Source organism: Strongylocentrotus purpuratus, unplaced genomic scaffold (genome assembly GCF_000002235.5).
Source record: "Strongylocentrotus purpuratus isolate Spur 01 unplaced genomic scaffold, Spur_5.0 spur5_scaffold_19, whole genome shotgun sequence".
Classification (NCBI taxonomy): domain Eukaryota; kingdom Metazoa; phylum Echinodermata; class Echinoidea; order Camarodonta; family Strongylocentrotidae; genus Strongylocentrotus; species Strongylocentrotus purpuratus.
This window is the reverse complement of record NW_022145604.1, coordinates 10,774,638-10,889,373: the sequence shown is the minus strand read 5'-3', so window position 1 is coordinate 10,889,373 and position 114,736 is coordinate 10,774,638. Positions and strand designations below refer to the sequence as shown.

The 114,736-nt window shown below is 36.8% G+C and overlaps 5 protein-coding genes across 7 annotated transcripts; 3 read left to right on the top strand and 2 right to left on the bottom strand.

The window, feature by feature from the left end:
- Positions 1-3,989: 3,989 nt before the first annotated feature.
- Positions 3,990-35,124, top strand: LOC100889197 (cAMP-responsive element modulator). Of its 3 annotated transcripts, none has more exons than XM_011674106.2 (9): positions 3,990-4,111; positions 16,571-16,654; positions 22,042-22,194; positions 26,280-26,362; positions 27,268-27,404; positions 30,426-30,572; positions 31,678-31,840; positions 33,180-33,325; positions 34,228-35,124. In XM_011674106.2, the coding sequence occupies exons 2-8, from the start codon at positions 16,607-16,609 to the stop codon at positions 33,322-33,324; spliced, it is 876 nt and encodes a 291-aa protein (XP_011672408.1). In that variant the 5' UTR covers positions 3,990-4,111; positions 16,571-16,606; the 3' UTR covers position 33,325; positions 34,228-35,124. The 3 variants fall into 3 exon arrangements, with proteins under 3 accessions (XP_011672408.1, XP_003725402.1, XP_011672409.1); XM_003725354.3 differs by having other exon boundaries at positions 30,426-30,581; XM_011674107.2 differs by lacking the exon at positions 22,042-22,194 and having other exon boundaries at positions 3,991-4,111; positions 30,426-30,581.
- A 6,006-nt stretch (positions 35,125-41,130) lies between these two features.
- Positions 41,131-53,143, bottom strand: LOC585436 (tRNA wybutosine-synthesizing protein 4). Its single transcript, XM_030990921.1, has 14 exons — positions 52,724-53,143; positions 51,851-52,054; positions 51,305-51,503; positions 50,559-50,712; positions 49,608-49,674; positions 49,100-49,131; positions 48,492-48,582; positions 47,877-47,984; positions 45,690-45,774; positions 44,738-45,049; positions 43,669-43,991; positions 42,991-43,208; positions 42,320-42,452; positions 41,131-41,542 (listed from the first exon to the last, which is right to left on the bottom strand). Exons 1-14 carry the CDS (start codon positions 52,772-52,774, stop codon positions 41,372-41,374), a joined length of 2,148 nt encoding a protein of 715 aa, XP_030846781.1. The 5' UTR covers positions 52,775-53,143; the 3' UTR covers positions 41,131-41,371.
- A 691-nt stretch (positions 53,144-53,834) lies between these two features.
- LOC587782 (cilia- and flagella-associated protein 221) lies at positions 53,835-68,925 on the top strand. The gene is made up of 17 exons (XM_030990296.1): positions 53,835-53,955; positions 56,279-56,459; positions 56,897-56,997; positions 57,229-57,411; positions 57,823-57,920; positions 59,000-59,260; positions 59,892-60,181; positions 60,819-60,871; positions 61,258-61,322; positions 61,900-61,987; positions 62,559-62,838; positions 63,957-64,075; positions 64,790-64,978; positions 66,066-66,275; positions 66,889-67,038; positions 67,825-67,925; positions 68,817-68,925. The coding sequence occupies exons 1-17, from the start codon at positions 53,836-53,838 to the stop codon at positions 68,917-68,919; spliced, it is 2,592 nt and encodes an 863-aa protein (XP_030846156.1). The 5' UTR covers position 53,835; the 3' UTR covers positions 68,920-68,925.
- A 495-nt stretch (positions 68,926-69,420) lies between these two features.
- LOC115926231 lies at positions 69,421-71,814 on the top strand. The gene is made up of 3 exons (XM_030990920.1): positions 69,421-69,578; positions 70,447-70,518; positions 71,390-71,814. Exons 1-3 carry the CDS (start codon positions 69,421-69,423, stop codon positions 71,514-71,516), a joined length of 357 nt encoding a protein of 118 aa, XP_030846780.1. The 3' UTR covers positions 71,517-71,814.
- A 5,247-nt stretch (positions 71,815-77,061) lies between these two features.
- On the bottom strand, positions 77,062-96,796 carry LOC581859 (ATP-binding cassette sub-family F member 2). The gene is made up of 13 exons (XM_775026.5): positions 96,647-96,796; positions 93,217-93,469; positions 91,343-91,549; positions 90,257-90,445; positions 89,509-89,776; positions 88,306-88,408; positions 87,266-87,361; positions 86,315-86,434; positions 85,335-85,424; positions 84,186-84,359; positions 80,730-80,858; positions 78,714-78,917; positions 77,062-77,389 (listed from the first exon to the last, which is right to left on the bottom strand). The coding sequence occupies exons 2-13, from the start codon at positions 93,326-93,328 to the stop codon at positions 77,249-77,251; spliced, it is 1,833 nt and encodes a 610-aa protein (XP_780119.1). The 5' UTR covers positions 93,329-93,469; positions 96,647-96,796; the 3' UTR covers positions 77,062-77,248.
- Positions 96,797-114,736: the final 17,940 nt, after the last annotated feature.

Sequence of the window (114,736 nt, the reverse complement as noted above, 5' to 3'; positions counted from 1 at the left end):
CATGCCAACTGTTCAGATTAAAGAGGAACATTCCTCTTTTTGGGAGAAGATAATTATCATTTTAATGCAGGTGTTCCTCTTCCTGTACAAATTTGTCTGTAGTATTGAATAGGAGAGTTAGGATTGTTCCTCTTTTTTTTGAAAATAGCATAATTTGTACAGATTTCTGATTTTCAAATGTTGGCATGTATGGATACTGTATTAAAAGGGAGAGCAGCTAAGAGTATGGGCTAAGGATAAAGAAACAATGTTCTTTATATATAATCAAGAGCCATGCTTATTGAAATGACAAGTCTTCTAATTGTTTTTATTGACTTCCAGTACAAGGCTTTCTCACCCATAATTTTAATTTTGAAACGAAATCTTTCAAATGTTTGTTTACATTTATATTGCCCATTATTATTAATTTGAAATGCATTCTTTCAAAATGTTTATTTTTAATTTTCCGCATGCTTTATTTTTGTCCGGTGTGTCCTTTTTTGCCCTGCATTTCCCAATGATTTGGTTTTGTCCTTAGCTTTTACGTCTTCTTTGCTGTGCAACTTTGATCAATAAAAAAATTCCTAAAATTTCTTGCAATTTCAGTATTCTTCCTTAGTTGTATTCTTATATAATTAAATCTTTCTTCAAAAACGCCATATGGTATGTGCTTGAATTTCGTTACTTTGTATACTATCTGAAGAAATCCTTTATGGACTTCGAATCATGTAGCATTTCACATTTATCGATTTTGTTTTTAAGTATACTGCAAAACCTCATTGATCGAATTCTTTAATTCTATTCGTCCCTCTTTCGACCCCCCCCCCCCCCCCCCCACCCAATCGTTTTATCTTGTTCTACTTTCCCTTGTCTTCCTATACCCCTTCTCTCTCTATGCCAAATACTTACTCTACAATGTACATGTATCAGAGTTAGTCCTCTAATACACTACCCCCCCCCCCCCCCCCCCTCCCTCTCACTGGCCCCATCCTACCTGCAGCATGTGTTGGGCTTCTTGATTTCGCATCCTTTAGCGAGAGAAAAAAAGGAATACTGGTAGAAAGTATCCGAGACATGGTTGCACAATAGTAGATGAGATAACTATTGTCTGAGCATCCAAATAGCAATAATGTAGATGAAAATAATGCGCTTCTTACATAGCAACCTTGAGAGAGAATAATTTGTGTAAGTGAGGGTGGAGACAGAGAGTTGGTTGGCGGGAGAGAGTGCAAAAAGAAAAGTTAGGAGTCGGTATCTTCTATTTTTTTTCTTCACAAGTTTCAATTTAAGAAATAAAGTATCATACGAGACGAAATATAGACAAACCCAAATCAAATCAAATTAAAAGGAAACAACTTAAAACGTGAATTGTTGGTATAGAACAAACACATTTTACACGAGTAGGCCTATACATTTTCATCATTGTAAAACAAACAAGTACACTTACTCAAACAAAACAAAATTGTCAGTCAAAGTACTTGATGAGCAGCAAAATTTACTGAATGGACTGCCACCAGGGGGGCTCTTTTGACGTTTATCACCTGTTTTCTGAATAATTCATATCATTACACTCCATCTTTTCGTCTGGTTTTTGCACGAAAGCATTGTGGGATAGTTTGAAATACATTTTTTTAACGGTTGATTTTTAAGAAATACTGTCAATAATCTCTTGGACTTAGCATTCTGTTACACTTTTAAAAGGGAAAGTCTACCCTGATAAAGTAGTAAAAAAAAAGTGAGGGAAACAGGTTAGTGAAAGTTTGAGCAAAAAACGATGAAACATCAGAAAGTTATGAATATTTAAAGGTGCGATCAATCAAACACGAATCAGTAACTATGTGACGTATCTTGCGATGTCCCCCCCCCCCCCCCCCCCCATTTACCCTGAACGAAGAAATTCAACAATGTCCTTTGTTTGATTTGATTTGATTCGGTTTATTGAAATAAAAGAACATGCAGCGGGAAGCTGAAATTATTCAATTTACAAAGTCAATATACAATACATTAAACGATCAAAATATGAATGACTAAAACGTACGACTATAAATCATGCATAATGAAACAAAATGAGAATCAAATATTTCATCAAAATCTAAATATATTACGAATATTACATCAAAATCTAAATATATTACAAATATTACGTTAAATTTTAAATATATTACAAATATCAAAAACATTAAACACCTTCTGTGTCATCAAAAAGTATAGAGATAGAGAAAGAGAAAGAGAAAGACGGAACTAGAAAGAGGAATAGAAGGAAGAAGAAAAAAGAAAGAAACGTTGATCAGGGAATATACGAAAGATTGGAGGAGAGGCATAGAGAGGGACAGAGTAGAACAAAACAAATTTCCGCCAAGTGCACCTCAAGTTGAAATATGATTTAAAAAGTAAAAATAACAGATTTAAAAAAGAAAGAAAAACAAAATGTTTGACAATATAATATATCAACGTCATTTTAAAAAATTCTTTAAAGTCAAAAGAGTAAAGTTATGCCAATCCCGCAACACATCAAAGTTCAATGCAAATAATTTTGTAACTCAAAAGGATTATATGTAGATTTGAACAAACAAAGAGAAGTCATATTCACTGTTACTATCAAAGCATCAAAGTACATGTAAGAAAAAGAAAGAAAAAATAAGAAGAAAAAACCAAATTATGTATTGTGTGAAGAAAGAAAGAAGAAAGAAAAAAAAAGAGAGAAAAGGTGATAATAGCTGAGGAAAGAGGTAAGAAAAGAGAAAGAAAAAAAGAAAAAGATGAGAACCCAAGAGAAGAGGAAGGAGAAGGGGTTTCACACAAAGCATGAGTAACTTGTTTTTATACAACCCCTGTATGAAACAATATATTCTGTTATCAATGACTAAGGAAATCACTTTCATGAAATTTTCTGTACATACCAAATCGGAGAGGAGCTCGCAAAATAAGTCACAGCGTTGCAAATTTATGTTTCACTGATGACCACATCAAAAATTCATAACATTTCTATTTTTTATCGGATATTGATCAAACTTTCACCAATCATATTATATTACAATAATATCAGGGTAGTGGAATTCCCCTGTAGCTACCACGAGGACAAAATGAGATAATTCTCCTTATAGCCATATATATCTAAAATGTGACCTCCTTGTAGTTTATATTGCACTTTTTCCCTTCTACTTTTAAAATAACCAATATTCGGCCAATACAACTACCAGCTACATTTTCGGACAAAAATACTTACCTCGATCTTCTTTGGGGGTATAGGCCTAACATTCTGTTTACTGACAAAATTACATTTTTACCACGAAAATATCAAAAGCTTAGCCGGGAAACTAGACGTTCTGGCGAAAGACGTGGAGAAACTTACATGTATTAAATGAAAAGATCGGATATAACCACTAATAATGCACTTTCAATCAGTGGCGGGTGCAGGGGAGAGAAGATTGAAGGGGGTCCTATGATTTTAGCATGATTACATGCACACATCAAGAAAATGTGCCCGCGCGTTCATCCTCCAGGTAGGCTAAGTTTTGATGAAATGGCACCCCTAAAAATCGAATGACCCCCTCTCTTCTTTTGTGAAGAGGGAAGAGGGAGGGGGGGGGGGTAAGTCAGATTTCTCTTGTACTGAACAGTAATATTTCTTGCCCTCGCGCTGTACGCCGCCTTGCAGCAGGTGAATCCCCCAAAATGTATGAGTCATGTAAAATAGTCCCATCTTGAATTCGTTAATTCATCTTTAAATTGTTTATTTAATCTTACTCGTTATCTCCAAATAGGTAAAAAGTTAACAAAAAGGCATCCTTGGTGGTCAGATTCGTGGAAATGTTTTGTAGAAATATGATAAAGAGGCTGTAGGTAGCTTTAATATAGTTCCATAATTAGCATAATATCCTTATAGAACCAATGAAATGACAGCATCATGACGTCACCCAAAGGAAAGGGGAAACGCGCGTACAGGCGAGGACTGTGCAAAGTGAATGGAAATCTCGGCGGATGAATTTTGTAAGCCCGCAACCTGTGAAAGGGCTCGCAGTTGTTTGCTCGATATCTGTGACGCCGAACGTGTAGTTTGACGTGATGCTACGTAGACAACAAGGTGTCCATTCCCATCGCTTCTAGCCTGTGACGAGAAATACGTAACCGGGTAAGTACGCCGAAAACCAAAACACAAAAGCGTTGACATTCGTCACATGTAGAAGGGTAGACGTCTTACCCCTTGGTGGTGGTTGGTGCTGATAATTTTGTTGATTACTGCAAAATATATAGTTGTTAATTTGTACTGGATATTGTTTCCGTGAATGTTTCCTTGTGGGGTATGCAATGGGAGGTTGTTGTCGTTGCTTGTACATTGTAGACAATGGCTTCGTGAATTGAGCGGTTTCCTTGCTGCGTGTAGCAGCCGATGACTGCTGTAGTAAAGAGGCGTGTGTACTGTGTGCCTGTAGTGTGGTACTGTAGCCCTTGCCCTGTACGGGGCGCGGAAGTGGTGTGTAGAGACCAGAATAAGAGAGTTGTCCACAAATGTAAAGTATTTGCTCTTAATAACAGGGCTTCAATTTCCCATATCCACTAGGAACACAAGAATAATCAGTTGTCATCACGTAGCTTTTTCTTACCTTTTTTGTTTTCAAAATTCCCTGCCCTGTTGTTGAGTTGACCACAACTTTGAATTTGATAAAATTGTTAAAAAGAGTCGACCGGCCATCACACTACACCCCTATGAAAAAAATTGTCATTCATTCTCTTACATTACCCAGGTGGAACCTAAACTACTTGTGCTGCAGTCATGTATGACAGCAAAACGTCTGTTTTCATTTCTTATTTCAGTAAAGAAAAATAAAAAATAGATTTGTGTTTAAAAAAAAGAGGCGACATCCCCCTCCGGCCTCCCCCACACAAAAAAAATGAAATTGATATTAACAAACGATGATTTCTTGATGATGTCTGTTCATATTGGTGTATAGATCATATGATACAATTTATTGATATTTCATTGTCTTGTAAAGAAACGTCTAGAAATATGTACATCCATAATTTTCATCTCTGTTAACTAAAAATTTGTTACTAACTGCTTTGCAGTATAGCATAACTCACTCGCGCTACAATTAATGCAAGGATGCAATTTGCTTGAAGTTACCAATGAATACCTATAATAGAGTGAGACACGTGCAATGATGCAAATCATTTTGGACAGGTAAATTTCCATATATATATATATATATATATATATAGATATAGACTCTAGAAAAAAACCTGCAATTGGAGCGGCATATTTTTGTCTATATGTCTCTTTTTAAGACACTGCAAAAGCAAATGTAGACTGCTTATTTTTCAGGTCCCGGTTTAAACTAAAGCTCTTCTGTGATAATAAGAACACATGCAATGCCCTTCGACTTCATCTCTGTCTGGGCACAGTAGGCCTAGCGTTACAGGATCACCTGGGGCAATAGTTTTAACCGTGTTACCATACCCCTGAAAGCACTCTATATTTTGTATGTACATGTATCAGTAAATTTCTTTGATGCATGTTCATCTGGGTCTTTACTTCTCAACTCATTAATATTGTGAGGTGGATACAAGGTTTCATTACCACAGAAGATGACATAGGAATTAGGATCTTCATGTAGCTTACAGTGTAGTACATACATTTGTAGACAGAATTACCCGTCTGATATGGGTCCATTCTTTCATAAAACTGACATTCCCTGTATAGGACCCAGATGCAATCTCAGCGGAACAACCGTCGATATCAGAGACTGAAGCTTTCGGTCTAATACATTTGTAGCTGTTGATAATTTGGAAGTTGTGGTGAATGTTGTCAGTTATGGTTATTGAGCTCTGGTGCATGGGAATCGTATTGTGAGAAAAAAATTGCTATGATTAATCATTAATTATTGATTGTTTATCCTGCAGTAGATTAGTAATTGTTTGAAAGTTTCAACCATTGAAATGGAAACATTGCAGACGCACACAAACATACGGGGCATCATCTTCGATAAAAACCACAACTCCCATTTGCAAATAATGACCTGCTACGTACACATATAGTGTCAGGCCTATATATCTCCTTATCTTTCTATACCCGTACTCATTTCTTGGCCATTATGCATTTTTTGCCAAATTTTTGGGGCACTTGTTATTTATTTGTAATTTCTTACGTTCAGTGCAAGTTTTGTTGGATTCTGTTAAAATTTATTTTCTATATTTTTACCAAAACTCGATCTTATATGAACAGAAATGACTGTAGGCTTCTTCTATTTCTTACAATGGACAAATATAACATACTACATGTAATGTATATTTTTATCACTCTAGATTTGAAATCTCACTTCACAATACATGTAGGGGTCTTCTAGGTACCGGTAATTCAGAGTTGTGTACGGTGATGCTGAGAGACATTAAAGGGACTTGGTAACTTTCATCAGATGAGAGAAAAAGGTTGCTAATGAATATGGTATTATTACCATGAAAGTCAATTGATTGGTTTTTCAATTTGTCTCCAGAGAAAAAATAAACTTCCATTAATGTTACAAAAATTGTTTAGTTTACAAATATGAAATAATTAGCCCTGTTGTCAGCCTCATCTTACTTTATCTGATCTTTAGAACCAATTTACATCGTACTACTTGTACAGCAAGTATTTATTTACCATATTTGAACATAAATGAAGCATGAAATGGAATTTTAACTTTTCTTGAATGTTCATCTTAGGATACCGGTTTACTTTTTTTTTGTGGGGGGGGGGGGGGGGAGTTGATTCAATATGTTCATGATCTTCTTTAAGGACTTGTAAATTTCTTCCCTGTTTTAGTTTTTCTTCTTTTTATGGGGGGGGGGGGGGGGAGTTAATTGGGAGCTGAAAGGAATCTGAGAATGTGATAAAAATCTGTGCAGGAACAGTATACAGTGTATTATGGGAATGGTCATTCCAAATGTTCAGACAAGGCATTTCAAATGGCCGCATTGGAAACTTTCAGACGAGTGAGTAATGCCCGGTTTCTAGAAATAAACGCATCTCAAAGGAAACCATTCATTACTAGCAAGGGAAGAGGCATGCAGGAAAAGCAGGTCTCTGGAAGCCACTTACTCATAAACTTCTCAGGCTGAGTTGGATAGATGTGTTCACATGGAGGGGACAATTCAAGTTAATCTTCATTTTATGTTTCGACGTACAGTGCAAGTTCAGCAACAAGTTGTTTAGGCTTATTCACACAATTTCATTTTGATGAAAATAATGGTTTGTGTGTGTGTGTGTGTTGTTAGCTAATTCTGAGTTTTTAATTTTGTTGTTGTTGTGTAGTGTGCATGTGGAAATTCTCGCTGCTCTACATGCAAGCAAACCTAGCAAGGAGAGTCATGTGGCCGAAAAAATGAATCATTCACAGTTGCAAATCTCTGTTGCACACAAAAGATATTGATCTCTCCTTTCTAGTAGATTCAACAGCGCCTTGTCCCTAATTGGGTCAAATGAAGAATACAAAAAATATTCAATCAAAAAAGAAATTGCATCTGATCTGATGACGTTGATGTGCCAGTATATAAACCAACCGCTTTATTATTATTGTCAACTCAGTACAGTGAAAAAAAATACACAGGGGCTGGGGGCGAATTAGCCCCCAAAATGTCGAAAAAGAGCCCCCAAAAATTTGAATAGAATTCAATGCAAAACAAATTAAAGAGTGTTATATTCATGCAAGAAAGCTTGAAAAGTAGCTCCCAAAATTGTTAAAGTATTTTTTTTCCCTGACACGGTGCATGTATCCCTCTAGTCAAGATAGCGTCATGTGAACACGGTCTAACCGAGTCCATTCATACTGTGCAGTCTGTGCCAAGTCCCCAGTATAGTGAGTGATGTCACCACTTTTAGAACGACAATTTTAGCCACCCATCCAGGGTTCAAGTCAACCGGGCAGGACAGTCATACCCAAACCGTCTACTGACGATTTTAGTCACAGATCTACAGCCGATGGATATTGTAGTACTTTACATTACACAAAATATACATGATGTACATGTAACTCGATCTGAATGGAGCGATCAATCCACCAATGTCATAATCTGTGTGAAATCAGAAAAATGAGAAAAACATGATGCTATTTATTAAGAATTGGACAATTCATTTGTTTGAAGCCAAAGGGATGTTAACTTGTATGCTTATAAAGACAAATAGAGAGGAGAAGCAATATTTCACTCAATTCAGATTCTCGCTAGAACTTAAAGATGTCTCCCTGGCGTCCCTGCAAAATTTCTAATTCAGTGGAGTGCAGAGAATTTGTTTTTTTTAATTTTCTCTTCTAAATCTGATAACTGAACTCTGAAACTACCTTTGGAGTTTGCATGCATTTTTACAATAAAACATTAAGAGCTAAACTTAAAAATATATGAGATAATAAAAGTTGCTTTGATAAGAAAGAGGTGTGTCCTTGACTACATGTACGTGGCCAGACCTACATGTGTAGCTGACAAAATATGTATGTAAAATGAAAGAATAGCTTTTTTTTAGATATTAAAAGTGAAAAGCATTAAAAAGTACCACTCAAAGGAGATTCTGAATAATGCAATTTGATATTCTGAGAATCCAACTTGATGATTGTGATACAAATGTTTACCTAGTCTAGCTAATCCTGTGACTGACGTCATCTGTGCTTCACACTGCTTCTCCCAATGCAGATCTGTGTGTCTGTTTTCCAGACCCTAATTGAGAAAATGAAATTAAAATGATTTTAGTTTCCACAGTGTTCTCCTTTTCTGTCACAAAAATTAATTGAGGTGAAATTAGCCTAAAAGTGTAGTGCCTTTTATTTCTTTCCACAAAAAAAAGAAGATGAAGGGTGTTTCTGACAGGTGGTCAAATGAACAAAACCTGAAAAGTGGCTGCAAGTAGAGACTAGGCGCAGTAAAGTGCGTAGCAGCTGGTGTCGTAGGTGACGTCATCATTGTGGTGATTAGCCGAAAGGGTGATGCTTGGGAGTACTTCTCACTGAGCATTTTACAATACATGTTGTACATGAAACCTCTGTTATGAAAATTAGATGCTGGAATGAAAATAAGCTTGCAATTTAAGCAGTTCAGATAATTGTCACTTTTATATGGTTGGCTATTTAAAGGAAATCAGCCTGAAATTTACTCAGATTTTGGATATTTCATTGTCAAGATGTTGGCAAGATAATGAGCTGGAAATTTGAAGATAAGCCTGGTATGCAAATGAACTGAGATGGTGGGTGTTTTGCTTAAAATATTAATTAATGGAACTGAAAAAAATCATTCTTTTTGTGTCAAGTGGTAATTGGAGTGTTTTCTGTATTGAACTCAGTCCTGATCTCTTGTTTTTCATTACAATACAAGACGAAAATTGAAGTGATGTGAAAGCCCCTCCATAATCCATCCCTGCTTGTGTGTAAGTCCTATAAGTCTATAAAATCCAGTGATGGGAATGCTTCCCAGAACCTCTACTAGTGTTTGTGTGTAAGCTGATACAACAATTAGAAATATGGGTGACTGGAAATAGATCACAATACATTTGTTCGTTCATACATGTGCCATGGTGCGTGACTCGGCAGCACAGTTTTAGGTGACGGCATTGAAAGAGGTGAAGTAGCTTTTGAGATCGAGTTCTCAATCACTGTTGCAGCTTCTTGAAATAGATTTTCTTGTATTTTAAACTAAAACGTAAAATAGAGGAAATAACTATTTTAAAAACATGATCACTTATAGTAGTAGGAAAGCATTAAGAGGTGAGACGCTTTCACTCAGATTAGAAATTCGATACAAAAATAGGGAACCAGAGAAGAAAAAAATCTCTTTTATTGGTCATTGTTTTTCCAAGAGTACTTCCAATAAATCAGTTAGTACTGGTAATCAAATAACATTAAAAAAAAACACACTTACTACTATAACACTGGTACATGTAGTTCTGGGTGAGAAGATACAGTAAACAGGAATTCTTCACAAAATTTCATACATTCAAATCTTAATCTACAATGTTTCAAGAGATGAATAATTTTTTTTTTAATTGTCCTTCAGCTTTTCAAAATTCTTGTTGTTTTGAGGGCTTAATTATAGTATGTTCATTTGTTGAATTTATGTTATTAATGGAAAGTATAGTTTGTTACTGCCAAAATGATCTTTTGTCGTTACTTGGGAGCTCAAGATTTTATTTCGCTTTGTATTTGGTTGTTTTCTTTGCCCAAAACAGATTACTGCTGTTTGTCCCGGCCCTTAAATGTTTAAGTGTTTAAGTACAAAACGATGCTCATGACAAAATAAGGTCAAAGGTCAAGTCTGGCAGGTGCACTTTGCACAATGTATAGGTTTTAACATTTGCCGTTAGACCTTAAAGGCGAATCCTATTGGTCTGACGTCACAGGCTGGTATTAATGGCTGGCATCCCTGGCTGTGTTCGCTCCGCTGCGGCTCGTTATAACCACAGTGATGTCATCACTGACGTAGTCTGCTCCTTTCGATGAAGAGAGTTGTCCAGTCAGCTATAAGACTGCACAGAGATGCCCCCCAAGTGTGTTTTTCCATCAGTGGATTAATTGTTGATCATTAGTGTATTCTCCTCGGCTCTCCACTCCAACAATACACGGTTATTATGTTTGTTGATGATGACATGCGGTCGAGTGATGGTTCAGGCCATAAAAATGTACATGTACATGTAAATCTATCCATTTTCAGTATTCTTTCAATGACTTAATCACAGTACATTATGCATTTATGTAGAGGGTATATAGAGGCCTTTAACAGATGGGCAATTAAATAGAGCCTTCTTTTCATTCTTCTGTATGTATTCTTTTAAGTGGCTTAAAGCTCTAAGCTAACAGCAAATGCTTTTTATGAATAAGGTGGAAAACCCAATAGTTTAGCACTTATTAGAAATAATTTGACTTTTAAAAAGCAGCATTAAATACAATGGAATAGACTTCATATTCACCAGCTTTTTCTACGATTAATGACATCCCAGAGACTGCATTGCGATTGACTCTTCCCAGAAACGACTGATTGGTTGTGATTTAGTTGAGATGCGTACTCCACAGCTCACATCCCTCTTCCTTCCTGGCACTGTGTCTCAGAAACTAAATTTAGAGTCTGCCTTGCGCTTGACTGCAATAAGTCAGCCCCCGTTTTCTCTCTTCGGGTATGCCTGTTGATCCTTTCTTTGATTATTGTTTGTTTGTTTTTGTTATGTTTTTAATAATCAATGTACATGTGTATATTCAGTAAGATGTGCAGAGGAAGGGCAAACTTGTAGAATTAAAAAATTTCCTTGTTTCTTTTTGTAATTGCTCAAAATTTACTTAATACAATCATAAGAACAAGAAGAAATGATTTTATGCTAATATTACTTGAATAATAGTAGCCCATTATTAGCAGCATAATTTTTAAAAAAAAATTGCCATATTTCTGGCAGAAACATATTTCCGGTATATTCATCTCAGTCTCTCAGAACACTTTCTTAAACATTTACAAATTTAAGGATAGTCTTAAAGTCTTAAATTATGCCTAACTTCTTTTATGAATATGGGTAATACACAAATTCTTAAACAAACAAAATAGAATAAACCAAACACACCAAGTTAGAGTAAAAAAAAAAGGTGTAACATGGAATGTTATGAAAGGAACCTTAAATGGTTATACTTTTATTTTCTGCTAATGTGCTCCTCTTAAATTGATCCTACACCTCTAATTATAAAACAGATCAAGTTCATGTATGAAACACTAAAGCTTCATGTACATATACCTGTAAATATTACACAGCTAAAGCTAAGCACTATGAAGGAGGTTAATCTATCTACACTGTAGGTGAATTGAGAGATGCTTTCTATGACCGAGAGCAAGGATCGCATCTTTAGAAGCCAGTGACCTTTGTGTCCTTTGACGTCAACTGAGCGTTATTTGAATGTCAGCAAGTCCAGTGTTTAAATCTCTACTTTCCCTCCAACTTGTCTGCCCTCATTTTAAAAGTTCATTGTATTTTTTTTTTCTTGCTTTAATATACTGTGTTTGCTGGATCTTCACATTTTTTTAAAACATTGATGGTCCATGTATATGTTCACTGTGTTTTGTTCAAGTCCTTTCTTTGTTGGTATAATGTATTTTCATTGTGTTTTCTTCTTTGTTGTCATACTGTACAGTGTGTTTTTCTGTGTTTTCTATCTATTTCTGTTTTTTCTCTTGAGTGCCTCCTCCCTTGGGGCACTACTCATTATGGATAGCATATTATGGTAGGTCCTCTAAAGAGAATAGACTCTCCCTCGTCTCAGGTTTTGACAAATTGACATTTTAGTCATTTTTGTGCGTTGGAACAAATGGGAAAGTTGTCTCTCATAGTGACATTACCGATTCAGCTAATTTGAAGTGGCAGTACGTTTAGTGATTGCAACTTTTGAAAATGCATTACTCTCTTTTTTTGGTCCTATTTCATTCAAACTCACCAGTCGAATGCTTCTCTAATTTTTCTGCTTTGTTCTAGAGCAACGTGCCATAAGGGTCGGATTTCATATTAAATAAATCTTGGGGCAGCAAACTCGGGGGGGGGGGGGGGGGGGGAGGGGGCGCAAGATATACAACATTATACCACTTTGGATTGTTGGGGATTAAACTTTAAATGGAAATGACTCTTTAGTCTGAGTTGGAGGAAATTTTCAATGTATTTTTCTCCCGGGGGGGGGGGGGGGGGGCATGCATGTGTGAACCTGTATTTTCACTCATACTTTAAACTCAGTGTCATAAAATTTAGGACATCATCCAATTGATTGAACTAACATTGTGTGCCTCTTTTTCTATGTTGAAAGTTTTTAGGTAAGAGATTTTTATGATGTCAAAAAAGGAGGGCAGCCTTGATATTGCGCTGGATTTGGCTTTGTGGGTATGTAAGATTAGGGAAACTTAAAAAATTGAGAAAATAGAAATAATATTTCCACAATTTTAAATGTCAACAAATGTAAAGTGAAAGGAGAAAGTCCTTATATTTTTGTTCTCCTTCAAATGGAAATGCCCTAGAACTTTGTCGGCTTTTGACCATCTGCCTTTTGAAGGAACCTGCAAAATAATCACAAAAAGGAGGCATATTTAGCGTATCACGTCACTTGGATTGCGTACTCAAAACCCAAGAACCCTCTGAACTCACAAAAGTGGTGTGCCACCGCACGTGGATTGCCATGAGTGCAAGACGACTCTCTGTTTTGAAGTAGTATCACAATGAAAAGGCACGTGGTTCGCCAACTGCGTGGCACTTGCCTCCCCCGCCTCCGTGATCACTCTTGTCTCTTTTTCTCTGCTCTGCTGCCGGCCGGCGCTCAATCTCTCTCTCTTGTACACCGTCAATCCTTTCCCCGCCGCTGTCATATTGACATCATTTCTTTGGAATTAGTACACAAGTGAGATGCTGGCGATGACACGGCGCTGCTCAAGATTATATTTCAGCACGTCAGCGGCAAATGAGGTAGGCATGCTTGTGTATTGCGATTGCAACTGCTGATTGTGGCTTTTCTGTGTGCCGTTGCCTAGGGCCCACTGGCGTTGACAGGGGTCTTATTCGGTCATAACTTCTGGCCACTATAGCCACTGGGCAGTTTCGTTAATTTTCTATTTGTATGCTTAATTTGGTTAAGTTAGAATGCTCAGTGGTAGTTGACCAGTACAATGTAGGATTATGTTTCACTATTGTTTTTTGTGCTTTGCTCCAAAAGAGTGCCCTCTTCAATACAATTTTTTTTTCAAAGTTTACATTTTGCTTATTGGACAAAACTTTGTACAAGTGTTTGATTGCACATGTATTCAAATGCACAATGAAATTTGTGACTAAAATCTTTAATTCCGTTATGCATGCAAGTGATGTTTAAAATTGATTTAAGTCTTTACTGGTAAAGTAAAAACTAGTTGGATTTATTCAAAGAAAAAATGGGAAGTGACTTATACCACAAGTAATTAACAAATTATATTTTTATTTGAAATTATAAATTGCGAGGTATATGTACTTCTGTGTGGATATTCTTCTCTTTTTTTTGGTGATGGATAGTTGACATTCTTTTTTACTGTTGCTTTGGAATTACCTGAGGAAAACTTGAATTGAAACTGAAGCAATAGAAGAAATGCATGTAATCAGAAAAAGGTGACCCCCAAGGAAAACTCTTTCTCACAAATCTTGATACCAAAGGGTTCATTGGAATGAGAACATTATTTGCCTCGGGCACATGTCTGAGGGTTTTTGTTGATTTGTTTTGTTGATTTGATAGTGTTCACCTCCAAAGTACGGGAGTAGAACAAAACCCAATAATTGTTTGCTTTGTTTTATGAATTTGAGAATTACATATTATGTTAACAATTATTGTATCGGGCCTTAAATTTCAATATTTTTAGGGCAAGGCCACTTTTCTGTAGGGCAAATTCCTATATTACAGCACAAACAGGAAGAATTGGAAAGGGCACAACAAATCTCCAAGGCCAATTGAGAGGGGCATTGAGGCCAATCAACAGGGCATCCACGGCCATGGCCTTGGATTAATTTAAGCCCTGTTGGATTTACTGGTCACTCATTTATTCATTATTGAAAAGAATATAAATGTACCAGTGGAACACGATATATAAATTATACATTATGGTTACTTTCCCTCTTTGGAATTTTACTCATTACCTTTATTCAAGCGTAAATTGAAGTGGTCAAAATTGTGTGAAATATGATCTTACTGTTTGGATGTTGGGGTATTATTTTCAACAATATTAGAATATATGACAATAAATGACCAAGTTCATTCAATTTGTGCTTCAGTAGAAGAGACATGGAGGGGGCTTAAAGAGATCAAGTATTAACGAGAGAGAGAAGAGAAAGAGGTGTATGGATTAGATGAAGGGTGTGAACATGTATTTCGGTCTACCATTGACATCGTTTTTGCAAAGATGAGAAGGTGATTCCACAATAGAAAAGGAGCTCCATTTTGAAATTTTCCAGCCACCCACTCGGTGTAGTTACAAAACAAATTTTAAAGTGTTTTCTTATTTAATTTTTTTTAATGTAATGCTTCCTGGGAGAAACTTCAATTAAATTATTTAAACATATTTGTGGCTTACACCCAGTAAATAAGATCGATTGATCGATCTGTATTGAAAAACATTTATAAAAGTTATTGTCCTATGGCAGACTAATGAATATTAATAAGTCAGATTGAATAAGGAGAGCTTGGGTACTGTATTTGTTTCTAGTTCATTGTGACTGTGCAATGGACCAATGATGGCTTGGTGGTAGAGTCGCTGCCCGGTAAGCAGTAGATGCAGGTTAAGTTCTGCTGGTTCCAAGATTTTTTCTGACTTGTCTTTCAACTTCAGATCAATCAATCAATCTTATTTACTGGGTGTAAGCCACAAATATGTTTAAATAATTGAAACTTGTTTTGTGGTTAATACTGGTCATGGTTTACCAGAAAGGAACAGTTTCAAAGTTCTTGTTCACATTTTTTTTTTGAATTATAGAAATAATAATAACTATTATTATTATTATTACTTTTATGATAAGTATTATTTATACTAATTATTGTTATTCTTATTATTATTATTATAGCTGGAAAGAATATACATGTAGATCAATTTCCAATCATTTTCCCCATACAGTGTAAATGATTAATCTCTCTAATCAACTATTGGCTTATGATTCTCTAATAAATACTACTAGTACCTTATGATTGCCATCTAGAGCAAAATTGTGATTTGTACTTTACAGGTAACGGTAATACGGTACAAAGTTTTGGTAGTCGGTCATGGATTTGGTTCAAATGAACATATTGGAAGCATACATGTATGCGATTCTACAATATTCAGAGATCGTTGTCGCGGTCGAATCGAGTCTTAAGTTATGAAATTGTAAATAATAAATTCTCAATGTTTTGTAGCTCCCTCTCAAGGTCAAGCTATTAGTTAAAGTATAAAACATTGTTTCTTGACTAAAATTGACTGATTAGCTATTCCCGTTTTGAAATTGTATGTAACAACTATATTCTGAGATTTTCATGGTTGCAGCTACATGTACCATTGTACGGCCGTGGGCGCTATATGAAATTTATCAAAATTTACCGAGAGCACCAGGAAATTTTGATATTCAATTTTTCTCAAAAGCAGAAGTGTTTCAGGGGCTAAATTTTCTAGTGCCTACAGCATCCAATTTCACTATCCACCCAATTTTCCAAATTTCCCAAATTTCCCAAAACTTAGCATTACCAAAATATGAATAAATTACAGTTCTTTTCTTTTTTGTATCATTTTTCAAATTTCAGCCAGCTTTATGCTTTTACACAAATATGGGGGAGAAGAGAGAGAGAGAGAAAGACAAAGAAATAATGAGATAGAGGCTTTAGAGAAAGGGAGAGAAAGAATAAAAGAAAGAAATGAAAAAAGAAAATATTGAGTTCCCAGCGCAGTGTATGTTAGTTTTGTTTTGTTTACAACTTTGTGGTGATGCTCACTATACAATTTAGTCAGGTACAGATTTTTTCTCAAAACATCAGCCATATTTATTTAAGTATAAAAAAATATGCTCATGGATCACTTTGTTAGTAATTATTTTATTTGCAAACAATAATTACTATCTTTCTCATGTGGTCTGTATTTTCAGGTAAATCCTACTGACTTGCGACGAGAGTCTGGTAAAATGGATGTCGGGGAGGACGGCAAAGCACAAGAGGAGAACGGCGGACAGGTAGAGTAGCTTTTGTTGGTTGCAGTGCATTGTCTCGGCCATTTGCTAGGAATTCCTTGCTGCTTAAAAGCTGTGTAGGAGTTGAAACGATAAAGTCATTTTGTACATTTCCCAGATAATGGGTACAAGATTAGTTTTTTACAAAGCATTTCTGCATAATGATAATAATAATATTCTGCTTTTATATAATGCTTAATACATCGATGATGTCTCTAAGCGCTTTACAGATATATTATTACCCCAATCATCGGATTAAGGCTTACTGGCACACAATATACCCACATTCTCCACTCCCTGGGGTGCATAATGCAATTCTTTTGAAGAATGTCCTTTATTGATGGAAACAAAATTGGACACAGGTTTATATTTCACTTTACTAGAGAAAGCACTTCACTTGTGAAAGATTCAGCTCTAGATACAAGTAGCTTTAAAAGAGCTCTTGACAACTGAAAAAATGGTGTCAGAGCTAAAATAATACAACAAAGAATTACATAAAAAAGGCAGCACCACAATTTCAAGTTTGTTGGCCAATCAAAAAGAACTCTCAGCAGGAAAATGCTGCACCCTAAAATGTTTTTTAGGGGGAAAGTCATAGGTGCAGGTGTATGGTTACTTAAGCACTTTCTTATTTGGACTCAGATTTGTTGGTTAAATGGGCTTCCCTTGTTAAAATTGTCATTATAGTTCTAAAAACATCTTATGTGGAAGTTGGGGGGGGGGGAGAAAACAAAAAAACTATTGGTAACCATACTTATTGAATAGAAATTTCATTTCACCAGGCTATTATTCATATTTTTCTGGTGGCTATTTTCTTCACTGACCAGTCATATCCACTGGTTTACTGCATGATACATTGTAAATGCATGAAGTTCAGAATTCATGAAAGCCATTTTTTATTTTTCACCCAAAATGCAAAGTAGTGTCCAAAAGACCAGACCCCGGATATGCTTAAAGATAAACTTGAGTTCTGGTAAAAAAAAAAAAAAATGAATTCTCACAGAATCACACAAAACTTACACTGAATGTTCAAGATTACAAATAAATGTCATGTGCCAAACAATTTTGGAAGAAAATGTATACTGGCTGAGTAATGAGCATAGAAAGATAGGAAAATCAGTTAGTACTATAGCCCCGACACTATTTGTGTAGTCCCATATACATCTTTCTGTGTACAGTGCTTGTTATTTTACCAAGACTGGGCCAAATTTATTATGATTTTGATGCCTCTAGACCCTTGCAGTGTACACCAGTACTTACAATGCTACATGGTTAACTTTTTTTTGATCCATTCCACACCTTTTCTTTCACAATGCAATTGCATTACCAGAACTCACCTTTATCTTTGATATCCAAACTGCATGCATCTACTAATTTTGAATACAATGGGAGAAAATGTTAATAGAACTACAAAATATATCATATTGTTGAATTATCAAATTGTTAGTCTTGGTTGAATTTCGATAGCCTTTGATTTTAATCTCATTAACGTATCAGTGTACCTGAATTTATCATAAAAATGAAGTTTCTGCAAGTATTTAAAAACATCTGTTTCTTGAACTGCATACCATACTCCCTTTTCCTTTTTTTTTTTTTGTTGTTGTTGATTTTTCTTTGTGTTTTGTTTTTTCTTATTTATGTGTTCCTTTTTTTCTCTCTTTCTTTCCCAGTTTTGTCTGTTCTTTCTTTGGCTTTTCAAAGACAGATCTATATTGAAATCATTATTTTTTCAATTTATGTTGATTGAACTTTCATTATTTAAAGAGAAAGAGAAATTTAGATCAAGTGTTTAAGCAATTCATAGTGACTTACTTCATGTAAGTTTCAGGCAATTTCTTTTAAATCAGGAGCACTGCTCAAAGGTATCTACACAAGACTACACTGTACACTCTTCTAAGAGCAGTCTGGATCTTGAGTCTTCGATGTATGCACGCTCACCTTTGTCGTTTCTGTACATCATGAAAGTTTCTTTCAATTTGAAATAGGATTTGGAACTCTATGATATTCTATCAAAGAACTCACTTTTCAAAAACATGGATTCAATTAAAAACAAGTAGCATGAAATGAGAAGTATGAAGTGTTCCCAAATAAAAGGAAAAAACTAGGTCAATGAAGCCACAAATAAGAAATTACTGCCCTAATTGTTTACAAAAATTAGACAGAGAGAAATTATATAACAAAAATGGAAAATAGGACTTGAACATTTTCAATATTGGCAACAAGTGGACAATAAAAAGTGACAATTGCTGCTTTCTTTACAAATGTTTTTTCCCAATCTCTATCTTAGATAAACATGTACATTTAAAGAACATGAATTTTATTTGATTTGTATAAAGTTACATGTACATGTAGCATGACTTGAAAGGTTGACCCTTTGAAGAAGAAAATCTGACCAATTAAGATCCGTTTTTTTCGACAAAAGGAAAATGGGCATTTAAACCATGCCTACTGGAATTACAAGGCTCCTTTGTTAAAGCATATAATTAGAGAATAGAGAATATTAGTCATTCGGTCAAACTTCTCAGTTGGCAATATGTTGGTAAAAAGAAGACAATCACTGTTTTCTTTTTTCTAACTCTGTGATATCATGTTGATATTCTTTTACAAACTACATGTATGCATGTCTATTTTATTAAGAACATGAACTAAGAAATTAAAAAGTATCAAACATGACTAGTATCAAGAGTTTCTAATTTAGAAATCAAATAAGCTCTTAAAGCCTGTCTGCACTAGTTTGGCCAGGAGGGATTAGACCTCCCTGCGGGGTCACTGACATGTGGTTATCTCATCAAATCAGCTCTCAATTAACATAAGAAAAAGGAGATCATGGGGGACCAACAGGTACCGCTAAGGTATTGTTTTCTATATAGAGGGTCAGGGAGCAAGTAGTGCAGTGGGCTTTAAAATCAAGTGTCTTGGTAGCAAATAACTGTATTTCTCAATCCTATACATGTAGGTGTACATGTACACTTGGTCTATAAATTGAGAATTGTTTGATATCTCACATGCTTTTCGTCTGGCAGAGGGGTGAATTGAAACTCTCAGGTGAGGGCTAGGGCAGGAAATAGGGGGGAGAAGTCAGGTGGACATTTCATTCTAATCTGGGCTCCCCAGGAAACGGCAACATGACTGATGTTTCTAGGGAAATACCGAATCGGAATGCACAGACGCCCGGGCAGACTGCTTGATTAAGACAAAAGAGCAGGAAAGGGGATGTTTTGGAAATGCTAAATTTAACTTGATAGACCTGTATCTCTACCGTAGAACATATTAATGTACAAAAGGAGGAAGACTCCCCATTATAGTCCTTTAGGAGGAAGCTTTTGCAAGAAGTTTTAAATTTATCCTTTTGAAGGAGATTCTAGTCTGTGCTGTGTCGAAGTCCTTTCATTTATTTATCTTTTTCTGTTTTCCTGACCCCAGCCATTTTATGCAGAAAATAAATGCATGTGAAAGAATAACTATGAAAGATGTAGGAGTTTTAATACTGCATGAGGAATATCTTTTTGAAAAACAACAAAAAATATGTATTTGTATTCACATAGCACAATCCTGGTGCAGGACATCTGGGTCTCCTGGATTTTCCTTGGTTTTTATGGCTAAAGTATATATGTACATGTTCATGTACTGGTTAACTGCTCTACTGCTGGTCCTATGTTTTCAGGGATGATCACCTTTTGTACTCTAGAATCTTATGGAATGGCTCTCTGGTGGACCTCAGTGAGATCTTCACCAGCCTTTTACTGTCTTAGTGCAATAGAGGGCTCTCTGCCCAAGATTGATGTCTGTACTGAAATATCCTATTAAACCTACATGTAACTCTTGCATGTACCCGGATGTCACAAATGTATGAAAAGCTATCATCTATTAGAGTTTGTGTGTATGAAATTTAGTTTTAGAAAACGCGACCCTATGACAATTCTATGCAGTACATTAAGATTATCAAGCTAAATTATGCATCAATAATGATAATAATATTCAGTTCAAATTCAAATTAGTAACATTCCCATACACCCCCTACATTTATAATGTACATGTAAGTACTTCAAAAATATTATTACCATATCTTTTGGCTAAAGAAGAGCCATATTGCCCACTCACAGAAAATCTTCAGATTACCATTTGCTAATAAAACTCAGTGTGAAAAGAGACTACTATAATACAGTTGTACCCGGTACATGAAAAGCCCTCTCTAGGTACACTTAAAACAAACAATATTACTGTTGCCAATCTGTTTCAACCTACTTCCACATTGTTAAGCAGCACATATTTTTCTTTGATATTGTACTGTGCCTCAGATTCATATTAATAAACACATATTATGAAAGATGGTTATCAGAAGTGAGGAATTGCACAGCTTTTTAACAATGTTGACAATTTATTTTTTCATATTTCTAATTTATTCTAGGTAGCCCATGCTATTCTTCTCATCTTTCAAATCTCGAACAATTATTGTTATCTGCATATATTTTCTACCTATCCAACCAGAAGTGATCGTAATCAACTCAAATGACAATACTCATGTAGATGCCGAGATTAAGAGAATAAATGTAGACATTGTACTATAAATACATGTACTATCTAGGGAATAGGAAAGGATATTTTTTAACCAAAAAAAAAAAGTTTACTCTGTTTTGAACATGGATCCAGATTTGCCTTTTCTTCACTTCCCCCTGTGAAACATGCAAAAGCCTCTTCAAAATGGTTTTGTTGACAAAGAAAAATTCAATTCTGTTAACATATTTCCTTGTAATTAATTAACTAAATATTTACCTACATATTCTGATAGTATCCAACCCTAAGATGTTTGATTTTTATTCTTTACATTATGATTCTAAGTCATAAATTTGTGTTGATCTGCACCAAGAACAGCCTTGTCAAATTCTGAACAAACAATTGTCACTGAAATTAAGGCTCTGAAATATGTCCTTGTAATTGACTAGAGATTAAAATAATACATGTAGATCTTTGAAATGCAGTTTCAACAATGGACAATCCCCTCCCTTCCCCCTGATAAGCCATTCTGATTCCCCGCAGAGTCATCCTGTTCTATAAACTTCTGTATTAGATGCCCCCTTTTGGAAAATCCTTGCCAATTTAAGGTTCCCTCAAATTAATTGTTAGGGGTATTAAAAAGGAGAAAAAAATAAGGGTAAGAACCCAACCCCTACCCCCAAAAAAAAGAAAGAAGAAACTTGAAAGAAAATTGAGGCCATGTAGAGCCCAAAGGGGGGGGGGGGGGAGTATTTGCACTATTGCACAACATCACCCCTAAATCGGGCAATATGGCCCAGAGCCCCCATTTGCTAAAATGAACACTAAATTTGGGTGATCAATCCACAGAAAGGTCTGATTGGTTTCACTCTTTGTTCCCCCTTGCCAAATTACAGGTGAACAACATCTCACCTATGCCGGTTTCCTTGTTGATGACTCCGCCCAACAACACCACGCCCCTCAATCAAGTGGTTCACGTCCAGTCTGTCATTCAAACTAACAACCAGCACTCCGTCATTCAGGCTACTCCTGTAGTTCAAGTTCAGCAGGTTGGCTGCCCCACTTTATAGTTAATTCGTATCTCCCCCCCCCCCCCCCACAAAAATGAATAAATAGATAGATTTCTACATGTAGGTAAATAAATAGTTTAATTAATTGAAATAAGAAAAAAAAGGGGGGAATATCTGGACCATAGTCTCGGGTAGTTAAATAGCATCATGATTCTTATTCTCCTGTTCCTAATACTGTTACATGTATGTAGTGACTGCGTCTTTGTCAGAATTATGTTATTGTTGTTTACATGTATTGTTTTGGGAAATCCCCATCATAAATTCACCTCAATCTACATGTACTCTTAGTTAACTGGTGTTATCGTCATCTCGTCTTCACTTTCCGTGATTGCTTTCAAATATACAATGCAGATGAGTATAGGCTCCAATACAGTACATCCATAGAAGTACTAAACTACATAGGAAAAGGGGAACCCTTTCTCTCTCTCTAATTAATTAACATCATCTTCATGAGAATAGAATGTTTAGCTATAGCCCCAAATGGGAAGAAAGGTTTCAATGTACATGTAGGGCATCAAAGATAATTTTATTAAAAATGTATTAACCAAATGGCTTTTTTATAGTAAAAGTTTTTGATAGATTGTGATCCTGTGATTGTGTAGGTCAAAGAATAAATAAATGAAATTTTGTGAATTGTTCTAGCATAACATTGCCTATAAAAGATGGTATCTTTAATAGTGACATAACTTTTCCTGTACAATTTGCTATAACATGTGACACATGGTCTGTAAGCATGACTGGGCCTAAAAAGACATCTTGCTCCCTAGTTTAGATGTTTGATATACATGTACATACAGTAGGTCCTTGTCTGCTTATTGTAGCCATAATCATACAATCTTTTTTGTTCGACAGTGCGTTATGGATGTTTGTCTGATCATGAGTTTGGTACAATGGTTAAAATTTCTTTATGGCCCTGATGGGTAGTGGGTCTCATTTTGATCTTCTATATTAACTTTAAAAGGTGGTTAGCTGTTGTCACTATGAACATGACTGACGGACAAAGAAAGAGGACAAAATATACAGTTCCTCATTCTACCCTGAACAATTGCTGTGGTAGACAAAGGAACATCCCTTCACTGCTATTATGTAAAAATGTGTAGAACAGTTAATATGCATGTGACACCTGTTCTACACATTTTTACATAATAGCAGTGAAGGGATGTTCCTTTGTCTACCACAGCAATTGTTCAAGGTAGATTGAGGAACTGTATATTTTGTCCTCTTTCTTTGTCCATCACTTTTCATGGTGTTTATAGCTGTTGTATTGATACCTACATGTATACAAAAGAAAGAACAGGATGTGCTATTAATTGGTGTCTCAAATTTTCGGACAGTTAGATATCACTTGACAGAAATATCCTACAGAGTTGTGATCCTTTTGTCACCATGGACAATACCTTGGGAAACAGAAGGCCTGTCTTCATCAGCTCGAGTTTGCCAAATAAACAGCTATTTTCAGACTATACCCCGAAGCTCGAAATCGCGTCTTCACCAGACCAATACGCTCGGGCATAAATCAGCCTGCTATTTCCCAAATAGCGGGATATTTTGGAAATAAGACCAGGATTTCTTGGGTCTTTTCTCGACCAAATATCATGCCAATTCCGACAGCGGGCTGATTAAGACACAAATTAATTGGCTAATTTGCAATTAGCTAGTTTAAATAGCAGGTTATTTGGCAAACTCGAGCTGATGAGGACAGGCCTAGAGTGCTTAAGGGATCGTTTAACAATGTTAAATCTGAGATACACGGCCCTACAGTACGTGTTATCAGTGTCTGTAATATGGTGTAATATTGAAGCCCTCAAAAAAATTGTGCTTCAAAATGATCAATAAGTGCCTCAAAAAAGTAAAAATCTTTGAGTGACTGGTTTTACCATACTCGTTTTCCCCAATAGACTGTAGTGTTATGAAAACCGTTTGCCAAACGGTTTTCAAAATTTGATATTTCAATCATAAATATCTTGATACCGTAATCAAACAGGCGATCGGCTTGTAAAAGTCATGGAATTCCTGACTGACCTAAAGGTTTATAATTATCATTGCAGCATGAGCTAAATCCAGGATTTTGTTTCAGAATCTGGTACAAAGTTACCGGATCCCTTTAAAAAGAGACTACAGGCTACAGTACTTTTCTCTGAATTGTCAACCTTTTGGACTTGACATTCATCCCCCCTTTTTTCATCAAGTTAGGAATTTCAAAAAGTGAGGAGTTATACCTCATTGCAAAGCTGAAAATCTCCTGTTTTAGAATGAGATCTACAAGTAAAACTTTTTTTTTTAAATTCTAGTGACTTTTTGGTGGTTTTGTGTCACTGGTTCACATTTTGCAGGATGTACAGTCAAACCTGTCTATAGCGACCGCCCAAGGGAAACACAAAAAGTGGCCTTTGTAGACAGGTTGACTTTGTAGACAGGTTCCTTTAGTACATGATTCAATGAGAAACTATTTTCAAGGGAAACTACAAATGTGGCCTTTGTAGACAGGTGGTCACTATAGCAGGTTTGACTGTATTTCATGAATGCATCTAGTGCATCAGATGCAAAAAACTTGCCGAAAAACATCATACCCTTGGGCATCGACAAGGAGAAGCGTCAATTTGAAATTTTGCGATATAGAACTGATATTAGAGGAAAACACAAAAACAATCAATTTGAAACGTAAGTAACGAGAAATGTGGTATTGAATGAACTACAATGTCAAAAGTGTCCTTGGAAGTTCTTGAATCTAAAGTAGATGTGGAAGTGCATGCAGATTTTTTTGCTTTGCTGCTGTTGATGATGTTTTGTTGTTATTGCTCAAGCTTTTCTAAATGAGAATCAGCGTAGCTTTTTGGTTGTTGTTTGATCTTTGAAGCGTTTTGATGTTGTTTGTTTGAGCGATAGAAGAAGAGATTATAATATAATTGATAAATCCAATGTATCCTTTGATTGCTAACTGGAAAAATGTAATACAAAATTTCCATCGGTTTTTAATTTTTAGATTGTTGCCAACTTCAAGATGTTAATGTGTATTTTCCTTTTCACAATTCCTAGCAACAAAACTGGATAATATTGACTGGAATGGTTACTCTTTCTGCTTGTATGCATCATACATTTCATAGGGTCCTGAAATCAAAGATTTTGACCGCAAGTGGGACAAGTCTGAATGCGTGGCTCAAAGAAAGAAAGAGTTTTTTAAACAGATATATATTGAGGGAGCATGTATGATCCAGTTCCTTGCAGGTCGCTCATTTTGTTTACATACAATATACATGTACATATGCAATAGGCATATGCACACTTAAATGCATGTAATGCACACAAAGTACTCTCCATACTTCTTTCTCCTATTGAAACGAAGACATACATGTACGTGTATCAGGCCTGATAAAAACCCGATTTAAATCGGTTTCCCGATTTTTTTTATTTTTCCCGATTTTTTCCCGATTTTTTTTTTCTTCCCGATTTAAAAAAAAAAAAAAAAAAAAAAAGATTTTTTTTTTTTTTTTTTTTTTTTACCAGATTTTTTTTTTCTTCCCTTTTTTATCCTGATTTTCCTGATTCCCCCCTTATTTTCTCTATTCTTCCCTATTTTGCCCTATTTTTTTCTCCCAATTTTCTTCCTCGAAAGGGGGGAATGTTGTTAGATGCCGTTTTTTCCCCGCGAATCGCCTTTTTTTTTTTTTACTCAAGGGGGGCGTGGTTGAGGGGAAAACAAAAAACCTATTTTTTTTTTAGTGCTCACTATCACCCCTGGTGTATCATGGATATGAGTTTAAAACATAGGCAAAGTTAAAGTGTAAAGCATATAACTTTGGGTTTGGGGAAATGTTTTCTTTGTTTGTTGGAATCAGAGGAATAAAGTTGTTTACACGTAAATGTATATTGTCAGTGCAACAAGTGGAAGATATCTATATCACAATATCAAACCTGCAACGGCCTTATAAAGTACTTGTACTGTATAGAGCAACAACAAAAATGACGGGTAATTCAAGGTGCACTTGGTTCTGATATTGATGTGAGAGTTAACAAAATATTATGTTAGTAAAAAATGTTGTTGTCTTCTTGCTCCTATACTGTAGTTGGATGAAGACAGTCTGACTGTGGATGGTGAGGTTGAGAGAAAGAAAAGACAAGAGATCCTGTCACGAAGACCTTCCTACAGGTACGTATAATCATAACAAGGAAATAGCCCCCTCACCCCCACCTATGTTCCAGAGGGGGGGGGGGGGGGTACATGTACACACCAAGGACAAACAAAAAGGGAACATGCCTTTGCCCCTTCACCCATTTTCTTTTTTCTTGCTCACTTGTCAGAAGTTTTATCAACTTCTGCCTCCCCCCCCCCCCCCCTTCCTCACCGTGAATCCTTGATTGACCAAGTTCCAAGAGATTCTAGAAAATTGCAAAACAGTGGCAAGCAAAATTCACTTTTACACTATTAACAGATCCCAAAGTGCTCTTGTGAACAAGAGTATCTTTGCACTGTGCATCTTTGAAGCGCCTAAAATAGCTACATGTACAGTAGAACAATTACTTGGAATCACTAAGGTTATTGAAAACATAAAAACAATGCATGAAGCATTAAAAAAAGATGTTGTATTGCCCTTTGCAAACGACCCTAAAATCTTAAAATCTATGGTTAGAAAGTTAAAATTGAAAATTTGATTTCTAAAAGAAGTGTGATGAGCTGTAGTTAATTGTGACCTGACACAGACTACCGGTAGGTAAAACACACACAATGTGGTCAGAAATAATAGGACCAATGATAACTCGTCTTGAAAGAAAAGATATCAATGTAATTTTTGATAATAAGTAAGCTAAATTGCAGTTAATCATTGCTTGCTAGCTGGCACAGACTGTAAAAGAATACATACAATATTCTCAGAAATTGATTAAAAAATAATTACTCGGAAAGACGTCCTGCAAAAGAAAGAAAACAAAACGGTCTGAAACTAATTAAAAATTATTCTTTGGGAAAACATCCTGCAAAAGAAAAAAACAACAATAGAGTTTGAAACTGATTAGACAATTATCAAATTTGAACTTGTTTTCCTGGTGGTTTTGTAGGAGAATCTTGAATGACCTGTCGTCAGACGTACCAGGTGTGCCCAAGATAGAGGAAGAGCCACCAGGAAGTGATGAGTCGGAAGGCACTCAGAGTATCATCGTTTCAGGAGGAACAGCCATTCAAAATCTACCAACAGGTAAGTAAGATGGTGGTTCTAGAACACGCGCTCCAGGGGGTGTTTCACAAAGACTAAGATCGACTTAAGTTGGACTTAACTATGGCAGGCCGTTCATGCCACTGTTTGCTCTCATCATTTACTGGCATTTGTTTCTCAAGGGACGTACAAACCATGGTCACAAATCTATAGAATTTACATTTTTTGATAATTCATTATTGAAGGAAAAAATATCTGAAGATTACAATGGAGAGACCAATGGCGAGAGCAACCAGTGGCATGAATGGCCTGCCATAGTAAAGTCTAACTTAAAGTCGATCTTAGTCTTTTTGAAACACTCCCCAGGAGCGATTGCTAATAATAATAGTCACATTTGTATAGCGCTTTTACATTATAATTATCATTAATTGTCCCGGTCATTGGATTCATTAGCTCATCCCCACATGATAGTGCATACGCTCTGCTCCAATGGGAGTATTCCGGCCAGGCGCCATTTTACAAACTCACACATGCCAATTCAACCCTGTTAGCGTTGGGGGGGGGGGAGAACAGGGGGAGAGAAAGAAGGTGTGACAAAATGATAAAACCCTCACAACCGTGACTTAATCTTCCTCTTTTCTATTGATTAATGTAAAAAGATTTTGACGTATTTGTTTTCTTATCTGTGTTTTCGTAACTAATGTACACTGACTTTATATATGAATTTTTTGAATTGGTAAAAGGAAAGTTAAAGTCTCTACTTGTTTTTATAGCAAATGACTGAAACGTGAATGGAAAAGAAAAGTTTGGAGCGGATTTCATTTCAGGAGGAATAGTACACCATTATTTTGTACAGTTGTACATGTAAATAAATTTGAATTTATTTGATATAAAAGAAGATTTGGATTTCATGAAAACACATTGTTTTATCTTTTAACACTTGCTTGTAATAACGAGGTAAAAATCCTGAGTTTGTGGTGTGTCTAAAATAGGGATTGGTCCTCTCAGATTGAGTTCTCAGTTTTGTACATAATATGACAGCTTTTAGATATTCAGAAAAAAGAATCAGATCATATACAACACTTGACAAGTTCTGGAGAAAACAATTTTAGGCAACTGGGTTGACAACCTATAAGAGGAATGGATTAGGAGAGTCAAATAAAGAGTGTTAGGAACAAGTAATTGGTCAGAATTAGCAAGGGAGGGAGCAAAGAATCCAGCCCACGTTGGCAGCAGAGAAAAATTTGACATCGGCGCCGTCAGCCTGGGATCACGTGATTAGACCATGGCTCATCTCCTGGGATGTTTGTAACCTAAATCTAGGGGATAATATCGTTAGACCACCCTGCCGTTCATGCAACAAAAATACACTCTCTTAATCCACCCACCGCACATTTGCATTTCTACGTGGTATTAAGACGCTATCCACTGGTTCGTGAGTGGGTCTCCTGACGACCACGCTCGATGGCATGCTTCTTTTAATGCCGAGTTGATTCCACTTGGAGTATTATTTTCAATCCCTGTCCTTTAATCAGGCCGTGGTACACGTTTGTCTGCTGCATGACTTGGGAGAAAGAATTAAGAAGAGGAAACAATATATCCCCTTCATGTGTACCTTTAATTGTTTTCTTTATCCTTCCTCGATATTCTTTACATGTTCATCGTTTGTTTCGTCATCAGTCTGGTTAAAAACAGACCCTTTGTTTTGATGAAGTTAGAAGTACCTCATCTTATTTTCTTGGAAGAATTTCTTGACAATTTTGGGGCAAAAGTCTATTCTATGAATATGACATGGAAAAAGAAATCAAGAAATAAAAAAGAGGAAACAATATCCTTTGTTTTTTTCCTTATCCTTCCTCAATATTTTTTACATCTTCATCGTTTGTTTCGTCATCAGTCTGGGTAAAAACAGTCTCTGCTTTTTCATGAATTTAGAAGTATATACCTCATCTAAATGTTTTGGTTGAAATCCTTAAAAACTTGATAGCAAATTGCAGAGTCTGTTCCATGAATATGACATGGGAGAAGGAATCAAGATGAGGGGGGGGGGGAGGAAACAATATCCCCTACATGTTGTTTTCCTTATCTTTCCTCAATATCCTTTACATCTTCATCCTTTCTTTTGTCATCAGTCTGGTTAAAAACAGACCCTGTTTTTTCATGAAGTTAGGAGTACCTCGTCTAATTTTCTTGGAAAGATTTTTTTGGAAACTGAGGGGCAAATTGCAGATATTCCATGAAAGATTACTTGAGGTAGATCTTTTTAATGTCCTTCTTTAGAACTTCTCCTGAGGCAATGGGTGGTAAAGTCATTTCCTTTTAGGTTTTAAAAAAATATTTCCTATATAGAATTTTAATTTAAAGTTAATGTTGTGCGTAAGGTATGTAAATTTGAAGTTGATCTGATAATTGGAATCTGAACTCTACATCACTTTTAATGTGTTTATAAATTTAGATCTTTCTTTTCTTTTCTTTCTTTTTTCTTCTTTTCTTTTCTTTCTTTTTTTTTTTTTTTTTTTGTCTTCATTTTTATGCCTATGCCACCACAGAGGCATAGAAAATAAAAAAAAGTCTTATGGTTCTCAGTCTATCCTGCTTTTTGTTAACATGACAACTTGCAAATCATTGAACAGATTTTAACCAAACTTAATTGAAGTATGTATGAGTATGCAAGGATGAACTAATCAGATTTTTGGTAGAAGATGTCAAAAATTCACATAGTCATTAAAGTGTTTTAAAAAATATCCCAGAAATTATCTTGTTACCATTATTGATGCACTTTAAATCATATGTTGTCCATTTGTCCACATATGATTTTTATAGTGTTTCATCTCATTGAACAAAAAACATCATAGTTTTCTCACTAGATTTATAAGTTCCTCAAACTATGTTAAATACACCCTTTCATGGTTACAAGAGTGCGCATGCGCCGACATGGGCGCCATTTTAAATAACAAGTAAACAAGTTGTTTATTCGTAATTTAAAATGGCGGCCTTAAAGGGTGTATCCAGATGTGTAGTCCAAATTCAATATTTTCTTCCCTCTTTCCTGTGATTTTCAAGGGGCAGCCACCATCCAGATTGCCAACCCTGGGCTAGATGGTGTCCAAGGCATTCAGACGCTGACCATGACCAGTGCTGGAGGGTCAGGCATCGTCCAGTCCATCCAGACCCAAGACGGTCAGCAGTTCTTTGTGCCAGCTTCAACGGGTGAGTACCGTGAGTACACAGAGCAAGCTTTATCTTACTTCTTCATATGCCATATTTTTGTATTTATCATTGGATATATATTATTATTATTAAAGGCATTGTTTAACAATGTTTCCAGTTTTACAAACCTGAGATGCATGGTTTTGAAATTTTAAATTTCAATCATAAATATCTTGATAATCAGACAGGCAATCAGCTTTTATTAAGCACGTAATGGGATCCCTGACTGACCTAAAGGTTATTAATTATGATTGCAGCATGAGAAAAATCCATGATTTTGTTAAGAATCTGAGACAAAGATACCCTAGATACCGTATCCCTTTAAGGATTTGGCATGAGGCGAAAAGCGAACTGAATCACTAGCTGTAACCATCGGATCTCTCCTCCCAGTATAACTGATTGGGGGGGGGGGGGGGTGTGTGCAGATGGACCACTACACTGGGGATTCTCCCTACTCTTATACAGATACTGCAGTAGGTTCTTAATTAATGAGCAAAAATGGTGAATCTCCTGTTCACAGGGCTTCCATTTAACATCCTATACTAGGGACAGTGTGTTTTCCACTTAACATGGTCTACTTCTATTAAATGGGGGAGGGGCATGTTTAACACACAACGCAGGCTTCAGTCATCCACTTAGGTTTGATTCAAACCCATGATCTTTGGTTCGACAGGCAGGCGGTTTACCGACTGAGCCAACTTGTTTTCTAAACATAACCAAAGGCTTCAAGATTTATCACTCTTTTTGATTCAAGATTAATCTATACTCAAGATTATTAAAAGGGTTGTCATGAAACTAATCAAGACCAGAGATGGGTAATATTGCAAAACCTTTTAAAACCCCACTGTCCTGCTTGTAGCTACTTGCTCCCTCTATATTGAAAACTTCTTCAATCGGTGCCTGTTGGTCCCCCATGATCCTCTTTTTCTGATGTTAGTTGAGAGCTGAGTTAATGAGATAGCCAACCTGTCAGTGACCTGGCTGGGTGGTCTAATCCCTTCTGGCCCAGTAGAGCTGACGGTCTTTCAATGGTTGTGTATGAGGATAAATAGAATGTTAGGCATGAGCTTCACCTTCAATTATTGTTTCACCTGTATTTTCTCAGCTGTGAACATCGCCCGTCTTGGAGAGGTACAAGCCTACCAGATCAGACCGGCCACATCGTTACCCCAGGGCGTGGTCATGGCGGCACCCTCGGGCCTCCAACAGCAGCACGTCATGGTAGAAGAAGCCGGAAGGAAACGGGAACTCAGACTAATGAAGAACAGGTCAGTTCATTGAAACGTAATGCTGTAGCTCGCAACCCCAGGTCCTGATATGTTCTAGGTGGCTAGCTTCTTGAAAACATACTGGGTTAGGAACTAAGTTAAATACATAGTTCTGACATCTGACATAATTGTCTGTTCTGTTTCCTTAGAGGGTTTCAGTTTGACATTACAAAAAGGAAACATGTAGCTCATTATGAAATGAAACATGTTGACATTCAAATAATTTTTGAAAAGTACACTTCCTGGGTAATAAAAAAAACAAAGTATGAATTTCTCAAACTATTTTCTTGCACAATCTGTTCCTGAGTTGACATTGTTTGTGTCATTGAAGGCTTGTTCAGATATGTTGTGGTATAACGCTGCAAAATGAAAACACCCGCTTTTTATGTGTAAATGAATTGCAACTGCGTCCTACAAAGTAATTGCACGTATTCACTGAGCTCTGTGTTATAAGATACAGAAATGTGAAGCATATTACACTTTACGTTGTCATTATAAAAAAAAATGCTGGGGTTTTGCCGCATCATATCTGAACTAGCCTTTAGACTGGTAAATGCAGACTTGCCAACCGTTCTGTTTCTAACGGATCTGTTTTGTTTTTGAAGTTTTTAGAGCCATGAAAAAATGAACTTTCTGATTTGTGGGGAATTATACAATGTAGTATAAATACCAGTTGGCTTTCCATAGTTTTGATACGATGAGTGCCGGAAGGATTGTATTGCGCAAGATGCGTGCTTGTTGCGTGCCACGCTGATCTCTATTTGCTGCGTGTAATAATGAGCCCGCGTGTGCGTGGAGTGCCCATAGAGTGCCATGCACAATCCCTCAGTCATAGGCACCGTACAGAGTGCACGCCTCGCGCTAGCACTATCGCTCATGATCACCGTATGACTCCGGCCGTATATGCGAGATACTTATTTCCCGTGCAGTACACAGTGCAGTCGCAGCGTACGGTACATAATTTGTGATGTGCGTTCCGTTTTCTGAATTTCAAATGTTGGCAAGTATGTAAATGGTGTATCTGTCTGCACCACAAAGTTTTATTGATACGAGGGTTTACTCCAGTCCACCTCTGAACTGCTCTTGATACAGTGAAACCTGTCTATAAAGACCACCCAGGGGAGACAAGAAAAGTGGTCTTTATAGGCAGGTGGTCTTTATGTAAAGGTGCCTATAGTACATAGAAACCATTTTCAAGGGACACCAAAAAAGTGGTCTTTGTGGACAGGTGGTCACTAAAGCAGGTTTGACTGCACCATACTTACCCCAGTACCTCCAAAACTTAGCCATGAACACAAAATGTTTTTACCTCTTGTTTTCTTTTGTTTTGTGACCATAGGGAAGCAGCCAAAGAGTGCCGGCGGAAGAAGAAGGAATACATCAAGTGTCTTGAGAACAGAGTGGCAGTCTTAGAGAACCAGAACAAGACATTAATAGAGGAACTCAAGTCACTCAAAGAGTTATACTGTCACAAATCTGATTAAGGTAAGCAAGGGAGAGAGGACTGCGCTACAAATGTTAATGTAGACTAGGGGAGTGTTTCACAAAGACTAAGATGGACTTTAAGTTGAACTTAACTATGGCAGGCCATTCATGCCACTGTTAGCTCTCACCGTTTACTGGCATTGGCCTCTCAAGGGACGTACAAATCCTGATCACAAATATACAGATTTCATATTTTTTGATAATTTATTATTAAAGGAAAAAATATCATCTAAAGATCAAAATGGTTAGAGCAATTAATGGCCTGAATGGCCTGTCATAGCTAAGTCCAACTTGAAGTCGATCTTAGTCTTTGTGAAACACCCCCCATATACATTACACTAAATTTCCTGTAAAACAGTATGAAAGAATCAAAACTGTAATGGTGAGAAAGCTACATGTAGAGGGGGAGAAGTAGTTCATGCAGAGACCCGGTCATTAGTAACTTATGTACAAACCAAATTTCACGGAAGTGTGTTGACTTGTCTTCCCACAAGATGCATCATAACAAACTCGTAGAGTGCATATTTATTGTATGTAATCCAAAGTCATAATAATTCTTGATTGAAATACATAGAAAAGGATGCGCAAGCACTCTTACCTAGGTTCTGGGCATGGGGTGTTGTGTTCAGGGGCGGTGATTTCTTTTCATGAGGAATGAGGGAGGAGTGACGTAATGAGCAAAAACTTTTTTTTTTTAGGGGGGGGGGAGATAAAAATCTGAATCATCACCGCTCTTACATGTTACATGCAGGCCCCGCGGAACTTTTTTCAAAGATGTGAGATGTGGAATAACATAAGAAGGGCATATTTAGATATTGAAGATTTACTGTTTAACAAATGTTTGTGTACAGTATCCACACGCTTATGATATCCCTATTCCTCCCTCTTTAATCTCCCAATAGGTTCACCATGCATCGTGATGGGGGTTATTTTTGACGAATGCGAAGTGCCACAAGGAGCTGCAAGATTCCGGAGTACTCTACGTGCACTTACATCTTGACTCGAGAAGATTCAAGATAGCGGAGAGTTTTGTTGACTGGAAAGGAAAATCACTGGCAATGTTTCACGCGACGAGGAAAAACAATCACGTCATCTTGACAGCATTCATGCCCAGCTGCCTGCCTCATGCGTTCATTTGCACTTCGCTCATTGCACAGCCGTGTCACCGCGATGTCTTGGTGGAGGCAAAAGAAGAAAGACTTGTGAAATGATCAATGAAATGCCGAAAGATTTGATTTTACTGTATATATGTATTTTTTTTTCTTTTTACTTGTAAAGGAAAAAAAGGACGTCCAATGGATCATTTTCATGCACCTCGATGGAAGAGCACTTTTTATAAAAGTCTAAAACTATTGTTGAGAAGTGTATCTGGTATATATTGTCAGAGTGTCTATATTTTCATACTTGATTAAATGAATAAGGAGAAAGGTACACCATTTTATTAATTGTATGAGAGATGGTGTTTTGAAAGTTTGGCCATTGTTGCTGTTGTTCAAATTTGAATTTTAAACATCGTAACCAGTTGAAAGTTCAGTCAAATTCATTTGAAACTGCTGAAAAGGCAGGCTAAGTTCGAAGCAATGGGAGTACATGGCGTAATATTTATTGAGTTTGCTTACCGGTAACTCAGTAATGATTGCATTTAATAGTTTGGTTCTTTGGTAGAAAAAAAAAAGTGTTTTTTGCACTTTACTTTATAGGAAAGACTTACATTTACCCAAATCCTTATCCGATTTGGTTGGGACCAGGGTTAATGTAAAAAAAAAAAGTGAACACCCCCCCCCCCCCCTTAAATGAAATGAATAAAAAAGAAACAACTGAACTATAGTGTACATAATAGCATAGTGTTTAATATAAAATTAATCATACTTGCTGTCATACAGCACACTTTTTTATCTTTACTTTTTTGATAATTTGACCCAAATTTGCATCACATTAACTATGGTTGGTTTCTGTCCTTCGACTAAACATGCTTATTCTTTTTTGTCCTTACTTACTTACAAACTATCAAATCATTTAAACTGTCAAGACGCCAAGTTGTCAAATACACTCCAAAAATTTCCTTTCAATAATTGTATTTTTTCACCATACATTAACAACCGTTTTATACACGCAAAGCCATCATCTCCAATGGTGTCTTCTTCTCCAGGCTGCACCAAGTACCAAGTTATATGGACTTGAACATGTGTAGATTTTAAATGGCTTCTATACGTATTACAGGTACACCTAAATAGATCTGCCTGTGTGGTTTCTACGGACCTATCTAGAAGCTAATTCTCTCGAGAAGCCACAGAAGGGTGATGTCTAATAGGTATATGTCAGTATGTGGATATAGTCCAAATGGGAAAGCCCCTCAATTTTTTTGAATGGTAATGCTAAAAGACATTGATATTCATTTACTGTTTTCTTGCCATCACATGCATATTATTTATCACTGTTACAGTCTGTAACTAGTCTGAAACTTCTCTTTTTTTATGTGATACATGCGTATTGATTTGGAAGATGAAAGTTTCCCCATAATACTTTGGCAGTTTTCATCAAGATGCCCAAGAAAGACAGGAAGCAAGCATTTCCAAAAATTAAACTTATAAACATCATTATTGAATGAGACCATGATACGACTAGACACATTTTTCTACCTTAAATATTCATATCATCCATGCACATTTCACTGGCATGAGCAAATACAAATTAACTTTTTCATTGACAAGTCGACCTTGCCTGTGTAGTGAATCTGTATATTGATTGCACTATAAAAGAGGCTTGATGTTGACTACTTTTCAAGCAAATTTGTGCCTTTTCTGAGCAAAGAATTAACCTGTATTTCAAAAGGAAAGAGAGGCTTAATACACTGAATAGAATCGTACATGTAAGGATATTATGCTCTTTTAGCACTGTGTACATCTAGTGTTTATTAACTTTGAAGTAGTCATGTAGCAACCAAGTTTTGTTTATACATCTTTTGTTGAGATAAACAAGAAGTAGTTTTTGATACATACATGTCATGAGTTGTTTTTTGGGGGGGAATTTTTATTCATTACAGTACCGTACATATATGAAAGGTCATGATATCCTGCTTTTTAGTCCCCAGCCCCCCCCCCCCCCTGTTCTTTTTCTCCAAGCAACAGGGTAACATTAATTTTGATACTAAATTTGTATCTTACCAGCAAGCGTAATATTGGAGAACTGTATTTCAAGATGAATGGATAATATATGCATACAGATACAATTTATTTGTACAATTGATATATTTATACCTTTTTCTTGACAGAGAATGGTTTTAATTGCAGACCCATTCAAATACAAAGTCAGTTAAGTAAAAAATTGACTGTTAAGCCAGTTAGAAATTAATTATTTAACGAATGACTACATGCGTGTATGAACTCAATTTTGAAAGTTGTAATTGTTGTCAAACTCGCAAGTTAAGACTATTGTCCGATGATTTAGTTGTGAAGTTTGCTCTCTAATAGAGCAAGACTATCAGATCGGTTGGAGCATAGAATGATGGCATTTTGGCTCTGGTATTTGTCAATGACAGTAGAATTTAAAGGCCGTCTGTACTAGTTTGGCTAGGAGGGATTAGACCACTCAGAGAAGTCACTGACCGGTGGCTATCTCATCAACTCAGCTCTCAATTAACATACGAAAAAGAGGATCATGGGGGACCAATGGTCACCGATTAGGCATCGTTTCTATATAGAGGGAGCAAGTAGCTAAAAGTAGTACAGTGGGGCTTTAAAGCGTGACTGAGCTGATGATTGTTCTGCCCTAGCATACTGTTTATTGCATAGTGCCATCTTATGTTCAACTTGCCAACAGCGCAGCTAGGGAAGTGGCGAGTTATGGGAGCATTTACCTACAGCTCCTGAGATGGATGTAGAGGGGATTTTGTGGTAGAGCTCCTAGTATTAGTACAGGCTTTTGCGCAAATTTGATGGAATACATAAGCATTTTTTTTTTCTTCAAAAAACATCAATTGTTTGTTTTTGTGTACATGATATATACTGGGCTGCCTTGAAGTCAATATTTTTGAAAGAAGACTGGTTCTTGTTCCAGTTTCTCTCATTTACTGTTGTACATATTTCATATCCTTTTGTGATGAGAAACTGCGAGACCGGTGCTTGCTGGGCAAGTGACAAAAAGAAGTTTAGAATCGACATTGGTCTTTCAAGATGAAAGGCAAATAGTTTGATCGAGAGGCAGAACTGGTATTGTCCAGGTGCATATTTTAAATGTTATCAAACTTGTTAATTAAGATTATATGAGCTTTTTGAAATATGCTCAAATGGGTATTTTTTTTCTGGTGTTTTCCACTGACATGTATATCTGCAGAACTGAGTATTACTTTGTTACTTCTATTTTGAACTATTTGTGATCTGTGTTGACTGTTCAACCTAAATGTGTATGTTATAAGTTATATAATATAGTGAATTCCAAACTTTGAACATTTTAAATGTATAATTGACTTCAAAGATTTAATGACAAAATTTTGCCAGTATATTCCCTTGTCGGTTTTGAATTTTGATTCTTTCCTCGTTAAACAAGGATGTTGCTCCGTTGTATATATATATCATTTTTTTGAAAAGCCTTTGTCTTGTACAGTAGAATTAACAACTATCAGATTGATTCTGTTGAACCTTTTCTCATTAATTTGATTGCATCACAGTGGAATAGTGGTGTTCCATCGACAATCGTAAACATGTACATGAACACGTTTTCTGATCAAATGTTTATTTACTTTCACCACTACTAAACGCTTGTTCCTACGTCGCAGTAAACCTTTGCAGGTTTTTGTTTTTGTTTAAATGTTTGTGAATGGTAAGTGTTGATACCACAAAAAAATAATAACAAAGGTCCTATGCATACTTCTTTATCTGTATGCTACGAGGTAGAGAAACGATCATTGAAACGCTATACAGTAGCCACCATCACTACCCCTACTGAAAGGGGGAAAAAGATGCTGCAGTTTACTACATTTTGTGAACGAGCCTTAAATGGGATGTCGGTATCACTTTCACAATTGCAATTTCGCATAATCACTGTCGTCGGTTAAGTGCAGTCAAAATACAATTTGTCAATTCTGTCTTGTGATTTTAGCTCTCGACCTCACTAACAAGTTAATGTGTGATAGGTATTTACATGTAGCTTGTAAAACTGTGGCGAGTTGTGATGTGTACCTGTACGTTCAAGCGTGCGGCAACCATGTTTTCACTACAGTTGGATAGCCTTTGTGTATTTGCACAATTTTTACATTTGAAGTTGTTGCAAACTTTTTTTACATACTGAAGAGAAGTTATTAATTTTTTTTGTCTGTTGTCACTTTGAATTGTTTTTAAATGATAGATGAATAACAATGGTTGTTTCGTTAAACTTTTAAAGCCATCGTATACATTGAGAGACAAGTTAATTACCATAACGAATCCTCACACGCACCTTTGCAAAGTGTTTATTCCAGGATATTTAATTGACTATGACAAATTACACCTCAAGTTTAAAGGCAAGTTTTCAGAATATTAACTCTAGTTTTCACCAGCTTCATTTGTATTTTATTAATGGAAAGGCCAAAACTTACGACACATGCATAATGTAGTTTCTCTATCCCCCGCCCCCTCTTCTCTCTCTCTCTCCCTCCTCCTCTTCTCTCTCTCTCTCTCCCTCCCTTCTCTTTCTCTCCCTCTCTTTCCTTCTCCCTCTGTTCACAATCTACTCTTCTTTCTCTCTCGTGATTAATTCCTTTCTTTGTTGTGTTCTCACCCTTTTCTTTTCTTTTTTAAACTTTGTATTTCATTGTTAATGAAAACACCCAGAAAATGTTAATGTCATTTATGATTTTGTTCCAAAGTACTGGTGTCTATTTTTAAATCATATGTTGTACACAGTGTTTAAAAAGATGATTTGATATAAGGAAGCAAACATGAAGTTTATCAAGGAGTTGTAAATGTCAGATTCAACAATTCCACTAAAATTGGGAAGGTGCGATGGCTCAGTGGTAGAGCAGTTGCCTCATAACCTGGAGATCCTGGGTTCCAAACGAAGTTGATGCACTGTTGCCCTTTGGTAAGGCATTGATCCTCATTACCAAGTCCCTAGGATAGGACCTAAAGTCATCGGTCCCCTGGTAGCTTATTTAAAACCATACACATGCTCTCTAGCTACTGGTATATTCCATTGTCATAGGCTTAATACAGCAACTTCTGGTCCCCACAGGGAAAGGCCTAATTGGATCAAAATAATCGCGTGGCATTGATTAAACGCAACTTCTAGGATTATTGTATGACCATAATACCTCAATTACACCACCGAGGCTTGACACCAAACTGAAAAAAAACAGACCAAAAATTATCATTACATTTCCCGCAACGGCTAGAAATCGGTCAGTTTGGCAGTGTGAATGGGGTACAAGTCCAGAGGGGCGTTTCACAAAACTTGTCATCAGTGACAAATAATAGTTTTTGTTATAAGCTACCGAAATCCTTGCTTCTGATTGGTTATCAGCAGATTTGTCACTGATTTTCTCATTTGTCATTGAAAAAAGGCTTTGTGAAACGGGTCCCTGATATCCATACATAGAAACGTATCAAAAAGTTTGCTTCCTTCTAATGAACCATGGCAGTACATATGCTAATGACAGAAGAAGAAAATCAACAATTTGAGCTTAATTCAATGTATTTGTATTTCTCTGTGATTTTGTTGTCTATATTTGTCTGAATTGAAATTGTAGACATAATGTTCTGGATTTTTAATTTTGTTTCTACAAAAGTGTCTTGAAATACTTTGTCTCAATTGTCACTTGCAATTTGCTATTGTACATGTGCATGTATATTGTATATATGGCATGCTTTCCATTAAATTGGAATATTTCAACAACAGAAACTTTTGTCTCTTGATTTCTTGTGTGAAGTGTATTGAGAAGATATGTATTGCACAGTGGTGATAAAAGTTGAAGGGTCAAAGTCAAAGAGTTCTCTCTTTTCTTTTTCTTACGTTTTTTTTGTAAACCCTTGATGGCGGATCACAACCTTCAAAAACTTTACTCTGAAACCGAAGCATCTTTGAAGAAATGCAGAATTTCCAAGGATTTTTCAGTCAAGAATATTTTGTGTTATAGTGGACTTTGAACTTCGGTAATGACAAGAATTGACAGAATTAAATCGAACCTAGACTCAATATTCAAGACGATATATACATCTGCTTCAAATTTTTGTAGAAAAAGAATGATTTATTGATAAAAATGCAATCTCATCTTTGTTAACACAGTATTCACTTGTATTCATCAAATATAGAGGTCCAACAAAGATAATATAATTTCATCAATTCTCTCTGTAAAATACATGCATTATTCAAAAGGTTGAGTACATATTAAATTTCAAATAGACAACATGTTCGCTCAAAGCACATATTTTCACATTCTCGATGGCAAGTTCGTATTTTGAAGGGAATGTATACAAGACCTTCAATTGGCTGATTTGGTGTTCGTACAATTCTCCACAAATCAATAAAAAACATTGAAACAACGACTTTGTCACCTACAACATATCAAAAACTCCATTGCACTTTGAGACTAAATGTACATCTATCTTCCAGACTGCTTCAGTTGTCATTTCAAGCTTCATTGTCCTAAAAAATGAGCCAGCTCCTATAAACGCTTAATGCTATCTAAACACAACTAGACAGTGCCCTCTACGACCATCCAATTACACTTTGTGTAATATCCAATACACCAGTTTACGGTTACAACAGTGCGCATGCGCAGACATGGGCGCCATTTTAATTTACGAGTAAACAAACCATTGACCTCTAGAGGTCAGTGGTTTACGCGTAAAATAGCGCCCATACAAGGATGATGTGAGCGCACAGCGCAGGCAGTGACGCAACAATACATGCGCATCTGAAAACATCGATGACACTGCCTGCGTTGTGCGCTCACATCATATTTGCATCACATCATATAAACCACTGACCTCTAGAGGTCAATGGTTTGTTTACTCGTAAATTAAAATGGCGCCAATAACCGTAAACTGGTGTATTCCCAGTGTTCTTGAAATACTATCTGGACACATTCTGAAGTGCGCCCTCTACGACGACTGGTGTTTCATTAAGATGGGTGCCAAACGAAAAGCAGTTTCCTCCCCCTCCGATCACTAGGACGCCCTCTTTGTCAGGTAGCCAATGGCTGGTGTGGTTGTGAAGCATCAGTGGGATTTCTGGAGACGATGCCTACATTGAGATGGTAAACACATCGGTAAATAAAGGATTTTTGTTTAATTTTATCAATGGACAGGTCCTCAGAATATGGTGATTACAAGCTATTTTTCATATACATGTATGACCCTTTGAACTTTGAACTTACGACTCTAAAATCTAATCAGTTCATTGGCTCTGCAAAGTACATATATGTTCTGAGTTTGATAGTAACCCATCCGTCAGTATTGACAATGCATTCACAAGATAGTTTTGCATAAATAATGAGCCCCATGACCTTTGAACTTTGACCTCAGGACCCCAAAATCTAATCAGTTCATTTGCTCTGCAAGATACGATTCAAGTTTGGTGGTAATCCAAGATAACACGATCACAAGTTATTTTTGCATACACAATGAGCCCTTTGTAGCAGAGGCATAAAAAAAAGATGAGAAGTACAGAATGAAATGTCAGGAGCATCAAATGTTTTAAACAGGGATGCCAGTTAGAATTGATCAAGGTCCTGAAAATCACCTAGAATGAGCTATTTTGTACACAAAAAGCCTAAACTATGGTCTTAAAATAACTTGCCAGGGCCTGAATTCATACTTTTCAATGCCGCCTGAAAACTGGCATCCTTGTTTAAATTTCTATAATGTTGGGGCCTTCATTGCGAGCAGCTACCCTTTTCACCCTTACTTCCAATACATTTACATGTCTAACGATCGTCTGCTACAAGGTGTATTTTCAGGCAGTTTACCATTTGATTACAAACAAGGTTCAAATCTCAATGAATAATGTATTTACCGGTACCTTTAAATTGATTTCCTGAAGAGCACACGTCGCAAGATGGATGAGGGTGAGTGAGGGCGGGGTATCGCTGGCTGGTTGGATCCCACCCAGAAGCAAGAGCTGGTCTTCAACTATGTGAGCTGTATGAGAATACCTGTAAGAAAAAAAACATTGATTTAAAGAGTTTTATTATAGTTTTCAGGTTAAATTTCAAATAGGACATGATGGTGTACTGAGCTCTTGAATTTGATCATCCTCCTGAAATATCAATAAAATAGAGAGTCAGAGCAATAACTTTGTTCCTACTTTAGTCTAAAATTCAGAATTTCATAACATACGCGTGTATACATGCGTTCATTCCCAACTGTCATATGAATAACAACCTCAAACTGTAGTACAGAGCATGATCAAGCTATTCAGTCAGAAAAGGACCTGATCAGATACAAATTGTCATTATGTATGGCATACGATCCATATGACTGGGCCCTAAATGGTATCTGATTGATTATGGCTCTTTGTCTGAAACAATCTTCAAATATCACACACTTTTAATTTTCATACTTGAATATTGGTCAAGACTAATGTCAGATATAATTTACATTTTCAAGGTTCATCCCTATAAATCCTATTGCAATTATTTTCCAGTCCATTCTTTAATTCAGGTTGCAATCTATGCAGTGGTCATTACTAACCTTGGTTTGAATGGCGGTATGGTTTCTATGAGGGTGCTTGACTTGGATTGCATGTTCAGGATTGCTATTGAGTTGAGGGGTGTGGTATCGCCCCCTATACCACCAGCTATCACAATGGAGGTGTCCCCCCAGGGCGTGGCAGAGTGGGAATGTCTCGCCTCCATTACCGGTCCTTCAAAATTAAGCTGTTTGACAAGCACAAGCCACATTACAGTAATCTTTTACTTATACAAAAAAAATAATGGTATTTCATTCATTCTATGGCATAATTTTCATTTACTTCATCCTAAAACATTCAAAAACTCATTTGGAGGAGGAATAAAGCACACTTTACAAAAGTTCAGCAAATTACAATATTCCTGAGCCTGCAAGACTAAAAAAATTGATTATTCAAATAACCGTAATATGGAAACGACCAAGTTCCTGTTAAATAATTTTGATGCCATCATGTTATCATATTTTCAAGGTGTAAAAAAACAAATGAAAAGAGAATACTGGTAGGTGGATTATTCAGAAATACAAAAATTGCACATTTAATTCACCAATATAGGTAGGAAGACATCAGTCTGCAAAAGCCTGAAGCAATCAGCATAAATTTTTAAAAGAGATCACTTTCATTATCTGTTTTCAACATACTGAACATAAGGCTCTGTTTTGTGCGTATCATGAAATGCTTGCCTTTTGCCATGACATCTTCTCGACATCCAACAGCCAGCTATCCCCTAGGGGGCGGCCCTCTACACCCCTCCCTCCGGACACCAGGATAGCCTCCCTGTCCTCCACAGTCACTGCTGTGGCTGTATGTCTCCACCTGGGTGACAGCACATCATCTCCTTCATGCATGCATGCACTGTGTAGACGGTATGATGACGGTCGGTGGTTGGAATCCAGGAGAGTGAGGATGTGCGAGGACATGCATGGTTTGGCAGGGGAGGTACGGCCACCGAAGATGAAGAATCTACCGGAAGACAGGACAGTCATGGAGTGGTGGAGCCTGGGACCTGATAAAATAAACAATCCTTTTTGGATTAGATACATCATTTGTAGGCCTAATCATTTGTAGAGCTGTCATGGCCTGGTGGATACATCATCACTATGGATAACATACATGTATGGTTTGTGGTTCGAGTCCCACTATGGCACTGATGTCCTTTGGCAAGACATTAATATTAATCTCCATTTGCCACTCTCCACCCATTTGATCTAAATGGGTACCTGGTAGAGAGAAATTCCTCGAACTCCTTTTCATTCTAAGAGAACATGTGGTGAACTTTTATTTATCCCCAGGAGAATAACCCCTTGGAAAATCTCCCATTACACTGTAAGTAATTCCAGTCAACAGAGGTATAAACGTGTTGTCACCTTGTGGTAATTTTGCCGTTAGGAGGGATGGACCAGGGAGCGGAGAACACATCCTGTTGCTAGGGATGCTAGGGAGCACTGGTAGTGGGGTGCTGTTAAAAAGGCATCCCCTAATGGCAGGACCTCGAGCATTCTCTTGGTTGGGATATATTTAAATATAAATAAATGTACCGGTAGCTTTAATGTAATACAGTCAAACCTGTCTACAGCGACCGCCCAAGGGAAACACAATAAGTGGTCTTGGTAGACAGGTTCCTTTAGTACATGTTTCAATGAGAAACCATTTTCAAGGGAAACAAAAAATGTGCTTGTTGTAGACAGGTGGTCACTAAAGCAGGTTTGACTGTATAATGAATTGATCAAATGATTAGCAAAAAATTCTCACCTAACTTATCAGACCCCTCTGCAGCATCCAGCTCTACGATGTTACCAAGATCGAGATTTACCATCTGTACCTTTTCCATCCTCCCATGACAACCCTCTGAATCTCCAAATCCACCCGTGATAAGGACACTGTTTGTGTTTGGAACCAGTACACTAGCATGTGAAAACAGCCTCATCCAGGTAGCTGAGCCTGCTGTGGACTGGAGGGGGAGGGGTTTCACGGCAGGAGATGGAACAAGGTCTGATCCAGGATTATCTTCAGACTTGGAAGGTGTCAATGGTAGATCTGGAATTGAAATACATGTCGCTGGAAATTAACACACACTGAAGTACATACACCCTTCATGATTAACTATCATGTTTTTAAAAATACATACTCTGCAAATAAATGCAAACATGTCAGATGATCAGATATGTAAGGGGACATGCTTACAAACACACACAGACATATACATGTAAGCTCTCTCTTCTCACTATGAACATGACGGACAAAGAAAGCGGACAAAATATACAGTTCCTCAGTTATGGGAATCGTACTTGGAGAGAAAAGTGCTATGATTTATTCTGGACTTAATGTTTACCCTGTAGTAGATTGGTGTTCCAAGCAGTGAAATAACAAGAAACCCACAAAAACTTACTTTGATAAAATCACAACTCTCATTTGCACAAAGTGACCTGCGTGTGTTAAGCACATGGTGTTGGGCCTACTTACGCTGATTTCCTTATTTTTCTATGCTCATTATGCAATCGCTATACATTTTCTACCAAACTTATTTGATACATGTCATTTATTTGTAATCTTGAACATTCAGTGTAAGTTTTGTTGGATTCTGTGAGAATTTATTTTCTATATTTCCAAGAACTCAAGTTTATCTTTAAATATGGATTGTGAATTAGCTAATGTATGATCTCAAACCATGTGATAGGAATAGGACCTTCAAATGCTAACTTACCAGGAAAGAGGCTTGCCTTGAATTCAGCACATCTACCGTTGAATGCAGCAACTAGGATATAGTGAACACATATCAGATGTAATTCCTGTCAAAATAAATCAAGACAATGAGAAGTGCATAAATATGAAGGAAATTATTTACAGATACATCCTGTATAGATCTTACTTCTTTTCTCACTGAATGTCAATTTAGCCATTCATATATCGCACAAATATATAGATCTTGTCTTGTTTTTTCACTGAATGTCAATCTAGCAATTTGTAGAAATACGTAACACATAATTATACAGTATCATTGAATGCAGCAATTAGGATATAGTGAACACATTTCAGATGCAATTCCTGTAAAAAAAAACAAGGGAAACGCTCTCGGCGGTCTCGCCTGCATTTTGCAATTCGATATGATGACAAACTGAGGTTGGAACATTATGCATAGGCAGGGTGGCCCATTAGCAGGCCCCCCAAAATGAAATCCTCTAAATATAATCACATTTTGAAGTGAATATTGCCTAAGAATCATCAGAAGAATTATTTACTATTAAATGTACCACGATCAATAACTTGAATGAAATATATGAACAAATTAATAAAAAAAATTATTAATTCTCATATTAAGTTGTGAAAACATAATCCAAGTCTACTGACCTTTGACCTTGTGACCTGGAATTTGTGTCATATGATTTGTGATACTTGATAACCCTTGGGTACAAGTTTCATGGCAATTTTGAAAATATGCTAAAAAATTCAAAAATCTTGATGTTGATGCCACAACAAAGTCTAAGTTTGTTGACCTAAAATGACCTTTGACCTTAACTTAGTGACCTGAAATACTACTCACATGATTGGGGATACTTGATAACCCTATAGTCCAAATTTCATTGACTAAGAACTTAAACTTTCAAAATTATATCAAAAATTCAAAAACTCAACCTTAGGTTATGTTTTCGATGATGATGCCACAACATAGTCCAAGTCTGTTGACCTGAAATGACCTTTGACCTTGACTTTGTGACCTGAAATTCTACTCACATGATTGGGGATACTTGATAACCCTATATTCCAAGTTTCATTGACTAAGAACTTATACTTTCAAAATTATATCAAAAATTCAAAAACTTAACCTTAGGTTAAGTTTTTGATGTTGACGCCGCCGCCGCCGCCGCCGCCGTCACCGGAAAAGCGGCGCCTATGTCTCGCTTTTTTGCTACGCAGGCGAGACAAAAATGGAGACAATGGGAATTCCATAAATTTACAGAGTTATATAGATCTTATCTTTTTTCCCCTGAAAGTCAATTTAGCAATTCATATAAATATAGCACATATGCAGTATCATTGAATGCAGCAACTAGGATATAGTGAACACATTTCAGATGCCATTCCTGTCAAACATCAAGACGATAAGATTTCAATAAATATTAATGAAATCATTTACAAATATTGTAGATCTTATCTTTTATCACTAAATGTCAATCTAGCAATTTGTAGAAATATATTAGCACATATTCAGTATCATTGAATGCAGCAACTATTAAGATTTAGTGAATATATTTGAGATGTCGTCAAATATCATGAAAATGAAAAATCTGAAGTTTGAAAAAATTATATACTTTTTTATCTTTTTAACCAATACAATTACACTACTTCCTAAAAAAAAATACAGGAGATCTTTAACACCTTCGATCCATTCTCAATTATGTCTCATCCTAGACTTTCTCTTATTATACTCAGAAAAATTCATGTAGGCCTATTTAGTTTGATAAAGAGTAAGACAAAAAAAGGAAGTATTGAAGAGATTACATATCCTGTGTCAGAGAGTGTATTCAAACGTTAATAACTCACAGATATACCACAGTGGAACCTCTAAAATTACAAGCTCCTAGGGAGTTGGGACCATGGAAATCTTTTTATATGAGGGTAAAAAAAACAGAAGAATATATACATGTAGAGTTGGGACCAGCAAAATCACCTTGTTATAACAGATACCCCGTTATATAAGAGTTCTTTATACCGAGTTTTCACTGTATAGCATCAGTACTCTTTGAAACTACTTTTCTGTGTAGTTTAAAAAATTTATTTATTTATACTGTAACTAAAGTCCATGAATATCACATTATTTCCTGAGTTAACAGGTACAATGTTGACCAACATAAATCTTATTAACTTCATTCTTAAGTAATATGAATCTCACCTCAAACTCATCAAACAGCTCAATACCTTCCACTCTTCTTCTCTCTACCTCAGAGATCACTTGTGTGTAGTACTCATGCATGTTAACTGCACCAGATGACAGCCAACCCTTTATGAAAGATAAATGAAAGATTTGATAATTTCATTATTATCATCTAACCAGCACAATTTTGTAGTACAACAAATGCTCCTGCAACAATCACTTCGCAGTAATTTCCTACACTAATAGGAATTTTCACTTCAACCTTTGACCCAACACTATACCTAATTGAAAACCCAATTGCAATACTTACCCTATCCCAGAGAAATTGTCGCCAATGCAAATGACAGATCACTGTATCATTCATACTTTAGCAAATGACCTTTAAAATACCCGAACATCCATCCCATCCCTTAACCTCAACGTGACCTTTAACCTAGTTATTCCAAAATCTAATCCAATTGTCTTCCTATAGTGATACATACTATCATCAATTTGGAAGTTCATATCTCAAGTGGTTCTTGAGATCTCGCGTTAACAAGAAAGCGGGGCGGACAACCCAAACATAATGCTCCCCCTTCCATTTTACATATTACATAGAATGTTCTACAGCACAATATACAATTGAGATTGTACCTGTTCTATAAACCTGGCACAATGCTTCTGCTTGCTGGAGTATTTCTGGATAGCATTTAGCGGTGAGTTGAGCTTCTTGAAATGTTTCTGCCTGCAAATTAAATTACAAAAATAAACATGTAACAATTATAGTTGAATAAGTTTCAATAAGTCATATCATGATCAGAAAAATGTTGAAATGTTATGCATCAATCTCTATTTGTGTATGAATTTGTAGGTTTCAATGAATTTCTGCAAAGGCTAAACACTTTTCATTTAGTGGTTATAACTCAATCCAAATCATATGATTGCTCATACAGTGTACTTCACTAAGGTAGCTCAAAAGGCATAATATTCAGTGACTTTTGTTGATCAAAGGTTCTTTTTTTTACATCTCTAAATTAAATTTTTGCTAACTTTTAGCCTCATCAAGATTGTGTATGCATTTACAAGCTCTGTATTCTAACCATGTGATTCTCCCTCTGTGTGATAAAATAATGATTTTCAATAGTTATGCATTTTGCATTCCAGATCCTTCTTATTTCATACCACTACATTTCGCTAAGCTATTATAATGTCAGTGACTCAGTGAATTGTTGTATGTACTAAGAATTAAAATTCAAACTTACATAACAATTCCAAAGGCATCATCTGGAAGAACCTACAAAATGACAGAGAACAAGAAAATAAAGAATTTCAAAGTGGTTGTAAAAGATAGCAGTAATCTGGATCTATTTAACACTTACCTTATACATCCATCAATGTTTCTAAGCACTTTACAAAAATATTGCTACATCAATCACCAGATTAAGGTTTTTTTGCATACAATGTGCAAATATTCTTCACTCCTGGGGAACAATCCCACAGTTTTCTTGTATACTTTTCCTACTCCTCCCTCCCTCATTTACCTTCCAATTTCTGCTTCACATTTTCTTTACTAGGACGAGTATTTTCTGTTATTACAACTTTTTTCAATTAAACTGAAGCCCTTGAATTGAGGGTGGGATGAAATGTATTGAACGTGCAGACAAGTTTGTGGAAGGAAAAGCATCATTTGTCACAGAGATTAAAAAAAGACTTCTCAAAATAATGAATCTGTATATCAGTATAAAAAAACATGAAGTCGAATCAACTTACTTGTTCATATGAAACAAACTGACCATTTGGAAAGGTCTTTGCAGCCCAATTTATTAGAGCATCCGAACTGCACAAAAAGATTTATCAAGAAAGGAGAATTGGTGATTTCAAGCAAAATTAAACAAGTCTGTCACAAAAGCACACAGATACACATTAAGCATTTAAAATTCACAAAATTTCACATTTTTATTGCGCTTTACAAATGAATATATTATTATTATATCATAAATGGCATAAATACATTTTTATGTCTGATAAACAAATTTAGACTTTGGGGCCTAAATAAAGTACAATACTGACAAAGAAGTAACATCCAAATTCAATTTTATCTATTAACCATTTCACCCTGAGCACAAGAAAGTTTGGTAGAAAGGTACTGCATCCCCTTTGCAAGCCAAAATAATTAGTTGTCAAATGGCATTTATGCATAAGAAAATACTGTTCAAGATCACCCCTCCAAAGAAAAGAACTAGACACTTACATTTTTGTGGAATAATTAGGCATTCAATTCCAAAAGCAATTTTAGTCAAATAAAAATAATGTGTCTTGTTTGTAAACACAGGGTAGCCTCATCAGAAGTTGTCCAAAGGCATACAGAAGAAAATACTGTTCAAGATCTCCCCTCAAAAGAAAGGAACTAACTTACATTTTTGTGGAATAATCAAGCATTGGATTCCAAAAGCAATTTTAGTTTTATAATAATAATATGTCTTGTTTACCCAGGGTAGCCTCATCAGTAGTTGTCAATTGGCATATATACAGAAGAAAATATTGATCAAGATCTTCCCTCCAAATAAAGGAACTAAACAATTACACTTTTCTTGAAAAATCAAGCACTGGATTCAAAAAGCAACTTTGGACATGTCACATAAGTTTTTGCAAATTCTAACAACCTGTGGTATCTTGGTTTCTGACTAATAGGCCTATTGGAGACTGACTTGACAAACGTACCTGTCAGTATCGATGTATGTAATAACACATTCGGAGAGGAGCAAGGTGGGCACTACTAAGTCAACGCCAATGTCTTTGAAGACACTCTGCAAGGCATCCAGTTGCTTGAGGTCCACTCCAACAAGATGGTACTTCTCTGATGATATACAAACACCTAAATTACAAACAGGAGAAGCAGATGTATAATAAGTAGTATTCATAAGGCATGATTAAATGCAAGAAAGGGCAATATGGTTCTGCATGGAATGATTGCTAATCCGTTGAAGATAGGAGACATTTAATATCACCATAAGAAACAGAGTGACTTGTATTGTCTTAATTTTTAAACCCACTGTTGATTTATAACAGAATAAATGTAAAACTTTCTGAGGTGATTCACCAAATAAGCAAAAAATAATGATTTAGTGGATCAGGTTTGTGTCTACATACAATAATTTAGTTCAACCTTCCTGTGGTGTACATGTTTTTTTAGTGCAGGGTCCTGTACCAAAGAGATGCGATTAATTTGGTTCAATCTCAAATCTTTATAAGACGGGGCACAGGTATCTTTGGGCGATGTAGCCAAGTATGGCTCTCATCTCTAAACCATCATTGTTAAACCAAGAATGTTAACTTTTCTCACCAAATGAATCCTGGTGTGAGTCATCATGAAAGACTGGAATCAGAAGTAGATCACTGAGCCCACTCTTGAAATAAACTCAAACCCTTTATTGCATTATCAAATAAAGAATGTTAACCTTTCTCACCAAATGAATCTTCGTGTGCTTCATCGTGATAGACTGGATTCAGGAGTAGATCGCTGAGCTCGGTCTTTTTCCTGATCAATGCAGCCTTTCTCTTTACCAGCTGAGGGAAATCAACTTCATAGAAAGCAGTGTGGTCCAACGAGCCACTGGCCTGCAGTCTGAAGTAGGTGGAGTCAAACCCAGCACCCAGTGATATTATCTGTAAAACATTTATAAGGAAAGCATGTAGTTTCCAGTAGAGAGAGAGAGAGGAGGGGTTATTAGACCAAAAGCTTTAGTCTCTTATATCAACAGTTGTTCTGCTGAGATTACATCTGGCTCCTCTGAACGCTTCTATAACAAATGTCAGTTTTTATTAAAGAATAACCCATACCAGATGATTATTTCTGTCTAGGGTTTTATTTGCAGTAAGGGCAAACATAAGAGAAACCCAATGAGAATGAAAATGAAATATTTCCTTTGTTTTCTACACTTAAACTAAACAGAAGAGTCAAACTCTGTACAGTACTACAGGACCAAAAGAGTGTCATCAGCTAGCTCACTGACCTGGTTCTTAGAATCTCCAAACTTCTTGAGGAATGCCTTCAGGATATCATCAATGGCTCTAGCCCTGACGAAGTAACCTCTGTTGATCAGAGGGGATCTCCTAGAAGTCTTAGACACAAAATGACGAAGGTACGCGTCTTGGAAGTATCCCATCATAGCTACAGAACATTTGCTCACGATGCTGCTGTCGTTGGTCCCCTGTACCTGTAAAGCATGTGAACAGAGTGATCGACAGACTCATTTTCATGATGACAGGATCTAAAAAGAAAAGACCCTCCTAATCAGACATTATGAAAGAATGGCAATTTATTAATTTTGTGTGCTGATACAAATGGGAAATTTTCCCACACTAAATGTACGCATGTCATACTCACATCACTGATTCAGCCAATTTGAAAAGCCCATAGGCATAGGTACATGATATTGATCTAGTGCAACTTTCAAAAATTAATGACTTTCTTAATCTTATTTTTTGTGATTGCATTCAAAGTTTCACCAGTTTGCTAATTCTTATATTTCGCTTTTTAGAAATTAGATTTAAAGTAGGTCTAGTTGTTTATTAATTGGTTGGATTGTCTTGAATGTCTTCATAATTCTGAACTTCTGAAGGACAAATATCTATTCCAAGCTTCTGTTGAGTAATTACTATTATTTTGTTTTCATTTTAAATTATTTTAATCTTATTAGATCTAGAGTCTAGGTCTAGACTTTATGTATTATAATAGACTAGATCTATATTCTTACATTGAATTTGAACTTGACTCAATCATAAATCAATGTCTTTTAAAGTTGATCATGAATCAATTCAATTCTTTAATTTAGGAGTGTATTGTATAGCTCCTATTTACAAAGTAAAATAAAATGCCTCCTCACCGCAATATCGTTTTGAACTGCAGTTCCACGATGAATTCTCTTCCCTTTCATGTTTGAAGACTGATGCCAGGACTAGGATCTATATCTCTCACACTAGTCTCAGGCCGACGAGGCGGGGAGGTTCAGGGAAGGCTGAAGTCTCAGATCCACTCAGCTCAGCGAGCCTCTCGTCAATCACAGACAGACCGAGCCGAGGTGCCCAAGGCTGAGCGTTGAGTTTATCTTTGCAATGACTTCCAAATGTTATCCTTAATGCTGAAAAATTCCGCAGATCTACTATTTAGCACGAGAGGAAATTGCAATCGGACATAGACTCTAGATAGAGTAGCCTATATAGACGGGGAATGGTGGTGCAACGTTGCTGCGCGCGCGGTAACAGGATAGCTCCCTATGTACAGATATCAGACGGCCAGGCGAGGCGTCGGCCGCCACGCTCGTCGGCCTGGATTATCGTTTGTGACACATGCTCCATGGACTGAGCGCATGTATTCTGAGCTGAAGGGGTTGCATATTGTGTGAATTTGATGGTTAAATGATGGTATTGATTAAATTTCATTCCAAGTTGAATAAATATTTGAGTATAGAAATATATTTCGAACAAAATAGGACTGTAATGTAGGGAAAGTAGATCAATATTTAATACAAATTGAAATTAAAGCATTTACAAGTCCAATCAGGCACAGCAGACGACATTATGAATTGCCTTGTCTACAGTATTGAAATTAATAAGTTGTTGATTTAGAAATTCAAAATCGAATTTGTATTTCATTAATAATTTATTGTTTCATTTAAATTCATATTTGTTATTGTAATTATACATTTTCTTTTTAAATATTTAATATAATCTAATTTTTCTTATAAAATATTACAAGAATTTCCTGTAACTGTAACTGTATGACTGCTGATCCTGTGAACTATGCTGACAAAATATCTTTACTCCGCTAAGTGTTGTTATGGGAACTGGACGACCGCATCACCGGAATGGACTGCAATTAATGATACGCTAAACATGAACCCAATTTATTTCCTCAAAAAAATGCGTCAATTATTATTTTTAAATATAACAGTTCCATATATTGATTCCTGATTTTCCTATTTATTTTAATTAATTAATGTTATCTTCAGTATTTCTGGCACTACTTGTATTTGGCGTATGTAGATTTGTGCGTGAAGTGTGTACATACTCCGATTATCCAGGAAAAAATTATTGGAAATTTTTAACAAAACGTCAGGTAAATATGCGATAATCTTTCATTTATATGCTATTATGTTCCTAAATGAGTTGCATAGATATTCTGCAATCATAATTCAATGAATATGGTAATTGATCTGACGTTTGGAGATCGCAAAATATGTTTGATTGTTGCTCCTCAATTCACCTTCTTTCCTATTGTGTAGTCCCATACGTTAAGGATTATGTAAGTTTAACTCTGGAACTCTTCATTTCAAAGATTATCTGATTTTTAAGACCGGCCCGCGCCCACGTCGGCGTCGACTCGTCGCTAACTGTATTTAGTAGTAGGGGCGCTGGTCTAACAATGAGGAGTGTTCGCATAAACAAGGATATCCTCGTAAACGGGGACAAGAAATTGGGTCCCTAAAAAATAAGGATCGTCCACATTTTCGCGGACCGAAAAACCCAGTTCACCATCTCCTTTGAAGGGTTGGCCGTCTTTCAAGGATTTATCGCTCATACATAATGTGAAAGTCTCTGTTACTCTGTAGTTTGTACAAAAACTACAAAGTCAATGTGAAATGCATCAAGAAAATCATCACGGAATCTGTTTTTCGCATCGCCAACACGCGGCTCTAAAATTTGAAACGTCTGCAAAAATGCGGACAATCTCTATTTTTGAAGAAGCGTCTGTCCGTGTCAATGAAGACGATCCTCGTTTATGCAGACGATTCTTTAGTACTATTTAGTCTAGTGCGTTTGCTTGCATCTTTCAAAACAAAGTATGAAATCTAACTAGACTATTGCGTCGTGAGAAGATCCACAGTCTTGACTAGTTTATGTCAATTCTAGACCGAATTTTCCGTCTCTTTCGTTCGTTAGCCTCTTATTGGGGTAGGGTCGCCCGGCTCTCTCTTTAGAGACGGAAACCGTCTAGGGCCTATACACATTCCCTTGATAACGCCACGGCCATTTCAGGTCGTAGCGTTTTGCCCCCAAAATCCCCCAAAATGTCATTTTACCTCGTGTATATCCAAATGTAAATTAGAGTAAAGGAGCCCGTAATCGGCCAGCTCCCGTTTTCGGCCGATTGGTTGGATACAAGGTAAAATCACTCTAAAATACATCGCATAATAGCATAACACATATCCCACACATACCATACCATGCCAGTGTCACTGAAGAACCACATTTGCAATGGAAAATATATCCTAAAATATCACATTTTAGCGATGTAATCGCCGGTCCCGCTACCCAAATCTGAAAAATCGAGTATCTTACGCGTGTCTGTAAGAAATATGGGTACCATAAAATGAGCTTTATTTCAAGTATTTTTCAGATTTAAAGCCCGATTTTGTGCTAGTCGCAAGCTCAAAAGTATGTCATCGCATGTATTAAATCAATGCAGCCGCACACCGCGACGCACACACGATATCTCTATCTAATTCAGATTCCAACTTCCGATCACCGCTGTGCCCGTCTTCGGCCAGGCGAGCACCAGGGAGCTCCGGCGTGGGATACCTGCTCCGCCCGCTTGTGCTGTACATCAGCGCGGAAACGCACGGCGCGCGCGAGCGCTTCCTATTGACTTTGTACATGCGGCCGTAAACTGAAACGCTCGGCCGATAACGGGCTCCAAAACAGTGAAAATTGAAATGGATATTGTCATGGCAATTCGTGATTTTTTTCTGGGATTCTTTTTTTGTGTAAATAATAATAATATTTGCTTCATGATTTGAACAAGAAATGATAATAAATAGGAAGTAAAGAGTCCTAAAAATAGGATTTTGTCTTAAGTGGCCGAAAACGGGCTACTTTACTCTAGGCCTAGGCTATAATACATCGGTTCCACTTACTAACTTGATTGAAATAATCCGTTTAATGGTCCCTTTTAAGGAAATTATGGGTCAAAAACGACATCCATGTTGATCCAAATCTTGCAAGCCGTGTTAAACTCTCGCTGCCGGAGTCATCTAAATCAATCTCATCCCTTCTAGTCTACGCCGAAGGCAAAATGATTATGAAGGAAAAACTGTGCGCCATCTACACGTTCGTAATGGCGTTATCATATACTTTGTAATTTCATCCAATTATAGTTTTGATTTTTAATTTTTAATTTTGTTTATGCAGTAAATGTGAACAATTGTGTTGGCATAATAATAATAATAATAATAATAATCTTTTAAAGTCCACTCCACTCCATGTCCTAAAATAAAGTAAAGACTGTGCAGGCCCAATTCTAAGTGACCAAGTCCTAGTAATAAGTAATTTGAGTCAGGTCTGCAAACAACAACAGTTACTCTACTTAATCGGATATCAATATTCATAGCAGCAAGATCACTGGCCCAAAACAGCCTAAATATTTCACTTCCTTTTCCTAGGGTCCTCCTGGAGTAAGTGCGACCATGGCTGTGGAGCGGCCATTGAGTCAGCTGAATACAGATCCGCTCTCTCCTCTGAGGTCGAGTCAATCCCGTCTCAATGGCGCCTCAATTGTTCTACATGAGTCGCTGGTTGCACCCGAGAAGAAGAAAACAGTACCTAACCATCTCTTAGACACAAGTAAGAAAGAAAAACAAAAATACAATCTACATTACATGTATAACTACCGTACCTGTAGTCAGGACCAGATTTCTTCTTTCTCCCCCACTTTAAAATTGAATTGAAGTTTAATTTGTGTTCAAATCTTTTTTAGAAATATCGTCATATCATGAGGTGACTATAGATTTTCTATTGAAAACAAAAATGATTCCGTAAAAATAACCAAGCTCAGATATTTATTCAAACGGTTTGATTTCATATTATAAAGTGGTAAACAGATGAATACATCTCATGTTTTACGTTATTTATTGAAAGGAACACTGAGTTTTATCTATTTTTGAATAAATGTTCATGCACGTGTATCAAAGACATTTTTACCTGTAGAACATTTATAATTTTGGTAGTACCCATATTTATCTTTCTGATTAATCTTCCTTTTTTATCTTGTTTTTATCTAGAAATATACCATAAATTATCCCACAATGAAGTGCTCCAAGTGGAACCAGCTGTGGTCCACTTTCCTGGCTTTGAACCAGGGAAGGTTCATCGACAAGTTCTGGTGGGTATCGGCTTGCTTTTATTTTTACATCCTCATTTCAATATTAGGGTGCATCCATGACCCGTTTTGAATGACCAAGGGCTATGTGAAGTTAGAATTTACATCAGGGTCATCTGTGCACCAAGAAAATAATTGAATTATCTGCATTATATCGTGTATCCCAAGCACAAAATGTAGTGGTTCACTTTGAGATGCGTAATAATGCCTACTTTTATTTTTCCTGAATTGCAGAACATTATTAACGCATCGGCAGAATGTCAACAGATGCACATCATCCCCCCAGCCACGCGCTACTTCAAGGCGTGGTACAAGAAGAGGGATCGCCTGGTGCCGGGGCTGTCCATGGAGGTCACGGTAGAGTTCAGACCCGACGAATGGAGGTACTTCTACGACTGTATCAGGATACATTGCCAGGTATTAAAGCACAATTGGTTTCCCTGGATTATTTATTTTTTTAGTGATTAATATGTAAGTTTTCACGAACTAAAAACTTGTGGATTTACACTTGTAACCGTATTTTAATCATGAATATTTATAATAGCTATAACAGGTTAGTTTATGAGAAAAAATAAAATGATGTGCTCACTACAAGTTTGTGTTTTTTCCTATTTGCAATGTGGCTTTAAAAGTGGCTTTAAAAGGGCTGCAAGTGTGAAATATTAATTGATACACTTATGGGTTACATGGACATAATATACATGCTTTTGTTAAAAGAAGGCAAGATTGAAAGAATAATTGAGAAAATAATTCTTTGCCAGTTGGAGAGGAGACATGATTTGTTCAATGTGGTAATTAAACTCCATTCCCTTTCTCTTTGTATTGTAGAGTACAGAGAATCTTGTGATTCCAGTTCACGCGTATCCTGTCATGTCAACAGACTTTCCAGAAATTGTCAAGTTTCCTCCCACACCTGTCTCCCAAAGGTAAGTTAGAATTCATTCTTATTTATCAAGATATCAGGGGGGTGATTCATAAAGATCCAAAGTTGAACTTATCTCTAAGCTGAAATTTTTTTTTTGTATGAAGTTCCTTATTTTTTCACGTCCACTTTATTTCATCTATACATAAAAGGTTTTAATTTGCCATGGCAGTTTTTGAGGTAGTTTATGGAGTCTGCATGACTTAGGTTTATGTTATACCAAACTGTATCAATTTTATAATCAACTTCATTCGAGTCCAAATGGTCTCGGAAGTTCATAAGTATATGACTGAACTTAACCCTAATAAGGCCGGGGGGGGGCATTATGGCCCCCCCCCCCTCCACAATTTTTCTGATTGCTCGGGAACGCATATGGATGGCACCCCGCCGCTCGCTGACTTTTTTCTTTTGAGTCTTGCGCAACTTTTAAAATATTTTTTTTTTAAATCGGACCTACGGTTACAAGGTCACGTGACCTTTTGTCTTTGCATGTCAGCCCGAAAATCACTCATTTTCATGATTTGTGTACAAAACATATGGAAAAGTCATTTTTCCTAAAAACAGATCAAACATGGGTTATTGGGTCTTGTTTAAAGTTTAGGTGGTTGTTTTGGGAGTCAAAATAGTTGAATTGTAGTAAGAAATGAAATAAAACAACAAAAACAATGAAATACATAGGTTAAAAAACAATGAAATACATAAGAAATTATCAAAACAAGGGATAACATAAGGAATAAGCTGGCTCTTCCAATTTTTTTTTTGTCGTATTATTATTCAGAATGGTCTAATGAATATATGTAGTGAAAAAGAATGCTTAAATATGAATAATATATGATTTATTGGTAAGAATGTGATTTTTATGACTTCATTTGCATAAATTACCATAAATATGACCGAGATCTTAAGGGGGGCCATAATGCCCCCCCCCCCCCCCCAGCCGTACTAAGACCTCAAATAGCCCGGCCTTTTTAGGGTTAAAAATCACTTTAAGAATTGCTATCATTACCAATGGAAATAGGCTATCCTTATACACATCCAATCGTGAATGTTTTTCGTTTTTGTTTTTTGCTTTTTTTTTACTAGATCAAGAAAGGTAATCCCTATCAAGTGCAATATCCCGATGGATTTTGAATACCAGCTCAAATTCATCCAACCCCACCCGGCTATCACCATCACCCCGATGACTGGGACGGTGCCGGGCAACGGGCAAGTGGAGTTGAACGCCACCTATTCCCCATCGGACTTCAGCACAGCGATCATGAAGCTACAGCTGATCATCTCCCAGTTCAACACCAAGCCCCTGGATTGCACCTTCATCGGACACTCCAGTCCTGGACTGGCCATGTAAGTGTTAAAGCAAACTGTGAAAGTAAACATTTTTGCGTGTATGAAACTGTCATGAATTTTGAAAGTTTGTGAATGTTTCATGTGGCCAATAATTAAATTACAGCAATGACAAAATTGAAATGTTGCAATCGCCCACTTTTTTCTTACCGGTAGAAAGGACCAGCAAATGTGTAAAAATACATGTAATATGCAAGACTTTCTGATTATACAGTAATCTCAAGTTAAATACTAATGGAATTACATTTCAAGAGTAACTACCTTAAAGTAATTATAAATTGCACATCATGTGGTAAATAGGTCATTTAGACCATAACAAAAATTATAAATCGTTTGCTTTGAGCCCATAGGGCGTTAACTCTGTGTAAAATGAGAGCAGTTGACACCTTTTTGGTTCCAAGCAGACAGAACAAAGCTTCAAACTATGCTAAATCACTTTCACAGAAGAGCACCACTCACATTAGACATACGTTCGCATCAGTAATTCTTTGATCAGTGGTATAAAGACATTAACGCATAATTTGTTTCCGTCAATAATAGTCCTAAAGACATCAAACACATCAAGATTAGATAACTATAAAAACTAATCCAACATCAGCAACAATGATCCATTCATAATTTTTGTTTACAGTCCTCAAGAAACCCAACACACTGACACTGCAACAGAAGGTCCGCTCTCACCGGTCAACACAGCCATCCAGCTTGACCCCCAGTGCATCTCACCCATATCGATGGCCAGGAGAAAAAAAGGAACGGGCAAGACCGCTAAGAAGAAGACTGTCACCGTGGTCAAGCCAACCAAGGATCAAGGCACTGAGAAGAATGGTGTGAGATTTCCAGCCAACTTGAACGTCCAGCATTCTGTGAATGCGGTGCTACTGCAGACACCAGGGAAACTGACAGCAAAGGAGATAAGGGAAGGTAAGTTTGATCAGAAGGGAAAGAAGTCACAAGGAATTCCTAATTTACCTTTCTTGGAAGATGTTTCAAATTATTGGGTAGTATGATGAAGAGAAACATGGCCGTCAGTTAAAAATCAGTCAAAGAGATATTTAGAAAGGTTATCAATGGTGATTATGATGAACTGTGATTAGTCTTTTCTTTCATCTTAATCATCAAGTATTTGTTTGACGAGGTTGATGTAATGAAGACTGTTATGAGAAGAAAACAAAATTAAGGTAGATTGTTGTTGAAATTGAAAGTCATTTTATAGTTTAGGCTGAATTTTTGTAAAGAGAAAGAGGAGAGAGAGAAACTGGTACCAAAGTAAGATGTATACATGCAAGTTGAGAGGTCAGGAAGGAGATCAATTCGATTTAAGTTTGAAAGTTCTGTTGAAACTAATTCATACATGATTTAAAGACTAGCAAGTATATTCAATGTGAGGAAAACACTCTTTGATAGATAAATCCATATCAGATTTTAACTTTTTCTTCCAAAATATCAGATGATCTCAAAAGTGTGAATCCCATACATTTGTAACAAACTTTGTGCATTTTGTTTTGTGTGTGAAGAAGTAACAAAATATATAAATGATTTCCTTGTCTTTCAATTCCAGCTGTACAATCTAAATCGGGGACTGCCCAAGCTCTCAACCCAAGGCAATTGAAGGTAAAATCATGCGATAAATGACAAGTTTAACATTTGCAGGGCTTGTTCAATATTTGTAGAAAGTATTAAAAAAAAAAAGTGAAAGTTACTAATTTCCTCTTTAAAAAAAATATAAATCCAAAAATTAGAATATCAAAGTAAAAATTTAAAAAACTTTGAAATATAAGAGTTAAAAGCAAACACCTATATCTACACATACAAATATCAGTTATCCCGCCGTGAATGGGAATTGTGAATTAAAGATGCAAAAGGCACATCATTTTCACAATAAAAAACTGTTAAGATCGAGCTTTGGTTCTTATCAACAAAATATAGAGATAAAGCTACAGTGATTTTTCTCCCTCCTTGTATATTTGATGACTCATAATTTATTTTATTTTTTGCAGGAAGCTGTGTTTGATAGAGAAGTGAGGGATGATGTACAGGCAGAGAGGAGAAACCAGATAAGATGGTGAGTGTTTGACTTTATCCTAGAAATAGAAACCTTTTCTTTGTTGTTTGTTATTTAACCAGAAGCTTCTGCAGCATGCTACATTATGAGAATGTTAATGACAACCAGTTTGAAAACCAAAGACTTTGATGAATTCCCTAAAATATCATATTATGATATATTTTAGAGCATGGATTTGCGTGGAATCTTGACCACTCACAAAGTTTGCAGAAATTTCTGGTTTTACAACAAAGACCAATTCTGGGAATCATATAATAATTTGAAATCGCAACAATGAAGTGCATTTATAACCCAAATACAATAAGATAGTGAAGTAATGAACAATTCTGTAACATTATGTAGTTTGTACTTTTAAAATAAAAATCCACCAGTACATCTTCCCTAGATATACAATGATGATATTGGGGACATCATAGTTACAAAGTGCAATTTCATACCATCATTTAACAAGTTTTTGATATTTATATTCCTGATTAAAATTTCATTATTTTATTCATTGTCAGAACACTAGCAGATATGATACCCATCCAATTTAAAGACAGCCATTCTTAAATTCATTCATTTCTCTTTTAAACAGGCAAGTCCACCTTGGCAGAGATCAGATGCTCCAAGAAGAGAGATTGCAGATTGTAGAAACAAGAAAAGAAGCTCTCAAAGATTATCATGTGAGTTATATGCCACCCTATCTTTATCATCTTAGTGTTTTTACAGTTCAATATATTGTTCATTTGATGTGATCAACATAGGGTTTATTCTATGCAATGTTTCTTGTGAAGTTGTCTTCATGGACAGTTTTCATGAATTGCATTTTAGTTCATCTCTCCTGTTTTATTTTAAAAGACTTGACAAATAAATAAATCTTTAGTGGTAATGATAAGCACTGCTTGTACTTTGTTTGTTTAGGAAGGACAAAATAGATATTCATAGTCAAGACATACTGTACAGCCTCTAAAATCTTGTGTGTAATTTCCACCGATATAGCCCATAAAATGCATTCAATTCAATTCAATTCAAGACTTTATTCCAGACTCCGCTGCAAGAGCAGAGGTCCATATAACATATTTACAGTAGATATAAACAGTGAACAAGAATAAGAGGGGAACATATAATTATATACTGACATATTAACATGTACATATATAAACAATGAACAAGAATAAGAGAGAAACACATATGGATATATGTACGAGAAACAAAGCTAAACTACATTTACTTTAATCATCTTCTGTCTTGCAGTTCAAGAGAGGAGACCCACTTCCAGAGATAGAATTCAACCGCGTTTCCACCACCTGCACCCAGCGTCGCACCTACCGGCGGATGACCCACGTCCCCGACCCCGTGGCCCAGTTTGACCTCTACTGCAACGACCCCTGGGCCATGAAGCACCGGGCCGTCGGACGCTTCCAGCAGGCCGTTCAGAAGGTCATTCTGAGGCAGAGGGCGACGGACAAGTGGTCCAAGCTGAGCAAGCTGGTGGAGGAGTACAGGTCAGGCAATGCTGGGAAGGTGGAGAAAGGTAAGGGCTGGGACCCGTTTCACAAAGCCTTTTTTTCAATGACAAGTTACAAGCTACTGTTATAAGCTACTGAAATCCTTGCTTCTGATTGGTTATCAGAAGATTTGTCACTGATTTTTGCCATTTGTCATTGAACAAAGGTTTTGTGAAACACCCCCCTGGTATTGGTACAATATGTCCTAATATTATTATAAGGAATTCATGTTTGCGATTACATAAGTGAATATGCACCCACACAGGTTAGGTCGCAGTCGGATAATGAACAATATTTGTCAAGTTCATTATCCGGCTCATTGTGTCTTATCCGGGTGCAGTGCACATCACTAATGTTTCAATATGTGAATTATTTGTTTTATTAAACAGGTCTGCAATATGAAAGCAAGAAACTCGATGAAAATGCCAAGTCTCGCATAGTCATGGAGGCCACCATTTGCTTTATTGAATGACATCACATAAGCGCAGCCAGTCAGTACAACACGCATCTCAGTGCGGGCATCAGTGTCCATGTCAATTGAAACTGCTTGCATTTCATCACGTCTTGAACTTGTACAGTCAAACCTGTCTATAGCGACCACCCAAGGGGAAACACAAAAAATGGTCTTTGTAGACAGGTTCCTTTAGTACATGTTTCAACGAGAAACCATTTCAAAGGAAACACAAAAAGTGGTCTTTGTAGACAGGTGGTCTTTGTAGACAAGTTCCTTTAGTACATTTTTCAATGAAAAACCATTTTCAAGGGAAACAAAAAATGTTGTTTTTGTAAACAGGTGGTCTTTGTAGACAGGTGGTCACTAAAGCAGGTTTGACTGTATGCATCTTAGCCATGCGTTATCACTTATTTCAGTGGCTTAGCACTTTATGATGGGAACTTTTGCAGGGAAGACGTGGTAGGAAAGAGTGATGCATGGTCACATGTTGCCATTAGACCAATTTGATCGCCTACATTCTATAACCAGTTTTATAATGCATTTTATACTATTCCAATATATACATTGGGCTCTTTCAATCCTCATGAAATTTCCTATCATCAGAATTAGGTTTTTGGTGCATGTATATATTGATTTATCCATACCTCTATTTTAATCATTTTAATGTCTTTATCAATGTATTATTTTCAGTGACCTTTGGTAATAATGGTGAGGCCAAATATGACCACCTGCCGCTAGAAGTTGGCTCTGACAAGTTACTGACCTACGCCTTCCCATCATACATCTCACCTGACTACAAGGATGATATGGTAAGAGCTTTCAACTTCAAAAGTAGCCATTTTATCTATGATTTCAAAATGGCAACGTGCTGGTCGATTGTACTTTAAAATTGTAAAATTATTGTTCATTCTTTGGTTTCATGAACAGACACAAACAGCAGGCTAGCTAGGCACAATTGCTTATAAAAGATAACGCACACAAAATGGCAACACATCTGTCGCTAGCCGCCAATTCACTTTCAAGATTAGCCATTCTATCCTGATATGGGTTTATGGTGTTGTATATTTGTTAGTCCTTTCATTTTTCATGATGTAAAAAATGAAAAAGCCAGGAATTCTTTGGTGCAAAAATAAAAAACATAAGAGAGGTACCTTGTATTTGTTTAATATTGGTATGTCCTTTAAATTCATTCTGGATATCCAGATTGTTTTTAGAAAAAATTCCTCGTCGCAGATATGAAAGATATATTTCTAACTATTTGTAAGTAGGGACTGCCAACAAAAGATGTATGGAACGGATCTTGTTCATGTATACTATCAAGCATTAACAGTTATCACATGTACATGCATTTAGTATATTTTACACAAGGGTATTCCACTTTCAGTGAAACTGAAGAAATAATGTTTTAGAAATAACATTTGATACACTGATATGCCTTTTAAAATTTATATATCGTGGTCCTTGAGCCATTGTCCTTTTATTGATAATGCACTGACTTACCTTATGTTTGTTGTATACACCAGGCCCCTGATGCACTAGGCATTGTCCCTGCCAAGGCGACGGACATCGAGGTGAAGCGGAAGGTACCCTACCTAGGCCTCAAGGTGCCCCAGCAGTACCGGCTGATGGGTTACAAGGCTCACAGCGTCCTGGATGCAGCCAGTGGTTATGTGGCGCCCAAGCTGGTCAGACCCCTTAGGACGGGTGCAGAGGTAAGTTGATCCTTTACCGACCTCGACATTTTAGCAAGGAATTAATTAGGCTTTTCCATTGTCATGTTTTAGTGGGATTTTATTAATAATAATATACCGTACTTATATAGGGCAAATCACAATATGTCTCTATGCGCTGTAAGCAAGAGTAAGAAGGAAAGGTGGGTAGAGTAACAATAAGAAGAGTGAGATATGCTCAACATACTTCCTCTCGTTGACATTGGAAAGTATTTTTTGAAAAGAAATGTTTGACGAGTTGTCAACAGTACCACAGTTTTTTAGATTTTCTGGTAGTTTATTCCAAAGTTTGGCTGATGCAACCCGGTATATCACCGGACTGTGGATCACATGGTTTGTGGTTTGAGTCCCGCCGCAGCACTATTGTCCTTTGGCAAGACAGTAATCTACATTTGCCACTCTACACCCAGGTGAAGTAAATGGGTACCCCTAGGAAGAAATTCCTGGAATGCTTAAGTGCCTAATCATGGCGGCTTATGCAGGTACAGCTGGGGTAATAATATGATACTTTGTATCAAGTGCTATTTCAATTTATGTATTATTTATTATTATTATTATCGTTTTGAATATTTATACAGCATCCAAAGGTGGTCAGTTATGGGATCAGATACCATGCCCTTGACAGAATTTATTGACAGTTACTGCTCTTCCCCATTTTCATAAAATGTAGGGTCGTGTATAAGGGGGACCCAACATGTATTCTGATGACAGTTGCTTTCTTCATTATTTCATCAAAGAAATAGAATTAGGACTTGGGTTACAATTGGAATTTATGAGAGATTTTGCATTAGAGCAAGTGTCAGGAGCATACTGTATGGTCCAAGGTTGAAGCAGATAATTTGGTTAGGACATGGACCACATAGGTATTCATCATGAATTTGTATAAGGCTTTCATATATTTTATCTTTCCATACCCTACAATCCAGAATATTCAATATCCCCTTTAAATATTTGTTGTCAAAGAAGATTCACTTACTTAAAAGTTAGGTAGCTCTGAAGATATCCCCCAAATATGATTTCACTTTCTTTTGACTTTGACCTTCACCATGACCTTCTCATTGACTTTCAGGACGAGACGATCACGATGCCGGTACCTGAACAGGCATGGCAGGAGAAGGATGATGATGCCGTAGAGAGATTGGAAGGCATCGATGGAGAGGATGATGATGAGGAGGAACCGATGGAGCTGGTTACAGGAGAGGCGAGGAAGACGGCAGCCCAGCTCGTGCCTCCCGCTGGGATCTTCAAATCAGTAGACTACCCATCCCTTCATATATTTGTGAGTGGATTCAATCAGCAGTGTCTTGATCTTATGCAATACAATCATTTTTTTGTTCATACCAACATGAATTGCCTTGACAGTTTGTTCAAATTTATTTTGTGGAAATAAAAGTTGTGCAGGCTAATAGATTTTTTTTTGACATGCCCTCCCTATCTAATTGCAAATTATATATAAATATATATGTATATACGTTTTAAAAGTTTTTTAAGGCTTGTGCCATTTTATGAATAATCATATTTTTTCCTGCTGGATTGTTGTCACTCAATGCTATATTCAGTCTAGTCGGAAAAAACACTAAGTGGAGGGAAAGAACCTTTGCTCATGCAGAGCCTTCGCTTTGGAATGCTCTCCCTAAAGAGATTCGTGAAAATATCTTAAATTGTACCCGTTTAAAGAGCATTTAATTAATTGTTCTGTAATTTTTATGTATTTTCTTTCTTACTTCTGTTCCTTTGCTTATAATGCAGATGCTCTTTTGTAAAAAATAAAAAAATCTTTCACAAGTGCGCCTTGAGCATACAATTTCAAGTGGATTCAGTGCCTTACAAATCTTATATGTTATTATTATGATTATTAGCATGCATCTCCTTCTGTGTTTTTTGCCATTCAGAACCCTGCGCCCGGTCTCCAGGTCTTCCTACCCCCGTTGCCCTACGCCGAGGTGGATCCAGACTTCCATCTGTGCCCCTTGCCCAGGTACACCCACTCAGACCCCAAGAATAAACATGGGGCGACCCTCAAGAGATACCTGGACAAAGAGGTGTGTACCTGTACAAGTCAAACCTGTCCTAGCTAGTGGCCACCTCTCTATTAAGGTCACTTGTCTTAGTGGCAAACTCTATTTATAGGCCACCTTTCTATAGTGGCAACCTTTCTATAAAGGCCACCTGTATTATTGGCCACCTCTCTATAATAGTGGCCACTTTTCTATAAAGGCCACTTGTCTTAATGGCAAACTCGATATACTGTATAGGCTACCTCTCTATAGTGGCTAAGTATTTTGTCTCCCTCGAGAAAGAAAAATTTGCAGAACCTGTCTAGAAAGGCCACCTGTCTTAGTGGTCACCTCTCTATAAAGGCCACCTATCTATAGTGGCGAAGTGTTTTGTCTCCCCTGAGAAGAAAAATAATGTAAGTCGTAGAACCTGTCTAGAAAGGCTTCCTGCGTACAGTAGCCACTTTTTCTGTTTCCCTTGAGTGGCCTTTATAAACATGCTTGACTGTACATGTATACATTATCATTATAATTTCTCTCTCTCCTCATTTCTTTCTCTCTCTCTCTCTCTCTCACACACACACACACACACACGTGTGTCTCTCAGGGAAGCATATAAGTCTAGACTTATAGTTGCCTAGATGGAAACTGAAGAAGAAAACAATTCACTGTTATCATTTTTAATGTGAAATAAAGTGCAGTTCTCTCTATAGATGACCAGCAAAATTTGAGTTTGGCATTTTAAGCAATCCTCTAGATTGCCAAACTGGCAACCCCGTTTTACAAGAGCCGCACTAATGAGTTTGACCTTTTGACCTTTCGTTCTTCCAGGATGTAATAAAAGGAGTGATGGCGTGGAAGAAGTTCCCATCTCAAGGACTGGTCTCGCTGGCTAACACACCAACCCTAACCAATGTCTGGGTACCGAGATGGTGAGTAGAAAGAAAAAAAAATCACCATTCAACCATTGAAATCAATGATGAAGTCGACTACTAATCATGCAATTCATTGTGAAAGAGAAAATGTCAGTAAGTCAGGCCTGATAAAAACCCGATTTAAATCGGTTTCCCGATTTTTTTGATTTTTTCCAGATTTTTCCCAGATTTTTTTTTCTTCCTGATTTAAAAAAAAAAAAAAAAAAAAAAAAATCCATTTTTTTTTTTTTTTTTTAAACCAGATTTTTTTTTCTTCCCAAAATTTATCCTGATTTTCCCCTTATTTTCTCTATTCTTCCCTATTTTGCCCTCTTTTTTCCCCCAATTTTCCCTATTTTCCCCCAATTTTCCCTATTTTTCCCCAATTTTCTTACTCGATAGGGGGGATGTTGTTAGATGCCATTTTTTCCCACGAATCCTCTTTTTTTATTTTTACTCAAGGGGGGCGTGGTTGAGGGGAAAACAAAAAACCTATTTTTTTTTTAGTGCTCACTATCACCCCTGGTAAGTGCTTGGAAAGAATTAAGGTGTATGAGAATTGTATTACGTATATATTTAATGACGAATGACAAAAATCAGGGACAATTCACTAGCTTATAACAAACACTGTCATTTGTCATTGATGACATTTGAAAAGTTTTGTGAAATGGGGCCCTGCAGTAAACTTCTAACTCTAACCAAATTGCTGACATCAGCCCAGAGCCAAATACCTTATCTAACCCTCACCTTGTAGCTAACCTATAAATCCTACCCTTATCCCGTATCTTGGATAAAATAAAGCACAGAGAAAATGTTGTCTGTCCAAATGTGCGGTCATCAATGTTTAGTGTTTCATGCATAACATGATTGTGCTGATTCCTGCTATTCTTGTATCTTTCAAACCAACAGGACGGATACCTTCAGTCCAGATCTACTTCCAGAGTCAGTACCAGAGCTCTTGGATGGGTTACCAACCGAAGACAAGGAAAACATCCTCTCAGATGACTCGTAAGTAGCATAATTTTCAATCCTCACTCAACCAAGCTGCCAGCCATCCTTATTTTAAAGGAATCATTTCTGCTTTTTGGCCTTCAAACCAGTTATTATTTTTATTTTTATTTTATTTGATAATAAAGAGAATACATAAGAAATCAGAAAACAGACAATAGACCATATATCGGACAAAAGATACCGGTAATACAACCCTTGGTACACCAAGGACAGGAAAAAAGGCTAAGAAATTAAACCTTATATCTGTGACAAAAAGCCTTCTGTCCCAGTCCCAGTCCCAGTTCCACACATGTAGCTGTCTTTACAATACATTCAAACCTGTCTAAAAGGGTCACTCTATGGAAACAGAAAAAGTGGCCACTGTAGACAGGTTCTACACACTTATTTCTTACTCAAGGGAGACAAAATGCATGGCCAGTATAGACAGAGGGCCTGTATAGACAAGTAGCCACTAGGACAGGTTCGACTGTATGTGTATTTTCCATTATAGCATATCGTATGTATGTTTTGTCCTTGCAGTGGTGATGATGATGATGATGATGATGAAGCAAAGGAGGACAAAACACACAACGTTGCCTTGACACCAAGTATGGTCAATGCCGAGTTCCCTCTCATCATCGCACCACTAGCTCCAGACCAACAACAACAACCCTCCGAGAGGTAAGCCATGTGGTGGTGTTTTGAAGTGAAGGCTACCATTTCTTGTGGATGGGGTTGTTTAGATCTGTTTTCCCCTTCTTTCGTATTACCATCCCCCAATAGGGTGATGCAGCATGAGCTCCGGTGATAGTGGTCATGGTGATGGTGTTGGTAATGGTGTTGGTAATGGTGTTGGTAATGGTGGTGGTGATGGTGATGGTGATGATGGTGTTGGTGGTATTGGTTGAGGTGGTGCTGGTGTTAATGTCTGCAGGCACAGAATCTGATCTGATGCTTAAACGCAATTCCATAAAGCCTTGAGCAGATGGAGCCTAATTCGGTCGGTCTGTGGTAGGGGCGGCTTTTTACGTTTTACATTTTAGGCTGTCTGTTTAATACAAACAATGAGAAACAAGGGTTTGTGCCTGCAAATTAGTGCTGATGGTATCTGTGGAGGTGGTGGTGGTGGTGGTGTGATGGTGGTAGTAATGGTGGTGATGGTAGTGGTGGTGGTAGTGGTGATAGAGTTAGTTTGAGAGGTAATGGTTGTGGATTTGTTGGTGATGGGGTGCTTCAGATGTTGTCATGTTTACTAGAACAAGCTTGTTATAAATTACATCTTCCCCATGTTTAACTTTGCATCAGATGGTTGGGGGATGCAGGTATTGCTAGAAAATCTGTGATGCCTTTAAGTTTGACTAAATCAAGTTCCTTAGTACCTCTGCGACATTACCCTTGTTTAATGTCGATAATGTTAGTCTTTGTTGTTACAATGATGTATTGTCGGTGTAGTCCTTGTTCTTTTGTAGTTGACATTGTTATTGTTATTTGCTGTTGTTGTTGACATTGTTTTCTTTGCTGTTTTTGTATGTGGTTGATTACTCTGCAGTGAGGAGTTTCCCTATGGTTCCAAGCTTCCTACGCACAATAACCCAGTCTCATCTAATGGACCGGTTCCTAGGTAAGTACCTCACCTGGGCCCTGTTTTCACAAGACTTCTGATCAGTAATAACGGCTGCAATTTCCTCACAGGCAAATTTGCTAATAGCGTATCACACTCAATAGCTTCTGTAGCTTAAATGTATATCCGTTATTGGTTTTTGTTACTGCTCATAAGTTTCTTGAAACAGGGCCCTGATTAGATGCTAGTGGATGAGGGAGCAAGAGTTTGGACCTATTCTTTTTTAAAGCCCCACTGCTACTTGTGCTCTCTTTATGACAAACAATGCCTAATCAGTGACCATGCAGGAAGGTCTAATCCCTCCTGGCCAAACTAGTGCGGTAGGGCTTTAGGCTTTCAGAAGTATAGACGATACATGTAATTGTATATTACCCCTTGGTTAGTTTTCAGAGGGTATCACTCATATCACTCATATCACTCAATTATGATGTTTTGGTTTTCATTTGAGTAGAAAAATCAGCAAGAACATAACACAAAGCTGACTTTCGGGAAATTACTGTGTAGCAAAATGACACATAAACACTACTTCGGGACATTTTTATATAGATTAATAATGGACACAGACGTTTTATTTTTAATTAGGTTTTCAAATGTACCCGATGGGACCTGTACTTTTATTTGTTTCTTCTTACACAAATATTTCTCTTCCCTCCCTCCCTTCCTCTATGTTTTGCAGGGAGAAAAGAGAAGGCGAGAGAAGGCATCTTTATATATATTAATAATAGACATAAACATTCCGTTTTTGATCAGGCATAAGAGACAGGTAGGAGAAGGCTTTCATATGTACCAGATAGGACCTGTACTTTTATTTGTTCCATCTTACACAAATATTTCTCTTCCCTCCCTCCCTCCCTTCCTCTATGTTTTGCAGGGAGAAGAGAGAACGTGAGCTGGAGTTATTCCTGAAGAAGCGATACAACAAAGTCGGGGAGAAGATCCAGGAACGAGTGACCCATATGAATAACTTGACCATTGACCCTGACCTTGTCTTACATTGACCTTCGCCAAGATGACCGATGCCTGGACACCAAATAATCCCTGTTTCCAGCTTTTTTGGTCTTGAAGAAGCAATACAATAACTAGGATAGAAGATACAGGAGAGAGTCATCCATATGAGTAACCTTATCATCGACCCTGACCTTGTCTTACATTGACCTTCGCCAGGATGACCGATGCCTGGACACCAAATAATTCCTGTTTCCATTTTTCGTTTTTGAAGAAGCAATACAATCAACTTGGAGAGAAGATACAGGAGAAATTAAGTCATCCATGTGAATAAACTTACGAACTACCCTGACATTGTCTTGCATTGACTTTTTTACTTTTGCCAAGATGACCGATGCCTGGACACCAAAAAAAATTCCCGTTTCCATTTCTCGTTCTTGAAGAAGTAATACAATACAGGTGAGAGTCATCCATATGAATAACCTTAGCAACGACCCGTGACCTTATCTTACATTGATCTTTGTGTGGATGATCGATGCCTTTGATTTCCTGTCCCTGATTTGTTGTTTTCCTGCAGCATCGGCTAACCTAGAAATTTCACTCTTGACTGGACACCAAATCAAATAAGAAAAGCCAGATCGTATTTCCTGAAAAAGAAATTAGTATGTAACATTGTAAAGATTGTTCCTGAGGAAGATGCAACAATGAAAACATGAATGAAACTTATAACAATTAAATTGTGAAAGGACAGTAATGGGATATAATCAATCGTAAACATACTGACATGGTAGGGCTTAAAATAAGTGTTTCAGGATACATGGAAACTGATGTTTGATAATGCTCGATCCTCACTGTACTTTACTATAATTTGTAGAGATATAATGTTTGATGGAAAAGGCAATCCACTTTCCCATTTCTGTTATTTTGAAGAATGGTAGAAAGTTGGGATAGCTTGATATATTTTCAATGGAAGCAGATCATCATATGACAGTAAAGGATATTCTTCTTTGTGAAACACTGTCACGTCAGTAGAAACAATCTCGGACCTTAGCATCTGTCAGAAAAACTGCAACACTACACGTACTACACTATCTTCAAACTGTGGCATTTAGATTCCTACAAGTATACATAACATGTACATGAAAAATGATCTGATAGGTCAGTGTAGCAGTCTGATAATTTTTCTTGTGCTTGTACCTTTTTTTTCCTTTAATTTATAGTCTCTTCTCCTTCTGTATTAAAGTATTTATATCAACTGTCATTGCTTGTAGTCTTAAACAAATCCGTCCATACGAAGCCCATGAATGGCTTCTGCACCTACCTTGAGATTTGTAGTGTAGTGAAATGATCAATAGAATTTATGAGTTTCAAATTTGATGAGTATGCCATTCTTTTACTGTCGAGGCATTAAACCATTATATGAAATTAGAATATACCACAGATTTTTTGCTATATTAAACATGTACAAAAATTGAGACATCTTGGCCCGAATTCACAAAGCAAGGTTTGAGCTCAGACCAAGGTTTGTCGTCAAACCTCCTTTTGTTTCGCCAAACCTCCTTTTGTTATTTACAAACCTGGTTTGAAAAGAACAAAAGGAGGTTTGGCGAAACAAAAGGAGGTTTGACGACAAACCTTGGTCTGAGCTCAAACCTTGCTTTGTGAATTCGGGCCAATGTGTATGAAGTTTACTAATAACACAATTCTAATCCTAAATTAAGGCAAATATCGGTGATATTCTTTCATATTTGTACATTTATAAACCTGCATTACCAAACCTTGAGCTTTTGCTAATTTTTGTCCGGTACCCTTTCAATCTGAAGGTTGATAGTGTTTTTTTGTATGTCTATATGTATCATATGTAAAAATTATAATAGAAATTGTACATATCAGAGTGCCTTTTATATAAATATAATTATTCACTCCTGAATTATATATGTCTATATTGTGTGATTTTTTTCATTACTAGGAAACCTTTCCCTTTTTTCTTCAATAATTTACAATCATTCTTTTTGGCTGATCCTTTTTGTTCGTTTTTATTTTCCTCCTCTATTCTCCAATCTTTCATTAAATTAGCTTATTCCACAGACCAATTTAAGAAATTCTTGAAAATATATATCTCCCTAGAATAGTTGACCCCCCCCCCCTCCCCCTTTCATTTCATATAGTGTACCGTACTATTCTACCTGGTAGAGCGTACTAAGTGCTACTTTTTAAAAATTATTATTGCAATTATTCTCCATTCCTTTTCTCTCTCTCTATCCTTCCTTTCATTTATGCCTTCCCATATCTTTCAGTCTGTGTCACTCTCTCTCTCTCTCTCTCTCTCTCTCTCTCTCTCTCTCACACACACACACAAACACACACACCTACATACACAACAATTCTTACAACACAAGGAATGACAGCTGGATTTATGTATTTTCTAATTTGGTTTGGTTTAATTCCATGCTAACATAAATATATTTAAAAAGAAACCAAAAATTACTTGTAATGTATTGAATCATTTTTTAAATACTAGTCAATACTTGAACAAGTAGAATCAAGTCATAAAAACTATATATTTTCAGGCAAACAAAAATAAATGCAAACTATATGAGAAACTCAGTGCAAAATTTGTGCAAAATACTGCACCTGAGAAAAACTAAATCCCGGTATATATCGTACTACTTTTAAAAAAATCTAATGTAAACATATTGAGCAATTATAAACCAAGGCTACATACATGTTCTTGTTTCCATACACTTTATATACTATTTCTTAATCGGGGTTCCCACAAAAAAAATTGAACCAAATTCTGTGACTATTCACGTCCCATATTTTCCTTCTTTCATGACCACATAAATACCATTTGGGTACGGGTTGTGGCATCCAAACAGCATATGAAGACCATGTAGTGATATATATAATTTCATGTATGTGATGGCCCTCCTTTAACAATTTCCTTGACTTTCCACGACTATGGGGTGTTTTTTTTTTTACCATGCCTTCAATTTGTTCAATGTAGAGTAAGAATACATAACTAGCATGTTATCCAAATGATCGTGGTTCTGTGGAGGTGCAAATAACACAATCACTTGCTATGGGAAATGTAATGGATTTTAATAATTTAAATTACTTTTACCGTATCTGCAATTGACTTGAGAAAGCCTGAGGGGGTTGATTTTCTTTTAAAGAACCAATCGCACAAATGAGCATAAAAATTCAAAGTTAACATATAGGAATTGCACAACTGCAAGTCCAACTGTTACGCAATAATGCCACAATTTCATTATATCATGCATTTTTTTTTAGCCATACATAAAATTGGATATATTAAGATGTTTTCTTAGGAAGGAATAGCAAACTCACTGATACCCGTATGTGTCAGTGTAATTTACTAACCAAAATATCCTCCTACACAAATATATGAATATCACATTATGCCGCGAGTGTAATTGATAAATATGATAAATACATACATATTTATTAACTTTATATATTTTTACAATGCTTGCATAATGCAACCTGAAATAACATTTCGCACACACTTTCATGATGGAAACAAAGCAAAAAAAGACAATACCAGTCCTATACTATACAACTAAATTTAAAAACGATTTTCATTAAAAATCACATGTGCCATACACAATGATTATGGCTTGAATTCTCCGTCTTATATCAAAATTTTGACGAACAGAATTTTACAATATTACCTCAAAAGCCTTCCAGAACTTAATTCATGGGCACTTTCAAGACATGAATGCAGTGCCTACAAGGATTGGAAGTTTTGGCAAGTGTATTTTAATATGCCCTGCATATCGATGCAACACTTGCATTTCATGGTACATCTGCGTTAGCAAAAAAAAGTAAACAATGACATTTCATTACAGTTAACATATTTACCTTTATTATAAAACAACAGCATAGACAGGGATAGTGATAACCATTTCATGTCTAGCTTTTTTTTTGAATTAAACCAAGAATACTGTTTAATTCATAGAGGAACAGTCCTTCTTGCAAACAATGCCAACACTTAATTTGCAGAAAATTAATAGCATTGTTGTAGCATGAACTGGGCCACATTTAACATTGGTTTGAATCAACTGCAAACACAAGCACGACAACACTCGATATTATCCATGTCACTAGCATAACTTATTATGTGTTCTAGACTCGTGCATTTCATTTGTATTAAATCCCAAGCTATGGCCCCACAACCTGATTGTAGTGTGAGTAGAAATACAATGTACAATGCATAGTTATCCCCCCCCCCCTCCCCTTTTAAACAATGGACATGTTTATGTGGTCAAAGGTCATTTCATTTTTAAACAAAAAATTTGTATTATCTCTGGAGGTAAAGTGATTTGTAGACATTTAGACCTGAAGAATTTCCCCATCATTAACCCGTGCTACAGTTTCATACACACCAGACACAGAGCACACGGACATTCACAAGTGAACACATTACATCAGCCAATCCAAACACACAGGTACAAACAGCATGCATCGTATGTATTGCAACTGGTCAGGGATCCCGTTTATGAATAGAAATGTGATACATCTATTGCTTTTGACGGTTGATTTTACAATCGGCAATTAATCGGCCATCGTGCAGTCAAACCACTCCATTAAAATTTTACTTCAACTGAATTTGTTACTGTTTCAAAATGAGCAGTAAAGAGATTACACTGGGCTACGTGGCCTTCTACATAGAAGAAGTTAAGGCCTGAAGGTCCATGATTCATTCAAGAGGTTGGAAAATTTAATGAGGCAATTGACCCTTCTATACAGGTGACCACTTAAGCAGGTTCAACTCTAAAATCATGTGTTGCAAATACAGTCAAACCAGTCTATTGAGACCACCCAAGGAAAAATGGAGGAAGTGGCCGCTGTAGACAGGTGGCCTTTCTAGACAGGTTCTACATGCATGTACAACACATTTCTTTCTCAAGGGAGACGAGCTTCATGGCCACAAGGACTGGTGAACTTCTTTGGGAGGTGGCCACTAAGAGACAGACTTCATAGGAAGGTGGCCACTAAGAGGCAGGTTTGAATGTAGATGAAGAATATATGATCTGCCGAGCGTCAGAAGAGCATGACTGCATAGTTACTATACCACAGAATACATGACCTTCTTCTTCTCAACAGTTAATATATACCTTTAGCAGTATCTCAATTTTAATTTCTGGGAAACACAAAAATTTATTGGAATACTTTGATAATTGAAGCTCTTACAATCATCAAACTCCGCCATGACTCTGCCTTGCAAAATTTAATTACACAGATACCTATTTATTTATCATTCTCTATTAAAAAGGCATTCCATGGTAAATGCTTCATCAATCAACAGTAAGTCAGTTAAAGAGAAGGTTGAGTTCTGGGAAGAGATGAAAAATAATTTGTGAGCGTTATCATTGTATTATGCAAGTGTGGAAGAACATCAGATCAAAAATGTTCCCTGAAAAGCATGGCTCTTCAAATGCCTTAATATTCTTAATATGGCATGTAACATCTTAAAAATCAGGACAGATTTTTATGCCATATATTGTTGTAGTCCCATATACATATTTCTGTGAAAGTGCTTGTAACTTTACCAAGACTGGGTAAAATTCCTTATCATTTTGATGATTTTCGAGAACCTTGCATTACACACCAATATGCTAGTTAATCAACCTTTTCAGATCGATTCCACAATGTTGCTTTCACAATGCAATCGCATGACCAGAACTCAACTTCATCTTCTAGGGAGGGAGGGAGGGGAGGGAGGGGGGTCAGGCCTCTTTTGACGGTTGCGAATGTGAGCTTATCTTCCAGCGGCAGCGGCGGCTGCTTCCCTGGCTTGTTCCTTTAAGATCTTCTTCTTGAGGGCACTCTTGTACGAGAGGATGTCGCCTTTCCATTTCGTCACCGCCTGCTTCTCACATACCCAGATCTCTGATGCAACCTGGAGAAAATGGACAAGAAAAAGAGAGAGAGAGAGAGACGGATGAGACCAGGGCCCTCTTTTATAAAGCTTATTATCACCAACAAGTTACATTAAAGGCATTGTTTTCACCAACAAGTTACATTAAAGGCATTGTTTTCACCAACAAGTTACATTAAAGGCATTGTTTTCACCAACAAGTTACATTAAAGGCATTGTTTTCACCAACAAGTTACATTAAAGGCATCGTTTTCACCAACAAGTTACATTAAAGGCATTGTTTTCACCAACAAGTTACATTAAAGGCATTGTTTTCACCAACAAGTTACATTAAAGGCATTGTTTTCACCAACAAGTTACATTAAAGGCATTGTTTTCACCAACAAGTTACATTAAAGGCATCGTTTAACAATGTTGAATCTGAGATGCATGGCCCTACATGTCTGTGATATGGTGCAATATTGAAGCAAAAAAAAAATTGCGTTTCAAAGTGATCATGAAGTACCTCAAAAAAGTAAAAAAAATCTTTGAGTGACCGGTTTTACCCGATAGACTGTAGTGTTATGAAAACTGTTAGGAAAACATATTCTGAAATTTGTTATTCCAATCATAGATATCTTGATAATCAGAGAGGCGACTGGCTTGTAAAAGTCATGGGATTCATGTACGACCTACATCATGTAAAGGTTTATAATTATGATTGCAGCATGAGCTAAATCCAGGATTCTTTTTAGAATCCCAGGCAAAGTTACCCAATCCCTTTAACTGTTATAAGCTACTGTATTCATGGCATTCGATTGGCTGACAGCACAAATTAGTCGTAGAAGTTAAGCATTTATTATTGATAACAAGTTTTATGAAGCAGAGCCCAGATGCGGTCAGTTCTGGATGGGACAGACCTAGCTCCGATAATGGAACATAGGACAAGGTCATCAGGTCAAGTTGTCAAACCAACGTGGAGAAAATAGGAATCCCATAATTTCACATGTAACATTTCTGTTATAAATGTCAATGTTTTTCAAGGGAATGGGTATACATGGACAAAATATAAAATGAATGGCATTCAGTCTTTAAATGTGGGAGTCAGAGTTATTCGCTTCGGTCTGTTATTTTCATCGTGACCCTTGACACAAAGGTCAAGGGTCACTGTAATTCGGCCTTTTATGTCATCACTCTCCCACATGGACATAAATGCCAAAACATACTTCACCTGAAAAATAACTTTACTTCTGAGAGATTGACTGTTCCTTTGAAAATTCCAATAATAATATATAATATAATACAATATGATTCTGGCCCAAATATCAAATCTTCAAAGCAAAGCAATTAAACATTATAAACTTACCTGGTTAATGAGTCGGAAGTCGTGACTAACTAGCACAAGGCCTCCCTCGAAGCCGTTGATAGCGTCTGCCAGGGCATCGATGGTCTCGATGTCCAGATGGTTAGTAGGTTCGTCAAGGAGGAGGAGATGAGGAGTCTGCCAAGCCAGCCAAGCGAAGATGACCCGACATCGCTGACCGTCAGACAGGTTACGGATTGGACACACCTGAAAGAAAACAACAAGAGTATTAATTAATAATAATTATAAGCATTTCTATAGCGCTGTCTATCTAGAAATTCTATTCTGAGGCGCATTATTTATTACCCTGGCTTTAGCCTAGCTGCCAAAACAGAGCTCCAGCATTTCAAGGAATTAATTCCTGCCAGGTACCCATTTACCTCACTTGGGTCGAGTGTGACGAATGAAGATTAATGCCTTGCCAAAGGACATTAGTGCCGTATCTGGGATTGAACCACCACCTTTGAATTTCAAGTCGAGTGCTTAAACCACTCGACTACGACACTTCTACTAAGAGTACTCATTTATGTTTCATCCACCTCAAGCCTCATTCACATAAAACACAACAGACTTACTTGAGAGAAGGTAAAAATGCTTGGGGCCAAATGTAATGACACAAGTTCAGTTCACATCAAGAATATATTACCGGTACTCATAAAATACATATCACAGGGTATGTGGAAATGCCTTTTTTCCATTTATTTACATGCAAAGTAGTTTTCAGGTTCCCAATGTCTTTGTCTCGGTTATTACTGACTGATTTATAAAGCCATCATCAATGAATACCATATCTCTTCACAGACGATTCTGAATCTGGTAAAGCAATTTAGGTTGAGTATAATCATCCGATGGCAATACGACACTAATAACCGAGTCATGTCTTCAAATGGGCACAGGAAACTGAATGGATGATTGATTATCTTAAAGGTTAACTTCAGTTGTGGTAGTGATGGAAAATACATTTCATCAAAAGAAACCTACATCATAACTATTAGTCTACAGCAAATGACATGGGCAAACTGTTTTTGGACTAATTTTTTTAATTATTATTTTTAAGTAATTTTTGAAATTGCAAATCAAATGCGGAAGCAGAAGACTGCTATTAATTTCAATTCCATTTAGGTAGCAATTTTCTTTAAATGTTAGTTTCTCATACCTAGCCATTTACCTTTCTATTACACAGTGTATTACTTTGCACTTTCTCAACCAAGAGAGTTGTTTAAAGGTAAAGACCAGTATTGGAAACGCCCCAATTTCAAAAAATGAAATGGAAGCTCTCGTTACCAATCATGTGAAAGAATATGTTTTGACTAATACATGATGATAAAAAATTTGCCGGGAAACCGCCTACTAATTCATATATCTGGTAAATTTGTTTCTCTCATGGTCTGTGAGAGATATAGGGTAGTCCCATATACATCTTTCTGTGTATAGTGCTTGTAACCTTACGAAGAATGGGCCAAATTTCTTATCATTTTGATGATTCCAGAACCTTGCAGATGCTAGATGCTAGATGATCAACCTTTTCTGATCGATTCCACAACGTTTCTTGCACAATGCAATCGCATGACCATTACTGGTCTTTACCTTTAAAGATAAAGTTGAGTTCTGGTCATGCAATTGCATTGTAAAAGAATTGGTGTGGGTACAGCGCATAGAGACATATTGTGATATGCATTATTTTAAGTACGGTATATTATTATTACTGCAAGGTTCTGGAATCATCAAAGTGCTAAGAAATTTGTCCTAGTCTTGGTAAAGTTACCAGCAATGTACACAGAAATATGTATATGGGACTACACAAACATGTGGCATCAAAATCTTACCCAATTTTTATGCTGTTACATGCCATGTTTAGAATATTAAGGCATTTCAAGAGCCATGCTTTTGAGGGAAATATTTCTATCTGATGTTCTTCCACACTTGCATAATAACAATTACGTTCACAAATTATTTTTCACCTCTTCCCAGAACTCAACCTTCTCTTTAAAGAGTACCTTTCTACTGTGATATACGTACCTGTTGTTTGCCGGTGAGTCCATAGCGTCCTATAATCCGCCTCATCTCTTCCCTATCCTTAATCTTAGGGAAACATTGCAGCATCCAGTCTAAGGCAGTCATTTCTAGATCCAGCAGGTCTTGGAGATGCTGCAGAAAAGGAAAACTCATTAGAGTCAGTGTAATCCATACATGCCAACATTTGAAAATCAGAAATCTGTACAAATTATGCTATTTTAAAAAAAAAGAGGAACAATCCTAACTCTCCTATTCAATACTACAGACAAATTTGTACAGGAAGAGGAACACCTGCATTAAAATGATAATTATCTTCTCCCAAAAAGAGGAATGTTCCTCTTTAATCTGAACAGTTGGCATGTATGGTAATCGTATTGAATCTTTATTATTTAGTTTAACTGAGCCCTGTCTTACCAAGAGTTGCGATTGATCCAAATCAATCGTAATTCCACTAATCAATCGCAAGTTTGCAATCTCCTATTTCTTATGTACATAGTTGCGATTGAATAATCAAATAAATTGGGATTAATATCAACTCTTTGTAAGACAGGGCCCAGGTCAATGCAATGACATGTACGATAAAAGTTTAAAAGACAACATTTAATCTTTAAAGCTTATCTGCCATAGTTTAAAGGAGGGATTAGACTGCCCTGCAAGGTCACTAGACAGGGGGTTATCTCATCAACTCAGCTCTCAGTTAACATAAGAAAAAGAGGATCATGGGGGACCAATGGTCACCGATTAGGCATTGTTTGTTATAGTGCTGTAGTCAAACGTTTAACCGTCCGGTATCCGACCGCCCATGGCGGATTCCGTTTTCAATTGGACGGTTTCGTTTTCCCGATTTTTTTTTTTTTTTTTTTTTTTTAATATTTTTTTTTTTTTTTTTTAATAATTTTTTTTTTTTTTTTTTTTTTTTTTTTTTTTTTAAGTTTCGATTTATGCCCCTCCACCTGGCACTATGCCTGGCAATGTCTCCCAGCTCAGTAATCTGTGTGTTGACTCACCACTCCAAAACTAGAACAACACTCCAATTTGTCTGTCATCTTGGTTTGAAAGTAATCTTTGTAATAGATCTCATCATCGCAATATGTAGTTCATAATAATAATTCATCCAACTTTTACACAAGGTTCTGTACTAGGTCCTCTACTGTTTTTAATTTTTAATCTTACACATTCTTCTAAAAACAACATTGTTACTATTATTTGTGACAAGTTCACCAGCACAAATCGGCCCCTTTAAATGCACCTCGCAGTTAAATGAAAGTTGCCGATTTTTTTTTTTTTTTTTTTTTTTTTTTTTTTTTTTTTTTTTTTTTTTTTTTTTTTTTAATAAATCGTTTAACCGAAAACCGTCCGGTTTTGACTGGCGGTTAAACGGAATTGGAGATATCCGTGATGTTACAGCACTAGTTTGTTATATAGAGGGCGCAAGTAGCTACAAGTAGTGCAGTGGGCCTTTAAGAGACACAAATACAACATTCAAAGGGATTCACATCTATCAATTCTACTTCTTCAACATTCTAAAAATTGTTTTTTCTACTTTGACTTAACTCAGCTTCGCTTTCATAGGAGAGCAACTAATATACTCATACACATGAAAGATAGATGCTTTGTGTCATATTTGGATTGACTCAGTACACTTCCAGTTTGGATTTTCAAAGTAATATGACTTTTAATTATTTGCATGTTACGCCTCAATGTTCTTCGATGAAATAGGAAAACATGGACAAAATAACAAGGGTCTCGCCTGCATGCGGTCTCGCCTGCATAACGCAATTCAATATGATAAACCAGAACGTCAATGACGTAGCGCTCATCCGCATCTCACAACAACAAATATCGTAAATTTTATGTGGTACACTTTTGAACTGGTCAAAAAATAGAAATTTGATAATTTCATTTCATTTGCATAAAGTACCATAAATAATCAATGGAGCAAAATCTCACAATTCTGTGTAGAAGTTTATTGTTCCAAATTTAGCTCTACCAGATAAGGCAAAATCGGTCAAGAAATGAGGGAAAAGAAGCAATTTTTGTTATTTTTGGAATAAATTTGCATAAATTACCAAAATTAATTAATGGAGAACAATTTCAAAATTCTGTGCAGAAGTTTAGTGTACCAAAGTTAGCTCTACGATATAAAGCAAACCAAATCAAAATCGGTCGAGAAATGAAGGAGAAGAAGCCTTTTTTGTGATTTCGAATTAATTTGCATAAATTAGTATAGATAATGAATTTCACGATTCTGTGTAGAAATTTTAAATCCCCTCCTAGCCCTATCATATGAAACAATCAGAATCAAAATCGGTTGAAAAATAACGAAGAAGAAGCATTTTGAAAATCTTAATGTTGATGCCACAACAAAGTCTAAGTTTGTTGACCTTAAATGGCCTTTGACCTTAACTTAGTGACCTGAAATTCTACTCACATGATTGGGTAGACTTGATAACCCTATAGTCCAAGTTTCATTGACTAAGAACTTATACTTTCAAGATTATATCAAAAATTCAAAAACTTAACCTTAGGTTAAGTTTTCGATGTTGACGCCGTCGCCGTCGCCGTCGCCGTCGCCGTCGCCATCGCCGCCGCCGTCACCGGAAAAGCGGCGCCTATGTCTCGCTTTTTGCTACGCAGGCGAGACAAAAATGAATGGCACTCAGTCTTTAAATGTGGGAGTCAGAATTAATCGCTTTGGTTTGTTGTTGTCATCGTTACCCTTGACCCAAAAGGGTCATGGGTCACTGTAATTCGGCCTTTTGTGTCATCATTCTCCCACATGGACATAAATGCCAAAACAAAGTTAAGAAAATAATTGAGCAATGTATTCACGCTGCTCAACATATCTTTCAAATAAATTGAAAATAAGATGCTTAGTGATTATCTTGTCTCTTACATCCGACTTTTAGACATTGATTTAGTTTTAATGGAACTAGATTTTAATTCCACAGCACTGGAATCTGAATATGATAAGTGTCATTCAATATGAAAACCCACAGAAACAGCTGGATAATTATTGCCTTCAGTGCACCATACTTTCTTTTTTTCTATGGATGTTAAAGGTAAAGTCTGGAAGTGGAAAAATTGCAGTTCAAGGGTTTGGGGTGCAAAATATCCATTCAATATTGTTTAAATATTGCCTTCAGAGGTTTAGATGGCAATACTTCAACCTAAATTCGCAAAAAATCAGAAATATACGCCCAAATGTTCAATGTTGAAGTGCATTCGCAATATCTATCCAGGCCGTATCGATATGATAAATTACCAAATGCATCAATTAGTAGAGGGTTTCCCGGCAAAATTTGTATCATCACGTATTAGTCAAAACATATTCTTTCACATGATTGGTAATAAGAGCTTCCGTTTCATTTTTTGAGAGGGGGGGGGGGGACGTTTCCAAAACTGGTCTATACCTTTAATCGTGAAGAGGAATTTTTCCAACGTGACCTTTGACCTTACCTGATGGTACCTGCCTATCCTGAGATGCGAGTTCTTCCTGACGAGTCCGTCCGACGGGTGGAGCTCTCCGACCAGGAGCTTGAGGAGGGTGGACTTGCCCGCTCCGTTGGGTCCTACGAGGGCTATCCTGCTGTCTAAATCCAGACCAAACTCAACGTCTTTGTAGATCAGGGGCTGTTCGTAAAAGAACAAAAATCATTTAGCATTTCTTTTCAATTCAACGCATTCTTATATATCTGACTACGATCCAATTTAATGTTTCACAGATTTTGGTTCATCCATAATTTCTCTTTCCTCTGCTCCATATCATTACACATAAATACGAGTTGGTACAAAATACTACTTGAGGCATTCAGTCTGCTACAGTGGGAGTCAGGTTAAAATCGCTTTGGTTTGTTGTTGTCATCGTGACCCTTGACACAAAGGTCAAGGGTAACTGTAATTCGGCCTTTTTTGTCATCATTCTCCCACATGAACTTGAATCCTCTTATAAACTTGCAGAAAATTATAAATTGAACATGTCTTTCCATATTGTTTGTTACATAAAGGATTAATTTAAAGTGAACTATTCATTTATACTGGCTTAATCTATACATCATCTTTGAGTGGGAATTCATGTAATCGTGATGGAACACAAACTGATTGACAGAGTTTCTTGAAAAACAACTCTATGTACTTGGAGTCACAGCTGAATCTCCTTGTGCAAGTAAAAAAAAAAGACGCAATGGCCCTTGTTAAACCAAGAAACCTGTCCGAGACCTAAATGCACCCAAGAGAGGCTTCGAAAGAACCGGCACTAAAGCAAGTCCTAAATTTCAGAACCATTTTACACCAAATCAAAACCTGTATAAGATGGCTCTGCCTAATATCTTCACAGGGCACCCTAACACATATTTTGATTTCGGTTGGAATAGACCTCTATTATCATATTTGTTCTGTATTTGTTACTGTATTTGTTCTGTATTCGTTATTTGACTTCATTGTCTTCTTTTCACTGTTATTGTTATCATTGCATGTGCTCCTGCCAATGAAATGAAATAACCTCTTACTATCAAAAATGTATTCTACATTTATTCCAGTAGTATGCTGTGGAACTTTTGTTTTGTTTTTTGTTTGTTGAATCTTTTAAATGTATGCTGTGGAACTTACCTTGTCATCCGAATAGCGGAAAGATACATTTTGAACCATCAGAACAGGTGGTGGGACCTTACCACATTCTGGGAATTCGAACGATAGGGTCTGTAGAAAAAAGAGAGATAAACAAAAAATCAAAAATCATGCTGCTCAACAATTCAGTGAAATACTGTAAAATTTGATATATCTGGCCCTGATAGTGGAATGTGTCTGATTCACTTACCGGTACTTAAATATGATTTTGAGGACTCTTGATTTTGCTTAAAACTTTCATAAATGATCAAAAGTAAGTCTGAAGTAAGGCTGTTACGCTGGAATCGACCACGACTGGCTTGTTTGTTGTTGTTTGTATTTTACTTGGATACAATATCATACAATAATTGTTAAAAGAATGTAAAATTCAGAAAAATATGTGAGGAGTAATAGCACTTGGGGGGGGGGGGGAGTGGGAAATACAGGGATATTAAATATGAATATAAAGTCAGACTAGAACAAATATAATTGTTTCTTCGCAGACAATCCTGGACTGATAGACGCGCTATTTACAATGAGGTGTACAATAATGGATATTTACGAGGTTATTACTGACTGATTCATAAAGCCATCATCATTGAATACCGTATCTCTTCACAGATGAATCTGAATCTGGTAAAGCAATTTAGGTTGAGTATAATCATCTGATGGCCAAGACGTCACTAATTTCTAAAACTCCCTCAAAATTAAGTACAATCCTACTTCTCAAAATACTTTGTTAAAAGAATGTAGAATTCAGGCAAATATGTGAGGAGTAATAGCACCGAGGGGAGAGTGGGAAATACAGGGATATTAAATATGAATATTAAGTCAGGCTATAACAAATATAATTGTTTCCTCCTTCTTACAGTGGTGATTCAGATCGCTTTTCTCCTCCCAGGCACAAGTAGCGCAAAATACGTTACACTATGTTACAGGAAAAACAAAATTCCTTAAAACTGACATCACTTTACGCAATTTACCTTGTCTGATTCGACCTTCTCCGTCAGACCTGCAGCAATCATCTTTTGTAGTGTCTTCTCTTTACTCTGGGCCTGTCTGGCAAGTTTGGCGCTACCGTGACCAAACCTGGCTATATAGTTCTGAAGTGGAAGAGGTAGAACAAAATGTATAGTTACTGGTTGCATTATGTTCATCATTGGAAAGATATGTTAAGGGGCAGCGTTTCACAAAACCGTGATACATGTAAGTACAATTTAACCCACATCCCATTGAAACTTCATGTAGTAAAATTAAAACCGTTTCAAAGGGATGTTGGTAAACTTACGCTTATGAGGGTTTCGTGAGATGATTCTGCGGTTCCTAGCATTTCATTGGGAGAAAAAAAATTGTTTTTCCCTCATGGAGTTTGTGCTCCCTGCCCCCTCCCATCCACCAATAATATACCAGACTTCTGGCGAAATTATCCAGCTAAATTGATTAGCCCCTTACATATTTTTGGTCAAATCGTGTCACAGACAATCCTGGACTAAAACACACATGAACTTCAATGAGATGTACAATAATAGATATTTACGAGGTTATTACTAACTGATTTATAAAGCCATCATCATTGAATACCGTATCTCTTCACAGATTAATCTGAATCTGGTAAAGCAATTTAGGTTGAGTATAATCATCTGATGGCCAAGACGTAACTAATTTCAAAAAACTCTTTCAAAGTCAAGTACAATCCTCCTTCTCAAAAGACATGAAGCTTCAAAGCCCTAAAGCACAAGCACACATATCTAGCACATATTGGTACAACCACCAAAGGCAGAGAACATGTAAATTACAGTCTTTTATTATTGGACTAAAAGCTTTTACAGCATCAGATAATGTATGATTAATCAAAACAGGATGATTTCTCTGGATTCTAATCTAGGGTATTGTTTCCATTAACCATGGTTACAGAAGACGGTGTTTACACTTACCTTCATATGAGCAATTTGATCCTGTTCCCACTGGTATTTCTTCATCTGATTCTCTTCCTGTTCAAACCTAGTCTTAACGTATGAATCAAAGTTACCCTGGCGAAAAAAAGAGAGAAAGAAACGTGTTAGTCAAAATTCAATGTCTTAATGTGGTTAAGAAATAATGAGAGTTTCTTTGTCTAATCATCGTTACTTATTCAATATCGCCTGTTCATGGAAAGGGAATAGCAAACTTGATCACAGTAATTTCTGGTTTCTGCTCCTGTTAATCACAGGACTGTGGATCACAAGGTCCGTGGTTCGAGTCCCTCTGCAACGCTAAATGTCCTTTGGCAAGACATTGATCTACATTTGCCACACTCAACCCAGGTGATGTAAATGAGTACCTGGCAGGAATTAATTCTTTGAAATGCTAGAGCGCCGTAATGGCAGCCATGCTAAAAGCCAGGGTAATAATCAAGAGCACCAGGAGTGTAAAGTCTAACAGATGTGCATGCTATACAAGAACCCAATATTATTATTGTTCTGAAATTGCAATTGAAGTTGGCTTACGAGAGCCACTACAAGAAGGTTTCAGGTATGAACATATAGACCATGACATCAGGATTCCTTTTTTCTTAGACAAATAAGGTATAATAGGTTCCTAGCATGCAAAGGTAGTGACATTTCTTTCTACATGCGGAGCCACCATCATTATAAAACCTTTTCTACAAATTGTGTTATTCAGAATCTGGTAAAGCAAGAGGTTTGTTTATAATCATGTGATGGCCCCGCCCGCACTGGTTGACTGAAGAGGCGAATGCTTCGTTGTCAATTTCATTCACTAACCAAATTTCTAACAACAATCCTGTACCTATAATCAAATCATTACATTAATCCTTATTTTACATCTTTGACAACATAAAGCCCAGAGCAACTATGCCAGAGCAAAAGTTGTAAACACTCTATGTCATATTGGCTCCAAACAAACATTATGTATTAAACAATTGATTATGATTAGCTGATGAAATGTACATGTAAAAAAAAAGTGAAATACTTACTCCATAGCTAACTAATTTCTGTTTATGTACATGTAGAATATTTGTACAGACTCCATTCAAGAAGTCCTGGGAGTGTGAAACTAGAACCAATATCCTCTTGTACCTGAGGGGAAGAAAAAGAAAGAGAAAATAACACCATGTCAAAAATAAAGATGAAAAGAAAAGAAATTAAGCATTTATTATCCATTCAGAAATTTGTTTTTCAGATTAATCTACAAAAGGAAATAATCATAATCGTAAACGTTTGAAGTAACGGTAGAATAAAGTCATAAAAGCTTTCGTTGGGTAGGTTACACAAATTAAATTTTGTACCATGAGGATGCCTACACAGCAAGAGAGTCGAGGAGGACCAAAGGTAGGCAGAGGAGATAAAAACTTGTAAAAACTAGAGTAACTATCAAAAACCTTTACATCAAACTATAAAGACTTCTATAACAAGTATATTCTTACTGCATCCTTGAGTAATTCATTGGTAAAGGAATGTTACTCAAGTTTACTTGTAAGAAACAACACTTTGCTCGTGAAAAAGTAGCCAATGGTTGAACAGGAGTCCATAACATATTTTATCACCATGACAGCCATACCCTCAAATCATGATAACTATCTACGGTCACAAAATGACTTCTCCGTTGTACATCTGTCAACAATTTGGTAACTTGTGGGTTTAGGAAACAGCAATATAATTCACAAAGAGACCCAACATAATTTTGTTTTACAAAAGTAACATCCCCCCTCCTCTCCCCTCAAACACAAAAGTCATTGCAACTGACAAGTAGGCGAGGCTCGATGGCTCAGAGGTAGAGCAGTGGTCTCGTAACAAGGAGGTCCAGGGTTTCAAAACCAAGTCGATGCACTAGTGCCCGCTGGTAACATATTTATCCTCATTAACAAGTCCCTCGGAGCACATGCTTTCTTAGCAGTCAGGTAAAACAAACAAACAAGCAAAGCAAACAAGCAAACAAATAACTCACTTTTTCAACTCCTCTTCCAGCCCCACAATGAAATCTGGATCAAGGTTTTACAACGTCCGTTCTTTCTGACTTAGGCCCATTAAGTATCTCTTTCAAACCATTAAAACCTGACATTTGTTTGTGAAAGGTTAGGGTAAATGTACAGGACTGTATGTAAGTCCCTCTGAGCATACACATGCTTTCTTAGCAGTCCTCAGGTAAAAAACAAAAAACAAACAAACAAATAACTCACTCTTTCAACTCCTCTTCCAGCCACACACAGGCTTCTAGATCGAGATGATTCGTGGGTTCATCGAGCAGTAGTAAATGGGGCTTCACGAACAGCGCCCTCGCGAGAGATATCCTCATACGCCACCCTCCTGAAAAGTCTTTTGTCTTTGTCTTCATCATGTCCTTCGTAAAGCCGAGACCGTGGAGGATACGACCTGCGTTGACCTCTGCCTTGTCAGCATCCAGTTCGTCCAGACGTGCGAAGATGTCCATCAGTCTGTCTTCAGCCTCTGTGTTAATTAGTAACAAAGAGAGCGATTCAAACTCTAAGCATTTCTGAGCGGGCAGAAAATTGGGCAATTAATTATATCTGTATCATTATACATGTAGCTTATCACTAGATGAATTAACAAAAGCTTATTTTGACACTAAATCATTTTCGTCCTATATCATTTCATGATGAATCTGCTTCTCTTTCAAATTTCTTCTTACATGCATAACTTGTACATTATAAAGAGCTTGGCCCTGTCTTACAAAGAGTTAAGATTGATCCAAATCAATCGTAAGTCCTCCAATCAATTGCAAGTTTGCAGTCTCCTATCTCCTATGTACATAGTTGCGATTGATATCAAATCTTTGTAAGACAGGGCCCAGGTGCTGGAGGACCTAGCACTCCATCAATCGGATGAAATTAAGTTAACCCAAGTTCCTCTTGGACACAGAAGGACCAAATACACCGGACTTGCCCTATGCTGAAACCTAGACCTCACCTGGGCCCTCCAAATGTGACAGGTCGTCTGCCTCCCTCTCCAGTCGTATCCTCTCGGCGTCTACCTCTAACACACACTGCAGGGCGGTCTTATCACTGGCTCCAATCTCCTTCGTCAGATGGAAGATATCCATGTGATGGGGGATGGGGACCTCTCGCTTCCCGATCGCGTGCAACAGAGTGGACTTGCCTAGGATCACAATTCAGATGACTCAAATCAATATCAAATATAATAATAATAATACATTTTATAGAGCGCAGAAACTATCCAACATTAAGTATATATTCTACGGCGCTACAAGAGCTTCTGATATGCTTAGATTAAATAAATTACAACATCAAGCCGCAATAACTAGCACTATAGTCCCAATAAGCCCCTAAATAGCCATTGAAATTTTCTTTGAGAGGATATTTTTGGCAAGAAAAGAAATTGTGATCACAATCATACATTAATAAAAGTGACAGTGATCAAAATCATGCATGGCATGTACATGACTGTATTTTGAGAAGAAAAACACTGCAATATTTAGCAAAAGAGAAGTCATAGGATTCTTTTCAATCCACAATCAGCCTTAAAAGACAGAATAATGGGGAATGAAATACGTGCTATAAAATGTTACCTAGTGTACATTAAAATTCCAGATGTCTTTCTCAATTGCACTCGCCAAGTTTTAGGTATGAACAAAGCCCATCTTCACTGCTGCCCCACATGTATTAATCATGTACATGTATCAAAGTCCGAGTCTGACTGATTTATTCAAATCTGGATCAAGGCTTTATAGAGTTTGTTATGACTTGGGCCCAATAAATATCCCATAGAAAATATGTAAACCTGACAATTAATTGTAAAAGGTAAAGGTAAATGTGCAGGACGGTATGTAGAATTAACCTTCCTGATTTGAAAATCTTCATGCGTGGGTATATAGTCGTTCGTGAAGTAGGCAACTTGGCGATCACTCCCGATCACTACATAACACTTGAGCCAATGGGTATTACGCTCCCGTGCGTACGTCCGTGTGCTGCCCTCTATATACCCACGCTTGAGCAACTTTGAGCATTACATGTAGCCTACAGCCATGAAACTCACCGGAACCATTAAGACCTAGAAGACCATACCGCCTGCCGGCATTGAGCTCAACTGTAGAATCTACGAACAGTTCGACGCCGTGGAATGTCAGTGTGACGTCAGTGATCTTAAGATCACAACTGGCCGGATGCGACTGTAATACACCTGTACATGACCTGTTACCTGCACCGAGGTCAACATCGTGGAGGTCATCGGCGATACCATTCACTGTGGAAGAAAAGTAAAATAGGATAAATGCAACAAAGTTAAATAGTTGAGGTGTCATAGTGGAGTGCGAGTGGTTAAAACGCTCGACTTTGACTGGATGTACGAGGGGCATGGGTTAAATCCTTGGCATGGCATTTATTGTACATGTACATTGACTACATCCTTAAGCAAAGGTATTTAATCTAAATTCTTTCTCTTGACCCAAGTGTTCATGATATATCCAGTAGGATGCAAAAGTCATTGTGGTTTGTTTGAAGCAAGACAAGCGTCTTCAACTGGCGCCTGTCTGGAATGCTCCCTACGGAAGGGAGAATATGCATTGCACTGGGGCAGGCCTGCAGGAATGCAATGATCATGTTAATAACATGTAACTTAGCGCTAATCTACATCTTTAAACTACAATCAAACCTTTCTTAGTGCCCACCCCTCTATAAAGGCCACCTGTCTATAGTGGCCAACTATTTTCTTCTCGCTTGTGAAAGAAATATGTCTTGTAAAACATGTATAGAAAGGCCACCTGTCTGCAAAGGCCGCTTTTTCTGTTTACCTTGAGTGACCCTCATAGACAGTTTTGACTATTAGAATGTCATTATTTTCATGAATATCAAAATTGTGCAAAATGTAAAGCCTACTAGATAGAAAGGGCAAAACAGAGCTACACGTACTAATTAGAAGCCTGTTTTGTGAATGGTACGACGTCACTTGAATTTGCAGCCAAAAAGGCACATTCTTCAAAACAAACCCCCAACATGACTCTTCAAAACAAACCCCCAACATGACAATTCAAAACCACAACTACAGATAATTCTGAACATGTAAATTACCTGGGCCTGTTGCACAAAACCATCAATGGTAACTACCATGGTAACATGGCTCAACAGCCAATCAGAATCAAGGTTTCCATGGTAGTTACCATTGATAGCAAAGTTACCATCAATGGTAAGTTTTATGCAACGGGCCAAGGTAATTTACATGTTCAGAAGTATATCTAAATCATGTATTAAATTCCCATCACACTTAGGTTGACCTTTAGGGTCAAGAGCCATCATCATTGAATACCGTATCTCTTCACAGATGAATCTGAATCTGGTAAAGCAATTTAGGTGAGTTTAATCATCTGATGGCAAATAACTCTATTCTTCAAGATATCTTGAACAAGCCTGAAAACTAAAATCCCAGTACATGTACATGTATTTCGTTGAAAAATATACACTGCTAACATTTTTAGAGTATTCCCCTTTTTACATGTAGGGTAATTCGGAAATAAAACCAGTTTGACTTACATGTAAGCTCTATGGGTACCTAAATCTTGAAGTCAATTAATTATCTGAAAACTGCATACAAATAAATTTGCCAATCTCCACTCAGATGTTAATTATTAAATGGGTACCCAGTTGGATACAGTCGGCTATTTTTTCAAGATGGCCGCCGACATTTTTTTTAAATTGTTTTTAAAATCAGAAATAGATCCATTTTAGCAGTGTTTTTCATGATTTTTTTCTCTAAAAAAAAAAAAATTCAAAAATTTCTAAAAAAAGAAAAAAAAAAATAGGAGGCGGCCCCCAAAAAGGAAGCGAGCGGGGACGCCAAACATGTATATTTTTTACATGGCCTTAATGTGGTTGGCTACACCCCCTCTGTCTTTTTCCATCTACAATTCTACTAACCTCCATTTGTTACCCCATTGGTAGTGCCGTTGGTAGCACCGTTGGTGGTGCCATTTGTTTCTGCTTTCTTGGCTGCTCCGGCCTTTCCCCTAGGTACCCTCTTCTTTGGCATGATGAAACTAAAGGCACAATCAAAGATCTACCACAAACCGAACTCCACTGTCAGTGCTGTACACTTCTGTAGAGGTCTATTCCAAGATGAAGTACTGGTAGACAATGTTTAAGTATTACTGACTGTCGCCGAGAATCTGACCTGGAAATGTTAAAAGAAAGAAAATGAAAATTACATGTATTGATTTAATGATTAGATTAAGTCTAGACTGAATGCTTCAGTCTCTTACACAATGTAGGTTTTATATCGGGGTTGTTCCACTGAGAGCCTGAGACAACGACTGGCTCCACTGACCACCTCCAATACAGAGATTGAAGTGTGTCATACGATGTAGTGTGGGGAGGTTCCACAACGCAGTCGGCATGTGCTCATCACAAAACCCCGACAGATTAGCTGCAGCCAAGTCATTATATATTTCAATTTTTACATTGATATTCGATGTCAATTGTTATTTTTCCATTTAATATAGATGTCTGACATATTATGAATCCTACCATTTTGGCATTAGCCTGGCCTTCTTAAATGTTAGGTATAAAAACTATGAAGTATAACTAGTATTCTAAGTAATTAAGTGTCGAGTGTTTCATTAAGTAAGTCTCTATGTAAAGAAAACCAGGACAAACTTTTCGCCTGATTCTGAAAATTGGCAGTTAGTCCTCCTGTTGCATTTTCATCCGTGTTCAAAGAAGGTTGGTGCTTGTTCAGAACTGTGACCATACTTCGGACCTGTGACTACGGCGTGGAATATAACACACCCAAAATCATCTAAATCTTCCACAATTGTTTGAATAACGGTCATGATTTAAAAGTCGTTATCTTTCTTACCTGTTTTCGTGTCAATTAGCTTATCTTTTTAGTACATGTATATCGAAAATGTATTAATAAAATGAAATGGTCTTGATTACCGAGTCGTATTTTCGTTATAATTATGTTATTGTTGTGTTGTTGATGGGGGGAACTTTATTACAAAAATGATTTCAGTCGCAGACGTATCATACTAGTCAAGAAAGAGTAAGGAAATGTGATTGGCGAAGCGTAGCCACAGGGGGAAGGAGGGGGGCAGGCATAATACAGGCTCTGTATTAAATAAAGAGGGAAAAAAATCTATAATTTCAGTCGAACGTATCATAGACGCCGCCCTCCCGAAACCCACTATCGGTATGCACTTAGAATCTACTTGTTGTATTGTGCGGCGGTTAGCAGTGAAACTTCATGATTTGTGAACATGGTGAGAAAGTGTACATTATAATGTCATTTTTAGGAAAAATACTCCAAAAAAGATAAGAAAATTGACAAGAAACAGGTAAGAAAGATAACTTTTAAATCATGAATTATTTGAACCACTATTCTATGGAAGATTTAGAACGATTTTGGGTGTGTTATAACTTTTATTTTTAGGAAGGACGGTATCTCGACACTGGAGTCCATGGTCATAATTCTGAGTAGGGAGGCCAATGCCCGGGCGTAAGGCTTCTACACCTACGATTTGTGCGCTCGTCGCCCACTTCAAAAAATTAGCAAAGGGAAAAAAATGATGTAAAAATAAAAATTGAAGAAAATATGAAAAGAAAATACAATTATACATTTCACAACATACCTATAATCACGGATCTGTAACAGTCTTTCACCATTTGTTGACAATCTTGCAGATTTTGACGTTTTTTAATCCAATAATTGTGGTTGCAGACGACCTTGACGCACTCGCACCACCGACTAAGAAAATCCTAGAGGGCGTAGAGGTTTGCTCACTAAAAACCTTCTCATTGGCAGAAGGTAGACCCTAAAAATATGGGATCCGTTTTGAGTAAAGAACTTTTGATAGAGATCAACATTTCAGATGTTCACAATTGCCACTTCTTACAACTAGAAAATATAAAGAAAAAAGATTATATCTTTTTAAATACAGATTTTTACAAACTGAACATTCGAAAGTAGATAGAGTACGATGTTTCTGTCAATCTTGCGTTGGTTTGAGCCCTATAACTACATCCATCTCAAAATGAGAAGGAAAACAGTGAACAGTGACGTCATTGTTCGCGCCAAAAATAAAGGGTATTGCGACATAATCTGAGCTCCGGTCAGATCGTGCGCAAAGCGTAGTCTTATTTATAGACCCTAGTACCTTATTCTCACAGCACTAGATACGAGTGTCGTGCAGTAATGTATGAGAAGTGTTAACAAAGATATTTCAGTAAAAAAAAAAGTCTACGTGAGCAGTCTATACTCCAATTGAGAATTGAAATGAAAGCCATGATTTGAAGGTGTGTGTTGTATCATTGTATGATACATGGTTAGTGAGTGTGTATGTTACGTATAGCGAAAGGGAGAGAGAGAGAGAGAGAGAGTGAGAGAAATATTAGTACACGTACGTTGCATGCATGGATGTGCGCTATGATTGTGTTCGCTGCAAGATGGATTTTAATTGGACCTCGTAACTTCTCGATCGTTGATAATAAGGAATACTCATGAGGAAATCAAATTATTGGAATACACATCAAAGGTAAATATCAATGAATTAGGCCTATATATATTTCTTTCCTTTTTTGAACCATCGTCTTCGGCTCGTAGTAGTAGAAGATGTAATCGTTCGCACATTGATGGCTGGACTTCAGCCTGCATCGGGGGTTGCCTGTGTCGGTGGAGGGATCAACTAAGAAGAAGAAGGTGTGTACGTGTGCGACCGATTCAAGGCTAGCCGCTGTTGAGTGATTGCACTTTCGCGCGAAGTTTTAAACTTCATCATGAACTTTGTCCCTCGGGCCTGTCTAATTATGAACGTAACTTTGCGACATGAAATATAATTGTTTCAAGGCTCTTACGTACGGAAAGGCGTAGAAGGAATTGGCTACAAACCAGCTGGATATCTCCTAAGTCCTATTTGATGGAACCTATGGAGTCGGCAGATGGGTGGATTTTCTTAGTGAAAGTAAATGCTTTCTTTTAATCTTAGTTTTAGTATAAACAAATTAGTAATTAAAAAGTTAGATTTGGGCATTGGCCTCCCTATTCTGAGCAAGCGCCAGAAGTATGACAAATGTCAGTTTTATTACCAGATGGTAATTTCTGTCCATGCAGTGCAGTGGCCATATTATTTAACTCAGTACGTACGACGTACGTCATACTCATAGTCATACTCACAGACTGTATGCATTGATTGATTGAGTCATGCCGGTTAACATTTGTATGGGCGACTGAATTTTGTGTTACTGGGAAACACTCAACAAGCAAACACAGCAATTCTTTCATCATCACAAACACATAGGACCGAAATTGACACTTTATCATCTCTCGAATGTATAAAATCTTTAAAATACTTACCGGCCAAAGTGTTTAAATTACTCTTTCAATGAAGATGAATGCTTCGATTCTTTGTCCGGAAATTTTCAGTAACTTAGACCACGCAGAACACATGTGAAAATGTACCGGCGCGCGTTTTCTAGCCAGATCCGAAGAATGAATGAATGGACGAAAAGAATTGACGTCGCAATGGCATGACGTCATGAGCCGGCTTTTTTAGTCTATGATCAAAACCCACCCAATTACTAAAGGTCATTTGTATAAATAAAGAATGACTGATACAAAAAATACAACTTCAAATCATACTGATTATTTTCTTAATTGCTTTTTTTAAATAAAAGTTAAATTATAGCATAATTTTGATGATATTGTATAAATTATTCAGGTATTTGTCTGATAACTAGACTACTCATTTCCGGCACGTGGGAGGAACTTTCAGTCGCTTTTGTATTTTATTTTGTTAATCATGCAAACAGCAGGGCCTAAATTAATAGTCACATATGTCATAACAACACTAACAAAAGTAATTGAGAGAAACAATTCAATTCTAAATGTATATATTTTTAAAATGATGAGAAACACTGAGACCTGTGACACTGCAGATCTTTTCCCAGTAACGACAAAGACTTGGGTCACAACTACGTTTTAAGGTTTGAATTAAAGAGAAAATCGAGTTCTGAGGAGAGGTGAAAAATAATTTGTGCGCGTTTCCATTGTTATTATATGCAAGTGTGGAAGAACATCAAAGAAAACAGATTCCCTGTCCAACTTCCTTAATATTCTAAATATGACATGTAACAGCTTTAAAATATGGGCCTCATTTTTATGCCACATGTTTGTGTGGTCCCATATACCTATTTCTATGTACAGTGCTTGTTACTTTTACCAAGACTGGGCCATAATTCTTATCATTTTTACCTTGCAGTTCACACTAATATTTATATGCTTCATGATCAACTTTTTCTGATCAATTCCACACCGTTTCTTTCACAATGCAATCGCATGACCAGAACTCAATTTTATCTTTAAAGCCGTCGCCGTTGTTGCTCTTGTTCCCCGAATTTGCTGCTGGCGCATGCAGCCGCTGACCTCTTAGTTCCGTGTCGCGCGTCCAATCAGCTGATAAAATAAAACACCCTCAACGTTGACAGAAGACTCTCATTCTGTACCCCGATATCGGTTGATTTTGGGCCATAATGACGTGATATTAAAGAGTATGAGTAGGCCAAGGCGGCGGAGCGACTTCCAAAGTGGGGGGGGGGGGGGGGGGGCACCAACAAAGAGCACTTTCTGGAAAAAAAAGGCACCTTCAAAGGGAAATTTCAAAGCGAAAATATACAATGTTTTAGACATACCCCTATATTGTGATTACGTCATCAGGGATGATTTCAATATTTGTTTCTCTAATTTAAGCATCATAGTACGTTGCATTTGGGTGTGATGGTCTGAAAATTCATTTGTGAGCGAGCAAAGCTATTAAGATTTGTGAGGTCGCAGTGCGAAAAACTACATCTTAAGAAAGAGGAAATGCCAAATTCTGATGGGCCTATTAAGCACATTGTCATAACGGAAGACTGAAAAGACCTTTGATAAGTTACATATATATACGAGCGAGCGTAGCGAACGAGCTTTGGGGGAAATTGCTCTTAGTCGCTTGAAATTAGGAAAACGTTTAATGATGAGAGGAAAAGGGGACACCTATCGAAAGGGTTTAAGACATTTATTAGAAAAGAAAAGGAGTACGTGTCAAAGTGCAAAGGCTAATTATCAGAGTTAAAAATGGGATACTTCTTAAACCTTAAAAAAGAGGCACGCACCAGGGATGAATAGGGATTTTATGAGAATGGGAAATGGGCATTTGTCGACGGAAAAGAGGCACCCGTCAGATTTCTATAGTGGCATTTATAAGAAGTGAAAAGGGGCATTCATGAAAAAAGGGATAGGTTCCTTATTAAAAAGGAAAAGGGGACACATGTCATTGTTAAATGGGTAATTATCAGATGTGAAAAGGGGCACTTATCACAACTGAAAAGGGCACTGACCATACTTGAAAAGAGGCACTTATGAGAATGAAAAAGGGGCACAAAATAATGATAACGGGAGATGTGCATTTGTTGATAGAAGAGGGGCACCGATCAGACTTTAATAGGAGCATTTTTCGGAGGTGACAGGGGGCTTTTATGAGGAGGGGGAAGTGGCTCTTATTAAAAAGAAAAAAAGGCACATGTGAACAATAAAAGGGGCATGTATAAGAGATTAAAAGAGCACTTATCAGGAGGGGAAGGGGCACTTGTGAAAGTAAAACGAGTATCTCTCAGACTTGAATAGGGTCTTTTTATTAATACAAGAGATGAAAAGGGGCACTTTTGAGAATGAAAAAGAACTATTTTCATAGATAAAAAGGGGCATTTATGAAAAGGAAAAGGTTTTTGTTTAATGGGGGCACTTATCAAAAGGAAAGGGGGGCACATGTGAAAATATAAGATGCGCTTATCCGAGTTAAAAGGGGTAGTTATTAAAAGGGGAAGGGGCACTGTTTACAAAGGAAAAGGGGAACTTGTCAAAGCAAAAGGGGAACCTCTCAGATTTGAATAGGGCAATTGTCACAGGTGAAGAGGGCGCTTATAAAAAGTGAAAAGGGGCGCTTCTCGCACCTGAAAAGGGGAACTTACTAGAGATTAAAAAAAGGCACTTATGAGCATGAAATTGGACACTGATTGTAAAGGAAAATGGAAACTTGTCAAAGGAAAAGGGGCACTTTTCCAATGTAAAAAGGGGCAGCTTGTGCAAAGTTCAAGGGGCACTTTGGGGTACTTGAAAAAGTTGGGACACTGTGCCCCCATCCTTTTTGACAGTACATCAAATTACACCTTGCCTAACATATATGATGGAAACATAAATATTTAACGGGGTGATTTACATTAATTGTATGAGATTACTGTGGGAAGGTATGTGATGACAGTATGGAGGGGGTGAGCTTCCAAACTGTAGGGCATTTTTGAAAGGATATTTACCACTTCGCATTGTCTAAAGTTATAAAAGGTTTATGTTAATGCAGCTCTGTCTTTAACATACAAAAACCTTTGAGAGCCTCTGTAAAAGTAGTAGGTCCATGTTAATTCTATCGTTTAAATGTAATTTTTCAACACCAATGTAATCTGCGTTCTGGCAGTAACTCGTAACAGGTAATAGTTCGCCACTAGCTAGGCTCTCAACAAATCGAATCATCGGGTCATAGCGTCGGGTCGGGTGGTCGTGTTACCCGACGAAAACGAGCCCCATTTTCAGTCCGGAACATGTGCTCTCGTAAAGTTAAGGTTGAATTATTTCGAGCTTATTGTATGCCGTTATATACTGGGCGCGTATACAACGACTCAGCCAGCCGCTGAATAAGCGGGGGGGGGGGGGGGGGGGGTAAGAGGAATTTTGTTTTTGTCCCAATTTTTTTTTTTTTTTTTTTTTTTTTTGTTATTATTACAAAAAAATGCAAATAGGGGGGGGGGGGGTTCGTCCAAAACATACACATAAAGTCAAAGGGGGGGGGTTCAAACCCCTGTGTACGCGCCTGACTGTACATATTTGGAGTAGCCTGTATAAAAAAAGAGCAGTATAAAGAAGCTCACGATAGCCTATGACGATGATATGAGGATGCTCTTACGAGTAGTCACTCTACGGTGCAAGTAAAATGTTTGCAGATGTGAATACACTTGCATGTCAATCTGTTGTAAGAAATCTAAATTTCAAGTTTATTCAGAGAATTGACACTTCAGAAAAAATGATTGTTAAAATGTTGGTTAACCCATTGCAAAGCAGTACAAGGTTTACCTCAGACTTGTGGAGGTTCTGGTTCTGAAGCTTGTTGTCACAGTCGGCAGAGGTTGATTAGAGTAGTTTTAGTTTAGTTTTTTTTTTCTCTTATACAATGTATCTGTAGGTGTTCCCCCTTATTTTTGTTCATTGTTTATATCTATATGTAAATATGTTATATGGACCACTGCTCTTGCAGCTGAGTCTGGAATTAAGTCTTGAATTGAATTGAATTGAATTTATAACAGGAGTCTCTATTCTCTACGCTTGATTCAAGCCGCCGAAGATGGCGTTAACAACGAACTGATGCGCCCACCAGCCATAGAGCTATCTATGCCATCAGCCCACCTAAGACTTTTTTTCGTCGGGCGTCCTAATTTATGGATCACGCCATCTTCGGCTGGCAGTAAGTAAGAAGTGGGAGGTCGCATTACGTTGGTGTGTATGCCTGGAGATCAAACTTAAAGGAAACCGAACCCCAAGTAATAACTCTACTTATTCTGAGAGATTTATTAAATTATTGCCCATAAATCTACAAGATTCCCCACCAAAGTGTATGATAGAGGTATAAAGCAAAAATAAAGTACAGTTTCTCAGCACGACATGGGCATCGCCATTTTCTTGATAATGTGACGTACTATGCGAAGTCTTTTATCAAGTAAACGTATTCAAATTTATGGATGCTTCTTTCCCAGACGTGTGTAGTGATGAAGAATTTCATTCACCTGCTATCATCCTTTGTACTACAATTGCCAGAACGCAAATTGCATAAATAATTTAGTGCTCTTCCGGGGTGAAGATTTCTCATAAATGAAATGGATTTGTAAACTGCTATAGTGTAGTATTTATAAATTAATTTTGTTACAATTGTGGCCCTGTTATTTATTTTTCACCGTATATAATTTCTATCATCTCAGTTATTATTTTTGTTCATCGAAAAGTAAAGGCTTCGTTATTGAAATAAAAATTCTTTCCAACAAAAGCTTGGTGCATGATGTACAACTTCAACAGGTACGTCACATTTTCAAGAAAATGGCTGCGCCCATGTTATGCTGAAATGCATCACATCATGCGAAGAATATCTTCATTTATATATATCTTGAACATTTTCGTAAGGAATATTGTACTTCAAAGGGCAGGAATACATCTCATTTTTTAGAATCCCTACACTTATTCTTTGGGTTTAGGTTTCCTTTAAATCGGCCAGATTCTGGACTATTCCTATATTCCCGAAATGTCGGGGGTAAGTTTTGTGAAATTTTACGTAATATTTCTGCAATTAATAACAATACATTTTCTATAGGGGTATTCATGGACCTGTCAAAGGCTTTTGACATAGTTGATTAAGAAATATTTATTATCAAAATTATTATATTATGGAATTAGAGGAGTCCCCTTACAATGGTTTAACAAATCTTAACAATCAGGTAAAATATGTAAAGTATACTAATAATCGTTGAGATGTATATTGTATTACTCACGGCGTAGGCTTACGTCAAGGGTCAATCCATGGCCCTCTTTTATTTTTGCTAAATTGAGAAAGCTTCTGATAAATTTGAATATATTATGTATGCAGATGATACTATTTAATTCAAAGGCAGCCAACTATTGTTGATTTAGAAAGTAAGATCAATGATGAATTAGAAAAGATTTCTTTATGGTCTAAAGCCCCACTATACTACTTATAGCTACTTGCGCCCTCTATATGTAGCAAACAATGTCTAGTCGGCCTGTCGGCCCCCCGTGAGCCCCTTTTTCTTATGTTAATTGAGAGTTTATTTGATGAGATAACCACCTGTCAGTGACCTTGCAAGGAGGTCTAATCCCCTGGTAAAACTAGTACAAACAGGCTTTAAATCAAATAGAATATTGAAAAACCTTAGTAAAACAAATTATGTAAAATTCCATAATAAGCCAATGGTCCATGCATTAAGTGGCCTCATTCTCAGAATTGTTAATATTCCGTTACTTAAGATTGATACCGTAAATTAATATAATATATTTGTATGGGGTAATAGTAATCACACACAAACACATTGATAAATTATTTAAACTACAAAAGAAAGCCCTTTAGATAGGCCTATGCTTAGTTTGCCATTATATTACTAACTCTGCCCCATTGTTTATGAAATTGAAAACAATTAGTATAATTGAATTGTATTTTCATTCAATTGCCCTGCTTGGATTTCTTTTTTCTTCAAAATAAACTACCGCAAAATATTTAATGAATATTCACTTTGAAGAATGTTGTTCATAATCATAATACTCGTGAGCGAGACTCGTTTAATTTTTGGTCAGTAAAGACAAATATAATTTTGAAATCTGTAAGTAACAATTTCCTGTTATTTGTAACCCTACTCCTCCTGAAATATCCTCATGCATTATTTAAATGGAACTTGAAGCAGCATTATACATCTTATATCTAAATATCAATGATTCTTGTACCATTAATTACATACATACAACGTTACCTATAAATGTTTTCAAACTTATGATTTTGTAATGATTACTTCAATTTGTATTACCTGCAATGAACAATGCACCTGTCATGTTTTTTCATGTATGTTTCTTTCTAAAGTTTTGTTTGTATAAGCAAATTTCTTAACTATACTTTTCGAGTAACTATGCCTCCACAAGGGCATTTGCCAATTTTTTAGTTCCCTATTTTTATTTTCTTATATAGTGTAAATGCATATTATTGTTTTATTGAAAATGGAAATTAATGAAATGAATTGAATTGAAAAAATATGCAAATAAGTTTCCGTCATTAGGAAAGACATCACCCGATGAGTCGCCTTGGCGAGGCCCCTCACCTGGGTACTCTCGTTGTTTGAAGAACCCTCTCATTATCTCATTAGCACGATGGACGAAGTCATCCCCTTCTGAGCAAAACCGACGGATGCGTGACAGTTGCTAAGTATATAATTCTTTCATGCAGGTTCAAGTGTACCGATGTGGTGATGCCCGTAACGCTGATGGTGACATTGATGTCACGGAACTGGACATTGTCGTCTGAACCTTCAATGAAGCTCACGCCTGTGTCCAGTTCCTTGACATCAATGTCACCATCAAAGCTACGGGCGTCGTAACGTCGGTATATATCCCGCGGTATATACGCACACACTTACCTCAACTATACGGTAATATGAAAGGTTTGTGGGTTTTTCATGAACTATGACAATTACATTTACTCTATACCCTCTATTCAGTGATATTAGTCATATTTGTATATCATTTAATACTGCGTTTCTAATTTATTATTATCCCTGCCTTTGGATTCAATTGATAATTCGCACATGATAGTGCATACGCTCCTGTGGCGCAGAAGTAAATCCTGATCACATTATGTAACATAACGGTTACAAGAACGGATCAGCATCTAAACTCAGTAAAGTTAAAACATCTTATGCATGTAATGCTTTTTTCTAAATATATTTTAGAGCAATAATTCAAATCACACAACTTTCAGGATCGAAATTACGATGAAGTCCCAGGTATAAGGAGATGCGATGGCTCAGGCCTCAGTGGTAGAGTAGTGGTCCCTTAACCGGGAGGTCCGGGTTTGAAACCAAGTCGATGCGCTGTACAGAGTGAGTCAGAAAAAAAGTCCCACTTTTTAAAAGTGTATTGTTTGAACTATGAATACTTAATCATGGGTTTCATGATATGTCTTGCTAGAGTTATCCTCATTTTCATATGAATCTCTGCATACATGACTGAACATCAGACAATCTTTACAAGACTGCCAGATCTCACTTGCGCCAAGTTGCTAGGTGAGGAATAAAAAAAAGTGTTTTGAACAAAAACAGCCAGATAGATAAAAACACACACACCCACGCACACGCACACGCACAAACACACGCACACACACAGGCACACTTTGAAGCCTTATAAAGTTTATTTTAAAAAATAAGTTATTGACAACCTCTCTGCTCTTAAAACCATTACTCGAGAAATATAGCACATTGCTCTAATTAATTTAGACTAGATTTTTATTATATAGGCCATGCTAATATATAGTTGTGAACCTTACAAAGTGGAGGTTGCAATTCCACACGGATGACCGCAATGCTCATAAAAGATGCATTCCTGTTAATGAATTCCTAGATTTTGATGTAGAGAATGAACCATCCGCCCTTGACGAGTGACCATAATACCCATTCATGTAGTCTAAGCCCATTGACATTGCACAGATCGATGAGAATTGATTGGCAAAGGCTTTGATGAAAGTTTGCATAGCTAAGGCAGAGTTTAATATTCTTGGAGGCTGTCCCAACATAGTTTTACCCCAATCGAGCCAGTAAGGTCTTCCAAACTTCTAAATTAAATTGGTGGAAAAAGCATCATACAGTTGCCTAACAGCCTCTGTTGCACTGGAAACCATGGCCCGACGTCTGGTCAACTTTATTACATTGAACTTATGCACCATATACTGCCAAAATGTAAAAGTATGACTGAGGATTAAAGAAATAAATACAAACGTAATTAAAAGAAGTAAATAACAAAAATCTCATTTTAAGTAACTTTAAGGGAGAAAATCTCTTCTTTTTTTTTTTTTTTGGTGTTACGATGCCAGGTATCCGAATACGAAATGTTGATGAAAGCTTGTTAGCAGAAATCGGTGAAAAGAGAACTCGAACCCCCCCCCCCATGTTCAATTCTTATTTTCATACTGAACGTCAATAAAAAATGACTTGGGAACTATAAAGTTGTCGTTATTGGGATCACCCTATATAAAGATGTAAATTTTCTTAAGAAGCAGTACTGTTAAAATCACGATTATTATTGAAAACATGATTACATTTTTCATTTTACATCATCAGTTGTTTTTGTTTGTTTGTTAAATTGCATTGATTTGTATACGTTTTTTTGTTTGTTTAGTGCTTGGTTTGTGTATTGTTGTTTTTTCGTTTCCTTTTTTTTCTTTCTTTTTTCCTATACGTTTTTTTGGGGGGAGGATCAGCTCCTATAAATAACTTTAAAGCTATCTGTGAAGAATGGTTCCTATTATTTTTGTTATATCAAGTTAGAAATCAACGAAATTGTACGCCTACTCAATAATAGTTACAACTTAAAGGAGTTCTTTACCTATTATTTCCATGTAATGCTATGACCAAACGAAATCAATAAACCCCCACGTAGCCTTTAATCATTCATGCCATCTCTTTGAGACTTCAGACCAACCGCGCAAAGAAAGAAAAACAGAAGAATAGACGCCCAAAACACTCCTTTGGAAACGAAGCCAAGCATAATCGAAGATTAGAAGAATTGTATTGTAGAAGTCATGCTGTTTCATCTCAGGTGTGCATAGTGTGAATAGGAGAATTGAGATCACCCGCTTGGGTGGAATCTATGGCAGGTACCCGATGCCATAGATAACAAGCTACAATTATCTATTCTTTCTATTTAAACAAATTCTTTCCCATTCTATTCATAATAGAAAAAATAAAACTCCACAGAACTGCTATCGTTTGATCAAAAAATTATAATGACACAGAATCATGGACGCCATAGCATTTCTATGAACAGACATTCCTCCATGTTCATTACAATGTACACCACATTTTAGGCATTATCATTCTGGAAAAAATAACAAAGAGCTTTCATGGATTTAGTTTTTTTTTATTTTTGTTTGTCTGTTTTTTAAAGCATGTTTTATACGTGAGTGTTTATTATTTTGTTTGGGTGGATTTTTTTTTTTTGGGGGGGGGGAGGGGTGCCTTTGATCGAAGAGAGTGGTAATCGATCAGAGAGCGGGATTCAGTCACTATAGTTTATAATTGATCAGTTTATTATGACTTTGTGTGTAAATATCTTTCGCTCATTTTTAAGTTCCCTAACATTCTGTAAAAATTAGGCTTTGGTTGATAAGGGCGACCGATTTTCGCCCTCAAACTAGTCAAACTGTCTGGAATCCAAAAAGTGTTCGACCGTTTCTGATTGATTAAAGCAAATTAAGCTTTTTGACTTCGATCTTTATGGCATCGCGTGCATGCCATAGGAATCCCGTCACGGTGCCGGAATGCGATCAATCGTTATTTCTTTCTTTACACAAGTATACTCTTCATCTGGCTTATTCATTCCAAATGCAATAACACTCCACTCGCGCGAGATATATACTTTTGATTAAAATACCAACACACTTTATGCACGTTACGTACGGTGGGCGTGCGTTTTTTTTTACATCCGCATAATAATGAACTTTATGTGAAGATTGTCATTGGATACTACCACTGTCTCGGCTCATTGAACTAGCTTTCAACTTGATAAAAGCTATATTTCGGAGGAGTTAAAAGCTTCGCTTGATTGGATGGTAAGTGCTATCGTGTTGATATAAACTTACGCTATAGAATAATTGTAAGGGGCGAATTCATTCTTATGTGCTTAAGTTCAAATAATTGCCTCAAAACATTGCCTCACAAGGCATCAAGCTACGGTTATCTTGGAACCCTGGCCAGTTCTGTTTAAAATAAGTTTGCAAGTTTATATTTCTCCATGTATGTTTTCATGTATACTGGCTTTATAATGTATTCAAAACCGCACCAGTTCTGTTTAAACGAAGTCTATATTTCTCCTCGTATGTTTTAAAGTATGCTGATTTTTAAAATGTTTTTCAGAATTGAAAAATAAAAATGAAAAAATGAAGAAAAATAAATTAACTTAACCTCTTCAACCTCAGAACGCTTACTCCTGGCCGATGGTGTAACTTCTAGGCTTCAATCACATCATCAAGAAGATGAGAGAGGAATTGAGGTGGAGAAAGAAAGAAAAGGCCGGAGAGAGAGAGAGAGTGACGAGTTACAAGATTCTTGCACCTTGCACCTTAACGTTGAGACAAAGTCATACTAAGTCTCTGCAATAATCCCACCCCTGATGGAAGCGGACGAATACACAGTAGAAGAAGTAAAATAATTAAACAAAATTTCATATCGTTGAAATCTCTTGCCCGTTAAACTTACCAGGATCCAGTGAAATAAAGAGTTGCGATTGATTCAAATCAATCGAAATTTAAAATTAATCACATATACTTCAGAAATAGGAGTTGCGTTTAATCTTAAGTTAAGTTGCCATTGGTTCGAATCAATCGCCACTATTTATAAGACGGGGCCCAGATCTTTCATCAATAATTTACCGATGTATTTGTATCCATTTATCTATTTAATATATTGTAGTGTATCACAAATTGTCTTATTTATACTGCATTTCTATATTTCGTTTTACATTTGAACATCATTTTATTCCTCTAATATTATCATGTCATAGCGATATCTCTATTTCATAGCATTATTTATGATACCCTATGTTACTAGAATCTTATATCAATGTTTTATTGACTTTAAAGCGCTAGTATACCCCATGATTTTTGTAATGTTTTTGAATAGTATCACAATGAGTTAATAAGATTATAACAAGGGCCTTAAACAATCACAGAAATAGCAAAAAGAAGAGTAGGGGTCGAATCTAAGATCTACATATCACAATACAACATACCCAGTGGTGTCTTGCTTTATTGACTTGTTTGATATACAGTCAAACCTGCTTTAGTGACCACCTGTCTACAAGGACCACATTTTTTGTTTTCCTTGAAAATGGTTTCTCATTGAAACATGTACTATAAAAGGAACCTGTCTACAAAGACCACCTGTCTATAAAGACCACTTTTTCTGTTTTCTTTGGGTGGTCGCTATAGACAGGTTTGACTGTACTCTATTATTATCTTGAGGTAAAACAATAATATTACAAATATGATAGCAAAATGAACAGTGCTCATAATTGGGTAAACTATCAAATTGGCATTAACGGCTAGATTATTTGATTAGCACATGTCATAACGCAATCAAAATGACGCCCCACCTGCAAATGTTATTAAATTAGAAATACTATAATGAATGGCATGTGACTGACCATTGCTATGACAACTAGTAATTGCAAACATAGGTTCAGGTTGCATTGGATTTGATGGTTGCAAATGGCAAAATTCCAATAAATACGACAAAGTGCAAAATATATTTAGGAAATTTTGGTATATACTGCTCCCCTGACCCGATTCGAAAACTAATGCAACACATTTCTACATAGAATATTCTCCAAATTATCGCTATAGATCTTAAAGTGACTCAGCAACATTGTTGAAGGTTGATGAAAAAACTGCTTAATTTTTGTATAAAATGTAACTTTTTATATTCCTTTGACTGAACTAACCCTTTAGCATGCAAAATATCCAGAAAAAAAAATCTCAAACCACGAATATATTTATGGTTTTCTTTGAAGTCGTCACTGGTTAACACCCTCAAACAGTAATTACCCCCGACCATTTTTGAATTTTCCCAACCGTTTTTTCATGGAAAAAGAACATAGAACAGGCTTTAAACAATCAGTCAACATTTTAATGTCTGGAATGGTACATATAGAGTCAATTCATTACTTTGTGACGTGACGATTTTCATTCACCTAAAATGTAATTAAATTATAATAATATATATACAAATTAAGGAATCGATCAGATCAGTTTTTTCACATTTGTATCAATAATAATGGTCTGTTTTCACTCAACATTTCAGATTATCTTTAATTGTATACATCTGGCATTGAAGTCACTACCTTAGCACCATTTTCTTACTTCTAAACATTGTTACCAAGTTCTTTAATAGGCGATATTCATTGAAAGACGCATAAATTTCATGTTCAGTTGGATTTTTTTTAACGCGATTGTGGGCCCATGTTTTATCACAAGCTCCTAATGTACCTCTCAAATCATGCTATGAAATAAATATACCGCAAAACTGCCCCAAGAGAGGCGCTTTATTTAAAGTGGAATATTTCTTCTTTTTTTAAAGTTTAGTTTGATAGTCTGAACCTGAAATTCTGTGGATCGAGTATTTACCACCCCGTTTTAAGAGCATTGATATCCTCAAGAAATACATTTTATTGGATTTTGTTGTAAAGAATTGTAAAGAATTGTAAAGAATTGTAAAGAATGGTCCGGGGATAACTGCTGAAGCGAAATGAGGATTGTAGGCTATATATTCTTTAGAGAAAGAGGAGGCTACACTTTCATGAGACCTTTGGAAGGGCAGAATCTGAGAGAAAATCACACGAAGGCGCAACACTATTACATTGCACTTATTCTATTATTCAATGAAGCATTTCGAAACACAAAATAAACACTTGTTTGGTCGTCGGAGGGCTCAAGTGTTGGACTTGACCCCCCCCCCCCCCCCCCATCGCTGGTCCAAAGATTTAAGTTGTCAGGGGAGGTGTATCTAAGTATATTTTTGCGGGGGAGGAATTTATCCCCCCCCCCCCTCCCCACAAAAAAGACATTTAATCATCAGAAATTGAAGTTCAGTTTATATTCGTTGGGATGAATGTAAGGCTTTATCGTGATCTTTTATCGTCTTTTTCTTAGGTGTATCCTGCAATGGCAATGAATGGCCTTTCCTCAGAAGGAGAATAAAAGAAAATATCGCTAGTCACGTTTCCCCCTCACAGCTTGATAAACACATCGAAATTTGGATTGACATAAAAAATACACTCATCGAATAAAGGGAAATAACATTGAATGCGCCTACAAGAAAAGGTGATCGGTGATCGCGATCAATACCGGTTGCCTCGATCACACTTCGTGATACAAAGTGATACAAAGGATGATATTGATTCGGTCTGGCCAGTGTCTATGTTCTATATTATGCGGTGAACATCGAGTCATGCAATTGATCTTGCTATAAGGTATTAACAAAGAAAAGTACACATGTTTTTTCTACCCAGAACATCATTCAAATCATTACATCTGTGCTTGACCTTTGTTTGTGACCTTTCAGGTGACGCCGCTTAATTAAATAATGTATTTTGAGGTTTAGAGAAAGATGACTCGTGAAAAAAAGAGAACAAAGACTAGCATGGAGAGGAAGTACTTTAATATATATTTATATATAAATATATATATATATATATATTTATCAGGGTTTGATTCCCGACGGACAGAGCATTTGCATCTAGTAATGAGGAACAATTAATCTAAAGCTACTCAAATAATTTCTCTCAGCCACTAGATATGTCATATTTTACCCCACGAAATTTGCTGATGCTATAGCATCAGCAAATTGAATCTGCCTTAGATGTAGCTAGCCATACAGGAAGTCATTGTTTAATACTCCCCTGCCCTAAGGGACATGTTAACAGATTAAAACAGATTTTCGCCCCGTTCTCCGGTCCTTGAATACATTTTGAAATATGAGATATAAAATATCGAATATAAATGATGAAAATAAATACAGAAGAAAGTGGATTTTACGTTTGCATCCTTTCCTCTTCACGTTCCTCTATTAAAAAAAAGAAGAAGTTGCATTTATTAGTGCACAGATCGAAGTTGACCTCGTTCCCTCCTTGTTTGGATAAGATGTATTTCTCTCTTTCTCTCTCTCTCTCTCTCTCCCTCTCTCTCTCTCTCCCTCTCCCTCTCTCTCTCTCTCCCCCTCTCTCTCTCTCTCTCTCTCTCCCTCTCTCTCTCTCTCTCTCTCTCTTTAGCGTTTTCATTGGAAAGTGAATTGGAGAAATATTATTCAAGTTTATTTGTGCGTACGTCAGCGAACAGGTGAAAAATTTAGCGTTTATGATCCAACATACATTTTTCACACAAAAACACTAATGACTATTTTACAGCTTAATTGAATAGTAGGCGATTTGACCATCTGCAGATATCGTGAATACACAGTAACTAGTAAACGCTTTTTGTTCCTTTGAGCTGTCATCACACTCGCCAGAGATATAAATACATTTCAAAGAGTCTTACGATTTGCAAGATGAAAGTATTATTCATTTGAAGAGTGATATTCGAAAAGGTGCAAATTCATATGTTAACCTTTTTTTTAATAAGCCAAAGATATTTTGTTTGTCGCTTTTCTATTTGACAAAAATATATATTTTCGAAAAAGCGCGAAAAATATTCATTAAACGATTGTTTTTAAAAATGGGTCATACGTAAAGTTGAAACCTCTTGGATTTGAGTTTAAATCAGATATGAGAACTCTGAAGAAGCATGGAATAAAAATTTAAAATCAATAGCCGCATGGATTATTGGTTAAAAAAGACATCGATTTTAATAGTTTTCTATACATAAAATTTCAGTCACTATGTTCACTCTGGTGTAGTACTATGTTTTATTCAAATGTTTTTTTTGAATATTATTCTTTTCTAAACTGTTTTGAATGTAAGTGATTTAACTTCTGAATAATGTACTTTGTATTTACTTTGTTTTGCTTTGTACTTCTTCTGTTTGGAGAAACTTAGAACATCATTAACCCCCCAAAAGATAAACAATCGACAGCTTTAATACTAGTCATGACTGCACACAATTAAAAAAAGATGTATCTTGATTATTGCTCCTTTGTTTGTTTCTTCGTTGTTTAGAATGGGTATATTGCATATACCTTTCTATATATCCTTGCATATTTTGAATACTAGGACACTGCTAATGTTTAATCTTCACAGATAGGACATACGTGACATATTCATTATTTCTGCAAAGTTCTACAGAATTTGATGTTGGCTGCAAAAGGGATATACTACCTTTGATAAAGGTCAAATGAGGTTTACATATAATGTAGTATATGCAGGATATCGTACACAAACCGGCCTAATGTTGGGACACTTGTATTTAATTCCAGATTTTCTTATTCTCAGACAGGTGAATATCATATTGTTATTTTCTATTAGTCAAAGATATAGACCAGTTTTGGAAACCCCCCCACCCCCCCCCCCCCTCTCTCTCTCTCTCTCAAAAAATGAAATGGAAGCTCTTATTACCAATCATGTGAAAAAACATGTTTTGAATATACGTGATAATACAAATTTTGCCGGGAAACCGCCTACTAATTGATATATTCGGTAAATTATCAAAGCGATCCGGGCTGGATAGATATCACGAATTCACCTCAACATTGAACATTTGGGCATATATTTCTGTTTTTTGCGATTTTAGGTTGAAGTATTGCCATCTAAACCTCTGAAGACAATATTTAAACAATATTGAATGGATATTTTGCACCCAAAACCCTTGAACCACAATTTTACCACTACCGGTCTATATCTTTAATGTACTGTACTTTTTAGCTTTGGATTGAACTTACAGAGAGAGAGAGAGAGAGAGATGTCATAATTTTCTTTAGGAATCATTCATCTGGTGAGACACATTATCTCATCTCATGTGGAATTTCACACATTTTATCACCTGTCTCTTCGTTTGCATGGCAGATATCTTTAGTTGTATGTAACTAAAGTCATAACATTTATGTTAAAAATCAATCTATGTACAGCTTTTAAACACCTCTTTTCTCCCACTATTCTTTTTTTTTGCATGCAGGCAGCTCGAGCAATGACGTATACCATCAAGCCCAACCATAGATATTTCAATTCCACATCAAGCTAGGAAAAAACAAGTCGGAAATATTTACACCTGCAGGCTGCAGACGGCTAGTCAGGCGGCATTCATCGCGATACCTCGTTTTCGCGCCGAAAAAAAAAAAACTATGAGCAGCTCGCACACTTATCTTGACGATTTTTTGTGGATGACATCAATTCTGAATTAGCTGTCGGAGCCAGAAATGTTGACGCTGTAGGAAAACGTGACCGTCTCTCAAGTTGTTTTATCCAATGTATGAATTCAGAATCTACCACAGGAATTCGACTTTTGCGACGGTGATTGAAAGGAAAGACAATACATTTTGTGCTGCTTTCTTCCTCATACTACAGCAGTAATTCAATTTCTACTTGAAGGTAACTGATGCAGTCCGTTGAACATTTTACAAGTGATAGGAAATTGATTTGGAATAGGGATTTAAGCACGGTTATGCTTGCAGACGTTGAATTTGATTCCTAGCACCTGTGCTTCCCAAGTTGACAAAAATACGAAAGTGATTTTGTAATCTAGGAACAAGAAACATCTCAATCTTGCAAACAGTATATCAGAGGAAATCAAGTAGATAAAACGAATACGTGAATTTTTAATAACCATTTAACGTCATTGTGGAGGGAATCAGATTATTGACCCGCTTGTGCCCAGGCATCTATCCATCGTGGTAGTTGTTTTGCTTAATTTTGTAATTTCGTATGATAGGGCTGGAAAATGTCATTGACACTTAAGGGATATTGAGTAATCTAGGAGACGAATGGTCATGGATGGAGAACATACAAGGTCATTGGCATACTTCATTCGACAAGGTTTCCTCAGATGACTCATTTTCTTCTTATCTCGAGCGCAAAACACGATGATGACGGTTGACGACCAAACCACACGCAGATCGATCACGAAAATCAGATCGTCAGATGAAGCGAGGAAGGTAATTAATGAGTTATTGACGAGAAGAAAATCGAATGCTAAGACTGTGAAGGAGGTTGTCCTGAATCGAGATGATGGTTTGCGAGATACCAGAAAGAATGTCTCGTCTCAGGAGGCCGACAAAATCAAGAAGCGTTCGAACTCCTTTTCGCTGCCGAAAACTGAAGACGTTACTGGCGCTGGTGATGCAACGCCGCGGAATACACGGGCTATGCCAGCCACGGGACGAAACGTCGCGGGGCGGCGGCTGATTGCAACGGCGTCAACCCCGCGGATATCAAAGAGTGATACAAATTTAGAGCAACCGCTACCCGAGTTGGATACCTACCAGAGAAGCACATCGATGACGCAGCTAGTGTCGTTACCGCCAAACGCCAACTTACCGCGTCACTCAGCGTCGAATAACGACAAGAATATCGCTGATAACGAGGTTAAACATGCCGCAAATGCCAAGTCGCCTGGATATTACATTAGGAAAATGCAGAACGAACCTGAGCAACTCCTTGCCTCGATGCAAAACCGACCGACAAAACAAAAAAGTTCTCCTGCACAGCGGTTCATTGAAGCAAAATTGAAGTCGCGGTCAGAAAGCTGTCTCTTACAGTCGGGGAAACGTCGGAAACAACTTGACGGTGCAAACGTTAACCGTACCGGAGGAAACTCGAACGTCCCTTTCAGTCCGGCAGTCAATCGTCGGTATGAGACGCGTGAAAAATTTCGTCCGGTAACGGATGCGGTCGATGCCAGTTTCGAACCACCGCGAACAAAAGTGGTACGAGAGCGGTCGTTCGACATGACATTCCCCGGTTACGACGCACGGTATGAACAACCGATAGAGGTACCTCAACTCGATGACGTTGATAAGGAGATAGAAGATGAATTTAAAAAGAAATCAGTCGACAAATGCCGAAGGTGGATGAACAGATATTTGAATTCTGAATAGATTACCGCTGTCAAAAAAAGGGGGC

Bases quoted from the DNA above. Each gene is read 5' to 3' on its own strand.
- LOC100889197 (XM_003725354.3), top strand. From the start codon at position 16,607: ATGGATGTCGGGGAGGACGGCAAAGCACAAGAGGAGAACGGCGGACAG. The intron at 26,363-27,267 runs GTACGTATAATC...GTGGTTTTGTAG, and splicing joins TCACGAAGACCTTCCTACAG to GAGAATCTTGAATGACCTGT. The intron at 31,841-33,179 runs GTCAGTTCATTG...TTGTGACCATAG, and splicing joins CTCAGACTAATGAAGAACAG to GGAAGCAGCCAAAGAGTGCC.
- LOC585436 (XM_030990921.1), bottom strand. From the start codon at position 52,774: ATGAAAGGGAAGAGAATTCATCGTGGAACTGCAGTTCAAAACGATATT. The intron at 48,583-49,099 runs GTAAGTTTGAAT...TTTAATTTGCAG, and splicing joins GATGCCTTTGGAATTGTTAT to GCAGAAACATTTCAAGAAGC. The intron at 42,453-42,990 runs GTTAGTAATGAC...TTTTTCTTACAG, and splicing joins ATACCGCCATTCAAACCAAG to GTATTCTCATACAGCTCACA.
- LOC587782 (XM_030990296.1), top strand. From the start codon at position 53,836: ATGTTATCTTCAGTATTTCTGGCACTACTTGTATTTGGCGTATGTAGA. The intron at 57,921-58,999 runs GTAAGTTAGAAT...TTTTTTTACTAG, and splicing joins CCCACACCTGTCTCCCAAAG to ATCAAGAAAGGTAATCCCTA. The intron at 67,926-68,816 runs GTGAGTAGAAAG...TCAAACCAACAG, and splicing joins AATGTCTGGGTACCGAGATG to GACGGATACCTTCAGTCCAG.
- LOC115926231 (XM_030990920.1), top strand. From the start codon at position 69,421: ATGTTTTGTCCTTGCAGTGGTGATGATGATGATGATGATGATGAAGCA. The intron at 69,579-70,446 runs GTAAGCCATGTG...ATTACTCTGCAG, and splicing joins CAACAACAACCCTCCGAGAG to TGAGGAGTTTCCCTATGGTT. The intron at 70,519-71,389 runs GTAAGTACCTCA...TATGTTTTGCAG, and splicing joins TCTAATGGACCGGTTCCTAG to GGAGAAGAGAGAACGTGAGC.
- LOC581859 (XM_775026.5), bottom strand. From the start codon at position 93,328: ATGCCAAAGAAGAGGGTACCTAGGGGAAAGGCCGGAGCAGCCAAGAAA. The intron at 90,446-91,342 runs GTGAGTTTCATG...TTGTGATCCTAG, and splicing joins TCTAGGTCTTAATGGTTCCG to GCAAGTCCACTCTGTTGCAC. The intron at 89,777-90,256 runs GTGAGGTCTAGG...TAATTAACACAG, and splicing joins GTCACATTTGGAGGGCCCAG to AGGCTGAAGACAGACTGATG.